A 144,179-nucleotide genomic window follows, 5' to 3' on the forward strand; every position below is an offset into this window, starting at 1 on the left:
TAAGACAAAGCCTTTATAGGTCATTAAAGAGCAATGAATTTTCAGGGCTTTATACTAATTTATCTATTAAAGGATTTTTTTAAAAAGAAAAACCAAATGGCCAAATGTAACCTATCCTGTAAATATATATTTTACTGAGGATGCTGTCAGTGGAAGGACTGTAAAAACATACCTGTCTTTTCTTTCATTCCCTGTTTGATACAGCTAACATTTCATCAGCGGTTTGATGAATTGAACTCTTTCTAGTAAATGATATTAAATATGAGATATTTCTTACAGCATTCATGAGAAATTAACTTTTTGTGTTAGACTACTTAGATTTTACCATGGTTTATTCTGACAGCATTGCTAAGTCTATTTTGACTTACATAGTATATGTAATATAATCTAGGATATTTTAATAGTTATAGTAAAAGACGTGGCCCAAGAGAAACCTCATACCCATTAGCATTCACTTCGTACTCTTTACTCCCCTAGACTCTTTTCTTTTTTTCTTTTTTTTTTTAATATATTTATTTATTTTTAATTTTTACTTTACAATTCTGTATTGGTTTTGGCATAGATTGACATGAATCCACCACAGGTGTACATGCGTTCCCAAACATGAACCCCCCTCCCACCCCCCTCCCCACAACATCTCTCTGGGTCATCCCCGCGCGTCAGCCCCAAGCGTGTCATATCCTGCATCAGACATAGACTGGCATTTCGATTCTTACATGTTATTATACATGTTTCAATGCCATTCTCTCAAATCATCACACCCTCTCCCTCTCCCTCTGAGTCCAAAAGTCCGCTATACACATCTGTGTCTTTTTTGCTGTCCTGCATACAGGGTCATCATTGCCATCTTCCTAAATTCCATATATATGTGTTAGTATACTGTATTGGTGTTTTTCTTTCTGGCTCACTTCACTCTGTATAATTGGCTCCAGTTTCATCCATCTCATCAGAACTGATTCAAATGTATTCTTTTTAATGGCTGTCTTTACTCCCCTAGACTCTTGGCAACCACTAATCTACTTTCTGGTAATATAGATTTTTTTCTATTCTGGACATTTCATGTAAACAGAATTATTCAGTATGTGTCTGTGAATGACTTATTTTACTGAGAATAGCTTTTCAAGGTTCATTCATGTACTTCATTCCTCTTAGAGCTGAATAATATTCCATTTTATGCATACATTACATTTTGTTTATTCATTTGTTTATGCACATTTGGATTGTTTCTATTGTATTTTCAAGTTAATAATGCTGCTGTGAATATTTGAGTACAGCTTTTTATATGAACATATATTTTCAGTTCTTTTGAGTCTATGCTAAAAATTGGAATAGCTGGGTAATATAACTCTTAAATTTACTTTTTTAAAAAATAACAATGAAGCCATTTCCAAAGCACCTGCACCATTTTACATCCCCAACAGCAATTTATGAAGATTACTGTATTTCCACATCATCACTGACACTTGTTACTGTTCACTCTTTTAAATACAGACATTGTGGTAAGTGTAAAGCGGTATCTCCTTGTGGTTTTGACTTTGCATTTCCCTAATAACTAGTGATATTGATTATAATTTCATGTGCTTCTTGGCTGTTTATATATCATCTTTGGAAAGATATCTCTTTTGGTCTTGTGTCTACATTTTAATTGGGTCATTTACTTTTCAATTGTTGAGTTGCAAGGTATTTTTAAAATGTATTTTGGATACTAGTCCCTTATCAGAGATGTTCAATACAAATATTCTCTCCCTGTAATTTGATTTTAATTATAGAAAAACTGTTAAAAAGTTAGCCTGGGTGATGGGTTGGGAGCAATGAGAGAGGAAGAAGGAAAAACAATTAATGACCTTACTGGAGAAGAGAGTGATGAAGTGACGAAGCAATAGTGATAAAAAATGGAGAGGAAACGGGGGAAATTTAAAGAGTTATTTTTATATAGGGTTTGATAATAACATGAAATAGATAAAAAGCTGGCTTTGTTGTGAGACAGTCTAAGTTGTAATCTTTGCTATTCTGTTTCCTAGCTGAATGATCATGGTGCTTATGGTGTTTGGAGAACATAAGTTGTACTCACAATTTTTATCTTAAAAATGGCTCATAAATATTACTTTATTGTTCAAATTTGCTCAAATAGTGAAGATTGTGGGACATTTTATAAGAAAAAAATTCTGAAGGACCTATGAGCAAATTTTAATGAAAACTATGCTTCTGGGAATTTTGGAAGAAAAAGTGTGTGTAACACCTATGTTCACCTCTAACTAGCTGTGTGATCTTGGGCAATTAATTAAATATCTTTGGAAATCAGTTCTCTCATCTGTGAAATTGGATATTTCTCCCATATGGCGTTAGAAAAAGAAAGTAATGTGGTAGTTAATAGCATCATTTTTGAACTCAAACTTATGCCAGCTATGATCTGTGTTAACTTTGGGAAATTAATAACTTACTATACTTCAGTATCACCTGGAAAAGTGGAAATAGTGTTTAACATCAAAGTGATGTTATGAAGACTGAACAAACACAAATTAAACTCAGTATAAAGGGAAGTCGCTCAGTCGTGTCCGATTCTTCGCGACCCCATGGACTGCAGCCCACCAGGCTCCTCCATCCATGGGATTTTCCAGGCAAGAGTACTGGAGTGGAGTGCCATTGCCTTCTCCGAAATATGTTCTGCTGCTGCTTCTAAGTTGCTTCAGTCGTGTCTGACTCTGTGCGACCCCATAGACGGCAGCCCACCAGGCTCCCCTGTCCCTGGGATTCTCCAGGCAAGAACACTGGAGTGGGTGTATGTATGGAGAACTCAGTATGGTATATGATAAATATAATTCCTGATAAATATTCGCTATAACTATAAATGTTACATAAAATAAGTAGAGTACTGATTTTAGAGTAATCAATACATGCTTGGTGCTATCCTTACAATAACCATTATTACTAGATGTCAGAGAAAGAAAAATGGAGAGGTTGGGGATGAACACGAATTCTAGTTTGATAAAGATCATGCTGCCATTTGTTATTAAAGAAAAGTAACAAGCAGAAAGGAAAATAAAGACAATATTTGAGCATATTAATTCAGATAACTTGGTAAAATGTCCAGTAGACAACTGATCATATTCATTTAAGGTATACTTAAAAGTAGAACTTTAATGCCACTTTAAATTTTTCCAAATTAGCAGATTTTGTCATTCTAGGCTTTAGTTGGAGAGAGGGCTAATGTAATGGGAAAATACAGTATGTATGATCCTTGGTTCACTTGGAGGAAGCGGAGAGGATGAGAGGAGAGAAATACAAAAGAGAAGTTCAAGGTAAACTGATCATAAAAGTGATATGAGGAAGTAGGGAAAAGGGTCTTTTGTTTGAAACTTTAGTCATTCATCCTGGATTTATAAGTGAAGGAGTGTGTGTCCAAGGAAGTTAACTGTAATAGTTGTAAGTTATGAATTCATAGCAGTTATTGGCCTTTATAACTTTTCTAGCTTTGGGGGCTTCCCTGCTGGCTCAGTGGTAAAGAATCCACCTGCCAAGTAGGAGACGTGGGTTTGATCCCTGGATCGGGAATATCCCCTGGAGAAAGAAATGGCAGCCCATTCCAATATTCTTGTCTGGGAAATCCCATGGACAGAAGAGCCTGGCAGGCTACAGTCCATGGGGTTGCAAAGAGTTGGACCCAACTTAGCAACTAAATAACAACATGGTTTTTGTAATAGGGAAAAGAAATATATTTAAAGTAATTACATTAGTCAGGGTCCTGGTAAGACACACATGTGGATTCAAGTTTGACAGTGAAGGAGAGTTTAGCAAAATGACTCTTTAGGATGGTGAGAGCATAGTTTAGAAAAATCAAGGTGGGGCGGGGGGCGGGGGCACGGTATGCTATGCCTGTGCAACTAACAACCAGAGAGCCTTTATTAGCCATAGATTGAAAGGGGCAGGGGAGGTAGCAATGATCAGATTCTGGAGAAGGAGGCTTATAGAGAAGGTGATGTGTCTGCTGACCACAGACAACATGGGGGAAATATGGAAGAGTGAATACCTTCACACCAACCCCCGCCCTGCCCCCAGCTCTCTCTCATCTCCTGCCTTTGTCTCAGTGGCTGAGGCCAAAGCCTGTGGGCAAGGAAATTGATGCCTACTAGGTTCAGCTGCCTGGGGCACAGAGAAAGATGGAGAAGGTATCTACAGAGATGTAAAAGTTAGTCAGCATAGCAATGGAAGCAAAACTTCAATATCTAAAACAAATTCCTGCCTCACACAGGAGAAAATCAGTTCAATGTGTTAAAATATAAAATAGTGGTTTAAATGAGGTTTCAAATTAGGCTTAATTTACTTTTCCATACAACTCTGATGTATCCCACAACTGAAAAATAAATTCATGGGAAGATTCAATCAGAAATGCAAAAATTACTTTACAAAAAAATCAATCTTCTTAATGGCTACATAATAAGCCAACAGACTTTAAAGTGTGGCTGCATAATAACCAACTTGCTGTGATTGTCCAAGCCCTGCCGGGTTCAATATGAGTGCTATGAAGTGGAATGAAAGGATATGGTGAAACAGAATTGATTTTAATAACCTTAGAATTTAAAAATAGATGTTCTCTAACAAATAAATTTCTCAATTTTCAATTAAAGACTTATTACACTGTAGTTTTTCAAACAAGTTCTGGTATTAAAAAAAAGTGGATTTGTATATACAACTTACCTCATTTTTATTGTACAGTATCCATAACCCATTTTCTAATTAAAAAAATCATATTCCATAATGATAATGGATTATCATCATATAATCAGGTAAAGTAATAAGGATAATGATTAAATTTCTATAAATTTTGATTGAATTTAGAAATAGTTTTTCCTTAGTATCTTAAAATTGTTTTTATCAATCTAGCATCACACTTTTCAGTTTTTTCCTTACCCATGTGATAACTGATTGTGCATGGTTTATTGTACATTCACAGTTAACCACTGGAGATGATGAAGCAGGAAGAGTTACCCAACAGAACCATCTAAATTTCAGACGTATTTTTCCCTGTGCCTGTGACTAGCACCAACCTTATCACTTTATGATAACCATGTCCCATTACTCTTCCCAGGATAGTGACTTTCTCTTGCCTGCTTGTGTTTTGGTACCAGGAATCCAAAATGTCTAGGTGGCAACCAAAGCTGTAGATTTAGTGGCAAACCCTTGCTATGTCCCTTGATAGAAGCATTCCATCTCGTACCCCTTCCCAAACCAGTGTCTGTAATCCAGTGGAGGCTAAAGTTGTGGGAGAGTTGAGCAAACATTCCCCAAGTGGGTTAGTAGCAGTGATGATGAGGGAGCCTATTCTTATGCCCATACCTTGGCCCCAGCCCTAGGTATGAAGCTTTTGAGAAAATATCACCACACAGTGGCTTTTAGCTTAAAGTATATACTGAATCTTGGGAATTCCCTGTGGTTCAGTGAATCCATGCTTTCACTTAAGACTTAAGACTCCACTTAAGACTCCATTCTTTCACTTCTGAGGGCCCCAGGTTTGATCCCTAGTTGGGGAACTAAGATCCCACAAGCTGTGTAGCTTGAAATGAAACTAGTATATATTGAATCTTGAAGAACAGTATCCCAACTTCCAACCACTCAGAGTGATTGGGCATCCAGGCTGAAGACTCAAGTTGGGCATTTAAGAGGCCGTTAAAAATGTTACTAGCTTGGACGGTTTTGGGTGATAAGGTATATAGTAGGACCAGTGGAGTCCATGGTCTTATGCTGTCTACTATAACTCCTATTCCACAAAAAGGATCCTAAGTGTCAGTTACAGCTCAGCCCTATAACTATTACTAACAGTCCTTGAAGAATTGCCATTTTCCACTTCCTTCCATGTGCAGCTATATGGATACTTGTCATGGATCCCTCTGGGCAGATTGAGGGACTATCTCCTATACATGCTGTGGTGTGACAGAGTCCTCCCTTAATGTTACCCACTATCCCTTTCAGTTGGGAATGAGAAATGGCTTATGTCTAGAAACTGAGCAATGGATCAACAAGTTTTGCATCATTGCAGCTGACATCAGCCTTCTTGACGTATGCTCTTGACATTTTTGGGTTATATATCAATAAATCAAGAAGTGCTATTACTAGTTGCTCCTCAGTCTTGCTCCAGAACTACCGTAATATATAAGCCCTACTTCTGATCATCAGCATGTACATATATTTGCCAGAGGAATTTTTCTGGCTTCTTCACTTTGTCCATGCAGACTGGAATGCAAGTTAACTAGTGCCTGTCTCTCAGTCCCCCATAACATTCTTCAAACAATGGCTACAGTAGTAGGAATTTGTAGATAAATACCACTGCCCCTTGGGCTTCCCTGGTGGTATAATGGTTAGAATCCACCTGGAATGGAGGAGATGCAGGAGTCGTGGAATTGATCCCTGAGTCAGGAAGATCCCCTGGAGAAGGGCATGGCAACCCACTCCAGTATTCTTGCCTAGAGGATCCCATTACAGGTGGGATCCATAGGGTCACAAAGAGCCAGACATGACTGAGTGCACACTCACCCACCACTGCCCTCTTAGATTCTCTTTTCCTTTTTTCTTCTCTTTCTCTCTCTCTTTTCTCTTGGTGGCAGCATGCAAGGTCTTAGTTCCCCAACCAGAGATGGAAACCAAAACCCCTGCAGTGGAAACACAGAGTCTTAACCACTGGACTGCCAGGAAAACTCCTCATATTTCCAAAGAATAAGTTTGAACTGTGAGTCCACTCTATTAGATCAGGCTCAAGGTGACTGTAGTAGTAAATTTCTTAGTTAACTTTTCTTCGCTGTCTCATTTTTCCACTAGCCTAAAGGTGTTCCTGGGCTCACCTTCCAGTAGACTACTTGCACTCAAATCCTTGTTTTAAGGTCTACTTGGGTCAAGGAGAAGTGAAATTAAGTGCCAGCAGGGTCCCATTGCTGGTGACAAATAGTGCCTGGGATTCTGTAGCATCACCAAGATCTTCATTTGTGGTGAATTGGGATGACATTCAGGTGGAAAGTGATGCATGGGCTTATTACTAGCACTTGAGAGATATGAGATACATTATTAGAAAGATTGTGGGGTTTGTTGGTGTTAATTGCCATTATGGAAGGAAGAAAATGACAGCCTTACCTCATCCAGTTCTTAAAGCAGTGCATAGTGGAATAACTCAAAAGTATTTAAAAGAACTTCACCTCCTATAAATCTATTGTGTGTCATTTCTTTCCATCTTGATACTGAAAAAGCTCTAAAAAATACCAGCGGACAACCACACTAAACCTTAAAAGTTGTGATGATGGTATGCACAAGCCAGAATAATGTGAGAGAAAAGATCCCATGTCAACACTCTACATCACCCATGATGAAAATGTAAAATGATCATTTTCTCTTCTGATGTAGAGTGAACTGTGTACACATAAAAATTTTTTGCAGCTTCTTTTTGCAGTTGTCTAGGGTACTTTAGAACCTAGAAATAGCTTTTAGTTTTTCTCATTAATAGATAATACTTTGTATCTAAAAATTGTTGGTATTTATATTTTGTCCCTCTGAGAAATATTTCCCAGTCCCAGGGAGAACAGAATTCTTATAAAATGATTTGTAATTTGACCTCACAGTCTTTGTGACAAAAACCCTACATGCTTGTCAGATTTTAGTATGATGACAATAAGCCAACAATTTGCACTGGGTACCTGAGAATCCTGCCTCTTTTAAAAACCTATAACTGCATTTGAATGAGTAAAAGTTAATATGAGAATCACTTATATTTTTTCTTGTAAAAATTACAGCTAGTTTCTAGAAGTTATATGTTTTCTGAAAAAATAATGTGATACTCTAAAGATTACCATTGATTTATCATAATAACCAAGTGCTTATTAAAAAGTACTAATCTAAAAAATCTTATGTCAGTTTCAGTTAATATAGTTAAAATGCTCTGCTGATTCCTTCATGAATCCACCTGACATTTTCTGATCATCTCCTATGATCAAATGATTAATGATTAAAGAGTATGACAACACAGACATTGAAAATATGCACAAGGCTTGGGAAATGCAGATACTCAAGCTATCTAGAGGAGTAGTAAATTACTATTAAGAAAGTAAAACTTGAGCCCAAATTAAAAGGGCTATAAAAGTTGGTCAGTGGTTTTTCAGTAGTTCAGCTGCAAGTAATAGCTCAGCCTGAGAGGATGGAGGAAGAGATAAGCCTGGAGAGGAAGGAGGACACCCTGACTGTTTGGACACTATCTGAAGGAGGCCATACTATGTCAGAGTGCCTGCACTGCTGGAGAGTCTTCATTATTCTCCATTTCCTGCCTTGTACAGTTCTGCCTGCCACGTCAGGAGTTTGGGCATTAGTCGTCCACAAGTTTCTAGGGCTTACCTGAAGATGTTTCATTCCTCTTATATTTGGATATTGAAATGTGGGCAAACAGCTTCTGCAAATTCTTGACTTTGATCCCAGTGATTTCCTTACGATAACTGGCCTTAGAAATTCTTTCCTACCACTCCATTTTTTGGGCTACTTGCTAATAAAACCTAGCTTCTCTTCTACCCAAGGCATGATTTTGCCAACAATCTTTCCCCCTCAAATGAAAATGGGTAAGAAATATATCATATGTTATAGACACATTGTTCCTTTTGGTTTTATTCTCTTTGGAGTGGTTTAATAAATACATACATTAACTCCATTGTTTTGATTTAACTTAGAGTTATTATGTAATTAGCATTTTAGTTAATTGATTTTCAAAATGATATTAAAAGATTAGGTTTTAGTTTTTCCTCTTCCCTTCCATGAATAATTATAAATGTTAAAATAATTATAATGTTATAAATATGATATAGTTCATATTTATATATGGTATTCTATATTTATAATTAAATATAATTCCAGAGAAACTTATCCTTCTGCAGTAATATTCAATGGAAACAAAAATATGAAAATAAAGCTATTCATATATTTCAAAACTAAATAGCAGTCACATCACAATTTTTAACATGAAGATGCTACTTTGAAATGTAAAACTTAGCTGATTAGCCAAAGGCAAGAAAACTTTTAAAGCTTAATAAAAAAGTCAACAAAAGCTCTTTTCAAATTAGAAAGCAAAGTGCAGATTAAAAAGAAAAAAATCACAAGTTTCTGAAGAATTTAGTAAGACTTTGAAACTCAAATCATCAGATGGAACTTAAAAATACAGAACTTTGTATTAGAAGTAGATTTTTTTCCCCCTGTAAATGGAAGCAACATCTGGGCAGACTTAGACAAAAACAGAATGCCACAATCAGCTTATAATACAAGCCAATTCAAATGGAAAGAGACGATTCTCAAAAAAGAAAACCCATTTTGAGAATAAAGGAACATACTCAAAACCTACAATTTATTCTTAATGATGTTTCATTTTTCATTTGCCATATAGCAGCCTTCTACCCAAGGGGCAAAGATTGATAGACAGTTCCTTAGTCCCTTAATTTTAGCTGTCCCCTAACTATGACTCCGGGTGGAATGCACAAACAGAACAATAAATCAAAGGAACAAAGAACCTTTAAAATTATAAGGCAGAGGGGAGAAGGAAAGTATGCTGAAAAATTCCCTTTACATGCTTCCTTAATAATTGATAAAAAGTATCAAGTTTGCTGAGTCTAGTTATACATTTTTTAAGACAGATACATTTGTTCATTGTTTTCCCTGCCTAACTTTCAGCAACACAGAGAGTGTTGTTTGACATTTCCTCTTTCATGTTTTACTCTATCAAGTTATATAAAGTTGGAATATGTTGGGTTTGGTTTTATAAGTATTTATATTTGCCAAGTCCTCACCACTTCAAGACATACAGTGTATACCTTGTAGGTTTGAAGCAAACTTTCATTTAAATGTTATCTTTTATAAAGAGATACATTGACGCTTTCCTCTTGAATTTAGGATTTCTCTTTAGATAAATGTAACACTCTCTGATTGCCAGGAGAAATATCAAAAACCTCAGATATGCAGATGACACCACCCTTATGGCAGAAAGTGGAGAGGAACTAAAAAGCCTCTTGATGAAAGTGAAAGAGGAGAGTGAAAAAGTTGGCTTAAAGCTCAACATTCAGAAAACTGAGATCATGACATCTAGTCCCATCACTTCATGGGAAATAGATGGGGAAACAGAGGAAACAGTGTCAGACTTTATTTTTGGGGGCTCCAAAATCACTGCAGATGGTGACTGCAGCCATGAAATTAAAAGACGCTTACTCCTTGGAAGAAAAGTTATGACCAATCTAGATAGTATATTCAAAAGCAGAGACATTACTTTGTCAACACAGGTCCGTCTAGTCAAGGCTATGGTTTTTCCTGTGGTCATGTATGGATGTGAGAGTTGGACTGTGAAGAAGGCTGAGTGCCAAAGAGTTGATGCTTTTGAACTACAGTGTTGGAGAAGACTCTTGAGAGTCCCTTGGACTGCAAGGAGATCCAACCAGTGCATCCTAAAGGAGATCAGTCCTGGGTGTTCATTGGAAGGACTGATGCTAAAGCTGAAACTCCAGTTCTTTGGCCACCTCATGTGAAGAGTTGACTCATTGGAAAAGACCCTGATGCTGGGAGGGATCGGGGGCAGGAGGAGAAGGGGACGACAGAGGATGAGATGGCTGGATGGCATCACCGACTTGATGGACATAAGTTTGAGTGAACTCCGGGAGTTGATGATGGATAAGGAGGCCTGGTGTGCTGTGATTCATGGGGTCACAAAGAGTCGGACACGACTGAGCGACTGAACTGAACTGAACACTCTCTGAGGCAAGATTTGTTTGCCACCTCCAAAACATGAACAGCAGTGCATTCTAGATCTCGTTAGACTTTTTCCTGATTTAAATGTTTTATAATTTAGTAGTTGAGCTGTGTTTTATATGTGCTGAAATATTATAGTTAATTACCTTTATACAGATAATAAAGTATCCTAGACCTAATAACTGCTTCTACTGCTGCTAAGTCACTTCAGTCGTGTCCGACTCTGTGCGACCCCATAGATGGCAGCCCACCAGGCTCCCCCGTCCCTGGGATTCTCCAGGCAAGAACAATGGAGTGGATTGCCATTTCCTTCTGCAATGCACAAAAGTAAAAAGTGAAAGAGAAGTCACTCAGTCATATCTGACTCTTAGCGACCCCATGGACTGCAGCCTACCAGTCTCCTCTGTCCATGGGATTTTCCAGGCAAGAGTACTGGAGTGGCATGCCATTGCCTTCTCCAACCTAATAACTAGGTGCATGCATATCAAGACAAGCCGTTGTCATCCTACTGTTCATAACTATTTTATTTCTGTCATTGTAGGATGGTTAAAAAGCACAGTTAGGTCAGATGGAATGCTCAAGAATAAGCTGTGGATGGTTGTTGATCTTTGGAATATCAAACATTAGAGGTACTTTGTAGTGACCAAACTGACCTAGTTATTCACTGTTTCAAGAACCTTTGTTCAAGACTTTGACAGGTTAACACTAGTAAAATGATCATTAGATAGAACTGGGGAGTCTTGGTTAAGATTTCCTGCTACTAACTCAAAGTAGGGGTGTTGAGAATGAGAAAAGATGCTCTGGAAATGATATACACACGCATCCACTGAACTTTGCAGGAAAACTGAAGTGTGGACTATGGCAGTGCCCATTCTCAAGTTTATTATAAATTTAGCTGGTTAGGGAATAATTTTAAAATATAAATGGGGTGAAGAAGTTTTGTGCCAATGCAGTGATTTTTGTGTACAGTATGTAAGTAGTTTCTTTAAGAATTGTTATTCTTAAATTTATAAGTTAACTCACAATCTCTCTACCTTATGTATACCATTAATGTTGTGGTTGCATGTAAATAAGTAATAAAATATATGGAAAAGTAGCAAAGGATTTTTATGATTATCATCTGTCTTTTATTTCAGATGGGAAAAAAATCATGTTAGCTCATAAATTCACTTTTTGGCAGTTTTTAGTTTTTCCTTTTTTGAAAGCTTTACATCACATTATGCCAAATCTCTAAACTTTTTTTTTTCCTTTCTTGTAATCAGATTCTCCATCTTCATTCAACAATTCCCATTCTGTTACCAGATGTGATACATCTAAAGAGAATTGCTCTGCTTCTCTTCTTTAGATTGGGAAAAGATTTGCTTATTTATCTTTAACAGTCTTGAAGCAATTTCACATAAAATACTCAGTGATGATGGGCATGGTAATATTTAGATGATGCAAAATGATTTGTTTTTCCTGGTTATTTTGGAATTGTCATGATTCAGAAGAAAGCAGTTCAGTATTTGTTTAAGAAAAAATACCTTTTGTGCCTTTCATATACCAAGAATAAATCCCAGCTTCATAACGAAGTAAAATGTTAACTCTCTTAAAATGAAAGTGTTATGATAATACAGGGAGACAAGGGGGGACTCAGTACCTGACATCTCCCTCCTCTTCCTCCTGAACTTAGGTCTGCTACTGATGGCTCCCCTTGTACTGGCTCCACCAGGAACTATAGGGAAGGAGCATAGGTGGGACACTGTAAAGATAAATGCACTGTACAGAGTCAGGCACAGAATGCCTAATCACCAATGCTTATGGATTAAACAGCAGATGGCACCCCACTGCAGTACTCTTGCCTGGAAAATCCCATGGATGGAGGAGCCTGGTAGGCTGTGGTCCATGGGGTCACTAAGAGTCAGACACGACAGAGCGACTTCACTTTCACTTTTCACTTTCATGCATTGGAGAAGGAAATGGCAACCCACTCCATTGTTCTTGCTTGGAGACTCCCAGGGGTAGGGTAGCCTGTTGGGCTGCCGTCTATGGGGTCGCACAGAGTTGGACACGACTGAAGTGACTTAGGAGCAGCAGCAGCAGCAAAAGATAATTAGTGATTCAGACATAGATCTGCAAAATTATCTAGCAGCACAGAGAAGCAAGGATTTGGAAAATAGGAAAGATTATTTAATTGATATTTAGACTGGAATGGACAGGTGCTTTATAATCCTAATGGGTGTCCTAGAAGAAAGAATACAAGTAATGGCAGTGGTGGCGGGCAATATTAAGGAGAGGATAATAAAAGTGATCATTATTCAATAACAGTAAAACACATAGTATCAATTCTGTACAAAGTACTGTTCACAGCACTTGACTTTCATTAATTAATGCTTGTAACAACCTTATGAGTAGGTATTGAATGAATCCATAGATACAATAAATATAATACTTATTGAGCAGTATAAATTAAAAATAAAATGACATTTAGACACCTTGTCAAATTACAGAACAAATAAAAAAAGAGGAATAGGATAAGAACCAGAATAAAACAGAGTAACAACAATTAGGTTGATAAGATAAATTTTAGAAACAGTGAAGTAATAGTTTCAGTGGATAGAAAGAAAATAACCATGAAACTAGGATTAAGTATCCAGCACAACTATTTTCAAGTAAGAGGGAATCATAATAGTACTTTAACATAAAAACAGAATATTTACCATCAATAGAAATTTACTAAAGGAACTTCAAAATGAATGTACTTTGGGAGAAAAAAATTGATTCCAAAATGAAGGTCAAGAGGCAAGGAAGAATGGAAAGCAAATTACTAAACACTTAATCAAATGTTATCCTTATAAATAATAGTAATAATTTCTAAATTAGAGTATAAAGGAAGATAAAATTAAACAATAGCATGTAACTTGGAAAGAGACTGACAGGAATTAAACTGTTGAAAAAGTTATATTTTTTGAAATAAGAGTGAAGAATGACTTATATTTTGTTTTTCAACTGCAAATTTCAAAGGCAATAATCATAAAGATCAAAATATATATTATGCCCAGGCCAGTTAAAGGGAAAAGAGGAAGCAAAATCCAAACAAATATAGCATCTCAATCAATCCAAAAGAAAGTATGAAGAGAGAAAATATAGCAGAAGTGGAACACCTAGGAAAAACCAAAATGATAAGAAATAAGTCAAAATATTTGTAATTCATGATACACAATTTCTCCAATTAAAAGGCAGAATGACTAGTAGTAAAAAGAAACATCAGCCTTGCATTGAATTCCAGAAGCACACGTACAACTTAAGGCTAGAGAATCGTTGAAAGTACAGTAGAAAATGATTAGCCAGATAAATATTTTTGTTTCAGGAAAATTTAAATAAAGATGAATAGCTTTCAAAATAATTTTAAGCTAATCTTTAATAACAATTAAGCAAAAAGCATTAAGGATAAATAAGTCACAACATATAGTGATTTACCAATAGTTCTATGTCAACTATTGTTGTCTGTGTTAAAGTATCAACTTGTTTAAACTACTTTTAAATCCAACAGTTAGGCATTATTTGTATTTCCTTTTTTTTAGATGAGGAAATGAAGGGATGGAGGTTAAATAATTTGCTTCAGATCACAGCTTGTAAGGAGTAAGATTAGGGTTCAAATGCAGAAGCCAATTTGTCCCCAGAGTCCATCCACTTAACCAATATGTTATGCTACTAAGAAAAGGCTTATTATACTAGAAGCTTATGGGCATCTAATTTAATGGCCTCAAGTATACAAAGGGAAATTTGATAAAATTACAAGGAGAACTAAACCAATACAAAAAAGAAAAAAAAGATATTTCAGTACCTTTCTAAATTATAGAAGATTAGGCAGATAATAAATTCACAAGATGAAGAATTGAAAAAAAGTTTAAAGTTTGGATTTAACAGAAATTAATAAACTTTTTGCTCTGTATCAAAACTTTATAAAGGTAAGGATAAACATTTGTTATCTAACAAGTTATTCCAAAAAATGGTGACTCAGAAAAACATGATTTTCTTTTATCACATTACCTGTAGGTCAGGAATTCAGGTGTGGTTTAAGTGCTTTGGCTCATGGTGTCTTTTGAGGTTTCAGTCAGGATGATGGTATCATCTCAAGGCTTGATCTGGGGAGGATCCACTCAAAAATCACTCTTGTGGTTTTTATCAAGATTCAGTTCCTCCTGGGTTGTTGGACTGAGGCCTCAGCTCTTCCTGGGTTGGCTGGAGGCCTCCCTCAGTTCATTGCTATATAGGCCTTCTTATGGGCAAACTGGTAGCATGGCACCTGGCTTTTCTCAGAGATGAAGAAAGGGAAAATGAGGGGAGTGGAAGGAAAGAGAGAGAGAAAGGAAAGGGGATATAGTGGTAGGGAGAGAAGTTAGGTATCTTATACCTAATTTTAGAAGTGACAGTCATTCCTCCTGTCATATTCTGTTGGTTAGAAATGAATCACTAAGTTCAGCATACCCTCCAAAGAAGGGGATCACATAAGGGTATTAACATTAAAAAGTGGTGGTCATTGGGGACCATCTCAGAGGTTGTCTAATATGGTGCTAGTGGTAAAGAACCCAGACGCCAATGCAGGAGACATGAGAGATGCAAGTTCAGTCCCTGAGTTGGGAAGATCCCCTGGAGGAGGGCATGGCAACCCACTCCAGAATTCTTACCTGGAGAATCCTATTGACAGAGGAGCCTGACAGGCTATAGTCCATGAAGTCTCAAAGAGTTGGACACGACTGGAGTGACTTAGCATGCATGTACAACACAGGTTATGAACAGAAAATACAGGACAATAATTTGGAGTGGGGAGAAGCAAGGTTACAAAAGGAGAGCAGAAATAGGTGCAACTGTTTTGTCATTGGCATATTTCTGAATTGATTGAGTTGTAGGTGTCCATTTTGGTATTGTTTATAACTTCAGAGATACAGTGTCATTTTCTTTTGTATGTATCAAATATCGCATATTTTTTTCAAAAAGATAGTCATCATTTTCTGAAACAAAAAGCTGTACCTAGTCAAGACTGACACTTGATAGGTTTCAGTTCAGTTCAGTTCAGTTCAGTTCAGTCGCTCAGTCGTGTCTGACTCTTTGCGACCCCATGAATCGCAGCACACCAGGCCTCCCTGTCCATCACCAACTCCCGGAGTTCACTCAGACTTGCATCCATCAGGTCCGTGATACCATCCAGCCATCTCATCCTCTGTCGTCCCCTTCTTCTCCTGCCCCCAATCCCTCCCAGCATCAAAGTCTTTTCCAATGAGTCAGCTCTTTGCATGAGGTGGCCAAAGTACTGGAGTTTCAGCTTTAGCATCATTCCTTCCAAAGAAATTCTAGACGGACCTTAGTTGGCAAAGTAATGTCTCTGCTTTTGAATATACTCTATAGGTTGATCATAACTTTCCTTCCAAGGAGTAAGCGTCTTTTAATTTCATGGCTGCAACCACCATCTGCAGTGATTTTGGAGCCCCCAAAAATAAAGTCTGGCACTGTTTCCTCTGTTTCCCCATCTATTTCCCATGAAGTGATGCGACCGGATGCCATGGTCTTCGTTTTATGAATGTTGAGCTTTAAGCCAACTTTTTCACTCTCCTCTTTCACTTTCATCAAGAGGCTTTTTAGTTCCTCTTCACTTTCTGCCATAAGGGTGGTGTCATCTGCATATCTGAGGTTATTGATATTAGACTCTACTAAAATTAGCCATTGCATTTTATCTGACTTATGACTTTTAGAGGAAAGTTTACTTCATTCTTCTGTACTTCAGATTTTATATATGGTGCATTTTAATTCTGTCTTTAAAGTGTTCATTCATTCATTTTAAGATATAGTTAATTCAGTCTTTTAAAGGCTCCAAAATTTTCAAATAAAAGGCATTGTAACAAACTTAAAAGTAGAAAATATACTTTATGGATTTTTGGTCCCATGAATTTAAGCACATGTAAGTTTTTTACTTGAATTATTCAGGTAATAAACTAAAGTCTTTGCTGTAAATGTGATCTCTAAATGTTAGAACTATTGCAAACAAAAGAACTTGGTTCCATCATTTTTATATGGAGGGTTTTTTCTTTTTTCTGTCCACCCACTTGCCTGGTATTATCACAAGACAGTGTGATAACAAGAATCAAGCTAATAACATTAGCTTATGACTGATTAGCTGTCCAGTTTGGCCTCAGCTGAAAATTCTGAGCAATTAATTTTAATCTTATGATAATACTCATAGGACTGTAAACCATTTTCTTTAAATATAACAGTTTACAACTTAAATCCATATGCAATAATGAGTTAGGAAAATTTTTTGCTCTGAAAAAAGTACCACAACTGAAATTTTCTAAAATAACATATTAAATTTTTAATGAATTGTAATTGCCCCTTTTCAGTTAGGATAAACTATGCAGTTATCCTTTTTCAGTTCGTATTATTCTGAATGTCTCTTACTTGGTATTTCAAGGGAGCAGCATTGTTTGAAGCTAATTGAAGATTCTGCAAAAGTATACATTACAAAATTAAGATCACTATAAAAATTTTAAGCAGATGGTACAAATATATATAAGAAGTAATAAGTAACATCCATATAAATCATTCCTCATCTCCTAATCGTACTTTCTTAAGGTAACCAATTAAAAAAATTTATATGTCTTCATAGAAATGTTGTTAATAAAAACATATGTGCATGCGAACACAGATTTTAAAATGAGTATAGTAGGATTGTCTAAAAGCTTGCCTTTTCATATTTTTCATTTAATATAGCCATCTTTCGAAGATGTAAGATTAAGTTCTGCATGACTTACTGTTTCATATGGTCTATAGAAATTTCATAGCTGAATATATAAAACTATTTTTCTATTGATGTCACTTAAAATATTATTATTAAAAGAGTAGTATATCAGAGGTTATTATTTAAAATTTTTATGTACTGTCTTAATTGGCTGTATCTCTCAAGATTTCCACTGACAGGTCCCATTTTGTAGCACTGCTCTTAAAAGTGGATGTGATAATTCTTTAAGTTTGGATCACAATAAAATATTACAAATCTTGATTTTAATTTTCATTTAACTCAATTATAATCACATGTTAGCTAAAGTAGTCATAACAGTATGTCAATTTCAAGTCAAATGAACAGCTTAAAAATAACAAAGTTCATCCTAAATATTTTATCTATTTTAGCATTAAAAATTATGATATGATAGTGTTAGAATGTTTACTCTTCTCTGACACTTTTGTGAATTATGATAAAAAATTTGCTTTTTGAAAAATAATGAGTAGCATCTTAATTAATTGCAATGTGACTTTTACAAAGAGCTTGAGGCCTAATTAGTTAAAATCTCACATACATATTTTCAGCACGAGAATTCTGTCAGAAGTTACAAACTGCTTATCCATCATGGTTTCAACCACGCTTGTCAGTTTCGTTTTCCCTGAGGGGTGAGGAAGGAAACAACTCCCTTTCTAGTCAGTTGTCTCACTAGGTTAGTTAGTGCTTAGTAATATAGCCTGGCAGAGCCTGTTATCAACCTGTCTGTATGGGTTAATGAAGGAATTTTCTGTTTCAGTGGAAACTCAATAGATACTGGTTTGGAAGACTTATCATGATGTTCAAAGCAATTAGAAACAGGACATTTCTCTTAATCATTTGGTTTAACAGTGACTGGAAGGTAAGGTCATCTAAGCAGAGCTGACAGCTAGTACAATCTGGGATCCTTGTTTTCTCATTTCAGGAGAAAAATACCTCAGTGCATCTCTTGGCAGCCCCCTCCTTTTCAACGTAAATCTAAGATTGGAAACATTCTAGAATATATTATGCTTGAGGGCTTTGTCATTCCCCGTAAACTGCCTTCTGTCTGCTTTAACTCATTGCCCTTCTTGATTCCAACCATATGGCTCTAGAAAAATCCCACTCTTGCTCTGCAGAGCCAAGCACACAGCCGTATGCCAACCCTCAAAATGAGCAATTCAAGTTTTATTTCTGGTAAGGTCAATTTCCATTTCCTACAGCTGTTTCTTCTTTTCTGGGGAGAAAAAGAAAACTAAAATATTTTTCAGAATATTTTTCTATCAGTCATGTGAGACATGATAGAAATGCTATGAGAAAGGTGCCCCAGTTTTTTTTTTTTTTCACCAAGTTCTGCTACTGCTTTGTGTTTTTTTCTTGGTTAGAACCATTCTGCTCTTCTTTGCAGCCCACTGTGTAGAAAATGAAGGGGTCAGACTATCCATAGCATTTCTGGTGCTTTATTTATTTCACTTGTAATGCTGCAGGCAGGGTGCATTGATGATATTACACTGAAAATGGCTTGAATCTTTAACATGGGGAGATAGATTTCAGGTCAGCTCCAAAGGAAGAATTGACTATTGTCACAAAAAAGAATTTGAAAAAAAAAGTCCTGTTTATTTCTGGAGTCCTCAGAAATTGCAAGTCATCAGTGAGAGTGCATCAGCGGAGGACACTGATATGGCAACAAAGGGGTTGCTTCATAGATGAAGCACCTTGAAGCTGCTGTCTCCTTAAACTAATGGGGATGTCATCAAGATCGTCCTTAGAAAAAAATGCCAGGTCTTTTTTTTTTTTTAATTTTAATTGGAGGCTAATTACTTTACAATATTGTAGTGGTTTTTGTCATACACTGACAGGTCTTGATGGCTAAAAACACAACTTGGAGGCATGGAAACACAAACCCTAAGAATTTCCTTTGATTCGTAATCAGAGCCCTCAACCAAGAGAGAACATCCCAGCTCAGGCAGAATTGAACCAAAGCAGTAAAGAAAATGCAGATGAAGATCCTGAGATCTTAGAATGAGAATCTAAACTAGGTCCTAACAGTATCTCTTGGTCACATTAGCAAGGGCCACAGTGACTTGGTGAGCAAGATTTAAGTTTAATATCAGAATCTACTATATATATGTATAGTATATGATCTATTTATCTTTCTGCCTATCTAAGGGAGTTGGGAAATACAATGGAATTACTTTCACTATACTGTTTGTGTTCAGTAAGTCTTAATACTTTTCTCAAGTTTCTAGTCTCTCAAGTCAAAAACTTCCCAGGTATTGTCATATATAAGACATATAGCTGGGGGGAACCTGCTTACTTCAGATAAAATTATAGTGCCAAGAAGGAGTATATTTAGGAAACCATCATCCTTTTTACAAAGCCTCTTTTCCTCTCAGGGTGTACCACGTATGGGACTTATGATTATTTGTCAATAATAGGAGAAAAAATTATAACTTTGAAATACCTGAAAGTACTGGCCATTTTCATTGCTAGACTTTTCCAAGTTCAGTGTACGTATGAAAAACAAAGGTTTTCTGCTTACCCTAATAATTCTCACAGCAATTTAAATCTCAGTTCAGTTCAGTCGCTCGGTCGTGTCTGACTCTGCGACCCCATGAATTGCAGCACGCCAGGCCTCCCTGTCCATCACCAACTCCCGGAGTTCACTCAAACTCACGTCCATCGAGTTGGTGATGCCATCCAGCCATCTCATCCTCTGTCATCCCCTTTTTCTCCTGCCCCCAATCCCTCCCAGCATCAGAGTCTTTTCCAATGAGTATAGATTGTCACTAAATCTTCAAATACAATTCATCCCTTACTAGCACAATGGGAGTTGTTAACGGCAGTCAGCCAAGTGGCTGAAATTATTGATTAATCACCAGATGTAACAGATGTCTAGGTCACAAGAAAGACCGATGCTGTGTTAGCGAAGAAATTTATTTTTGAAAGATGTCATGTCTGCATTAAATGTTTAAAATGCTGTCTTACCCAGTGGTCGTTTTGCATTGCGTGTGTGCTATCTGGGAAATGAGGATCTAGCACCATCTGCAGGTGAAACTCTGCTAATTCCATCTGGCAATTACAACATTTTTAAAAGATTGACAGCTGGGGTTAAGTTTGTTTCCACATTGATGGACAAGACTGTCCTCAATTTTAAATAACTGTATGCCAGAGTTGATTGAAAATTTACATCCACTTATTTTATCTTGCTTTTGACTTACATATTGTTTAATCAGTGCTTTTTAAAAGTAAACTCTTTAGTCAGGAACAAGAAATACCAATATACAATAATCATTGGAAAACCAAAAACCCAAATAGAGGAGTCTGTCATCTTTTCCTCAGCCTAGTGCTTCCACTAATTCATTTTTAGCAACAAAAAACATATAATAACACTCATATATTGGGCATTTATTAGATGACATTGTGAAAAATTATTTATAATTATCTCATTTTAAATTAAAATGAACTAATCTCTGAAATGAGAATTATTTATCCCTATCTTACAAATGAAGGAATTAAATATAGAAGCTCTTTGTGCAAGTCCACATAACTGGGAAAAGATGGCATGAAGATGAGGGGTTGAATTAAAACCCAGGTCTCCCCAACTCTAGAGGGTCAAAGAAAGGTTAAGAATATTTGATAATTCAAATATTTCATTTAAATGTTAACACGAATAAACACAAAACAGCCAGGCATATTAAACAATGTTTAAGATCAGAATTCTTTTTCAGAAGATGACATAAACACTGGAAGTTACACATGTTGAAGTACTTTTGCTTAAATTCTCAAACATTCATTATCTTCAAAATATTCTCCAAATAGATTTTGGATAAAAGATTTTTCAAGTTAATAGATGTGAAAATATAACTGGGAAATAAGAAAAACTTAAATTACTTCTCATAAATCTATCAAATTACTTGCTTTTCAAAATTCACATTATATTTCTAAAACATTACTCCCATTTGCATGAGTCATTAGCTTTCATAAAGAGTGCTTTTATATAAAATCTGTAAGCTGTAAACCATAGCATTTCTTCATTATTAGCCTATACAGGTCCATTAAATCTATTATAAATGCATAGTCTACTGATTAATATTTTAACTGCAGCTTGAGAGTCTTGGTGTGGATCTAGAAAACATTTATGAAGATTTTTAAATCCTGGTTTAGACATTTCAGGATAAATCCTTGAGCTATTATAACTTTTTAACTATAAAAAATATACATTGAAGATCAGCTTAGTAAGGTTACTAATAAAATTGCAGTGCTGTATACTGAGCAAAGAAGGCAGAAGCAGATATAAAAATTATAGCTATTTCATTATTACAGCTTCTATAGGAATTTTAATTCTAGTTATTAACTTTAAAAAATTATTTACTTTCATCTAAAGTACTTTTTTCTTTCTAGCACTTATTTTCACAACAGATTACAAATTTAACCACATATAAATTATTAAAGATTTATATTGCATTTGTATTTCTATATTTTTGGTAATAAAATAAGACTTAGTAAAACATGTTACATTCTCTTAAATGATTCTTTATCTTTCAGCAAAGGTGAAATGATAAAAATCTCTTTAATTCTGACACTGAATGCTTAGATTCTTATCAAAGCTAGGCAATAATTTTATTCTAACGATGTCTTACTTTGTCTTGTAATTGTAGACATGGCCTAGGAATGCTTAGTCTTTCCATTAAAAAAAAATGAGTTCTGTAAACTCATATGATTTAATAGGCAGGTTCAAATTAAAATGTTTTTTGAAAAAGATAATGAAGTTTGAGGTCAAATATAGAAAAAAAGAGAAGTGTTATAACTCTAGTTAATGTATAATTATTTGCATCTCTGAAACAGAGCTTTCAGTTATTTGTATATTCTTTGCTGACATTCCCACTTCTTTAACAAGCATATCAATCTAATTTTCTTTTATGAAGTATTCAAATCTCTTTTGATATTTATAGGCGGATTTGATTTTGTGACCGTTTCTCTCGTTTCTGCATCAAAATAGATCGTGGTACTGAAAAGAATGGATGAATAAAAGACCTTTACACGGAAAGCACAGTGATCAAGTGAGTCTTTTAAAACTCCAAATTCCATTATTTCTTCCCTGCTCTCCAGAAATGGTACACGTCAGAGCAGCAGAAAGAGTAGAGATGAGAAATAAACAGACCAAACTAAACATGGTTTTTTATCACTGAAAAGTAATAGCTTTATCTCCAGAATATAGTCCAAAGCAGTAAGATGCAGAGCTTTCAGTATGTCCGTGTGAGCTCACTTTGTTCCCTCTGCATCACTGTCACTTCCTCCTAAGGGTAGCAGCTACATTTTCCAGAACCCTTTCTCTGTGTGGTTGGTTCACCAATGAGAAGAGCCTTCCAGAGAGTTAGAAGCTGGACATGAATAGGAAGCCATTATTTCTTCAAAGGTGTTTGCTGTTAGATGCTTGAAATTAAAGTGACATCTTCATTCTCAATTTCTCTGACCTTCAGCAGCTGCTTTCCTGACCTCTTCCCTAGCCTCCCCCATCCCCACCAAGGCTCTTGCAACAGTCCTGAGAGTTCGTAATTTTGCATTAACACTTTATATCTGGATACGGCAGATGCCTTCTGTGATGCTGACTGGTCCCAGATGATAAAGACATTGTCACAGTAAAGACAGGGAAAATATTCAGTTTATTAAATATTGTGACTGTTAGAAATATCATTTCAATATGTTAATAACAAATCACATGTCAAAGTAAAATTTTGATTATCTGGATTTCTCCTTTCCTTTTATCCAACAGTGCCAACTAAGACCAGTCTGTTTTTATTAGTTTCCTCGGCCTTTAAAAGAGCTTTAAGAATGATGTTCAAATAAACTTCAAGTATTAATAGTTAACTTCAACTTCTTCTGAATAAAAATGTCCATTCTTATACTTGATATTACTCAATGGTATTTGACCTACAGTAGAAAGAGGGAAATTAAGTTTCAAAGAATGTTAGAAAACTAGGTAATTCTGACTCATTATTTGCTACCTTCTTCCTCCTGACATAAAGCACTAGAGACTAAGAACTGCTCTCACAAAATTGAGATCTAATCAAGATCATATTTAAAAGTCAAAATACCTGTGACTTAATGGAGCTTGCATACAATTGTATATGATTCCATCTTGGTAAAGGGTTATATTCAAGAAATATCCATGCTCAATAAAACCAAATAAGTATTTTTATATTCTCCAGGAAAAGACTTTTGACATTCATGTATTGCAAAATTTCCTCTCAAGTCTCTTTGTCCATCCTTTTCTTTCTCCACCTCTCTCTATTCCTCTATTCAATGTAACCACCAATAAACTTACATAGTGTTTTCTACATACCAGGCACTGTTCTAGGTACTTCACATATTTTAACATATTTAATCCTATGCTGCTGCTGCTGCTAAGTCGCTTAAGTCGTGTCCGACTCTGTGCGACCCCATAGTTGGCAGCCCACCAGGCTCCCCTGTCCCTGGGATTCTCCAGGCAAGAACACTGGAGTGGGTTGCCATTTCCTTCTCCAATGCATGAAAGTGAAAAGTGAAGGTGAAGTCGCTCAGTCGTGTCCGACCCTCAGCAACCCCATGAACTGCAGCCTACCAGGCTCCTCCATCCATGGGGTTTTCCAGGCAAGAGTACTGGAGTGGGGTGCCATTGCCTTCTCCGTTAATTCTATGACAACCCATATAAGCTCCATATTACAGATGAAAACAATTAAGGCTCAGGGTGGGATTTAATACCTTACCCAAGGTCACAGAGCAAACAAGTGGCAGGGATGTGAAATACACTTGGCAGTTAGGCAGCAAGTTATGAAATCTCTCAAAGCTGTTCATCAAATTACCCTCTTTAGCACTTCCCTTCCCCATTTCCTCTTTCTCTGTGTCTTCTTTCTAGCCAGTAATTCTTGGTCTCTTTCACTGAAATTCTAGCAACCCATAAGAGCTTGGGAGAGCAGGTTACAGCAGAGCAGGGCATGTGGTCCTTGAGCTAACGCTTTTTGTTTCATTTGCCCCATGACCTCATGTTTTTTCTTTCCTTAATATGGTTCCAGACGGATCTCAGAAACATAAATGGGGATGATGATCTGTTAGTAATCATATGAGGAAGGATTCAGATAGGAAAGAAATACATAAAAGTAGAACATAGAGAAGTAGTTTAGTATGTCAAAGTGGACTTGAAAGCTTTTGAGGTCATAGGGTTTTCTGTGCCATAAAAAAATCTCAAATAAATTATATTCAGACTGCCTTCAAATCCAAGAAACTCAAACTTTTATATTAAAATATTTATTTTTCTCAATAATAGCTGATCAAATACTCAGTAACTTTTGTTTTCTGGTTTTCAAACCATAATACTATTATGATCTTGTTTTTCTCAAAATAGAGATCGTATCCTTCCATGAGGAACACCAGTGCTAAGAGAAAGATAGATATACATATCCACTTTACCACCAAGCCAATCTGATTCAGTATCTTCAGGAATAAAATTCCTTACCATTTTTCAAAATATGATATACTCCAGAGTACTTTGATATGCAAGACCCTTCGATTTTTTGAAGTGTTAAATAGCATATAATTGCTTTTTAAAAGGAAATCTAATAGATAGTAGCTCAGTTGATAAAGAATCTGCCTGCAGTGCAGGAGACCTGGGTTCAATCCCTGGGTGGGAAAGATCCCCTGGAGAAGGAAATGGCAACCCACTCCAGTATTCTTGCTTGGAGAATCCCATGGACAGAAGAGCCTGGCAGGCTACAGTCTATGGGGTCACACGAGTCGGACACAAATTAGCAACTAAACCAACAGATTAAAAAATTTTTGGAGAGTTCTGCTGCAATTTTTCTTTTTTCTTTTCTTTCTTTTTTTTTTTTTTTGGTGATTGTGTAGGAATCAGGACTGAAAAAATACCTTGGCTGGTGATATTTAGACATTTAAGATTGGAGGCCTAAAAAATTCAATTTCATTTTACAAGTGCATTTTATAATCATAGAAACTTTTAAAATAGATATTTACATAGCACTGGCCTTATAATTTACTTGGGGGGGGGGCTTCAGAAACTGCAAGAAAGTCTTATTGCTTTCTTGATTTTCAAAATACAAAGAAATCCTAATTCTAATGATATGAAAAGTTTTAAAAATTGTTTTCCCTGAAATGGTTTTTTGGAAACCTACTCCAGTTATTTTTGCCTGGAAAATCCCATGGACAGAGGAGCCTGGCAGGCTCCAGCCCACAGTCACAAAGAGTAGGACGCAACTGAACATACATCAAGTAAATGAAAAGAGGGGCTTCCCAGGTGGTGCTAGTTGTACAAAACCTGCTTACCAGTGCAGAAGACACAAGAGATGTGAGTTGCATCCCTGAGTAGATGTGAGTTGCATCCCTGAGTTGGGAAGGTCCCTTGGAGGAGGGCATGGCGACCCACTCCAGTATTCTTGCCTGAGAAATCTCGTGGACCGAGGAGCCTGGCAGGCAACAGTCCATATGTTTGCAAAGAGCCGGACAGGACTGAAGCGACTTAGCATGCATGGACTCAAATGAAGAGAGAACTATCATCAAGAAAAGGAATGAGTATATTCAGTGCTTCAGTGGCATATGATCCACTGAACATGTTTAGAAACACACCTCCCCTCAACAATGAAGTAGTGATTCCCTGATGTAAAGGTGGTGAAATGTTTTTAAAGGGTGAAGGTGGTCTTTTTAACTAGCATTTGACCAAATATAAATTATTAGTGTCTTAAATCTATATTGTGAGATACTTGCTCTCTTTCAGCTCTGGTGTCATGAAATATTACATAATGTTTGATGGTTGTTATCTACACGCTGAAATTCCATAAGCGCACATGAAAATTCTGAGTAAAAAGATAACTCTATAATGACACAAAAATGAGATGATTTCTAGTTTTAGAGGAAAACAGTAAAATCTTGTGTATTTTCTATTTTAGAAGTAAAAGAACAAAAAGCGTTAACAAATAGGTATAAATTACTGTATCTGAATATCCCAGTTGATGGCAGGTGTCAATATCTAATACATTCTTTGTTTAAAATGTAAAATACCTGTATATGCTTTTCACTTTTGACTCCAGAATATTCTTTGTTCTCCAGTGAGGCAAGAACATATGTTGGGGAGTACACATCTGCCTCCATAAAGATACTTTTGATTGCAAATTGCTGTAATACACAAGTTTTTACAGTTACTGTCTTTTAACACAAATGCTTCAGACAATTCCAAAGGCCATTGATTCCAAAGAATCAATGAATGACCAACTGCAGTACTATATTTCTGCAACCAGTATGTAAACACCCACATATGCAGACATCAAAAGACCAAACACCCCCAAACACAACACAACAGTTTCACTATTTCATAAAGATATCAATATTATTAAAGCAAACACTTTCATTGGCTATATTTTAAAGTATTTAAAACATATCTTTTTGTTTTCTTTAGAGAGGAGATTCAAATCAGCATTCATAATTTGCTTTTTAATAAAACTTTTTTAGCGAAAATTTAAAAGGGGCAACTCAGTACTGACCAACATATGGAAAAACAGACAATTTTATGTAAGGTCCATCTAGTCAAGGCTATGGTTTTTCCTGTGGTCATGTATGGATGTGAGAGTTGGACTGTGAAGAAGGCTGAGCGCCGAAGAATTGATGCTTTAGAACTGTGGTGTTAGAGAAGACTTTTGAGAGTCCCTTGGACTGCAAGGAGATCCAACCAACCATTCTGAAGGAGATCAGCCCTGGGATTTCTTTGGAAGGAATGATGCTAAAGCTGAAACTCCAGTACTTTGGCCACCTCATGCGAAGAGTTGACTCATTGGAAAAGACTCTGATGCTGGGAGGGATTGGGGGCAGGAGGAGAAGGGGATGACCGAGGATGAGATGGCTGGATGGCATCACTGACTCAATGGACGTGAATCTGAGTGAACTCTGGGAGTTGGTGATGGACAGGGAGGCCTGGCGTGCTGCGATTCATGGGGTCGCAAAGAGTCGGACACGACTGAGTGACTGAACTGAACTGAATGGAAGTTTAATGTGAAACAACTCTATTGGAAGCTTCCTAAAGATTTTCATATTATCTGTACTAGAAATTTCTTCTTTAAAATCTCTTCCTATGCAGTTTTAAAATATCTATATCTATTTCAATATCTATTTATCTTTTGTCTTTTTCTTTCCGCTATCAATTACCTGCCTACCCACCTATAGAGAAAAATTCTTATAATAGTAGCAGTTTGAAAATAACAGAAATGTTCAACATGAGAGGAAAGGTCAAGTGAATTATAGTATTTATATTATGGAATTTAATATATCATTTAAAATTATGTTTCTAAGGACTCTGAAACACTTTTAAGTAATACTGACTAAATATAGGCATAATGTAAAATTATATACAATACAGTTATTTTTCACCAGAGAAGCATGTTTAAATAGCTCATATTCGAAGCTTGCATATATAAGAATAATACTACCTTTCGTATAAATGCAACATTGAAAGGTATGTTTTCATCAGAGCTATTGTGTACAGCTGAGCAGGTTGTGTAAAGGACGAGGTTACACAGCTAACTAAACACTGTTCATATCACAGACATCATAGATTTAATATTTATTACAACAATTTTTCCAGAAGATGGCAGTAAAACAACTTGTATAAATAACATCATCAATATTTAGACAGTTTCCACACAGAAAGAAGTAAAGCATTTTTGAGGAAGGAGACTTTGAAAAACTCACACAAAAGCTACAAGGTGCAAAAACATATCTTCAGACTGTGCTCAGAGTACCTGAGTTCACAATCATTGGAGCATATTTTCACATTAATGTGCTTTTAGCATCTCATCATTCTCTCTCGTAGTCCACACAAGCCCTCTCCAGAATGAGTAGGCCAAATCGAGGTTGAGTGTTCCTTTTTATAGCATTTTATCACATCTAACTTTCAATGTGATTTACTGATTTTTGAGCAGATATTTCTTACATAAGTACTAGCACTTAATGAATTCTTTGAAAATATTTTACTAGATTGAGAAGTGAGTAGTAATTAACAATAAAATAAACTCTAAGATTCATAAAAATTATATGCAGAATCTCTGACAAATGGAAATGAGTGTGGTTCAAGCATACTGAAAAGCAGAGCAGGTATTTTTAGTAAAAAAGTACAGTCATTTTACAATTGTGTAATTTCAGTTTATAATACATTTTCTTTACCAGTTTTGATATTATGTAGTTATTGAACATTTGAAAGTACTTTGAGGAAATTTTCTATTTTTCCCATTAAGTCAATGTTTGTTAATATTTTAAGATGTTATTTCAAGTTTATATAAATTTCAAAATTGCATAAAATTTTCGTTTTCTCTATAGCATGAGATCCCATCTATGTAAAAATTTATGACTAAAAGTGGAAATAGCTAAGATGAGAAAATCAAGGCAGAAACTAGTTCTGGGTGAAGGAATTTGGAGAGATTTATTTTTAAAAAGTTTTTCATATTTTCTCTAATTTCCATGATAGATATATATCTACCCTATAATATAGAAAAACATTTAAACTATATAATAAAATCTTCTTTATCTAATTCCCCCTTGGAGGAAAGCAGTCAAAAGCCACAAACTTCTAGTTAAATAAGTACTGGGGATGAAATGTACAACACGATAAATATAATTAACACCACTGTGCATTATATACAAAACCTTATAAGAGAGTAAAAGTTCTCATCACAAGGAAAAGATACTTTTTTAAAAAATTCTTTAATGTTATACATATATGAGATGAATATTCACTAAACATTGTGGTAATCATTTCATGATGTATGTAAGTAAAATCATTATGTTGTACACCTTATACAGTGTAGAATGTAAATTATATTGCAGTAAAACTGGAAGAAAAAGAAAATCTTCTAAAATGAGAAAAAAAATTCTTAAGTCCACCTAAGAGGAATTCACTGACACCCCACAGACTGTACTTTGGATCTTTCTAAGTTACACAAAACATTAATATAACATACCATACATTCCTTTTTAAATAGGTATAGAAATGAATAAGACATCCCTCCATTTCTAAAACTCTAATGGATCAGCATACTGGGATTTATTTTTCTATATATATTTCTCTTAAAGCGATACTTTAGTTAATAATTATAATAGATTCGAATTCGGAACATAGAGTAGAAAGTGAGTTCTGTAGGCTTACGTATTTGACACTGTGCTCCTGCCCATGTGGTAGGACAATGGTGTATGCTGGGAGCAATACAGTCACCACCATTTTTACATTTCTGAAAGCAGATTGCTACAAATGAAAATATAAGTGTAAAACTTAATTTACTAGTCAAATCCTACCATAAGCCACAACAATTTTCATTAAAGAAAAGTGAGAAACAGTTAAAAATCAATGATTAAAAAATTTTTCCCCTTAACTTTTTCCCATTGTTAGACTTTTATGGAAAAAATGAAACATTTGAATGAGAACTGCCATCATCTAGATTGAAAGCAATAAAACCTCCCAGGAGGTTCTGAACGGGTCTGAGACGGGGCCAAGAAATCAGTAATTTTTTTAAAAAACTTCCCCTGACTCCTACTTATAACTGAGACAAGACTTAAATACATGTCATTTATCCTGGCAACTGTATTGGATAGACTGGAAAATACAGGATACCCTGTACCTCTGCTAATTAGAAAGAAAGAGTTCAGAGGAACTGGAATTTTACTCTATTTTAAAAAGATATATATATATTTTTTTAATGAAGTGATTTATTTCGATATAAGGCAGAGGAGTTTGTTTGATGTTGACATTCCAAGAGACATTTATGGAAAACAGTTTTAAAGTTGAAACACCGATGCAACTGATGCTAATTGCGAATTTCCTAGGAAAGCTCATACATCTTTTGTAAGGAAATTAGGACCTTTTAGATTTAGAAGTTTAGGCAAGTCCAGTAATAAACCAATGGAAGGAGGATTGCTTTGCACAGGGAAATGGAAGAAGATTGAAATAAAAAAGATAAATTCTAAAAAAAAGAAAAGATAAATTCTAAAGTAGGACTAAATAAGAAAAAATAAAAGCAAGGAAACAAAAAACAATGAACACGCTCTTTGTCTGAAGTCCTGCTTTACGTTCCCATGTGGACTTTAGCATTTTAAGGGCATTTCCCTTACACGTGTTGCACTGTTTCCCTGTCCAGCCAGAAGGACAAGAGCAAAGCCTTGGTCCCACACACTTTCCTCCATTAATGCACATGGGAACACAGATACCTGGAAATAAAGGGATGAAGTATTAGTCCTTAAATGTCAATAGTTTTGCTATTTAATATGTTTGCTTTACCTGTAGCTGGCAAACATATTTCGTAGTGTCTTACTTTTTTTGGCATCTCCTACCAGTGTGTCCTTCAGGACAGGTGCACACATTTCTCATGCAGTGACCACCATTCTTACAGGGAGGCTGGCAGATAGCTAAAAGAACACATGGCAGCAATCTGTGAATATCACACATTCAATTATTATATGTTATATGTTGCATTATGTGTATGTGATCTATGGGGACATAAGGCAGAGAAATGAGCTAGTAAAATAAAAGGTCACAACTGCAAGTTGTTAAAACCATCATTTCTAAATCATAAAATACAGTGCTCATAGCCATAAGTTGCTACTGGGTTAGCACACTTGGAAATACATTGGTGAAGTGTTCATAACCAATGGAGCCTTCAGTATGATGGTGCAAAATGAATCTAATCTTATGTTTCACCAAACTCTGAAGTGAAGAGTGAAATGACCTGAGGAAAAAAACAAGAAAATAAGTCAAAACCAAGCTCAAAATAAGACCTGTTCCTGTGGAAGTTAGAAAAACTCAACAAATAGTCATATGTTTAGAAAAAACTTTATAAAGTTTACTTTTGCGTACCTACTGAGGTCATAGAGACAGAGCTTTATATGTGACTTATTCCTGTCAGGGCCTGGGAAAAAACCTTTTTAACAATAAATCTTCAGCTTTTTCAAGAATATGTATTGGATAATCCTGAATACAGTGTACTAGTAACTTCTATGTATATGGTTCTGTTCCATGGAATTCAGAAATTGATGTTTGTATCTTTTATAGGATTTTTCTTGCTTCATACTTCTTCCTAATGTGATAATTAAATGCAGTTATTTAAAAATAGTAATACAAAGGCAAACTTGCCTATACATTTTTAAATTTAATTTTCTTTAAGTGATGATTAATTGGATTTTAGTTTTTGTTGTAAAAGTGAATGTCCAAATATTCTGTTTTGATAATAAGGTATGTGTGGACAGATTCCCCTTTTGAAAATTTCCAAACACTAAGAAAAATTCAGCTGATTTCAAATAGATTTATAGGTGAAAATAATGTAATACTTTTTGTATAAAAACAATATTAACTGAAAGATTTTAGCAAATGAATAATATCCATTATTTTAGACTGAGCCTTTTCTAGTTAATGATTGAGTTTCCTTTCTCTGGCGCTTTTTTTTTTTTGGCTCTACCAGTATATTTTATTAGCAAATTTAGGATTATATTTCATAATTTCTAGGAACATATAGTTCCTCAGCACATATTTTCTTCAATGTGGTTTAAAACATATTTACTATAAGACCCAAACATCTTCAGATTTTCTATAATAAGACAAAAATAGATAAATAAACTTTGACTGTTTAGCAATTGGAGAAGGCAATGGCAACCCACTCCAGTACTCTTGCCTGGAAAATCCCATGGACGGAGGAGCCTGGTAGGCTGCAGTCCATGGGGTTGCGAAGAGTCGGACACAACTTAGCGACTTCACTTTCACTTTTCACTTTCATGCATTGGAGAAGGAAGTGGCAACCCACTCCAGTGTTCTTGCCTGGAGAACCCCAGGGATGGGGGGAGCCTGGTGGGCTGCCGTCTATGAGGTCACACAGAGTCGGACACGACTGAAGCAACTTAGCAGTTTAGCAATTAATGTTCAGTATTTTATCTTATTTGCAAATGATCTAGCCATTCAATGAATTCTTGTCATTTAACTCGCCTTACTCAGCAAGACTCTAAAGTCCTATTCCGTTAAGGTCTACGTAAATCACTTGTTCCCAACAATTATGTTTAGATCACTCATGAAAATTTCATGAGCAATTAGACAAAGTCAGTCACCATCCCAAGCTATTCATCTTGCTGACAAATTTTGTAACAGAGCTAGTATGAGCTTATTTAATTTTAAGTAAAATAACAGTTTTATATTTAATGTTTATAAATTTAAAGACCTGCTTATTTTAATTAAATCAAGTGTTTGTTTATTAAAGATTAATCCTAGATCATGTGAGCTTGAAAATTTGGGGGATTAGTTTATATTTTTCAGAATTTTATTTTATCTTGGTTGTTTTAGCCAGTTAGAGGTTTTTTAAAAAATTAATTTTGGCATTGACATTCAGAGGCATAAAATTACCTTATCTATAACAGATACACACATTCAGACAGAAACAAACTTTTAGCTCTTATTTAAAAACTTTTCCCATGAATCAGATGCAATACAAAAATTACTAGTTTGTGAGTAATAATTGGAATAAATTGTTTATTCACTCAAATTGCCAAAGTCTTATTATTTGTAGAGAATACCTTTAAGGTTTATATTTCTCCTTGACAAACAATTTTAAGAAAGTTTTGATTTAGAATTTGGACAAGAGAACATTTTTGGCATTTGTACCTTAAAAGCCCCCTTTGCTCTTTTTTTTTTTTTCTTCTGGTTCCTTTTATTGGAGAATGGTGTTTAGAAACCAAGTTCTGGGTCCTGGGTGCTCACTGCTACTGAGGTGTCACTCTAGGCACCCCAAGTCTCACTTCTCTTTTATTAGTACTTTTTATAATGGAGAAATGATCTAGTTTTCTGTTTTCTAATCCTTACACTGGAGAAGGAAATGGCAACCCACTCCAATATTCTTGCCTGGAGAGTCCCATGGACAGAGGAGCCTGGTGGGTTACAGTCCATGGGGTCACAAAGAGTCAGACACGACTGAGCGACTGAACAACAATCCTTATTCAATTTAAGATTATTTCTATTAACTAGGAAAAATGTATTTTCATTACAAAAACACCACAAGAAATACCTGTGGTTAGGAATTTAACACTTAAAAATAAAAAGAATAAAAGACCTTTTTATAATGGGCAGTACTCATATACTCTATAAAACTTGAGTGTAGAGATAAATACTACATCTATACAAAAAAGTATATATAATTAGATACGGAGAAATGGCATAAAACATGGACTTCATTGTGCCAACCCTAATCCCATTTTAAGAAAAAGAGGTTTAGGAGAATACCCAGTCATGTATATATTTATGAGATTCTCCAGGTCTCAGATGGATCTTCCATCAAACTCCAAAATGAGCAGAGTAATCTGGCCTTACTTTGTATATAGAAAGAGCTCATGGCATATAAGGGATGAAGGAAATTGAAAGATATATTTAATCATCTCCAGCCTCACATTTTGGGCTTCCCTCATAGCTCAGTTGGTAAAGAGTCTACCTGCAATGCAGGAGACCTGGGTGTGATTCCTGGGTCAGGAAGATCCGCTGGAGAAGGAAATGGTGACCCCCTCCAATATTCTTGCATGGAGAATCCCATGGAGCCTGGCAGGCTATAGTCTATGGGGTCACAAGAGTTGGACACAACTAAGCAACAAGCACACATACACAGCCTCACATTTTAAGTCTTGCTTATTAACAGTTAACCTTTCATGTTGTTTTCAGCTCAGTGTCTATCTCCCTCTTTTGAAATCCTATAGAATACACAGTATATGCTCCTTATACTTATTTTAACCATATTCTGCCTAATTTATTCAGTGGCTTTCAATATGTATACCATCTTCCCTCCCTTCTATTTGGGCTCACAAGGGATATGACCTAATGAAAAATAAAGATCATATTTTTTCCTGCACTTTCTATAACGTGTCTTATAACAATAATACCATTACTTAATGCCAAGTGCTGACTGTCCTTATAGATGGTCTACTGTAGTCTCATTCACGCTTGACAGCAACTGTCTAGCTCAAACTTGAAAGTAAAGAGGTCTGAGGCCTGAAGACTATAAATTTGTCATATTCACACCACTAGGACATTAGTTAGTTCATTCTATGTTTACTGTAATTTGTTAATTTGTGCCTTGCCCTGCCGTGAAAACAACATGTCTCTCAGTTTATTAATAACTATATATGTATAATCCACTAACATGTATTCTTTAAAAATATTACTTAAAAAATAACAAATTTTTTTCTTTAAAGTATTTTCCATTTTAGGAATGCTATTTCCTAAACTCTCCATTTAAGATTTCAACCAAGGCAATGAAATTATATGGCTATAAACATGTTTTAAAAAATGATTTTTTAGATTTCTTTTTACTACCTGATACCTTCTAATCATTTGATAATAGCAGTTCCTTGGACCCATGTTTGAGAAATTATTCAATAGGCAGATACCCTTTGTTTGAAGCTAAAATATTTATAGGGATATGGTTCCATATAACTAAATATCAAAAAAATATTTCTGCAGATACTTTTACCAAAGATGTATGAGCTATTGCTTTTTGGCTCTCTGATTTGGCAAATTTAAATTTTTTAAATCTTCAATAAATTATTTTTAATAAGCACTAACAAAACCTAGACTCCTTCGCCAGCATTCATACATATATATTAATATATTAATATGTACACAGTAAAACTGAATTACCTTTAAAACATTTTTAAAAGATTGCATTATTTTGGTTTTATTATTTGATTTTCAATTTGAATTATCACCTTCATCACAGGTTGGTCCATCATGTCCTGGGGGACATTCACAGATGTTAGGCTTAATACATTTTCCATGGTTTTTGCAATCAGGATGACATACAGCTGTAAAAAATAAAGCTCGTGGCTTAGAAATATTATCAATTAAATTTATTATGCAAACTAATAAAAGATATACTTAATCAGTTTGGCAGTCAGAACCGGTGTAACCAGGTTTATATGTGCATATGTTTGGGGCAACACACTCTCTGTTTCTTCCCCAAGGATGAAAAAAAAAAATCAAGGCAAAAGGCTGAATTGTAGATACAGTGTATACACATTGCCTATAGATTTAATTATATAATAAAAGTAAAATTCTCTGAAATTGGAAAATTTGAAATTGCTATTAAACAATAATGACTGCATACATTATTTACACAATTATTTTTCCCCTTATATTTGTTTTACTACCAGGATGACTGAGGTAAATGATTAATAGGGTAAGAAAAATATACTATATGAGGAAATTAGTTGCATAGAAAATCTGCTGTTGGACATGGTTGCTAACCATAAAAGGGATTACAGTCTTTCAGAGAGCAGTTTAGTTTCAGATACTAATTAGCTAAATGCTGGTGAATGGCAGGGAGAATCAGAATGTCAAAGAGCAAAATGCCAGGAACACATCATAAGCTTATTATATGTTCTTATTTCTTAAGCTTCTCTGACAACCCAATATACTCTATTAGGCATTTAACACTTTTTGAAGTAACTGAAATGATTGAGATTGTTTTACTTGCTAATAAAAAGGAGTTTTATGTTATAAACATGTAAGAATTTAAGGTTATTATCATTATTCCTACAGAAAAAAGAAAAAAATGAAGTTCCTCAAGGTAACTCAGAACAAAGGAACACTGTAACAGCTCTGTTGTTTAAGCTGGTCTCAGACAAATCAAAACATAAGAAAAGACAATATGGACACTAAAAAGTAACTTCTGAGCCAGAAATTTTATTTGTATTAAAGAAAACGATGCTGATGATTGTGAAAAGAAGTAAACGATCCTTTCAAAATTAAAGTGATGCCTAACTTGTTTCATTCTTAAGAGCTGGAGGAATTATAGAGAAACTTAATTTATACAAATAATGCAGGATTTGTGAGCTGAAAAGAACCCAGACCACAGTGTTATTCATACCATTATTTCATATCTAGCTGCTTGCTACCAGGAATGTCAGCTGGCCCTGTAAGGTTGTGCTTTCTTTTCTGTATAACGGGAATAATAATACTTAGTACATTGAGTCCTTGTGGATTATATTACATAATTGAAACAAAATATTTCCAAAGGCCCTAGGATAAGTAGGTACTTAATTCTTATATTTGTAGTGTGTTATATAGTTATAATGTTTTTTAATATCAACATTATTAAAAATTTGAGAAACACGTGTTAATTTTTTTTGAAATGTGAAGAGAATATACCCAAATAATAAATAAAATGAATAGAAGTTAGTGAACTAAATGGAGTAAACAAAATTTAATACATAGAAAAGTGTGTCTTCCTAAGCACTTAAAAGTGAACTAGATAGTTTTCTTTGTGACATTTGAAGAATTGTCACACTACCTCTGCAATTGGTACCATCTCCGTAATAGCCAAAGGGGCAGCATCCACACTGGAAGTGACCATCTGTGGTTGGCACACAGGAAACACCAAGAAAGCAAAGGGATTCAGCACAACTTGATCTTTTGGTCAATCCAGGCTTTTCTGACAAAACAGTGATGGCTCTAGTAAGTGATGATGTAAACCTATCCTTTTATACTGTATGTAACCTTGGGCAGACCTGCCTCTGTTTGGATGAGACTCTAGGTAACATTCTTTACTTTACCATGAGAACTGTTCAGGTTAATGCTTAAAGAACTATGGTTGTTCGTAGGAACTGCCAACTCCTCCAGACCATGGTTTGCACTAGGGGTATGAGCCACGTGTTCAAAATCTGATGGGAAATAGCCTTCTTTGAATGATTAATTTGAGTTGTAACTGATTTTAATGAGAAGTGTGAGATGTCGGAGAAGGCAATGGCACCCCACTCCAGTAGTCTTGCCTGGAAAATCCCATGGACGAGGAGCCTGGTGGGCTGCAGTCCATGGGGTCACTGAAGGTTGGACACGACTGAGCGACTTCACTTCACTTTTCACTTTCATGCATTGGAGAAGGAAATGGCAACCCACTCCAGTATTCTTGCCTGCAGAATCCCAGGGATGGGGGAGCCTGGTGGGCTGCTGTCTATGGGGTCCTACAGAGTCAGACACGACCGAAGCAATTTAGCAGCAGCAGCAGTGAGATGTTGTTGGTTGCAGCCAAGAACATTTTCATAGTTGCAGGACTGTGGATTGAGCTCGCACCAAATAGTAAATGTTCTGTTGACAGTTGCTGCAAATTTATGGCTAAACAACCAAAAAAGGAAAAGAAATGTTAGTCACAGCATAATATTTATTAATGTTCTGCTCTACCTACAGAGGGCTTCTCCGGTGGGTCAGACAGTAAAGACTGCCTGCAGTGCAGGAGACCTGGGTTTGATCCCTGGGTGGGGAAGATCCCCTGGAGAACAGAATGGCTACACCCTCCAGTATTTTTGCCTGGAGAATTCTACAGACAGAGGAGCCTTGCCTGCTACAGTCCCTGGGGATGCAAAGAGTTGGACATGACTGAGTGACTAACACTTTCTGTAGTATTTAACATTAGGTATTTCATTCCTTCATTTGAAGTCTATTACATGTACATCACTCATTATTAGAGAAATGCAAATCAAAACTACAATGAGATAGCACCTCACACCAGTCAGAATGGCCATCAACAAAAAGTCTACAAACAATAAATGCTGGAGAGGGTGTAGAGAAAAGGAAACACTCTTGCACTGCTAGTGGAAATGTAAACTGATACAGTTACTATGGAAGACAGTATCAGGACTCCTTAAAAAGCTAGGAATAAAACCACCATGTGACTCAGCAATCCCATGCCTAGGCATATACCCTGAGGAAATCAAAACTGAAAAAGACATATGTACCCCATGTTCACTGCAGCACTGTTTACAATAGCTAGAACATGGAAGCAACCTAGATGTCCATCAACAGATGAATGGACAAAGAAGCTGTGTTACATATATTCAATGGAATACTACTCAGTGATAAAAAGGAATGCATTTGAATCTGTTCTAATGAGGTGGACGAAATTAGTGCCTATTATACAGAGTGAAGTAAGTCAAAAAAAGAAATATAAATGTCATACACTGACATATATATGGAATCTGAAGAGATGGCACTGATGAATTTATTTTCAAGGCAGCAATGGATAAACAGACATAGAGAACAGACATATGGACATGGTGGGAGGAGAGGAGGGAGCAGGGGAGGTGTATGGAGAGAGCAACATAGAAATTTACAATGCCATATGCAAAATAGATAGCCAGTGGGAATTTGCTGTATGACTCAGGGAACTCAAACAGGGGCTCTGTGACAGACTGAAGGGTGGGATGGGGAAGGAGATGGGAGGGAGGTCTTGAGGGAGGGGACATGGTGTACCTGTGGCTGATTCTTGTTGATATAAGACAGAAAACCACAAAATTCTGTAAAGCAATTATACTTCACTTAAAAAAAAATTTTAAGTCTATTATATGTATAAATGCTATTCTAAGAGTCTTGCAGCATTAAAAAGTCAACACATGATTCCTGCCCTCTGAGAACTTATATTTAGATGTACAAGATAACACAGAATATAAAGCAGTATAGAAGTATTTGTATAAAATTTTAATATTTCTGCATAAAAAGACAATATAGATAAGGTAGGCCATAGAGATAGAAAAGATAGTTTCAAGTACACATTATGTAAAGGATCAGGGGCCAGAATAAACTCTTACAAAACAACAAAAAGTCAAAGAAAAGTTATAAACAGATAACACAAAAGCAAATTTCAATGATTATTTGAAAATAATTTGATGACTTTTGGCAAGTTTTATCCAGAAACAAACAATGGAAAGATAAAACTAAACAACTCTGTAGATAAGAAAAAAGAAAAGATACATGAAAATAATTTTAAATTATATAATAATACATATAATTTTAAACTAAGAATTTGAAATATCAATGAGTTTTTGCAAAATATAAATGATTAAATTAACTGAAGAAGAGATAGAGTAGATGACAGAAAAATTACATTGAAAGAAATAGAAAAACAATCTAAAATAACCTCCTAAAATGATGTCAGGACAGCTGACCTAATGGAAAAAATTTTTTACCAAATTTCAAAGAAAGACTGGTTTGCAAAACTGTTGCAACATGCACAAAGAGATGAAACATCAACATTTTGTCAGTGTGGCATAATCTTATAGTCAGCATTATTTTTTAAAATACACAGAAATTTAAAATGAAATACTATTATTTAAGATAAATCAAGTGCAGCTGTGTAGTTATATATTATCACATCAGGATGAAATACACGTGTATCTCAACTAACATAACTGTATTAAGGTATAAGTGAAAAAGTTAGTATAATGTTTAAAAGTAATTTGATACATCCATTTATTGTTAAAAAAAAATAGTCTGAAAGGGTTTCCCTGGTGGCTCAGTGATAAAGAATCAGCCTGCCAATGCAGGAGACATGGGTTCAATCCCTGTTCCGGGAAGATCCCACATGCCATGGAGCAACTAAGCCTGTACACCGCAAATATTGAGCCTCTGCTCTAAAGCCCACAAACCACAACTACTGAGTCCACACACCACAGCTACTGAAGCCTGGTAGCCCTGGAGACTGTGCTCTGCATCAAGAGAAGACACTGCAGTGAGAAGCCTGGCCACCATGACTAGAGAGTAGCCTCTGCTCTCTACAACTAGAGAAAAGCCCTCACAGCAACAGAGACCCAGCACAGCCAAAACTAAATAAATAAAAAAGAAAATTATTAAAACATTTTGAAGAAGTTAATCCAAGGAACAGAAGTTATAGCACATAGTGATGATGAAAAAGCATTTGATAAAATGTAAAACCCACTCCTGACTTAAAACTAGAGAATTTTGAGAAAGCAACCAATAAAAGGAAAATTCTAACAGAAACCTGTAGTGATATCATACTCAGGGGCAAAACATGGAAGAATTCCCACTAAAACCATTAAGAAACATTCCTGCACACTTGGCACCAGAGGTCCCAGCCACTAAAATCAGAACAAAAATTTGAGAGCTGGAAGAGGGCTGTTAGATTGCTCAAGTTCAAGTTTTGCCTCTGTAATTTAAGAACTCTGTAAACATATTGCTTAACCCATCAATGCCTCTGTTTACTCATTTGTAAAATGGAAATGAGTTACTATATATAGCTATTATGAGAATCAGATGAAACAATGTATTAAAAATATTTGCTTAGTGTTGGTACATCATAAATTTAGACTAAATCTCAGTTACTATAAAAAAGTAAATAGAGACAAATTCACCATTTGCAAAAATATTATGTTTTACTGACAAAATCAAGATAAGAATAAACCATAGAAGAGTGTAAATAGAGTGTTAAATAAGGGAACTGGGTGCATGAATAACTTTAAAATTAGGATAGATTTCCTATATTGCAATAATCAACAATACCTTGCAAAATGAACAAATGCAATGATATCTTGGAAGATAAACAGCTGACATCACAGTATGCAAAGGCATAAAGAAAGGTAATTAGAAACATGCAAGAATAATAGAGTGTTACTGAATAAAACAAGAGTTATAAAGAAAGCACTGTGAAGAAGAAAAGGTCTATGAAACAGTTTCACATTTCAGTAGGATTTGAGTAGATGATGAATGACCAGGAATTTATAGAATATACATTTGGAATGATCACTTCCAACCTGAAGTTTCTCTAAAATCACCTTAAATAATTATATAATTTGTTTCTAATATAATATGACTCAATTATCTAGAATGTAAACCAGAGAATTCAAAAGATTAGCAAGAAAAAGGATAATCTGTAAAATGCATTATATAATCTTCAGTTCAGTTCAGTTCAGTCGCTCAGTCGCGTCTGACTCTTTGTGACCCCATGAATCGCAGCACGCCAGGCCTCCCTGTCCATCACCATCTCCCGGAGTTCACTCAGACTCATGTCCATCGAGTCGGTGATGCCATCCAGCCATCTCATCCTCTGTCATCCCCTTCTCCTCCTGCTCCCAATCCCTCCCAGCATCAGAGTCTTTTCCAGTGAGTCAACTCTTCGCATGAGGTGGCCAAAGTACTGGAGTTTCAGCTTTAGCATCATTCCTTCCAAAGAACAACCAGGGCTGATCTCCTTCAGAATGGACTGGTTGGGTCTCCTTGCAGTCCAAGGGACTCTCAAGAGTCTTCTCCAACACCACAGTTCAAAAGCATCAATTCTTCAGCACTCAGCTTTCTTCACAGTCCAACTCTCACATCCATACATGACTACCGGAAAAACCATGGCCTTGACTAGACGGGCCTTTGTTGGAAGAGTAATATCTCTGTTTTTCAATATGCTATCTAGGTTGGTCATAACTTTTCTTCCAAGGAGTAAGCGTCTTTTAATTTCATGGCTGCAGTCACCATCTGCAGTGATTTTGGAGCCCCCCAAAATAAAGTCTGACACTGTTTCCACTGTTTCCCCATCTATTTCCCATGAAGTGATAGGACCGGATGCCATGATCTTCGTTTTCTGAATGTTGAGCTTTAAGCCAACTTTTTCACTCTCCTCTTTCACTTTCATCAAGAGGCTCTTTAGTTCCTCTTCACTTTCTGCCGTAAGGGTGGTGTCATCTGCATATATAATCTTAGAAGAACTTTTTGAAAATAAAAATTCCTGAGGGGTAAATATGGGAATCTTCTGAAAACAAATGAGAGATAATACTTGTCATTAGAGTTTAATTAAAATAATTACTTAATAAAGGCATTTCCATTTGTTGGCTTAACATTCCTCTGTCTCTGATTGGCATATATACCATCCTCTTCCTTAGTTACACTGTTGTCAGACCTTGTGAGAACCACAGTATGTGCAGTAAATTCATTTGAAAAACGTGTTTCAACTATAAATGTATACACGAAAAACAGATCAGAGTTAAACTTATAAAACCAAAGCACTGTGGATAACAACATATAAAAATGTCATGTGCATTGAACTCCTTGCAAATTAGATCAGAGAACTAGCTTAAAACATCACCTCTTCAGCAGATGCTTCTCTAAGGGACTGAACAGTGTTCCCCAAAATTTATTCATGGAAGCCCTAATCCTGAATGTGGCTGTATTTGGAGATACTTTTAAGGAGGTGAATAAAGTTGAATGAGGTCATAGGGCATGAATCCTATAGGACTGATGTCCTTATAAGAGAAGGAGGCACATGAAGAGTGCACCTGTAAGGTTACAGTGAGAAGGAAGCCATCTGCAAACCAAGGAGAGAAGCCAGAAACCAACCCTGCTGGCAACTTCATCTCAAGCTTCCAGTTTCCAGAATTGTAAGAAAACAAGTTTCTGCTGTAAGTCACCCAGTCTGTGGTATTCTGTTATGGCAGCAGACCTAACAGATGTTCCTGTGGTCACGCTTACCCACTCAATCAATGTCAACCACCTGTATTCTGTCCTAGAACTTTGTTCTTCACACGTATGTGTGTCTTTCCTACACTAGTTAAGAACTTTAAGAATAATAACTGCACTTTATTTGCTTTTATAGTTATTGATTTTTGTGTCTGCAACAAACTAAGTAAAACAATAAAAGATCAAGTTTGTATTAACAAGCATCTTGGAGTACAGAATGAAGCAGGGCAAAGGCTAATAGAGTTTTGCCAAGAGAACGCACTGATCATAGCAAACACCCTCTCCCAGCAACACAAGAGAAGACTCTACACATGGACATCACCAGATGGTCAACACCGAAATCAGATTGATTATATTCTTTGCAGCCAAAGATGGAAAAGCTCTATACAGTCAGCAAAAACAAGACTGAGACCTGACTGTGGCTCAGATCATGAACTTCTTAGTGCCAAATTCAGACTGTAATTAAAGAAACTGGAGAAAACCACTAGACCATTCAGATATGACCTAAATCAAATCCCTTATGATTATACAGTAGAAGTGAGAAATAGATTGAAGGGACTAGATCTAATAGACAGAATGCCTGATGAACTATGGACCGAGGTTCGCGACATTGTACAGGAGACAGGAATCAAGAACATCCCCAAGAAAAAGAAATGCAAAAAAGCACAATGGCTGTCTAAGGAGGCCTTACAAATAGCTGTACAAAGAAAAGAAGCAAAAAGCAAAGGAGAAAACAAAGATATACCCATTTGAATGCAGAGTTCCAAAGAATAGCAAGCAGAGATAAGAAAGCCTTCCTCAGCAATCAATGCAAAGAAATAGAGGAAAACAATAGAATGGGAAAGACTAGAGATCTCTTCAAGAAAACTAGAGATACCAAGGGAATATTTCATGCAAAGACAGGCTCAATAAAGGACAGAAATGGTATGGACCTAACAGAAGCAGAAGATATTAAGAAGAGGTGGCTGAGTAATACTCCATTGTGTATATGTACCACAGCTTTCTTATCCATTCATCTGCTGATGGACATCTAGGTTGCTTCCATGTCCTGGCTATTATAAACAGTGCTGCGATGAACACTGGGGTACATGTATCTCTTTCAATTCTGGTTTCCTCCGTGTGTATGCCCAGCAGTGGGATTGCTGAGTCACAAGGCACTTCTATTTCCAATTTTTTAAGGAATCTCCACAATGTCCTCCATAGTGGCTGTACTAGTTTGCATTCCCACCAACAGTGTAAGAGGGTTCCCTTTTCTCCACACCCTCTCCAGCATTTATTGCTTGTAGACTTTTGGATCGCAGCCATTCTGACTGGTGTGAAATGGTGCCTCATTCTGGTTTTGATTTGCATTTCTCTGATAATGAGTAATGTTGAGCATCTTTTCATGTGTTTGTTAGCCATCTGTATGTCTTCTTTGGAGAAATGTCTATTTAGTTCTTTAGCCCATTTTTTTATTGGGTCGTTTATTTTTCTGGAATTGAGCTGCAGGAGTTGCTTGTATATTTTGAGATTAGTTGTTTGTCAGTTGCTTCATTTGCTATTATTTTCTCCCATTCTGAAGGCTGTCTTTCCACCTTGCTTATAGCTTCCTTTGTTGTGCAGAAGCTTTTAATTTTAATTAGATCCCATTTGCTTATTTTTGCTTTTATTTCCAGTATTCTGGGAGGTGGGTCATAGAGGTAGTACATATACACAATGGAGTATTACTCAGCTATTAAAAAGAATACATTTGAATCAGTTCTAATGAGGTGGATGAAACTGGAGCCGATTATACAGACTGAAGTAAGCCAGAAAGAAAAACACCAATACAGTATACTAACACATATATATGGAATTTAGAAAGATGGTAACAATAACCCTGTATGTGAGACAGCAAAAGAGACACAGATGTATAGAACAGTCTTTTGGACTCTGTCGAAGAGGGAAAGGGTGGGATGATTTGGGAGAACGGCATTGAAACATGTATAATATCATATAAGAAATGAATCGCCAGTCTAGGTTCGATGCAGGATACAGGATGCTTGGGGCTGGTGCACTGGGATGACCCAGAGAGATGGTATGGGGAGAGAGATGGGAGGGGGGTTCAGGATTGGGAACACGTGTACACCTGTGGCAGATTCATGTTGATGTATGGCAAAACCAATACAGTATTGTAAAGTAAAATAAAGTAAAATTAAAAAAAAGAAGAGGTGGCAAGAATACACAGAAAAACTGTACAAAATAGATCTTCACAACCCAGATAATCATGATGGTGTAATCACTCACCTAGAACCAGACATCCTGGAATGTGAAGTCAAGTCGGCCTTAGGAAGCATCACTATGAACAAAGCTAGTGGAGGTGATGGAATTTCAATTGAGCTATTTCAGATCCTGAAAGATGATGCTATGAAAGTGCTGGACTCAATATGCCAGCAAATTTGGAAAACTCAGCAGTGGCCACAGGACTGGAAAAGGTCAGTTTTCATTCCAATCCCAAAGAAAGGCAATGCCAAAGAATACTCAAGCCACTGCACAATTGCACTCATCTCACATGCTAGTAAAGTAATGCTCAAAATTCCCCAAGCCAGGCTTCAGCAATACATGAACCGTGAACTTCCAGAAGTTCAAGCTGGTTTTAGAAAAGGCAGAGGAACCAGAGATCAAATTGCCAACATCCACTGGATCATGGAAAAAGCAAGAGAATTCCAGAAAAACATCTATTTCTGCTTTATTGACTATGCCAAAGCCTTTGACTGTGTAGATCACAATAAACTATGAGATTTTCTGAAAGAGATGGGAATACCAGACCATCTGACCTGCCTCTTGAGAAACCTGTATGCAGGTCAGGAAGCAACAGTTAGAACTGGACATGGAACAACAGACTGGTTCCAAATAGGTAAAGGAGAACATCAAGGCTGTATATTGTCACCCTGCTTATTTAACTTATATGCAGAGTACATCATGAGAAACGCTGGGCTGGAGGAGGCACAAGCTGGAATCAAGATTGCTGGGAGAAATATCAATAACCTGAGATATGCAGATGACACCACCTTTATGGCAGAAAGTGAAGAACTAAAGAGCCTCTTGATGAAAGTGCAAGAGGAGAGTGAAAAATTTGGCTTAAAGCTCAGCATTCATTAAAGTAAGATCATGGCATCTGGTCCCATCATTTCATGGGAAATAGATGGGGAAACAGTGACTGACTATTTTTCTGGGCTCCAAAATCACTACAGATGGTGATTGCAGCCATGAAATTAAAAGACGCTTACTCCTTGGAAGGAAAATTAAGACCAACCCAGACAGCATATTAAAAAGCAGAGACATTACTTTGTCCACAAATGTCTGTCTAGTCAAGGCTATGGCTTTTCCAGTGGTCAAGTATGGATGTGCGAGTTGGACTATAAAGAAAGCTGAGCACTGAAAAATTGATGCTTTTGAACTGTGGTGTTGGAGAAGACTCTTGAGAGTCCCTTGGGCTGCAAGGAGATCCAACCAATCCATCCTAAAGGAGATCAGTCCTGGGTGTTCATTGGAAGAACTGATGTGGAAGCTGAAACTCCAATACTTTGGCCACCTGATGTGAAGAGCTGACTCATTGGAAAAGACCCTGATGTTGGGAAAGATTGAGGGCAGGAGTTGAAGGGAATGAGAGAGGATAAGATGGTTGGATGGCATCACCACCTCAATGGACATGGGTTTGGGTGGACTCCGGGAATTGGTGATGGATAGGGAGGCCTAGCGTGCTGCGGTTCATGGGGTCGCAAAGAGTCAGACATGACTGAGCAACTGAACAAAAACAACAATAGTTAATTTACAATATTGTGTCAGTTTCAGGTGTGTAGCATTGCGGGGGGCGCTCCTCAGAAAGAGAGAGGCAGTGGAACTTCCCTCAGCAAAGCCGAGGGGTCCCGAGGAGAGGTGAGCCTGCTGTCCGCCAACCCAGCCCCTCAGCGAGCGAGAGACAATCAGACGCAACGGGGGTTCCATCTAAGCAGTTCCGGTTTATTGTTGTAAGCTCTTGGTTTATAAAGGTAAGCAGGGAGGGGTTTGTGAGGGACTTTCCATAGTTGCACCAATCACATTAAAGGTCAAATCATCATGTGCCATCATTATAACAGGAGTCTATGGTGATCATGCGCTGTCTACGTGCACAGAAATCAAGAAAACCAATCAAGAGTTTTGACAGACAACTTAGGCCGCGCCCTCATCTCTTCCGCCAGGCGCCATCTTAGCTCTAAACCACAAAGCTAGCCCTTCTTTTTTAAGGTTTCCCACGTAGGGCCCCACATAGCATAGTGATTCAGTACTTTTGCAAGTTATATATAGGATACAGAAATATCCTAAGTACTTTTATAAGTTATTATAAGACAATGGGTATAATTCCTTGGGCCACATACAGTATACTTTGTTGCTTGTCTGTTTTACATTAGTAGTTTGTTTCTGTTAATCCGACACCCCTAATTTGTCCCTCCCCACGTCCCTCTTCCCTTTGGTAACCACAAGTTTGTTTTCCATGTCTGTGAGTCTGAAGAAATAGAATCAAATTTCTTCTTTAGTGTCTCTTTCATCCTAATCTTAGGTCAGAATATCTTCATGCCCTTCCTGCATGCATGCCAAGTCGCTTCAGTCATGTCTGACTCTGTGACCCGTGGACTGTAGCCTGCCAGGCTCCTCTGTCCGTGGGATTCTCCAGGCAAGAATACTGGAGTGGGCTGCATTTCTTCCTCCGGGGGATCTTCCCGACCCAGGGATCGAACCCGGGTCTCCCACATCTCCTGCACTGGCAGGCGGCTTCTTTACCACCAGTGCCACCTGGGAAGCCCTAAGTTTGTAATATTGTTAACTCTTCTACCCATCTTCACACTTGCACAGTTCCTTACCTGTAACTGATCTGTCCTCCACAGTGCTTTTAGGTAGACTTTCTCAGATGTAAACCGTATCATGTTTCTCATCGTTTGTCAGTGATCTGTCCACCTCATACCCCCTGATTTTTGTAGCAGCCCCCCTTACCCTCTCTATTCCAAGCACACTGAACTATTCACAGTGCCCTCGGTGTGCTGTAGTGTTTTTTTTTTTTTTAATTTATTTGTTTATTTTTTCCATTTTATTTTTTTTTTATTTTTAATTTTTATTTTACTTTACAATTCTGTATTGGTTTTGCCATACATTGACATGAATCCACCACGGGTGTACATGCGTTCCCAAACATGTGCTGTAGTGTTAATTGCCTCTGTACCCTTGCTCGTGCTGTTTCTTCTGCCTAGACTGTCTCTCTCTTTCTGGATTAGAAACATCAGATTCAGCTGCAGTGATACTGCCTTTAAAAACTTTTCACTATCCCTCAGGGTAGGCACGATTCCCTGTAGTGTTCCTACTATTCTTGCTAGACACTTTTATTGAAAGACACAGATCACACTGAACTATGTAATTACATTTCCTGCTACTACACTCTAACCTATTAGGCCAGAAGATATATATTTCTGTATCCTATGCATCTAGCTTAATGCATGGTACTGAATGAATGCATGAGTACAAGAGAGGATGGAACTGAGTGATTTGAATTAATTAAATGCAACAACAACAAAAAATCATGCTAGCAGATGGGGACTTTTACCATGACATGTTTTTCCATCACCAAAAACTCCTTTTGGACATGAACGGCAATGATAGGAACCAAAGGTATTGAGGCACTTTGCTCCTGGAAAGCAAGGCCTGGATTCACACCCATCAACATCTTCCTGGCAACTTTTGCCTAAATAAAATATACATTGAGAATTCAAAGTGTTAATTTGAAAAACACTATATGTCAAATCAAAGATTGATTTCTTTTACTCTTTATATATGTCCTGGTAACTCCCCAAAACCTGTCATATAAAAAGGGAAAGAAGAGTACTGATTTTTAAATTTACTATGCATTTAAATATAAGGTAATTATTTAGATTTTATTTAACATAATGCAAGATCCTTCAAGTATATAAGCTTTACCCTATAAATAAGACTTAAGGCCATTAATATTTCAAGGCAAAAATTAGCATATTATAGCAGTAATTTGTACTTTGTTAAAAAATACTCAACAATCTTTTAAAGAAGTTATTAGAATGGTTGCCTGCTTAGCTTAAAGGACAACTTATTCAGTCCAGTTATAACACTGGCTATAAAAATCCATTGAAATTTTACAGAGTTCTAGGAAAGTCAGTCTTTCTTCAATACAATTTTTGTGTGGAAGTGTTGCTCTTTGAAATGTTTAACAACTTATTTGAATGAATATGTTCATAGTCATGAATGATGGTAAGCCCTATTACATTAAAATTCATGAAGAAATCAACATGTGAATTCTTTCAAAAGTAGTGTGTGACATGACAAAATAACCCCCAAAAATAAAACTGTTATTTTAAAATGCTGAAGAAAATTAGAAGACACCTAAACGTCCTGCTAAGTTCTCGTAAAATGTTAAAAATAGATGACTTCAAGGAAAACATCAGCTCAATAACTGGACCTTTACTTACATATATATATTTTAATATTTATATCTATTTTCATTAAAAAATATTGGTATGAGTTTTTTTAAGCCTTGGAAAATTAAAGTTGTTAGTCATATTTATCTGGGGTTTCTGGAATCAGACATTTTAGGATATTAATGAGTTAACAGGTATTCTAACATTTCAATTTGATTTCAACTCTTACATCATGATATTTTTTTAAGTAAAGGAATTATCAATAAAATTCTTAGATGATAATTTTATATTTCTTATGGGAAATTTCTCTATTATTCTATACCATACTTCAATAGTAATACATTTAAATATATTTCTACCTACCAAATATAGATAGAAATGTTTCAGTTCAGTTCAGTCACTCAGTCGTGTCTGACTCTTTGCGACCCCATGAACTGCAGCACGCCAGGCCTCCCTGTCCATCACCAACTCCCGGAGTACACTCAGACTCACGCCCATCGAGTCAGTGATGCCATCCAGCCATCTCATCCTCTGTCGTCCCCTTCTCCTCCTGCCCCCAATCCCTCTCAGCATCAGAGTCTTTTCCAGTGAGTCAACTCTTCACATGAGGTGGCCAAAGTACTGGAGTTTCAGCTTTAGCATCATTCCTTCCAAAGAAATCCCAGGGCTGATCTCCTTCAGAATGGACTGGTTGGATCTCCTTGCAGTCCAAGGGACTCTCAAGAGTCTTCTCCAACACCACAGTTCAAAAGCATCAATTCTTTGGTGCTCAGCCTTCTTCACAGTCCAACTCTCACATCCATACATGACCACAGGAAAAACCATAGCCTTGACTAGTCGGTTTAGGAACCTGCAAAAGACAATATAGACATAGAATATTGCCAAACTATAAAAGTGAACAAAAATTTAAGAGTATATGTAAGCAGTGTACACTTAAATAGGGCTACAGATAGCCAATGTATTTGCAATGACTTCTACTAGAATTTTAAAGGGTGTATTAAAATCTTTTAAGATCGTACATTTGCTTGAGTAATGTGTAGATAGAAAGCCAAAGATCTTTCATTTCTAATTTATTCACATCTGAATTTCATTCATGAGGAACCAAAATTTACCTTTGATCTCAGGTGGACAATTACAAGAATAACTGTATTACAAGAATAACTGTGTAAACTTCTAATGCATCTGCCAAGACCACAGGGGTTCAATTGGCATTCAGGGGTTCATTGACATTCTTTTCACAAAGATCTCCATGAAAACCAGGCAGGCAGACACATAGGTATGCTCCACTTCCTGGAGGAAATTTAGTGTCAGACACACATGATCCCCCATTTAAGCAATCACAAGACATCACAGTCACCTGCAAAATGAACAAAAAGTAAAAGCTTTATTTTGCTGTAAAATGTCTTCAGTTTGTATCTGAGAAATCATGACAGGCATGCATTTGTATGTGCTAATAGGACCATATCACACATTTTGCAAAATTATATGTATACATTTAATGTAAAATAGTATTTTAAAAGATAATTTAATAAAACAACTATGCCCACACTCAAGAACATAGCCAAAATATAAATGCTGGGGATACATTTTTAAAATGTCACAAGATGATCAATTTCTATACTGTAAGCTGAACAACTGGAAAAATAAAAATCTTAAAAGTGGAAAGCAGTTAGTCACCTGACTTATGCCAAGATCTAGAGAGGAAATAGTCACTTAAATTATTTAGTTAACATGACATAGTACATAACTGTCCTCCATACCATTACTTCTGTGTGAGTGTATCCCAAGTTTCATGTGAATATATGACACAAAATAAGTAAAATACAATTTGCAACTAGCTATTTCAAATCTAATATTTACAACCTTTTTAATTGAAATACAGTTGATTTACAATATTGTGTTACTTTTGGATATACTGCTGAGTGATTTATAATCCTGATATCTAATTCAACATCTAATATTACTTCACTTGAAAGAAAAGGACATAATTAGCAATCTTAGGTTTACCACAGATCTTTCACAAAGGTAGACAAGAATGCATTTTTATTCTTACTGTTAAGTGCGGAAGAAAATGATCTAGGAATTAGTAATTTAGATACATAAAATTGAGACTTTCTCTAAGGTTTCAAATTTGCCAAAAAATATTTAAAATTTTCCATGAAATGTTGAACAATTTCTATTTTAAATGTAATGTAGCTATTAAGACTATTTATTACTTTATGCAATTATAAATACTACCTCAATCATGACTCTAGTATCAGCATTGCAGTCATCATTAACGTGCAGGGTAAATTGCTGGGGGGTTTGTAAATTTGTTTTCCACATAAGAAGTCCTGCAGAGGGTATATTTGCTCCTCTGGGGCTGGAGTCCAAGATAAAATGAATGTCAGAGCCTTCTGGATCAAAAGCTGTGAAATGGTACCCAAAGTTCTCCCCAGAAAATGTCTGTAATTTATATTGCGGAATTTGAATCGCTGGGGGTTGATTTTCTGTAACAGAGAAAACATTTAACTTTTGAACCTGCATAGAAAAGAGAAACTGTGATGCAGAGAGCTACCACTGATCCATTTTGATGAGATCTGACCTCTTAAAATTGCTATTACCTACTTTCACTAATTTTGTAAACTATTTCAAATAAATTTGATTCCATTCTTAGAAAATGTAAAATTGACAGGTACCAGAATTCAAGCTTTGCTATGAAAGTGTCTGTGATTGTGGTTTCAGTCTGTCTGCCCTTTGATGCCCTCTATCAGCGCCTACCATCTTACTTGGGTTTCTCTTACCTTGGATGTAGTGGCAGACAGATTGAAACCACAATCACAGACAACTAGCCAATCTGATCACACGGACCACAGACTTATCTAACTCAATGAAACTAAGCCATGCCGTGTGGGGCCACCCAAGATGGACAGGTCATGGTGGAGAAGTCTGACTCAATGTGGTTCACTGGAGAAGGGAATGGCAAACCACTTCAGTATTCCTGCCTTGAGAACCCCATGAACAGTATGAAAAGGCAAAAAGATAGGACACTAAAAGATGAACTCCCCAGGTCAGTAGGTGCCTAATATGCTAATGGAGATCAGTGGAGAAATAACTCCAGAAAGAATGAAGGGATGAAGCCAAACCAAAAACAACACCCAATTGTGGATGTGACTGGTGATAGAAGCAAGGTCCGATGTGGTAAAGAGCAATATTGCATAGGAACCTGGAATGTCAGGTCCATGAATCAAGGCAAATTGGAAGTGGTCAAACAGGAGATGGCAAGAGTGAACGTCAACATTCTAGGAATCAGGGAACTAAGATGGACTGGAATGGGTGAATTTAAGTCAGATGACCATTATATCTACTACTGTGGGCAGGAATCCCTTAGAAGAAATGGAGTAGCCATCATAGTCCACAAAAGAGTCTGTAATGCAATATTAGGATGCAATCTCAAAAATGACAGAGTGATCTCTATCTGTTTCCAAGGGAAGCCATTCAATATCACAGTAATCCAAGTCTATGCCCCGACCAGTAATGCTGAAGAAACTGAAGTTGAATGCTTCTATGAAGACCTACAAGACCTTTTAGAACTAACACCCAAAAAAGATGTCCTTTTCATTATAGGGGACTGGAATGCAAAAGTAGGAAGTCAAGAAACCTGGAAAAACACGCAAGTTTGGCCTTGGAGTACAGAATGAAGCAGGGCAAAGGCTAATAGAGTTTTGCCAAGAGAACACACTGGTCATAGCAAACACCCTCTTCCAACAACACAAGAGAAGACTCTACACATGGACATCACCAGATGGTCAACACCAAAATCAGACTGATTATATTCTTTGCAGCCAAAGATGGAGCTTTATAGAGTTAGCAAAAACAAGACTGGGAGGTGACTGTGGCTCGGATCATGAACTCCTTATTGCCAAATTCAGACTGAAATTGAAGAAAGTAGGGAAAACCACTAGTTAATTCAGGTATGACCTAAATCAAATCCCTTATGACTATACAGTGGAAGTGAGAAATAGGTTTAAGGGACTAGATCTGATAAAGTGTCTGATGAACTATGGAGAGAGGTTTGTGACATTGTGCAGGAGACAGGGATCAAGACCATCCCCATGAAAAGAAATGCAACAAAGCAAAATGGCTGTGTGAGGAGGCCTTACAAGTAGCTGTGAAAAGAAGAGAAGTGAAAAGCAAAGGACAAAAGGAAAGATATAAGCATCTGAATGGAGAGTTCCAAAGAATAGCAAGCAGAGATAAGAAAGCCTTCCTCAGCAATCAGTGCAAAGAAATAGAGGAAAACAACAGAATGGGAAAGACTAGAGAATTTCTTCAAGAAAATTAGATACCAAGGGAACATTTCATACAAAGATGGGCTCGATAAAGGACAGAAATGGTATGGACCTAACAGAAGCAGAAGATATTAAGAAGAGGTGTCAAGAATACACAGGAGAGCTGTAGAAAAAAGATGTTCATGACTCAGATAATAACAATGGTGTGATCACTCATCTAGAGCCAGACATCCTGGAATGTGAAGTCAAGTCGGCATTAGGAAGTATCACTATGAACAAAGCTATTGGAGGTGATGGAATTCCAGTTGAGCTATTTCAAATCCTGGAAGATGATGCTGTGAAAATGCTGGACTCAATATGCCAGCAAATTTGGAAAACTCAGCAGTGGCCACAGGACTGGAAAAGGTCAGTTTTCATTCCAATCCCAAAGAAAGGCAATACCAAAGAATGCTCAAACTACCGCACAATTGCACTCATCTCACACACTAGTAAAGTGATGCTCAAAATTCTCCTAGCCAGGCTTCAGCAATACATGAACCGTGAACTTCCAGAAGTTCAAGCTGGTTTTAGAAAAGGCAGAGGACCCAGAGATCAAATTGCCAACATCCACTGGATCATCAAAAAAGCAAGAGTGTTCCAGAAAAACATCTCTTTCTGATTTATTGACATTTCCAAAGCTTTGACTGTGTGGATCACAATAAACTGTAGAAAATTCTGAAAGAGATGGGAATATCAGACCACCTGACCTGCCTCTTGAGAAACCTGTATGCAGGTCAGGAAGCAACAGTTAGAACTGGACATGGAACAACAGACTGGTTCTAAACAGGCAAAGGAGTACGTCAAGGCTGTATATATTACCCTGCTTATTTAACTTATATGCAGAGTACATTGTGAGAAACACTGGGCTGGATGAGGCACAAGCTGGAATCAAGATTGCCAGGAGAAATATCAATAACCTCAGATATGCAGATGACACCACCCTTACGGCAGAAAGTGAAGAAGAACTAAAGAGCCTCTTGATAAAAGTGAAAGAGGAGAGTGAAAAAGTTGGCTTAAAGCTCAACATTCAGAAAACTAAGATCACGGCATCTGGTCCCATCATTTCATGGCAAATAGATGGGCAAACAGTGGAAACAGTGGCTGAATTTATTTTTCTGGGCTCCAAAATCACTGCAGATGATGACTGCAGCCATGAAATTAAAAGACTCTTACTCCTTGGATGTAAAGTTATGACCAACCTAGACAGCATATTAAAAAGCAGAGACATTACTTTGTCAACAAAGGTCTGTGTCAACAAAGGTCTGTCTAGTCAAGGCCATGTTTTTTCCAGTAGTCATGGATGGATGTGAGAGTGTCCTATAAAGAAAGCTGAGTGCTGAAGAATTGATGCTTTTGAACTGTGGTGTTGGAGAATACACTTCAGAGTCCCTTGGACTGCAAGGAGATCCAACCAGTCCATCCTAAAGGAGATCAATCCTGGGTGTTCATGGAAGGAATGATGTTGAAGCTGAAACTCCAATATTTTGGCTACCTGATGTGAAGAGCTGACTTATTTGAAAAGACCCTGATGCTGGGAAAGATTGAGGGCAGGAGGAGAAGCAGACATCAGAGGATGAGGTGGTTAGATGGCATCACTGATGCAATGGACATGAGTTTGGGTAAACTCCAGCAGTTAGTGATGGACAGGGAGGCCTGGCATGCTGCGGTTCATGGGGTTGCAAAGAGTTGGACACGACTGAGCGACTGAACTGAATTGAACTGATGAGAGTGTAAAAGCACTTTGGTTATATCATATTACATAAATACATTTGCATTGCCCAGAGAAGATGCTCTCTTCTTATGCCTGGAATCACTTCTCCATGTTGACTGTCTCACTTCTTGCTCTTTCAATGTTTCTTCTTCTCTGTCTATTCTTTTCAGCTTTACTTTCTCCCTCACACCTTTCTTTTTCTCCCTCACCATCTGAAATGGGACTATTTGTTTGACTCCCCTGAGCTAGGTAAGCTTTCTGTACTCCCCTCCCCAGTTACAATAATTAGGAGGCATTTAGTCATACAAATTCTCAGTTCCTCAGAGGTCCTTCTTGTGTCCAGGCTCCCACACTGGAATGAAATCTTCTAAGGGAACATGGCTATGTTGTGGACAGTGTTCCCTTTATGCTCATCAAGTGATTTAAAACATCTTTTTATGTTGTCAGAGTAAGAAAGTTTCCTTCCTTGCCAACTGACTAAACAGAAAACTCCTTTTTATTTTACTGGACACACTCTGCTTTCATCGAAAATGCACTGATGAAAGCAATTTTAGTTTTGACTCTGATTCTGCCCCTGTATGTCCTTATAATATTCATTGATTTTAATTTCCCCACCTTTCAACATGGGGCCCTTGGAACAGATAATTCAATGCCCCTTATATCTTTGAACATTGTGAATTTATGATGAATCAGTCATACCAAAGCCATTAAAAACAGACACCAATTCAAAAGTTACATTTTGTTTCTCTTGTTTCTTGCACTAAATTCTTCCCCACATTTCCACCGTCTTCCCATAATATCCCAAGTCTTGCACCTGAGCAATGCCTCATCTGACATATGTAATGAAATTTGCACATTCAGTAACATACATGGTGACATTACCAAGCACTATGTAAATATAAGGCTTTATGACTCCTTGGATAAAATTACATGGGACCAGGGAGTAATTATATCTTGTTGTATTTTGTGATGCCTGGCCTTATGAAAAAAGAGAATGTGAGGAACACCTATGTGGAATCATACACGGTTATATATAAAGTAAAGAAATTATATGGTACATGACTATAATCTGGGTAGTTTTTTTAGGTGGAACAAAGCATCCAGAAATAATCCATACCTAATATTATGCTCAGAATGTCACAGAATAATAGGGCTTGATTTGTGTTCTTTATTACATATTAAAATAAAAATCCCATATCTATTGTACTACAACCATAGAGATTATATATAATAAAAACATTTCATCTTATATTTCCTTGCAGCAAAATAAATTGTGCAATTAAGAAAAATCCTAAATTACACAGTGTTCATCTTAAAAAAACATATATGTAACTCATGATTTTAAATTGTTTTTAAATATTTGAATTAAAAAGAATAACTTACTTTCTAAAAATGACCATGTAAATTTTGAAATTTTAGGTCTACAAATTGAACAAGGGCTGGTAGGATTTTTATCGCCTTCAATGTAGCAGAGTCTATTGATAATGCCAACATTTTCCTAATGGAGATTTTTAAAAAAGGAAAACACCAATCAAGATACAACTAGTTAGTGTTTAGGAAAAAAAAATACATAATACATAAAAAGAAAGCAGCATATATGTTGATGATTCCAACAAATGCATTTTATAAGTCTGTATTTATTAGCAAACATTTTTTTTTCACTTTAGAAAACATTTTTTGTATATTCTGATCATAAATGGATCTTAGAAAACAAAATATAATTTCCTCTGTTTGTTAATGGAACTGATCAATATGAAAGGAATAAGAAAATGCATATAATTGTACCTCTTTACAATTATAACATAATTTATAAGTTACATGGAATAAAGCATCACTTTTCTTTCTATCTTTTTACTGCTAAACTCACACAGGAAGTGTTTTATTTACAAAGAAATTAAAACAGACTCTTTGCCCCTGCGTATCTAAGAATGAGATTGGTTTATAGCTATCCTCCCTTCCTCAAGGAGCCCACTAGTCCTTTGAACATGGCAAGACTAAACCAGATCCCTGGCATAGTCATCCATACTTGATAATGGATACTATTACACAAAATAGTGGAGAGAGATGCTGACATGCAAAGAAATAATTGTAAATGTAGAAATCATTTTTAACTTGGGAAGATCAAATTTTGTCCAGGATATATAAACTTTGCTCATTCTACCAAATCTCCTTGACACCACTTGGAACACTGCACAAAAATGAGAACAAAATAGCCCCAAGAGGTTAAAACAATTGTGAATAACAACATCTGAAAAGTAATTATTTCAGGACATATGGAAATGTAATATTTGGAGGGAAAGAAAATCAAACAACTTCTCAAAAACAGAAATTTCTTATTGATGTGATCTGATTGTTAATCTCAAGAAAAAAAATTTAAAAATCTGAGGAAAGGGAGACAGTGAATGAGATGGTTATGTGGTATCACCAACTCAATGGACATGAATTTGAGCAAACTCTGGAAGACAGTGAAGGACAGGGAAGCCTGGCATGCTGCTATCTATGGGGGCACAAAGAGTCGGACATTACTTGGTGACCGAACAACAGATACATGAAAACTATTTTATATGCTTCTTAGTTCTGAAGAGCCAAGTGATATTACATGCATGGTATTACTTAAATCAGCAACTGACATATAAAAGAAACCTGTTGATAAGCCTAGTGTACTGGATATAGGTTAAGAAGAATATGGGTGAGAAGTTTCAGCCGAGGCTGTGCTGTTCTGTTATCCCTCAAGTGGTAGATATTTGCATTTTTCAATGAGCTTAGAGGGCACAAGAAACTCCTTTTGAAGTGTTAGCCTCACATTTTACAAACTCTGTCTAAATGCATGTCACTTGCCACAGAGAAGATTAAGTAACCATAAGGCAGCATTTTATTGGAAAATCACTATTACTACTTAAAAAATGTATGTAGGAAAGAAAATTCAACCTGAACCTCTTGTTTTGATGTTTCAGGAGTAAAGAACCTGTCACTTCAAAATTTCTAAGGCAGAAACTCAGCCACTTTAACAGGAGTTATAGGCAGAAGAACAATTTTGATTTAATCTTGCATAAACTTGAGGAAGTCTTTTCTCTATTAGTATCTGTGATATGAAAGTGAAAACCTACATTAATATTCCAGAAGCAAAAGAAACGAAAAACCTATGATGCAAATGTGAAAATAATGGAAAAGTTACATACCTTTCTAGTACACAAGTCCTTTTCATAGAGACCACAAACTTGACAAGCTCCATCAAATATGATCATTATTTTGGGATTACTGAACCTATAACCATCATTCAGCTCGGTTCAGTTCAGTCGCTCAGTCGTGTCCGACTCTGCGACCCCATGAATTGCAGCACACCAGGCCTCCCTGTCCATCACCATCTCCTGGAGTTCACTCAAACTCATGTCCACCGAGTCGGTGATGCCATCCAGCCATCTCATCCTCTGTCATCCCCTTCTCCTCCTGCCCCCAATCCCTCCCAGCATCAGAGTCTTTTCCAATGAGTCAACTCTTCACAGGAGGTGGCCAAAGTACTGGAGTTTCAGCTTCAGCATCATTCCTTCCAAAGAACGACCAGGGCTGATCGCCTTCAGAATGGACTGGTTGGATCTCCTTGCAGTCCAAGGGACTCTCAAGAGACTTCTCCAACACCACAGTTCAAAAGCATCAATTCTTCAGCACTCAGCTTTCTTCACAGTCCAACTCTCACATCCATACATGACCACTGGAAAAATCATAGGCTTGACTAGATGGACCTTTGTTGGTAAAGTAATGTCTCTGTTTTTCAATATGCTGTAGAGGTTGGTCATAACTTTTCTTCCAAGGAATAAGCATCTTTTAATTTCATGGCTGCAGTCACCATCTGCAGTGATTTTGGAGCCCCCCCCAAATAAAGTCTGACACTGTTTCCACTGTTTCCCCATCTATTTCCCATGAAGTCATGGGACCAGATGCCATGATCTTCGTTTTCTGAATGTTGAGCTTTAAGCCAACTTTTTCACTCTCTTCTTTCACTTTCATCAAGAGGCTCTTTAGTTCCTCTTCACTTTCTTTAGATACCTTCAAGATATACGTAGTTCTATAATCAGATAATCTGTTCTAAGTGTAGTTTTATAAATTCATTATGAAATTTTAATACATATTTTATTTATAAATATGAGGATATCTTTTCTTTTTTACCTTTATTTGCCACTTCATGATTGGTTTCTCACCCATCATATCTATGGTACTAACCTGCTGAACATCAGCAGGCAACTGACAATCAACAGTCCTGCTGTTTTGAAAAAAAGTGTATGTGTCCTTCTTCAAGGACCCATTTACTGCTATTAAACTGAAAGCATAATGAAAAATCAGTTAACCTCTGTTAGATGATGGAAATGCTTTGCCAGTGAGTTACATATAACTAAAATATTAATTTTAAAATACGTGCCTGGTATAATGGAATGCATAATGAAAAAATAAAGCTGACATTGACAGTTTTATTCAGAATACATATGCATGCTAATCTGATATAAATTCCTTTTAATGACTCGCACACTTCTTGTGGGTTCAAATCAAATAACTTACCGATATTAGCCACAAATAATGGATCCCAAGTAATGACTTTTGTAGCAAGACGGAACATATTTGACTATGTAGTTGACACATAGCAGACTGGTTTCCTACACAGAAAATCCTTGACTTCTCTTGATCCCACCTTCTACTTGAAACTGCCCTTTCTACCTCCATATACATGGTTTTCAAAGGGTTTCTCATTTTCTTACATGACCCACCTCCCTTGACTACATCTGACTGGTCCATAGGTGGACCAAAGCTATGCCAATGCTTATTTCAGATGTTTTAACTTTGTCCCATAGAGGATGTTGAGCCAGCCTGGAGGCTTGAGTTACAAGATAAAAAGCTATGGAGCTGTTGATGGCCATGTTTATCACTACTTGGAGAAAGGTAATACCTAGTGAAAGGGAAAAATGAAGCTCATAAACAGAGACAAGCAGGACCCTGACAGATACGCACACACATACAAATGCAGACACACTGAGTCTTCATGGTGTTTAAGTCCCAAGTTTGATTTTTTTTTTCCTGAGAATTCAGCAGTCAGATTCCTTTGGGGATTTTGTGAAAAATGCATTTTCCTGATAATATCATTTTTGCCCAAGCTAGTTCAATTGAATTTATGTAACTTAAAACTAAATAAATTCTAACCAATTCACCCCCATTTAATAACTCAATGTCATATCATACTTAAACTTTAAATACTAGTTTTCAGTATTGAAATGCATTGGTGTCTAAAGAAGTAAAGCAAGAATAATATTCTGGCTACATAACAACACAGAAAAAAGGATATATTTTATTACTAAAATTTAGGTTCAGATATTTAAAAAGTTTATGCCTTGGAATGTTTTTAAGGGCTCAGAAATAGGAGTATACTGATGTTTCAATATTACAGGTCAGCAGGAAAAAGAAGGCAAGAACACACTGGTCTATGGCTAGCAGAAGCTGAAAGAGTGAGCCCCATAACACATCTCCATGTTTAAGGGACTGTGTACAGTCTGGCCTAGCAGATAAATCAGTGGTTCCCTTCCAGCAGAGGGGGATGACAACAATCATCAGAGAGTAGTCATGATATTGATACTTAGATGGATGTATGGACTCTTATTTTGGTTTTGGGTGTTGAAACAAGACTCCAGGCAATGACCAGGAATACAGGGGTTATTTCCACTCTTCTGTTTAGAGAGCCTACTCCAAATGAAGAATAAATAGGGTTCTCTTTCTTTTCCATTCAACAGTATTTTGTGAGTATCTGTATGGAATCCCTAGTGGCTCAGATGGTAAAGAGTCTGCCTGAATGCAGGAGACCTGGGTTCGATCCCTGGGGAAGGGAATGGCAACCCACTCCAGTATTCTTGCCTGGAAAATCCCATGGACCGTGGAGCCTGGTGGGCTACAGTCCATAAAGTCACAAAGAGTCAGACACAACTAAGTGACTAACACTCACTGTCTTTCATATGGAATGAGAATATTCTAATAAAAAAAGATCATGGAAGAAAGAAAAACAAAATATTTTCTTATTGTTGTAACCAAAATTCAAATAAGTGTAATGAGAGAAAGCAGCTACTAAGTCTAACTAGCATGGTCAAGGAAGGCTTCAAAAAGGGAACAGCACTTCTCTTGAAAATGAAAAAGGAAACTGCCTTTTGGATACTGGGAGCAGAAATAGACGAGTGTCATTTAGGAAGCCTGGAGAGAGATACCATGTGAAAAAACAGTAATGCGGGAAAAAGCATGGGATTTTCCTAGAGTACAGGAAGTTCACACCTGGAAAAACAGACAATAGCTGGATGATGAAGGGTCATTTGTTTCTAAGATAGCAACTTAGGTTTAATCCTATCAGTAAGTGATGGCATTCTTAATTCTGGATCACTTAAGTGATCCAGTTGTTAAAAATCGGATTCTGTAAAGTCCTAGATGCTTCTAGAGTGAATGAAGAAAATGACTGGGTGGATGGAACTCTAGATAAAAACTTGTTAAAAATGACTACTGCAAAAGTGAAAAAGAACATCTGTATTATGCCACCATTCATAGGGGAAAAAAAAAGAAGAAGAAATTTATATTTTCCTCTGTGCAAAAGAAATTACTGCAGATGGTGACTGCAGCCATGGAATTAAAAGATGCTTACTCCTTGGAAGGAAAGTTATGACCAACCTAGATAGCATATTCAAAAGCAGAGACATTACTTTGCCAACAAAGTTCTGTCTAGTCAAGGCTATGGTTTTTCCAGTGGTCATGTATGGATGTGAGAGTTGGACTGTGAAGAAGGCTGAGCACCGAAGAATTGCTGCTTTTGAAGTGTGGTGTTGGAGAAGACTCTTGAGAGTCCCTTGGACTGCAACGAGATCCAACCAGTCCATTCTGAAGGAGATCAGTCCTGGGATTTCTTTGGAAGGAATGATGCTAAAGCTGAAATTCCAGTACTATGGCCACCTCATGCGAAGACTTGACTCATTGGAAAAGACTCTGATGCTGGGAGGGATTGGGGGCAGGAGGAGAAGGGGACGACCGAGGATGAGATGGCTGGATGGCATCACTGACTCAATGGACGTGAGTCTGAGTGAACTCCGGGAGATGGTGATAGACAGGGAGGCCTGGCGAGCTGCGATTCATGGGGTCACAGAGTCGGACATGACTGAGCGACTGAACTGACTGACTGAATTGACTGTGCAAAAGAAATACAATAAGAATAAACTAAAAAAACAATGGATACTTTTGGAAAATGGATGGGAACAGGATGGAAAGAAGGAGTAATGGGGAGAGGAACACAGGGATGAGAAGAAAGTGACACTTGTCTGCAGTGTATATCTTTTGTATGGCATCAACTATTAGAACCACTATAATATATCACATACCTTCCAAATAAGTATATAACTAAAATCAACCAGAGTGTGAAGGAAATTCAACGTGGAATAGAAATGCTAAAAAAATAAATCCAACAGTATTACAAATAAAATACATAAACACTCTAAACAGGGTGAGAAAGAAAATAGTTAATGTATGTAATTTTGGTTCTTGTTAGTGAATATATATATTTTTTCCTATAGTTCTGTATAGAGTTAGAGAATTCCAGAGTATACTCTTTATCAGATATTTGGAGGAGGGAAGTAGTATGAGAAGAAATATCACAGTAAAAAGTATATCTGAAAGAACAAAATGTACTTTCCAAGAGAATATAAACCTATAAAATTCTCTCGTCATATCACTTAATTGGAGTGTGATGATCACATTTGATGTGATGTGATATGATGTGATGATAACACGTGGTTTATTCTGCCAAGAACAATATAATGACAACTTTCTTGAGCGAGACTAAAGTGAATGAAATAATATATATTACATTTTCTATTACATGTCTTATTATTTCACTGAGGTTAAAATATTTCATGACTCATATGGAAAGGCTCTACTCAATAAAATCTTGAAATAAGCATAATTCTTGTGTATAACTGTTTGCCAAAGACACATACAAAAGTTATTTCCTCCTTAAATTCTCAATCTCAGAATGAATTGAGAGAAAAGTAAAAAAAAAAAAATGCTAAATTATGATTTACTATTGTAAGCTTTTAGCTTACCCAATGTAATAAGTACTTTCTAAATTTAAAGTGCTTTCCTTAAAATAAAATTCCACAAATAAAGAAATAGAAGATCATATAACTATTATCAAAAATAAAGTATAATTTGATGCACTAATATTCAAACTGAGTGACCATGTCTGTCGTATGTGGCTTCAAGAAAGAAAAACACTTGTTTTTTTTTGCAATTTTCCTATATGAAATCCATAATAAGGGAAATACAAAGGATGAGCACAATTATTCCTAACACTTTGATTTGTAAAAGGGAATTGTTCATATCTCTAAATCCTATAATTAAAGCACAGTGTCTTCGATTAAAATGACCTCCATTCTTTGTGTTTTTACATTTCAATAAAGAAGCTGACATCATTTGATATTATTTTAATTTCTTATTGTGAGTGAAATAGTGATCTAATGCCTCAATAAAAATGATAAAAAACAGTTTAATAGAGTTAGGGAATGGAGAAGCTTTATGGTTAAGCAACTTAACAGTTTTCCTGTTCAGCTCTCTGAGGATATGACATCCTTTGAGATTATGTTGCTAATTGATACTCCAAACTAAAGTAAATTAACCTGAATAACTCATGAACTTAATTGTTTTTGACATTATAATTAACACACCTTCAGTTTAGTAACTTCACATTTAATTGAAGGTGATTCTTTGAAGCCTTGACCCAAAACTCTCACCATCACACAGTTATATTTTCAAATATTACAGAATCCAGCATTCTCAAATTCTATAATCTCAGGAACCTTGTCTTCAGAAAAAAAATGATTTAAAAAATAGAACATATTTTCTTTAATTCCAGAAAAAACTAATTATTTTCAAGGCCAAAATTAAAAGCATATGTAACATAATATTTTAAAGTCTATCCCCAATATTATTAGTACATTAATTAAACTGTTACATGTTAACAGTAATCTGGTATTAAAAAGAAGTGCTACCTACTATTCAATCCAATAGAAATAGCATTACAGGTATTATCAGTGCCCAATTATACAGGTTTAATTAATATTTTAATAATATTTGATACCAAATAATACAAGTATTAACAAATTACTGCCACCCTGTGTATGTTTTGCTTTTGCCATTTGGTTTATGTCATAGAGATATGTTACAGAAAAAAATGCTCTTATAAAAATAGGTTATGAAAAAATGCCCTTGTAATAAGATAATGTATTTAGTAATGCAATGTACTAAATTAGGAAACAATTCTTAACGTAAGTTTTAGAAAAGAATTATCAAATTTTGTGCATGCTGTTGTCCCAGTATTGTTGACATTTTTATGCATTATTGCTATCCTACATGCTACCATAATCTTAGGTATACTTCTCAGTCATAGGAGAAAATAATTTCTTTATCAGTCAGAGTCAAATGACCTCCTTATGGTATTTCTCTCCTTCTGGTCATGGTAAGATTATTCATTATCTCTATCAGCAAGATCTGGTGGTTAAAATAGATAAATTCAGTATAAAAAGTAACTGAATCTTTTGTTTAAGAACTATCAAGATCTATGTGGATGTAACTTTAAAAGCAATAGGATATAAAAACCCTGCTATTTGTATTTAGAGTTCTAAAATATTTATGAAAATTTAGAAAAATAATATTCTTTTATATATTCAAATGTTTACACAGCAACTTCTATTTTTCTGCTGTTATTCTAAATGTTGGAAATATAATAGTCCTGGCCTTCCTGATACTTACATTCCATTATGGGAGGGCAAAAAAGGGAAAATAAATATGAAGTTATATCATATAAGACAATGGAGAAAAAGTATATTTTCAAAACAATGGAAAAAAGTATATTAACTATTAATGCATTAAGGGAGATAAACGCTATGGGGTTGTGTGAGAAAAACTATTTTATTTAGAATGACCATGGCAGGATTCTATGATAATATGGTATTTAAATAGAAAAGACAAGGAAGTCAGTCATGAAGATATGTGGAAGAATGTGTCAGTGAGAGGGAGTGGTAAGTGCAAAGGTCCTGAGGTAGAAGCAGGCTTGGCCTTTATGAGGAACAGTAAAGTTTCCACTAGAGAACACTCATGGACAGAGGAACCTGGTGGATTGCAGTCCATGGGGTCACAAAGAGTCGGGCACGACTGAGTGACTAACACACACACAGAACACTGGAAAGTAATGACCTATGGAGGAATGATGGATAAGTTCAGTGAGAGAGGAGTCTCAGATTATATAGGGTCTTCTAAGCTATAGTACGGAGAAGGCAGTGGCACCCCACTCCAGTACTCTTGCCTGGAAAATCCCATGGACGGAGGAGCCCGATGGGCTGCAGGCCATGGGGTCCCTAAGAGTCGGACACGACTGAGAGACTTCACTTTCCCTTTTCACGTTCATGCATTGGAGAAGGAAATGGCAACCCACTCCAGTGTTCTTGCCTGGAGAATCCCTGGGACGGGGGAGCCTGGAGGGCTGCCGTCTATGGGGTCACACAGAGTCGGACACAACTGAAGCGACTTAGCAGCAGCAAGCTATAGTAGGGCCTGCCAATTTTACCCTGAAGGTGATGAAGAGCCAACAAAGAGATTTAAGCAGAGGAATAATACAGTCTGACTTACATTTCAAAGGAATCACTGCATGGAGAATAAACTTTGAGAGAATCTAAAATAATTCAGGGAGAGATAATGGTGGCTTGGACTAAGTTGGTAGCAGGGAAAGATAAAATTCGTTGAAACGAGGTGAATTTGCTTCTGATGGATCAAATATGAGGCTTGATATAAAAAGAAAAGTCAGAGTGACTATGATTTTTTAACATGAACAATTGAGGAAAGAAGTTTGCATTTACTGAGATGGAAAAGAGGAGGTTGGTGGCGGTAGGAGGAAAATCAGGAGTTATTGGTTTAATGATTATGAGAATCAAACTGACTTTCTAATGTCTTCCTCTAATTTACTGGGACAAAATAATGAGGACCATTTAGATAGATTAGAAAAAAAAAACTAAGCATATTAGTAAAATGAGCAAAATATAAAGTTTTATCTTTATATATTTTATATCTTGAAGTTTTATCTCCATATTGGTCCTTTCACTGAGATATTTTGTTTATGCTCCTTTTGTTAAATAATTTACACTAAAGCAAATATTTTATACAATTAAAACAGCTAGAAATGTTGAGGATAATGTTTCCAAAATAGTATCTCTGATAATAATTATTTCATGTAGAGCTAAACTGCTGAGTAATTAATTTACACAGATAAATATAATTCCAGAGGAGAACAGATTCCTGTGGGTAATCAGTATTCTCTTGCAGTCAGTAGGTAAATAGAATCAGAAGCCAAATTATACCAGAAAGTAGCTTGGGGAACTGGGAATGGGAGCAAGGGGGCTTCTTGAATCATCTTAAGAGCTATGTCATCCATGAGCCTCCTCACAGGAGGATCACCACTCCTCATAGGATCACCACTCCTCACAGGAGGATCACCCCTCTCCCACGTCAGGTGCTTTGATGTCTGTGTTGAAGATCACTGAAAACACACCACCTGTGTTTTGTTCCTCTGACTCTCCTTCCCCTTTTAAAGTTTTAAATTTAAAAATAGAGCTTTTCTCCTTTGTATGGAAACAGTTAAGTGTTCACTGCAGAAAAATATTTTTAAAGCAAACAAATTTTACATTACTACTCAATCTGAGATAGCTATTATATCTTAATGCAAGTGCTTTGTAAACCTCTCTTATATTTCATTAATATCTTCTTCACCTGTTAATAAATCCACATTTACTCCAAAATTTTCGTGAGTACAAAATGTTCTATTGTGTGACAGCATTATATTTAGGGTTTTGGTTAAATGGTTTTATTAATCACTGATTAATTGTACTTTTTCCCTCTTGGAAAAACATAATGAGTATCACTAGGGTTCTGCTCATCCTTGATTATTTTACTTTGATAAATTTTCAGAACTAAAATTTCCTGAAAAAATGGCATGCATAGGCTCAGATTATTATATATGAATACTACATATGTTCTCTGGAAAGATTGTAACTACATTTTCTACACTTGGTCTTGCATGAAAAGTGTTTGATCTGCATTTCTTTGATAAACTAATGAGGTTGACATTTTCATATTTTTGTTGATTATTTGTACTTCTGGGCATATTAGTCAGTTTTATTTCTTTGTGAATTGCCTGTTTATATTATTTGCTCATTTTAATTGGACTGCTGACTATATATGTATGAGTGCTTTCTATATTAACTGTATGCTTTATATGTAGCAAATATTTCCCCTTTTTGATTTGCATTTTGGTTTTTAATGACAATTCATATATAAAGCTATGCTAAAAATTCTTACTCATCTCAATGCTATAAAAACATTCACTTAAACTTTCTGTTGCAGCCTGGCAGAGCAGAGACCAGAACCTGCCCCATGACTCAAGGGTGCGGCAAACCGCGCCCTCGTGATTGTCCTGGTAAGCATGCTGACCTGACATTCTTGGGGCAGGAAGTGCTCTCTGTTCCGCTTCACTGCCTACCCCTGCGTCCGTCTCCATGGAAACAAAGCAAGTTATTCCTGTATTCCTGATCAACAGCAGAGCCTGCGCTCATCAAACTCCCCAGTATAGCTATTCCCTAATGATCTCATGTGACTTCTGCCAATAAAAGTGCGGGCTGGAAGGAGCCATTTTGTCCCCCTGCCATGAACAGCAGGATGGCCCCCTGACTCCCCGCTTGCCAAATTATAGGGGTCTGTCCTTTCATTACGGTGCTCGCCCCCGGTCCAGGTCTTTCTCACCCGCTGTGCTGGACCTGGCAACTTCTACTACTTTCATTTAAATTTTAAATTTCATTCACCTGGAATTTACTTTTTTGGAAGATGAAGGGAAGATGACCTTAAAATGCAAATAATCAGCCCACAGATATTAAGTATTATTTTAAAATATATAACCTTAGGTCTATTTCTTGATTTTCTAATCTCTTTCATGTATCTACCAGTTTATTCCTGAAGCAGAATCATTTGTATTCATTTCAAAAATAGTTACTCCTGAATATTTATTCTTAATTATGTATTTCATCTCTGCCTAATATACTGTTTATTGGATGTTATAAAAAATATTTTTTATGAATAATCCACTGTTATCATACTGAAATCTTAAGGCACTTTAGATTTGACAGTTTTAACTTTGTTGTGTCTATTTGTGTGGTAAGTGAAAAAAAATGTATTCTGAGATCAGTGTTAATTGGTAAGTTATTTTCTTAAAAAAACTAACATTGGAAAATAATAGCACCTAATTTAATATAGATGAAATTCATATTTGAATCCAAAATCATCAGCAGAATGAATCCAAAATCATCAGCAGAAAAAAAACAAAAAATACTTTTAACAGTGCAGAATCATACATACTGTTTACTTATCTTGATATTGCTGGTTACATCTTGGCTCTTTACAAATAAATATGGCTGTGATTCATGTAGCTGACCACTGCACATATCGAAAGTAACCACATCACCTTCTTCTTTGGCAACAAAGCCGCAGTTACATGACACAGGATAGTGAAAACTTCCACAGTCCCCCTGACGTACATGGACTTCAAAATCACGTGACATACTCTTATAAAGCACAAATGTTCCATTCTTGAAGTTATCATACATCCTATCATTAACAGAAGTCAATTGCATTAAGAATTGGTATAAAATATCACAACTATGTTATGAACTAAATATATGTATTAAATTTATTTATATGCATTCAATATATTTTGATCCAAGAATGGAAAATCTATATTCTAATAGCTTTATACATCACAACAATTATTTGTATTTTACTAAATGAAACAAGGTAGTAATAAACACCCAACTCTCTCTCAGTACATTTTTCTTCTGTGTCATCACTTCAGTCAGTCCCACTTTCAGCCTTCTCTTTCTGACACTACTTTCTTTCCCCTCAGATACACTACATACTTTGTCGTATATGTCTCTCTCCATCCATACAAACGTAAGCCTCGTGAGGTCAGGAGAAGTTTGTCTGTTTTGTGCACTTCCCTACTCCAACACTTAGAGTATGGTTTGCCACTTAGTTGTTACATGGCTAATATTGTTGAATTATAACAAATTAAATTAATAGCCACTATGCTTTCTTCAGGTTTTTCCACTAAAGCTTCTAAGTTTAGCTATAATCATAAAGAATTTAATTTAATTCTAATCATAAAAGATTGTTGTGTGTGGGGTCACCTCCTACAAACTTTCAGTACCTTTTCAAACTTTTGGAATTTCACTTGTTATTGGTGGGGGGGCTCTACATCTTTTTGCTGATATTAAATAATTTTATTAACAATGATCACATTATAATTTTTTAAAAAAGAAATGAGCTGCTATCACAAAGAAAATTATGACTCAATGAGGAGGTATTCTTATTATTTCTTTAGCAACATCTTAAAATCATGTATTTCCCAAAACAGTATAACTGAGTTTAAATCCTTCTATGCAGGTATTAATAGCAAGCTAGTTTAGGTTACTGTTGGGTCATTTTGCTCAGTTTACTTTAAGTTCCATAGGCAGACATCCAGGTATTCATGATAGCTACAACAGTTTTCCCCCTGAGTATCCTTGCAATGAATTACAAGTGGTTAATTTTTAAAATAATTATATGTGTTAGCTTAATCATCTTACCTAAACTTTCAATATTCTTATTTCAATATCATGTAGAAATGCAATACAGTACATATCTCTAGAACAGATAATTTAATCATTATGATAAATAAATGGTCAAGCTAAAATGACTATATTTATAAGAATCTTCATTTTTACAAACTCAGCTTCACAATTATTCTGTATATTTGAAAAGAACTAGATTTTAGGGCAAAAAACATTTCACACGAACAAATATTTAGAAACAAAACAGTGATGTTCATACATGCCTTCCTTTTTAATCTTTCAGTGAAGAGGACTAAGAAAAAACATAGTATAATGTTTAAAACAAAGCAACAAAATCCAAGAAAAACACAAACTACCAAAGGAGAAATCTTTCAGGAACCTACCTGCCATCACAGGTGATTATATGTGGATCAGTAAATGAATAGCAGTAAGCAGTTGGGACATCTTTCACTCTGATCTTAAAAGCAAAGAAATTGTCCCTAAATATTACTATTAATTGTTATTTAGAGATATACAATACATTTTCTAACAACTTCAGTGAATTTTTAATCAGCTACTGTTTTATCATAGTTATTAAGGTAGAAATCATTTAAAAACTGAAATAGCTCATTAAATAATTTTGAGATGAAAAGTTTATAAGGTATAGTGATAAAATACATATATTTTTAAAGCTTAGTTTATAAAAAGATTTTTATAATTTGTTAACCTGGATGCTGTCTGGAATGTAGCTGTTCCACAGGAAATTCTCATGAACTCTAGGTTCTACTACAATATTTGAAATTCTATTCCCGTCTTGTGAAAAATCTGTAACCACAGTATAGTAGACAAAAGCTTGGCTGCAGGTTCCGGTAGCACAGGGTGATGTCTGGTGAAGGTCCACGGGACAGGAAGACAGTGCCAAATTTAAGCCTAGCTGTTCTGTACCTATTTTAGTGAACAAAATACACAGAAAATTTGCCTAAGAGAAACTACCAACCAAAATCCATAATAACATAAAACAGGGAATTCAGAATTTATTCTTAAATTATTTCCTCTTACTTAAAAATGTATAGGCAATTTCTGTCTTTTAGGCCAAAGCTATTGAACTCTACCTGATCTTTACAAATAGTTAATCAACATGTATGTAAACATATATACAGATATGTTACTATTTTTCATAGATTATAAATTCATATGCTTTTGGAAATAATTTAGAAGCAATATAAAATCTATTTTTGTTTCTGTAAAGAAAATAATGCAATTCTAACACTATGAAACATAATTAATTTTTTCTTTCTAATTCTTTTAGGTCTTGGGTACAGATAAATCTTAGGGCTTGAACTTATATTCTATCTATCCATTGTTGAAGGATAGCAATGATTACTGAAACAGAGTTCACCAAGCAGATTTAATTATTGATACAGAGTTCATCATTTTAAAAAAACAGAAAAATCTAAACTAAGTAATTCCACACCAGAAATAAATCCTCAATCTCTTTCACTTTCCAAATGTCCCAATATATTCAGAACCTTAAGATGCTTTTTGCCTTGGAACAAAAAATACACACAAATAATTTGGAAAGAAAAGAGAAGGAAGAAACTCTAGAAATTTGTATAACTAAACAAAATGGATAGAGTCCACCAAAAGCTGGCTATAAAAGAAGTTTGTTCTCACATCCAATTGGTGAATACAAAGTCCGTCTGAGATAAGCTCACTGCATAGATTCTAAGTTCCTGAAAAAATTTCCTCTTCATGCATTTTTTTTTCCCTAGGAATATATACTTTTCCCATATACATAGCAAATAACAGAAACATCTAAACTCTTAGCCATCTCCCTAAGGTGAATATGAAATATATCTTGCTTAGATAGACCACAGACATAATTTCCCCTAGTCTATGATATGAGGGCCAAGTACTGTTCTTTTTAAGACTATGAAAAAGCAGTGGGGTCTTTCTAGAAATATAGTGCATGTTTGTGCTCAGAGGCGCAACCATGTTTGACTCTTTGCGACCCTATGGACTGTAGCCCACCAGGCTCCTCGGTCCATGGGATTCTCCAGGCAACAATACTAGAGTGGGTTGCCACTTCCTCCTCCAGGGGATCTTCCTAACCCAGGGATTAAACCCAAGTCTCAAGTCTCCTGCACTGGCAGGCCAGTTCATTACCACTAGCTCTACCTGCGAAGCCCAGAAATATGGTAGGAGACACCAACTTCTGCTCTATAGGAGTAGAGATATAATGAAAATATACTTAAAGAAGATGAGATGAAGAATATCAGGATGAAATAAATTTTACCCAGAAAAAAAGGAAATTGTTTTTAATTGACAAATAACAGATAAACTTCTAAAATGCAGGAATATATTTAGGCTGTTTTTGTATTATTTTAGCAGTGCTTATCGTGTTGAAAGAATTGAGAGCTGGCAAATATATTTTAGTACACTTGGAAGGAAATCTTTGCCTAAAACAATTTTGGAAGATGTCAGTCACATCACCCTCTTCCTATTATTCCCGTAAACTTTAGTAAAATTTGCATATTTTATGCAAATATACACAATAAGCAAATAGCTTGAAGTAGATGTGTCAAACAGCCTGAGAGAGAGGGTTTAATTTCATATTCTGGGTTGTATTTAAAAATAAAGTGTTGCTTGTGGTGCTCCTGAAATCCGAGGGAATAGTTGGGTGTTACCTAAGCCTGTTGAGTGTCAAGCATGTTGGGATAGCCTCTTTTGATTCTTTTTTCTGTCTCTGTAGTCTTCTGTTTTTCTGGGTGAGTACTTCCCATGAGGCAATCTCTTAGCATTTTTATCTTTTTGTTTCTCTGATTTAATTAGGTATAATATAGATGTGAAGACCTAGATACATTGCACTTGGTGTATTTAGTAAATAAAATTTTATGCCCTATGGTGAAAAAGGTATTAATATATGAACAGAGTTATAATCTCTCTTGAAAATTATTTTATTTATAGTTTACTTGCTTGGTCCCTATATCAGAGGCTTAAGGGAAAAAAAAAGAACCCAAGCAACCCAATCACTGCTCTACACAGTTTGTCCTCTCATAGTCTATCTTGTTCTGAGGGAGAATTTCAGCTCTCTCTGTGGCCATGGCAGTGATATACCGTGTCATACACTCTCCATAACTAGTCATTTAAATGGAAGAATTTGAAAGCAAAGCATCTCAAACATGAGCTTACATTAGAGAGCAGAGTGGGAAGAATGCATTATGAGATTTGTGATACATAAGCTTGAACTGTTAGCATAATTTATCACACCTTCCTCATTAGGGATGACTTGGAAGATCTTAAAGACCAGTGTGTCCCTCAATCTCTGAAAACAAAGCAAAGAGAAGAGTAAGTGGAAGGATGAGGAGAAGGAAAAAGAGAAAAAAGAGGAGGAAGAGAAAGATAACAATGTGGAGACTGTTTATTATTGTCTTTTTTTCCTAACTTGTGCTTTGAGCCCTGGAGGGATAAATGTCGACTGCAATATAGATTGCTTTGGCAATCATAAATTTGGCCCAGTATTATGAACATGATTGAGTTGTAAAATGATATAAACACGCAATATAATTAATTATATGTGTGCACTCCAGTGACTTCCTGAAGGAAAAAAGCATTGGTTATTATTTGAAATCTAATAATGAAATGGATTTAGCATATTACCTTGATCAACAGTTGTCAGTTTTAATGAGATTTTGCACTCCTGATCAAGCTCACTGAATCCAATAGGACAAACAATAAGAACTGTGCTCTCTATCCTCAACTGGTATTCATTCCCATCTTCAGATATAGTGCTTAATTCAGTGTAACTGGTGTAAGAAAACATGTAAAGCAATTGTGTTAAAATATAATTTATTTCTAAGATATAATAATTTTGAAAGGGCATTCCCCTCTATAGCTCCTATTTTGCTGAATGAGCTGATGATAGCAATAAACACTAGAATTTTTTAACTAACAAGATCAATTAAAACCAAACCCTTAAATATATCAGCAATGCACAGAAGAGTATGTGGAGTTGCTGTAATGTTTAGAGTTTAGGCACAGTTTCGTTCCACAACATATTTTAGGCAGTCTGGTTGAAGCCTGCCTTCATGATTCTGGTTCAAGGCAGACAGAATTTTTTTCTGAAAAAAAAAAAAAAAAAGGCAAGTATATTCCAACTTTAGCTCAGTAACAGGACCTCAAAGCTCATTGGCACTAGAATTATTTGAGCTATTTCTCAAAAAGTACAAACTCTTGGGTCTCAGCATGGAGTCTGTGATGTGGTTCTGGAACCAGCAGCCACAGATCACGATGTGGAAAACACAGTTCCAGAGGAATAACCTTTCAAATCTACACCCACTGCTACATACCTTAATGCTGGCAAAAAATTCTCGGCTTTTGACGGCTAAACTTTGTACATGTGGGTTCTCCAAGAAAAAGACGGAAGCACTACAAAATATCTATGAATACAGTTAACAAATAGTCATTTAGTAACATAATTTTGGAAGACATATGGATAAATTATTAAAGTACTTAACTTTAACTTTTGGTAGATTGTGCATAAGATAGAATAGAACAAAGTAATTTAAAAGCTTGCTTGAAAATTGAGAAAAAGTCCACTATAAAATATTAATTATTTAAACCTCAACATAAATCAGTGTTTTGTAGACTTTGTACTTAAGATGTTTTTAAAGGTGGATAATAAATGATATTATCATTGAAAAAATAGAAACTTTTTTCCAGAATAAAATTATATTTTAAAACAAGAAAGGGACATAAATTCATAAGGGTTCATTGATAATAATCAGTGAATTACTAAAGCAGATACTCATATAAAGTCACTAAGATTACTGATTAATCCAGATATCACTGGAGTTGGCACAACTCCCAAGAAAAAAAATTAAAAGAAAAACATTGTGCTTTATATCCTGAGGATAAAACTGTATTAGAATATATATATATATATTTAGCATTTTTGTTTTTCATTTTTATTGGATTATAATTGCTTTACCATATTGCATTAGTTTCTGTTGCACAATGAAGTGAATCAGCTGTAAGTATACATATATCACCTCCCTCTTGGACCTCCCTGACCCTCCCCACCTATCTAGGTCATTCAGAGCACTGAGCTGAGCTCCCTGTGCTTTGCAGCAGGTTCCTACTAGCTATCTATTTTACATGACTATATATGTGTCAATGCTAATCTCCCAATTTGTCCCCACTTCCAATTTTAAAATCCATTTTTAAAAATTAACACATTTATGAAAATAAAAGAAAATCCACCTTTTTGAACATACCCTGTCTCCGCTGAGATTTATACCATCCAGTTCTAAATGAGAGAATACCTGAACTGTGGTCTCTTGTTTCAGTTCTTTGATTTCTTGAGAAGAAAACCTAGATCAAGCTATGTGAAATCCCACCAAGTTGTTTGTAGGGAAAACATCAAAAGCACACCTACAAAAAAGCCTGGACTCAATAAGCTCCACCACAACCTTTGGCCTTCCTGGAGGTGGTGATGATAATGAGACAGACAGCTGACCTGGTGGGAAAAAATTTGTAGTTGGTCATCTTAAAGAGTTGTTATGGGAAAGCTCATGAAAACTGTAACTCAGGGGTTTATATTAAGGAAAAGTAAAATACATTTTGAAAAATAATTATTCTCTAGCAATCAGCAAAGTACCATATTCTTACTTTGACTCATAATCTCATAGATATTGATAGCAGAGAAATATATCAGCTTATCAAGCTTGTATTAATGCATGTTGAATATGACTACTCTTGAAAAGTCTATCTCTTGAAAAGAAAAGGAATTTACTTTCTGTTAAGCAATTATCTTTTCTAAAAAAAGGAACAAATAAAATAAGATTTCTACTTTATAATTTCCCATTATAAAAATAGTCATGATAATGCAAAATCAAATGCTTTACCCTTTTATAAGTTACTCTCATAACCCAATCCATCATTACTCTGGGTTGAAAGAGATGTTCATTACAGAAGTGATTATACTATGTTAAGGGAAAATATTCAGAGAAGGAAATGGCAACACACTCCAGTATTCTTGCCTGAAGAATCCTGTGGGCAGAGGAGCCTGGTGGGCTGCCATCTATGGTGTCGCACAGAGTTGGTCATGACTGAAGCGACTTAGCATGCATGCATGCATTGGAGAAGGAAATGGCAACCCACGCCAGTATTCTTGCCTGGAAAACCCCAGGGACAGAGGAGCCTGGTGGGCTGCCATCTATGGGGTCGCACAGAGTCAGACGTGACTGAAGTGACTTAGCAGCAGCAGCAGCAGTGAAAAATAGTAAGTGTTAAACAATAGTCATTCTTTTCATTTTTCTGAGGTTAAAAAAGTTTAAAGTTTCTCGAGGAACTCAGGAAAATTTTACAATTTTTATCCCTGGGCATTTTTAAGATTAAATCAGGGGAATCTAAATGTTTCAAAATAGCTTTTGATTTTTTTTTGTTCTATTTTAGAAAAAAGAAAAATATCTGACTGATAAATATTAAAAGTAAGATTTCTTAAATGTCCTAAAATATACAAATATTTTCTATGATATGCACTGTAATTAATTTTATGATAATCACAAAATAATTTTCTCAATTCTGTAATGTAGATTTGGAAAATTCTGAGACCTTAGTCTAAATGTGAGGGGAACAAACATGTAATTTCAGATATTTTAAAGTATTATTTGTTAGATATCTAGTTACAAAATCCCAATAACAAATGAACCATCCTCAAATTAATCTAAGTAATAAAAATTTTGCCAAACATTTTAAACATTAGGCCAAATCATTATCTAGATTTGAAGGAAATAATAGACTACTTTGGAGTATATATGATTTTTGAAAAATTACATATCTGAATGAAAATTTTCTATTAAATAAACTTAAAAAAATGTTGAATTTATTTCCGAATAGGGAAGAACTCTCTATGGAAATGTTTACTAGGAAGAGATAACAAATGACTGAAAAGAAAATAAATCATGAAATTAATTTTTGAATCAATTGGCATCCTCTATTTGGGTAAGATAATCACTGTTTGCAACAATGTAGATCAAAAAAATTTGCTAAAATATAAAGAAAAAGGTTTCAAAAACAACAACAGATAAATTATTTCTGCTTGAAAGGCACAATTATCACTTTGTCAATTCTAACAAAACACTTGCTGTAATGTATTCTCTATTTTATCCTGAAGCTGTATCTGTTGACTTTTGACTCAACATTTTCATTCAAGTGTTACTTTCTCAAATTGTGTGACTTTGTGCTGCAATTTTTCCAATTAATTACACAAATATTCTGAGTATCATAACAGGTGGCTTAAATTTATTGTTCATTCAAGAGGGAGAAGTGATCTTACTTTAATATAAGTATATGATAAAGAAAATCCAAATCTATAATGCAGAAAAAAAATTGTACTTTATGGTTAATGTTACTATTATTAAGGATACTATTTTATTCTCTTATAACAGGGTCTAATCAAACTGAGACTTTGAGATATACAATTGCTTGTTTAGAAAGCACTAGGAAAATGGGCTGGAAAATCCATTTGCAAATGGAATAGGGCATAGAAAAACAACACAGAGTGATTTACTTTGAGGATTATTCTAGTACCAGTTTTTAAAGACAAAGAGCTGGTATCTAAATTTTATATTATTTATCCTGATTCATTTTATGTCAACATGGTTTCAGTTCAGTTCAGTTCAGTCACTCAGTCATGTCCAACTCTTTGCGACCCCATGAATTGCAGCACGCCAGGCCTCCCTGTCCATCACCATCTCCTGGAGTTCACCCAAACTCACGTGCATCGAGTCAGTGATACCATCCAGCCATCTCATCCTCTGTCGTCCCCTTCTCCTCCTGCCCCCAATCCCTCCCAGCCTCAGAGTCTTTTCCAGTGAGTCAACTCTTTGCATGAGGTGGCCAAACTATTGGAGTTTCAGCTTTAGCATCAGTCCTTCCAAAGAACACCCAGGACTGATCTCCTTTAGAATGGACTGGTTGGATCTCCTTGCAGTCCAAGGGACTCTCAAGAGTCTTCTCCAACACCACAGTTCAAAAGCATCAATGCTTCGGCGCTCAGCTTTCTTCACAGTCCAACTCTCACATCCATACATGACTACTGGAGAAACCATAGCCTTGACTAGACGGACCTTTGTTGGCAAAGTAATGTCTCTGCTTTTCAACATAAAGATACTTTTTTCAGATATATTAAAGATACTTTTTTCAGACATATTAATTATACTTTTTTCAGATATATTAATTATATGTCAACAATTCCTCTTTCATTCAGTATATCACCATATAATTATCAATATATTTTATCAACAAAACCCACAAAAAGGCTAATGTTTCAATAAACAATTTTAATTTCTGCCCCCTATTAGCTAGACATCATAAATTTTATTAGACAAACTATTTAGAGTTTTTTGTTACAGGAAAAGGGCCTTAACATTTGAAATAACTTAAAAATTTATATTAGAAAATGAAAAATATAGATTGGGAAGGGACCACCATGAACATTTTTGGGTTTATCTTTCAAGCTTATTTGGTACAAAGTGCCAAGATTACTACTAAGGTTAAAATATGTATTCTTGCATTATAATATTGTTTACAGAGTATTTTATCATAATGCATGCATCAAAAATATTGAATTAACCAGCAGATACTGGATATATGCAATTCTTTTCATATTATTTGAAAAATGCTCCTATAACTAACTTTAAATATTTCTTTAGGTAGATTTTGAAAGTGGAATTCCTAGAAATAAAAACACGTGAATTTTTAAGGCTGTTGAGATAAATTGCCAAATTTTCTCATGAAATGATTCTACCAATATACACATGTATCTGTAGGACATGAATATACCCAACTCTCTATACCTCTGCCAGTTCCAAGACTATTTCTTAAAGGCATAATAAAGCAATTTTTATTTTTGATATCTACTAGGCTATTTGTTGAATATTCTGTAATTCAACACATAAAGTAAGTTACAGAAATTAAAAACCTTTTGAAATTATTGGTTTATAAATACATTGTTAAAAACAAACTGATACTTATGAACACAGTCACCTTCAATTTCAGTTTCATTGGGCCACATTGGTATAAATTCGCATGAGAAACAGCTGCAAAAGGTTAAGGTTTTTAGATTCATCCAACTGATAAGATAAATAGGTTATAGATATCTAAGAGGACAATTTTTGAGAAATATGTTTTAATATAAGTTAAGATTTACTAGTTCTCGTTTTTCTAATGCTTTTTTTCCCCCCTTTTCAGGATGAGATCAAATGAAGATAATTTGGAATCATATTTTGAAACAATTTTATATCTTTCATATCTTGGATTCCAAATTTTAGTCTGCATTATTAAGTAATGAAACATTACAGTCTCCAGAAATTTATAGCAGTCACCTGGACATCTCTTCCTTAGGAATTGCCTCCTCCATAGTCATACACAGGATTATAAAACTGAGTCTACCCCTGTCATGGTAATACTTATACCCAGATGCCAAGTTTAGCACATTATGAACAAAGATAGGCTCATCAGATTCCTTCTCAGAAGAATTTAGAACTAAACAGAGATGAGGAGGAGTTGAAAGCTGAGACAGGTTAATAATGGAGCTCTATAGGGGTGTGTGTGCTTAGCTGAGCAGTCCTGTTGGACTCTGCGACCCTCCCTATCCCCCAGGCCCCTTCTACCCAATGGAGCCAGTCAGGCTCCTCTGTACATGGGGATTCTCCAAACAAGAATACTCGAATGGGTTGCCATACCCTCCCCGAGGGGATCTTCCCAACCCAGGGATTGAACCCAGGTCTCCCACATTGCAGGAGGATTCTTTACTGTCTGAGCCACCAGGCAGATTCCTACGGCTAAGATTATGGAGTTGCTCTCTTGCCCACACTTTCTGAGGGATTCCATTTAACTCTTCCACAGAGTCAATGACATATCCTAAAATCTTAGTGTTGATTTTCTTTTTACATTATTTCTGTTTTCTGTTATTTGCAACCCAAATCACCATGTGATTTTTCTCATGTGCAATTTTTTTGGTCATATGTAGTTATATTCATGACGGATGTTGCTCCATAGTTTTCTTGTAATGCCTGTATCTGGTTTTACTTTTGGAATAATGCTGACCTCTGATAGGCTGCAGTCCATGGGGTCGCTGAGGGCTGGGCACGATTGAGCGACTTCACTTTCACTTTTCACTTTCATGCATTGGAGAAGGAAATGGCAACCCCCTCCAGTGTTCTTGCCTGGAGAATCTCAGGGATGGGGAACCTAGTGGGCTGCCGTCTATGGGGTCGTACAGAGTTGGACGCGACTGAAGCGACTTAGCAGCAGCAGCAGCAGCACAGAAGTTTAATGGCAGGCCACTCCAGTACTCTTGCCTGGAAAATCCCATGGGCGGAGGAGCCTGGTGGGCTGCAGTCCATGGGGTCGCAAAGACTCGGACATGACTGAGCGAATTCACTTTCACTTTCACTTTCATGCATTGGAGAAAGAAATGGCAACCCACTCCAGTGTTCTTCCCTGGAGAATCCCAGGGACGGAGGAGCCCGGTGGGGGGCCGTCTATGGGGTCGCACAGAGTTGGACACGACTGAAGCAGCAGCAGCACAGAAGTTTAGCTGTCCCTTTTCTATATTTTTTGGAAGAGTTGTGTAAAATTGGTCGTAGTTCCTCCCTACATGTTGGGAAGAATTCCTAAGTCATCTGGGCATGAGTTTTTGCTTCCTTATTTTGTGTGATAGATTTTAACTAGAAATACAGTTTATTGAATATACATTAGGTCGTTGAAGTTATATTTATTTTGAATGAGCTTTCGTTTTGTGTATTTCAAGAAATTTGTCTGCTTCATTTATGTTGAGTTCGTTGGTAGAGTTATTCATAATAATCCTTTCTTGTAATATATGTAGAATCTGTAGTTGTATTACGTCTGTTATTCCTGATACTGGTAGTTTTTATCTTCTCTTTTTTATTGATTGAATTGGCTAGGAACTTATTAATTTTCTCGAATTTCTCAAAGAACTACCTTTTAATTTTCTTGAGTTTTCTGTTTTGTGTATTGTTTCAGTGATTTTCACTCTGATCATTATTTCCGTTTCCTGCTTACTCTGGGTCTCATCTGTACTTCTTCTAGGCTCAGTGTATAAGCTGAGGTCTTTAATTTGTGACTATTTTTCTTTTCCAATATAAATGTTTAGTAGGTTTTTCTTTTAATTAACTTCAAACTTTTTCTAATATTCTAATTTCCTTAATTTAGGGCCTAGAATGTGTTATATCTCAGTAAATGCTTCATGTACAATTTGTAAATAATACTGATTGCCTAGCCTCCTCCAGTTTTGCAATTTGTAGATAATATGGATTTTCTAGTCTCCTTCACTTTGCTATTGTTTCTACATGCTCAATTATTGACAGATAGGTGTTAATCTCCAACATAAACTATAGATTTGTATATCTCTTCTTGAAGATGGATAAGTTTGCTTCATATATTTTGAATCTCTGTTATTAGGTACATTAAGGATTTAGATTTTTATATTCTGTTGTTCAAGTGACTCTTTTATCATTAGGAAATGAATACTGCCTTTCCATGTAATATTCTTTACTCTATAGTCTTTGTCTATTAATTTAGCCGCTTATATTCCTTGTGATTTGTGTTACCTAGGTATATCTTTTTCTATTCTTACACTTTCAACCTCATTTTTAGAAATCTTTAAAGTTGGTTTTTCTAGGCAGCCCATAGTTGTGTCTTACTTTTCTGTCCAATTGGACAATTTCTGACTTTCAGCTGAGATTTTAGACCATTTTTGTTTAATTGATTATTGATATTGTAGGGTTTAAATTTACCATGTTGTTGTTTTCTATTTGTCTTATTGGCACTTTTCACATTTTTCTGCCTCAAACAAACAGTATATTTTATGATCCATTTTATCTCCTTGTTGGTTGATTAGCTATGCTATTTTATTTTTCCATGGGTGCTGTAGGCTTTCTAGAATACAATCTTAATTTCTCATAGCCTATTTTCAATTGATATGTTGCCTCTTCATGTATAGCTCAAGGACTATTTTGCTAACTATGTAAAATGTGAAAAATATTTTTCCATGCATTATTCTAATAAAAGCATTCAATCTTTTTGTTTGAATAATACTCTTTACAATTATAACCTTAAATCAATGTTTCTTTTCTTATTTGGCTTCTAAAAATCACCAAGGGTAGATAAATTGTGTGAAAACGACATATGAATTGTAAAAAACAAAACCTAGTCATGAGAATATACTATTAAAGTGAGATTTTTTTTCTTAATTTTTGCTTTTTTGATTGTTTTTAAGGTAAATATGACTGACTATTGCCTACCCAATCACCATAGGTTTGGGGTAGAAATACATCCACGTTAAAAAACATTTCAGAGTCTCACTGAAGATGAGACTGAGAAGAGCCAGGGAAATCTGAAGTAGTTGTGATAAGGTTTTTTCCAAATAAGCTCCTTAAAAGGGGGCAAGTTTCAGTTACCGCAAGACCTCTTTCAGCCTTTGGGTTTTTCATTTTATTCTGTCTAAAAGCAGATAAAAAGGTTAAACCTGCACCTTCACCCTGTCACTGTGCAGGAAGAGCCTAGAGACTCACAGACACCGCAACCTGGCATTGTAAAGTGGCCAAATCACCATCATTACTGAACATTTGTCCCAGATTCTTGCTAAGCACGAAAAAGAAATTCTTAAGAGGATTAAGTGACATTTTTGTTTGCTATCTATGACTTTTAAGTGAAGTCTAAATGGTACTTCAAGGTAAGCTTTTACTGGCATATCAGAGAGGATAATTATGTATATGTTTGACTATCTTGTATACTAAAAGTAAAAAATAACAATCATCTCCCTTTCCCTAAAACCAGTAAGAGGACTCAAATATGGAGAATGAGAGAAATAATTCTGAGTATTCAGGCTTGAGAAATTGAATGAGTAGTAATATCAATAAAACAGGAAATAGTTCTTACATTTTAAAGGCATGTTGTGAAATGCAAATTTTAAATACTGAGTTTCTAAATTCAGTGCAAACAATAACAAAATAAAATTTCTATTGAAGTAATTATTTGTATTATGCTATTCTCTAGAGTAAAAGTTTTTTTTTTTTTTTTAATTTTAAACAGTTGCCACTATTTCTTTAACTAATAGCGACTAAACCACCACCACCACCAATGTTGGTAAATTGTTGGTTCTTTCCACTGAAACATCTGCAAAATTTTACATAAATATTTGATAACATTATTTGAAATTTTATAAAAAGTATGTTAGTCACTCAGTCATGTCCAACTCTTTGCAACCCCATCGACTGTAGCCTGCCAGGCTCTTCTGTCCATGGGATTCTCCAAGCAAGAATACTGATTCCCTTCTCCATGGGATCTGCCCAACTCAAGGATTGAACCTGGGTCTCTGGCATTGCAGGCAGATTCTTTACAGTCTGAGGTACCATGTGTAAAAAGTGTTGAAAAAATATGGTGTAAAGAGTTCTGAAAAATACTTTCAAAAGAAAACCCACAATATTTTTCAAAATATCTCAGCTTGGCCACTGAGTGAACCTAATGTGTCTCTCTGGATTTTCTCCTTTCCAGTGAAGGACACGAGCTTTGCTACCTGAGCAGATGCTACCCTTCCCTACTGAACATACTGCCTGTAGCCAGGTTTAGTTGGCCAGCAGCTGTGTAAGGAATGTGAACATTTACGAACCAACTCTCTCAGGATAATTCTCCAAGGACTTTTCAGTGCACAGAGAATGAAATACAGAGCTCCTTAAATATTAGGCCCCACTGCCCTTCCAAGTACATGTTTTATTATGCTCTCACCTGCTCACTGAGATCCAGCATCTTTGTCCTGCCCTTACTTTTGTGCGTATACTCACATTAAGGCCATCCATGTATTACTGTTGCTATCTGGGAAGCTCCTTCCCTCACTCTTTATCTGACCGAGAGCTATTCACGTCCAAACTCTCAGTGTTAGTGCCCTGGGCTCAGAAAAGTCTTTCTTTGATGACAGCACATTATAAATGTTATCCTCTCCTTACTTCCAGTATTCTTTACAACTTTTAATCTTTTCAATTGTAATTTACTGAAATTGACTGTAATTTATAATGTATATTCTTTGCCATTGTTTTGCTGTATCTGTGTCATTTGGGGTTTTCTAATTTGGTGAGTCTAGTAATCTCAGGATGAAAATGTTCATAGATGTAACCCATGCGTATTTGTATGTGTGTGTGTGTGTGTGTGTGCGTGCGTGCGCACGCACGCATACTGTCACTTCAGTTGTGTCCTACTCTTTGTGACCCTATGGGTAGCCCATCAAACTCCTCTTTCCACGGGATTCTCCAGCCAAGAATACGGGAGTGGGTTGCTATGCCCACTTCTAGGAGATCTTTCCAATCAGGGATCAAACCCTTGTCTCTTAAGTCTCCTGCATTGGCAGGTGGGTTCTTTACCACTAATGCCAACCTAGGAAGCCCAGATGTTACCCATACAATTATCATTTACTGAAGCAACATTTGCCTACTCATCCACAGCAGTATTTCACAGCATTTTCAGTCTCCTACATATGAATGAGATCAGATATTAAATCAAAGGGGACTGGTTTTCCCTCATAACCTGGTCACATATCAGCACAGTACCCCCCATCTTCAACCAGGAATAAATCCCTCCTTTATCAGCTTCATACTTGTCTAAGCCCCCAAAGGAAAAAAAAATCACCATTATGTGGTTTCTATTTTAAGTTCCTTGCTGAGTTGGGCCACTAGTTCTATTAAGCACTGCTATTGATGTAAAGAGTATGTTGTCTATTTTCAAAGAATTCGGAGTCATAATTTAGCTATAAAAGAAAAGGAATGGGGAAAAAATTCATTGGTTATCAATTCTGAGCTCCATGACAGTATATTTTGGGGCTCCCAGTAAGGGTCCTTATTCTTCAATATCCATGATCAGTGTCAAGGTCACAAGTCTGATGTGTATTTTATGTCTGTATGTCTCATGCCCCACCTTAGATAATGGGCCAAAACATAACTCTTGATTCCTCTCTCTCCCCAGCCAGTGTGTTTGTACTCTGTCCCATCCCAATTACTCAAGGAAAAAACCTAGATGTTGTTCTTGGTTTCTCTATTTCCATCTTCTCCCACATCTAATACATGAGCTTCCATCTCTAAAAGACATCTCAACTCAATACTCAATACTTTCCTTTGCCACTAGTCTAAGCCATTTCCACCTCCCCCAACCCCTAAGCCACCACCATCTTTCTATTGAATTAATGCAATAGCCTCCTAGATAGAGACTTCTACAGGAATAGTAGCTTTTTGAATACAACCCTCAGATCATGTTATTCAGTTATTTAAAATCCCATAAGACATTATTGCAGCTGGGACTAAATGTAAGTTCTTACCATGGTCTACAGGCCCTATAGATTCTCCCTTCCAAATTCATCTCATCTGATCTCAGCTCCTAGGAATCATCCACTCAGTGTTTCTGCCATGTTGTTTCTCCTTCAGTTCCTCGAGTGTCCATCTTTACAAATGTCTAAGGACATTCGCATTTGCTGTTCTTTTTCCCTGGAGTCCTTTTCCCCACCTTTCTCTTCATTCAGAGCTCAGCTCAAGCTCATCACCTATTCAGAGAGACATTTCCCAGGTGCCCTTATAAGATAGCATCCCTGTACCAGTCAATCCCTATTGCATTCACAGTTTTCTTTGCTTTCCAAAATAATTTTGATTTGTTTTGTGATGAGCATTTTATTTGAAAATGATTTATATTCACACAAAGTATGCAAAATAATACACAGCTATCCCTTATAATCTTTATCCATGTTCCACTAATGTTCACTTATTAAAAACCGTGATCAGTTCAGTCAGCCACTTCAGTCACTCAGTCGTGTCCGACTCTTTGCGACTCCATGAAACTCAGCACGCCAGGCCTCCCTGTCCATCACCAACTCCCAGAGTTCACTCAGATTCACGTCCATCAAGTCAGTGATGCCATCCAGCCATCTCATCCTCTGTCGTCCCCCTTCTCCTCCTGCCCCCAATCCCTCCCAGCATCAGAGTCTTTTCCAATGAGTCAACTCTTTGCATGAGGTGACCAAAGTACTGGAGTTTCAGCTTTAGCATCATTCCTTCCAAAGAAATCCCAGGACTGATCTCCTTCAGAATGGACTGGTTGGATCTCGTTGCAGTCCAAGGGACTCTCAAGAGTCTTCTTCAACACCACAGTTCAAACACGTCAATTCTTTGGCACTCAGCCTTCTTCACAGTCCAACTCTCACATCCATACATGACCACAGGAAAAACCATAGGCTTGACTAGACGGACCTTAGTCGGCAAAGTAATGTCTCTGCTTTTGAATATGCTATCTAGGTTGGTCATAACTTTTCTTCCAAGAAGTAAGCATGTTTTAATTTCATGGCTGCAGTCACCATCTGCAGTGATTTTGGAGCCCAGAAAAATAGTCTGACACTGTTTCCGCTGTTTTCCCATCTATTTCCCATGAAGTGATGGGACTGGATGCCATGATCTTCGTTTTCTGAATGTTGACCTTTAAGCCAACTTTTTCACTCTCCTCTTTCACTTTCATCAAGAGGCTTTTGAGTCCCCCTTCACTTTCTGCCATAAGGGTGGTGTCATCTACATATCTGAGGTTATTGATATTTCTCCCAGCAATTTTGATTCCAGCTTGTGCTTCTTCCAGCCCAGCGTTTCTCATGATGTACTCTGCATAGAACTTAAATAAGCATGGTGAAATATACAGCCTTGATGTACTCCTTTTCCTATTTGGAACCAGTCTGTTGTTCCATGTCCAGTTCTAACTGTTGCTTCCTGACCTGCATACAGATTTCTCAAGAGGCAGGTCAGGTGGTCTGGTATTCCCATCTCTTTCAGAATTTTCCACAGTTTATTGTGATCCACACAGTCAAAGGCTTTGGCATAGTCAATAAAGCAGAAATAGATGTTTTTCTGGAACTTTCTTGCTTTTTCCATGATCCAGCAGAGTTGGCAATTTGGTCTCTGGTGCCTCTGCCTTTTCTAAAACCAGCTTGAACATCAGGAAGTTCACGGTTCACATACTGCTGAAGCCTGGCTTGGAGACTTTAGAGCATTACTTTACTAGCATGTGAGATGAATGCAATTGTGCAGTAGTTTGAGCATTCTTTGGCATTGCCTTTCTTTGGAATTGGAATGAAAACTGACCTTTTCCAGTCCTGTGGCCACTGCTGAGTTTTCCAAATTTGCTGGCATATTGAGTGCAGCACTTTCACAGCATCATCTTCCAGGATTTGAAATAGCTCAACTGGAATTCCATCACCTCCACTAGCTTTGTTCATAGTGATGCTTTCTAAGACCCACTTGACTTCACATTCCAGAATGTCTGGCTCTAGATGAGTGATACATTTGTCAAAACTAAAAAATTGCCTTTAGGATGCTACTCATAAATAAACTGAAGTCTCTAGATTTTTACCAGTTTTTCATGAGTGTTTTTTTCTAAAAAGTTCTAGTTACTCAGTCCAGGATATCTTCATAATGCATTACTCATGCTTGCTTAGTCCTCTCCAATCTTTGACAATTTCTTACTCTTTCATGGTTTTCTTTTATTTTGACACTTCTAAATAGTACTATTTACATGCTTTGTAGAATGTTTCTCAATTTGAGTTTATGTGAACTTGCTAATGATTAGACTGGGGTTATGACTTTGAGCAAGTTAAGCACTGAAGAATTGATTCTTTTGAACTGTGGTGTAGAAGACTCTTGAGAGTCCCTTGGACTGCAATGAGATCCAACCTGTCCATCCTAAAGGAAATCAGTCCTGAATATTCATTGGAAGGACTGACACTGAAGCTGAAGAAACTCCAATACTTTGGCCACCTGATGTGAAGAACTAACTTATTGGAAAAGACCCTGATGATGAGAAAGGTTGAAGGCAGGAGGGGAAGGGGACGACAGAGGATGAGATGGTTAGATGGCATCACTGACTCGATGGACATGAGTTTGTGTAAACTCCGGGAGTTGGTTATGGACAGGGAAGCCTGGCGTGCTGCAGTCAGTCCATGGGGTCGCAGAGAATCGGACACAACTGAGTGACTGACCTGAACTGAAGAATATCATAAAGGAGAAAGGTACTTCCTACTGAATGTTATTAGTAGATAAATGGTATCAATATACATTACCATTGCTGATATTAACTGTTCACACTTCCACATTAACAAAATAATTTTGACGATTTAAACATCTTGGCAAAGAACCCTTAACAAATCTGGCCAATTTAAGCCAGAAATTTAGCCTCATTTTAGCAATAATAGTAAAACATATATCTTACTGAGATTTACATTAGCTCCATAAACCCCATCCAGAGGATGACACAAACACGCCAACACACAGAGTTCCAACACTAGCAATTCATGTGCATTACACATGTTTTCTTACCTTCTGCACAATATCTGCATCCTTGAATGGGTTGTAGGAAGTACACAAAAAACTTTCCACAGTTTCTCACAAACATTGGGATTTGAAAAAAGACAGCAGTTTTTCACAGTGCTGAACAAAAACTGCCACGTGGCACAAGCTGCCAGTTGCTTGAGTTCCCCAGGTGGAGGCAATGTTTCTGAATCTTTCAGAAACAGCCACATGGGGGCCTGTGACCCACAGTGGTTCGTCTTCGAAGCAGAGAAAACAAAAGTGGAAACACCAATTTGTTTTCATACATGGTAGATACGTCAATTTTACATCTTCTTTTAAGCAGCCTTTAAAATATTAAAGTTCAGTTCAGTTCAGTCGCTCAGTTGTGTCTGACTCTCTGTGAACCTATGGACTGCAGCACCCCAGGTTTCCCTATCCATCGCCAACTCCTGGAGCCTGCTCAAACTCATGTCCATTGAATCGGTGATGCCCTCCATATTTTAATATTTAATATTTAAAATATTAAAGTATCAATCACCAAAAAAATCTAATAACTTGTGCTTATACCATAAAAGAAAAGATAAATTCATAAATAGTAAATTTAAGGGTATGTGTTTGTGTCCTCAGTCATTTCTGATTCTTTGTGACTCCATGGACCAGCCTGCTGACTCCTCTGTCCATGGAATTTTCTAGGCAAGAATACTGGAGTAGGTTACCATTTCCTCCTTCAGGGGATCTTCCTGACCCGGAGATTGAACCTGCATCTCTTGCCTGTATCTTCTGCATTGGCATATGGATTCTTTATCACTTGAGCCACCTGGATAGCCATAGATTTAAGGGTAGCTTTCTCATAATTAATACAATCTTTTTTTCAATTATAATACTTTTTATTACATTTATTATTACTCATTTATATTGTGAACAAGAGAAATTCAGTATCAGTGAATTTACTGAATAGCTGATACAGCTTAAGACAAGTCAACCTGAAGTTATCTTAATATATAGCAAAGATAAACTGATCTTGGAGATTTCTTGAAATTTTTCTGAAAATAATATGTGTAAGATGTTAGTGCAGAGTGGAGAAGGCATCAAAAATTCAGGGGAGAAAGAAAGGATTGCTCAAAATCTGGTGATTGACCAACTGGTTAGCAATTAGGGGAAAAAAATGAAGGTAAAGCCTCACTTGAAGCCAAATTTGGATATTTTTCCCAAGTTCTTTCTACCTTACATACCTAAAAAAGGAAAATAATTCCCACTTAAAAAAATTTTTAATGTGGGTATAATAATTTAAAATGCTGGGTAACAATAAAGAAAGGACTTCCCAGGTGGCTCAGTGGTAAAGAATCCACCTGCCAATGCAGAAGATGCAAGGGATGTGAGTTCGATCCTTGGGTTAGGAAGATCCCCTGGAGAAGGGCATGGCAACCAACTCCAGTATTCTTGCCTGGAGAATCCCATGGACAGAGGAGCCTGGCAGGCTACAGTCCATAGGGTCACAAAGAGCCAGACATGACTGAAGCAAGTTGGCATGCACACATTCAATGATAAAGAAAATGAGGCTTCTATTAAGACATAATCCTTCTATTAAGCAGGCAAGAACTCAGGCACTTAAAATAGGCAGGATTTTACTATTTGGAAGTTACTGAGGTTACGTACATGAACCTTGGAGACTGACTGCCTGTGATCAAAACTTGGCTATCTGACCTGCTCTCTAGGTGACTCTAGAAGTGTTAACCCCTAAAAATATATTTTCTGTATTATATGGTGAGAATAATGATGATAGACTGTCTTCTATAAACATTGTAAATAAAAACAATTGGTGGACTGTTGGGCATTACATTAACTATTGTTATTATTGTCAGAATAGAGAAGTATGGGAATACTCCCTCAGATTAACTTAACCTTGATGAAAAATTAAAATATTGCAGTGTGAGTTATAAATTGGTTGTAACAAGATTCAATCCTTATAGCAAAAAATACATAAGAAAAAACACATGGAGCTAACATTAATGAGTTGATACCTCAACACATTTGGTCGGCATCTCAGCAAGTCTATCAAAGAGCAGAAATTGATACCATCCAGGAGAAAGGGAATGGTCACATAGCAGGTCTTGAATGGCTGACTACTGGAGGTGCAAGGAGTCAAAATGGACATTTTTATAATGGCTCTGAAGAAACTGGTGTCCCCCAGGAAAGCACTCCCAAGCTAGATTGGAAAGACAGATGTATTTATAAATTTTCTTCATTGACATAGTTCATTCCTCAATTAAAATTGATTCCCAAAACAAAAACAGAGCAAATAAACCTACAAATGGACATAAGACCATCTGATATATCATGATCGCTTGCTAAAACAAAAATAACTTAATATGCACTTTCCATAAATACAATCAGCTAATCAACAAGTTCTGTAGAATGTATTTTTGAGATACTTGAGCTTCAAGGACTTTATTTTCATTAAATTCATTGCTCTGAATAAACAATGGGTTGGGTTTTTTTTTTTTTTTTCTTTTGGCCATGCAGCATGTGGGATGAGATACCCCACGTCCAAGGTAAGAGAAACCCAAAAAGATGGTAGGTGCTGAGAGAGGGCATCAGAGGGCAGACAGACTGAAACCACAATCACAGACAACTAGCCAATCTGATCACACAGACCACAGCTTGTCTAACTCAGTGAAATTAAGCCATGCCATGTGGGGCCACCCAAGATGGGTCATGGTGGAGAGGTCTGACAGAATGTGGTCCACTGGAGAAGGGAATGGCAAACCACTTCAGTATTCTTGCCTTGAGAACCCCATGAACAGTATGAAAAAGCAAAAAGATAGGACACTAAAAGATGAACTCCCCAGGTCGGTAGGTGCCCAATATGCTACTGGAGATCAGTGGAGAAATAACTCCAATAAGAATGAAGGGATGGAGCCAAAGCAAAAACAACACCCAGTTGTGGATGTGACTGGTGATAGAAGCAAGGTCTGATGCTATAAGGAGCAATACTGCATAGGAACTTAGAATGTTAGGTCCATGAATCAAGGCAAATTGGAAGTGGTCAAACAGGAGATGGCAAGAGTGAACGTTGACATTCTAGAAATCAGTGAACTAAAATGGACTGGAATAGGTGAATTTAACACAGATGACCATTATATCTACTACTGTGAGCAGGAATCCCTTAGAAGAAATGGAGAAGCCATCATGGTCAACAAAAGAGTCCAAAATGCAGTACTTGGATGCAATCTCAAAAATGACAGAATGATCTCTGCTTGTTTCCAAGGCAAACCATTCAATATCATGGTTACCCAAGTCTATGCCCCGACCAGTAACGCTGAAGAAACTGAAGTTGAATGGTTCTATAAAGACCTACAAGACCTTCTAGAACTAACACCCAAAAAAGATGTCCTTTTCATTATAGGGGACTGGAATGCAAAAGTAGGAAGTCAAGAAACACTGGAAGTAACAGGCAAATTTGGCCTTGGAGTACAGAATGAAGCAGGGCAAAGGCTAATAGAGTTCTGCCAAGAGAACACACTGGTCATAGCAAACACTCTCTTCCAACAACACAAGAGAAGACTCTACACATGGACATCAGCAGATAGTCAACACCGAAATCAGATTGATTATATTCTTTACAGCCAAAGATGGAGAAGCTCTATACAGTCAGCAAAAACAAGACCAGGAGCTGACTGTGGCTCAGATCATGAACTCAATATTGCCAAATTCAGACTTGAAGAGTGTGGGGAAAAGCACTAGACCATTCAGGAATGACCTAAATCAAATCCCTTATGACTATACAGTGGAAGTGAGAAATAGATTTCAGGGCCTAGATCTGATAGACAGAGTGCCTGATGAACTATGGACAGAGGTTCACGACATTGAACAGGAGACAGGGATCAAGACCATCCCCAAGAAAAAGAAATGCAAAAAAGCAAAATGGCTGTCTGAGGAGGCCTTACAAATAGCTGTGAAAAGAATAGAGGCGAAAAACAAAGGAGAAAAGGAAAGATATAAGCATCTGAATGCGGAGTTCCAAAGAATAGCAAGAAGAGATAAGAAAGCCTTTCTCAGCGATCAATGCAAAGAAATAGAGGAAGACAACAGAATGGGAAAGACTAGAGAATTTCTTCAAGAAAATTAGATACCAAGGGAACATTTCATGCAAAGATGGGCTCGATAAAGGACAGAAATGGTATGGACCTAACAGAAGCAGAAGATATTAAGAAGAGGTGTCAAGAATACACAGAAGAACTGTACAAAAAAGATCTTCAAGACCAAGATAACCACGATGGTGTGATCACTCACCTAGAGCCAGACATCCTGGAATGTGAAGTCAAGTGGGCCTTAGAAAGCACCACTATGAACAAAGCTAGTGGAGGTGATGGAATTCCAGTTGAGCTGTTTCAAATCCTGAAAGATGATGTTGTGAAAGTGCTGCACTCAATATGCCAGCAAATTTGGAAAACTCAGCAGTGGCCACAGGACTGGAAAAGGTCAGTTTTCATTCCAATTCCAAAGAAAGGCAATGCAAAAGAATGCTCAAACTACCACACAATTGCACTCATCTCACACGCTAGTAAAGTAATGCTCAAAATTCTCTAAGCCAGGCTTCAGCAATACGTGAACCCTGAATTTTCAGATATTCAAGCTGAACCAGAGATCCAATTGCCAGCGTTTTCTGGATCATCAAAAAAGCAAGAGTGTTCCAGAAAAACATCTATTTCTGCTTTATTGACTATGCCAAAGCCTTGACTGTGTGGATCACAATAAACTGTGAAAAATTCTGAAAGAGATGGGAATACCAGACCACCTAACCTGCCTCTTGAGAAACTTGCATGCAAGTCAGGAAGCAACAGTTAGAAGTGGACATGGGACAACAGACTGATTCCAAATCAGAAAAGGAGTACGTCAAGGCTGTATATTATCACCCTGCTTATTTAACTTCTATGCAGAGTACATCATGAGAAACGCTGGGCTGGAGGAAGAACAAGCTGGAATCAAGATTGCCAGGAGAAATATTAATAACCTCAGATATGCAGATGACACCACCCTTATGGCAGAAAGTGAAGAGGAACTAAAAAGCCTCTTGATGAAAGTGACAGAGGGGAGTGAAAACATTGGCTTAAAGCTCAACATTCAGAAAACTAAGATCATGGCATCTGGTTCCAGCAGTTCTGTTCAGTTCAGTTCAGTCACTCAGTCGTGTCTGACTCTTTGCAACCCCATGAATTGCAGGACACCAGGCCTCCCTGTCCATCACCAACTCCCGGAGTTTACCCAAACTCATGTCCATCGAGTCAGTGATGCCATCCAGCCATCTCATCCTCTGTCGTCCCCTTCTTCTCCTGCCCCCAATCCCTCCCAGCATCAGGGTCTTTTCCAATGAGTCAACTCTTCACATGAGGTGGCCAAAGTATTGGAGTTTCAGCTTTAGCATCAGTCCTTCCAGTGAACACCCAGGACTGATCTCCTTCAGGGACTGGTTGGTGCACAAAAATAAAAGCAGCTTTTTAAAAAATCATTGTTTTAATACAGAAATTAACTTGTTTCAACTTACTGTCTTCCACAATGTGGTTTAAAAATGAGACTCGAATACTAAAATTACTTTCAATGAGAGCTGGAAAAGTATATTTTCCCTTTCAATAGCCATTCATATACATAAGCAATAATGCTTGCATCTAAAGTATATATTATACAACATCTTTATAATTGAAATGTCTGTCTAATATCATGATTATACTTGAATATTATTTAGATTCTTCTAGAAGCCTTAAATAAAATGTTGTAGCAGATGGTAAAGCTATATGACATTTCTGTTTTTGTTTATATGATTTATATTGTCATCCTTTTCTAAATCCCAAAGCATTTTGAGCCTCATGATTATAACTTGTAATATGTAATTAGCTAAATTCTTTAACTCCAGAAAGAATGCTTGATAATATTGGAGCAGTAATTCCATTATTTAGGAAATGGATAGATTTACAAAGCAACCTAATAGATGTCAGGATATTTCATTTTTGTCTAACTGTCCAAAACATTCACACTAGTCCAATTTGAAATAAGCTGGATTTTTGTAAGCTACAAACTCATTTTTTTAAATAGTTTTATTGGGATGTATTGTTAATTTACATAACATAAAATTGACCTGTTTTTATAGTGCATAATTCAATGCATGGTAGTATATTTACAGAACTGTACAAACATTATAGGCTTCCCTGATGACTCAGAGGGTAAAGCATCTGCCTGCAATGCAGAAGACCCGGGTTCAATCCCTGGGTTGGGAAGACCCTCTAGAGAAGGAAATGGCAACCCACTCCAGTATTCTTGCCTATAAAATCCCATGGACAGAGGAGCCTGGTAGGTTACAGTCCATGGGATTGCAAAGAGTCAGACATGACCGAGTGACTTCACATGGTCACAAACATTTTTTTTAGAACATTTCTATCACTCTAAAGATAAATCTCATGCCAGTTTATAGTCTTTCTCCATCTCCAGTCTCAAGCAACAACCAATCTCCTTTCTGTCTCTACATATTTTTTGGGGGGGGATATTCCATATAAGTGGAATCATACATGTTCTTTTGTGACAGGCTTCACTTTTTCATATTATCTGTACTGTAGCTTTGTAAGTACCTTATGCCTTTTTATTGGCAAATAATATTCCATATATGAATACAGTATATTTTGTTTATCCATTTAGCAGTTGATGGGCATTTTGAGTTGTTTCTGCTTTTGGGTCATTGTGAATAATGCTGCTATTAACATTTGAGTAAGTCTTTGGGTGTACATGTAAAAATCCTCAGAAATGTTTTGATCAAACATTATGTCTTTTATTTTTTTCCATGACTCAATTTTGAAGCTTAATTAGCAGTTGTAATACTTAACGCATGACTTAGAAAGGATTGTCTTGAAAATGTCAGTGCATTTCATTTGATCTTAGGTGAAGAAAAGTGAAACATCTTAAAGATTTGTTTGTACAAAATTGGGATGACAAATTTTGAAGTCAATTTGTAAAAGAGTCCCAAACTTTTATGAATACTACAAATGAAACTCACTGTCAACATTTTTGAAATTTTGAGCAACTTTTCTTCATGAATGATTAATCTATTAGCAAGCCTTTTAGACTTCAAATAATGCTTAGACCTTAAAAAAAAAAAAGACTTTAGTGTACTTAGTTAAATTCCTGGATTTTCTGATATTTTAGGTTTAAGAAATTAAATTTTTCATGATGTGAAAAAAAGAACAAACATTACTGGATTAGACCAACCTTGATTCAAAGTTGGAATCTGATACTTTAAAAGCTGTACAACTTTGGGGAAGTTATTTAACAGTTCAGAGAATTAATTTCTTGATTTCTAAAGTGAGGTCAATAATTCAATGACTATCTAAATTGAGAGGCATCCAAGAATCTCTAATTGATGGTTACATTCTTCCCCCTGATTTCCTAATGTTTGAATATGTTGACTCTTGGTTGCTGCTGATTGGATCAGGGAATCCCTGCTTGATGCACAGAAAGTGACTTGGCATCACAATTCTGCCCAACGGAAGGCTCCAAAACAGGCAGTGATTCTCTGAGCCCACATGTCCCCCCTTTACAGAATTTATTTTACCTTGTTTTCTTTTACTGAAGTATAATTGCTTTACAATGTTGTGTTAGTTTCTGCTGTGCAACGGTTATCTGTATACATATATCTCCTCCCTCTTGAGCCTCCCTCCTGCCCATCCTCACCCTAGTCCTCTGGGTCATCACAGAGCACCAAGCTCAGCTCCCTGTGCCATACAGCAGCTTCCCACTAGCTGTCTGTTTTACACAGGCAGTGTATATATGTCATTTGTCCTTTATAGAATTTCAGTTCCTGACATGGGAAGTCAGCTGGTCTGAGAGCTACCGTATTGTACTGAGGAGGCTGAACAAGGTGAAGCAGTTCAATACAGCGGTTAAGATGATTTCTGGAATGAGAGCACATCATTTGAAAATCTGACTCCCATTCCCATCTAGTAACTCTGGGTAAGATATTTCTCTTTACCTTTGTTTATCTGTAAAATGGGGTTAATAGTATTTGCCTAATAAAGTTACTTTGTGGATTAAACCAAACCACATATGTAAGGTCTTATCATACATGGCACTTAGAACATGTTCAACAAATGGCTGAGGCTTGGGCTGTTTTTAGTATTATTATTTTTCATGCAGCTTATCAGTGCAATCTCATTACCTCTATCTATTTACTGCAGGGGAGAAGAAGATAAAATTAGAGGAAATTGTCAGGAAATTTAGAGATTGCCTATGGCCTTTGTAAATACTCACTCTCTCTCTTTTTTCTTCTTCTCCTATACACCCCTTATAATTTAGCTAATACACTTCCAGCAAATTCCTCTTAACTTGCTGCTGCTGCTGCCAAGTTGCTTCTGTTGTGTCTGACTCTGTGCGACCCCATAGATGGCAGCCCACCAGGCTCCACCGTCCCTGGGATTCTCCAGGCAAGAACACTGGAGTGGGTTGCCATTTCCTTCTCCAACTTAAAGGCTGAGTAAGAATCTGCCTCCCACTATATTCCCTGTGACTACATTGTTACATTGACCCCTCAGTTTAAATGTGACATTAAGTCTGCTACTTAAACTGTCTGGAAAATATAACTAATATACTAGTGCCTATCATTGTGATAGTATTAAAAATTAAGTATTTAGCATAATGCCTATCAAATGCTAGAGAATTGACAGTACTACATTCTGTATATTTCTATATTATTTATAAGCACAGTTACTGAGATATCTTATTAAGTTGTTTGTGACAGAGCAAATGTATCAATTAGAAATTTAGTGGAGAACAGTGTCTTAATCATCACTTAACTCTAGCAAATTTATATACTTACCTTAGTCCCAGCTGAGCCAGAACCATTCTGCTCTATGGGTACCACCCAGATTTTTCTCTAGATTTTTGCAAACTTTTTCTATAAAGGGGCAGATAGTAAATTCAGACAATTAAATCTCTGTTGAGACTACTTTTCTGTCATTATAGAGTAAAAACAGTCATAGACAAAACATAACGGATTGGGTATAGCAGTGCTGAAACAGAACTTTATCCACAAAAACTGACTGCCATCAGTCAGATTTGACCTGTGGGCCATAGTTTGCAGATCTTTCACAGGTAATGAAAAGATAGTATGTATTATTATTAATAACTACTTACCACTCACATTGTTTATTTCTTCCTTAGTTTTAAAATGTATGATTTTTTTGTTTTACAGAAACATTTTAAACCTTCTTAGAATTTCTGTATTTTCTTGAACAATAATAAGAAAAGATATTCTAGTTAGAGCTGAATAAGAGTTACCTATTTTAGAGCTGGAAAAGTCATCATGATGAATGATTTTTAAGCTTATTTTTTAAGATAAACAATTTATTTTAAAAATAATATCTTTAGGTAGATATATTCCTAAGTATTTTATTCTTTTCGTTGCAGTGGTGAATGGAATCGCTTCCTTAATTTCTCTTTCCGTTTTCTCATTATTAGTGTATAGGAATGCAAGGGATTTCTGTGTGTTGATTTTATATCCTGCAACTTTACTATAGTCATTGATTAGCTCTAGTAATTTTCTGGTGGAATCTTTAGGGTTTTCTATGTAGAGGATCATGTCATCTGCAAACAGTGAGAGTTTTACTTCTTTTCCAATTTGGATTCCTTTTATTTCTTTTTCTGCTCTGATTGCTCTGGCCAAAACTTCCAAAACTATGTTGAATAGTAATGGTGAAAGTGGACACCCTTGTCTTGTTCCTTTAGGGGAAATGCTTTCAGTTTTTCACCACTGAGGATAATGTTTGCTGTGGGTTTGTCATATATAGCTTTTATTTTGTTGAGGTATGTTCCTTCTATTCCTGCTTTCTGGAGAGTTTTTATCATAAATGGATGTTGAATTTTGTCAAAGGCTTTCTCTGCATCTATTGAGATAATCATATGGCTTTTATTTTTTAATTTGTTAATGTGGTATATTACATTGATTGATTTGCAGATATTGAAGAATCCCTGCATCCCTGGGATAAAGCCCACTTGGTCATGGTGTATGATCTTTTTAATGTGTTGTTGGATTCTGATTGCTAGAATTTTGTTAAGGATTTTTGCATCTATGTTCATCAGTGATATTGGCCTGTAGTTTTCGTTTTTTTTGTGGCATCTTTGTCAGGTTTTGGTATTAGGGTGATGGTGGCCTTATAGAATGAGTTTGCAAGTTTACCTTCCTCTGCAATTTTCTGGAAGAGTTTGAGTAGGATAGGTGTTAGCTCTTCTGCAAATCAAAACCACAATGAGATACCATTTCACACCAGTCAGAATGGCTGAGATCCAAAAGTCTATAAGCAAAAAATGCTGGAGAGGGTGCGGAGAAAAGGGAACCCTCTTACACTGTTGGTGGAAATGCAAACTAGTACAGCCACTATACAGAACAGTGTGGAGATTCCTTAAAAAACTGGAAATAGAACTACCTTATGACTCAGCAATCCCACTGCTGGGCATACACAGCAAGGAAACCAGAACTGAAAGAGACATGTGTACCCCAATGTTCATCGCAGCACTGTTTATAATAGCCAGGACATGGAAGCAACCTAGATGTCCATCAGCAGATGAATGGATAAGAAAGCTGTGGTACATATACACAATGGAGTATTACTCAGCCATGAAAAAGAATACATTTGAATCAGCTCTAATGAGATGGATGAAACTGGAGCCTATTATACAAAGTGAAGTAAGCCAGAAAGAAAAACACCAACACAGTATACTAACACATATATATGGAATTTAGAAAGATGGTAACGATAACCCTGTATGCGAGACAGCAAAAGAGACACAGATATATAGAACAGTCTTTTGGACTCTGTGGGAGAGGGCAAGGGTAGGATGATTTGGGAGAATGGCATTGAAACATGTATAATATCATATATGAAACGAATCACCAGTCCAGGTTCGATGCATGATACTGGATGCTTGGGGTTGGTGCACTGGGATGACCCAGAGGGATGGTACGGGGAGGGAAGAGGGAGGGGGGTTCAGGATGGGGAACATGTGTATACCTGTGGCGGATTCATGTTTATGTATGGCAAAACCAATACAATATTGTAAAGTAATTAACCTCCAATTAAAATAAATAAATTTTTTTTAAAAAGAAGTTAAACAAACAAACAAAAAATAATGTGTATCAAAGTCTTTGATTAAAGGTTGCGTGGAAATCTTGGGGCCCTACCCACCAGCTCTGCACAGGATAGTTTGGGAAATAATGGCTTGAAGACAGGGTACATACTCAGATGTCAATAGAGGCAGAGCAGGGAATGTAATGTGTGACAGTGGTTTAGTTCAAGACTACTATGAGAGGTGGAGACTAGGGCATGAAAAGGCATTGACCACACAGAGAGAGGAGCTGCTACCACCAGCTGATTATTGTACTAACAAAATTTGGGCCTATTTTTCTTTGGGGGAGAAGGGCCTATTATGCTAGATGGTCTCTTTTCACAATAACCAAGCATTTTTCTTCTTTCATTCTTTTTTTCTTTTTAATATTTATGAAATGCTCTAATTTAAAAAGCCAACAACTAGTTAAAAACAAACAATAAAGAAAAATTCCTCGTCAAACCAAAGACACAACTCCAGGGTACAGCTGCCAATCAGCAACCTCTGCTCAGGATTGAAGTCCTCATTTTATGGGTAGGAGAATGGAGTGTCAAAAATCATGACTTGGGTGTCTGGCACATATGTTCCTTGACTTCACTGCCCAAATGTACTTTTCACTAACATGTTTTCTTTGATTTTGGGAGAGAACTTGGTTGATCAAATAGCAGCTAAGAATACAGACTTTGTGGTTGGGTACACTTGTGCTAGAAATCCCAGCATTGTCCTAGATTTCTCATTTGTAACATAAGGTGATCAATTAATACTTCCCAGGGCTGTAATGAGGGGTAAATAAGATAGTGAACGAAATGTCCCCTCCATTCCTGGCATGCAATAAACACGATAAATGGGACTGTTACATTCTAAATTGTAATGAAAATTTTCATGTGAGGAAGTGAGAAAATAGGGCTTCCTTGGTGGCTCAGTGGTAAAGAATCTGCCTGCCAATGCAGGAGACATGGGTTTGATTCCTGGTCCAGGAAGATCTCCTGGAGAAGGAAATGGTACCCACTATAGTATTCTTGCCTGGAAAATTCCATGGCAGAAAAGCCTGGTGGGCTATAGTCCATGGGGTCTCAAAGTGTTGGACACAACTTAGCCACTGAACAACAAGTGAGAAAATACAAGTCTAATCAGCTTCATTAGGTAAGCATGCCTATGCACACATATGCATTTTTGTCTTTCTGGGTCTATAGACTAAATATCTCAAAAATTATCACACAAATCAGAATTATTTAGCCACATTTATACCGAAAGGGTGAGGGTCTGGCTGTTTACTGCCCAAAAACCAATAAACAGGCCAGATTGATGGAAAGGAAAGTTTGCTTTATTTCAGATTCCAGCAACTGAGCAAGGGAGAGGGTAGACATCTGTCCAAAGGCCAACTCCTCCCTAACTGACAACCAGTGGGGCAAGAGTTTTTATAGACAGAAATGGAGGTGGGGGGAAGCTATATACAGAAACAGCATATTCATCTTTAATAGTCATCTTCAAACTGGTCATCAGTGGTCTCACTAGCATCATCTTGGTTGTTTTAGGTACAGTTCAGTTCAGTTCAGTCGCTCAGTTGTGTCCGACTCTTTGCGACTCCATGAACCACAGCACGCCAGGCCTGCCTGTCCATCACCAACACCCGGAGTTTACCAAAACTCATGTTCATTGAATTGGTGATGCCATCCAACAGTCACATCCTCCGTCATTCCCTGCTCCTCCTTCCTTCAACTTTCCCAGCTTCACAGTCTTTTCCAATGAGTCAGCTCTTTGCATCGGGTGGCCAAAGTATTGGGTTTCAGCCTCAGCATAGGTCCTTCCAATGAACACCCAAGACTGGTCTCCTTTGGGATGAACTGGTTGGATCTCCTTGCAGTCCAAGGGACTCTCAACAGTCTTCTCCAACACCACAGTTCAAAAGCATCAATTCTTTGGCGCTCAGCTTTCTTTATAGTCCAATTCTCACATCTATACATGACTACTGGAAAAACCATAGCTTTGACTAGATGGACCTTTGTTGACAAAGTAATGTCTCTGCTTTTTAATATGCTGTCGAGGTTGGTCATAACTTTCCTTCCAAGGAGTAAGTGTCTTTTAATTTCATGGCTGCAGTCACCATCTGCAGTGATTTTGGAGCCCAGAAAAATAAAGTCAGCCACCGTTTCCACTGTTTCCCCATCTATTTGCTGTGAAGTGATGGGACCAGATGCCATGATCTTCATTTTCTGAATGTTGAGCTTTAAGCCAACTTTTTCACTCTCCACTTTCACTTTCATCAAGAGGCTTTTTAGTTCCTCTTCACTTTCTGCCATAAGGGTGGTGTCATCTGCATATCTGAGGTGATTGATATTTCTCCTGGTAGTCTTGATTCCAGCTTGTGTTTCTTCCAGTCCAGCGTTTCTCATGATGTACTCTGCATATAAGTTAAATAAGCAGGGTGACAATATACAGCTTTGATGTACTCCTTTTCCTATTTGGAACAAGTCTGTTGTCCCATGTCCAATTCTAACTGTTGCTTCCTGATCTGCATACAGGTTTCTCAAGAGGCAGGTCAGGTGGTCTGGTATTCCCATCTCTCAGAATTTTTCACAGTTTATTGTGATCCACACAGTCAAAGGCTTTGGCATAGTCAATAAAGCAGAAATAGATATTTTTCTGGAACTCTCTTGCTTTTTAGATGATCCAGTAGATGTTGGCAATTTGATCTCTGGTGCCTCTGCCTTTTCTAAAACCAGCTTGAACATCTGGAAATTCACAGTTCACGTATTCCTGAAGCCTGGCTTGGGGAATTTTGAGCATCACTTTACTAGCGTGTGAGATGAGTGCAATTGTGCGGTAGTTTGAGCATTCTTTGGCATTGCCTTTCTTTGGGATTGGAATGAAAACTGACCTTTTCCAGTCCTGTGGCCACTGCTGAGTTTTCCAAATTAGTTAACCTTTAATTCCAGGGTCCACTTGTTCCCATTTCTTTGAGGCCAATTCTGAGAATTATGGCAGCTCATGTCCTGGTACAGTCTGGTCATCATATACTTAACTTCTTCCATCTGGGGTTTCAGTACATATAAGACAGCTCACAGGATATGGCTCACACTATTATATATAGTCTTTGAGAAGGGGCTAAATGTCCTTTACTATGCTTAATGACTACATTATTATTATTTGGTCTCCTTTGACTGTTTTCCTTTGTTTCTGCATTCCTCATTTCTCTGATTAAATTTATTCTTTGGCTAAAGTATTCCACAGACAAAAGGCAGGCAGAAGGCATGGGGCGGGGAGGTTGCAAGGGGAGTGGGGTTGGCATTGAGGGGAGTTTCCAAAGAGAGATAGGATAACACTCCTTATATAACACTGACAGTTCTCATGCAACCAGTCACACAGGGGAGCCCATTGCTGCTAGGTGACCGTGAATGTATCTGTTTCATCCTTCATGTTGTGACAGTCTGAATGAGAAAAGAAGTACATCTCAATATAAGCAACAGATGAGTATAATTCACTTCCAAGGGAGACTGAAAAAATTGCCATGTTGAGGAAACATGCGGCTTCTTATAAATTATGTCATGTTGAGCAATGGTTTAAATGAGAGATTAATAGTAAAATGAAGCCTTTGACTTCTTCCTAACTACCAAAAAAAATCCTCAGTCTAGTTTCAGGGAAGTGAATTTTCTGTCTATTATTTCTTAGAGCTACAAGCTGTTTCTAGTGAGTGGCTGTTTCTACTTTAGACAATAGTGAAAAAGGCATGTGCCATTAAAACACTGTAATAAAAGTATTTCATAGATGATAGAGGACAATATATAAATTGAATGAAGAACATTTTTGAAAAACAAATTGGCATGTTTAGATTTTATTTCTTAAAACCAAGTTAGTAACTCACTATTAGAAACAGGATATAACACAAGAAGATTTCTGGGAGTCCTTGACCAGGAAATCTTTTTTATGTGCTCTTTAAACTTTATTATTTAAATAGTGTGTTCAGCTTGCTTTAATAAATCAGCATGACCTATTCTTAATGATAATGACTGAAAACTATAGATTATAGTAAATGTCAAAGTAGCAGCACAGCTGTGTTTTGCAGTGATGAAGTTTTAGGATTACAGTAAAAAGAAGGTAATGAGCATTCTTTTCATTTAAAGATAGACTGACCACAATAATTCAGATACAAAAAATTTCATAAAAATCATTTGTTTCACTCAAATTGGATTGGGTACATGCTGGATAATTAATATGCTTGACAGATTAACAACTTTAATCGTTTACTCAGTCAATAACCAATTCTTGAGACTACTGGGTTCCTACGATTCTAACACCAACACACCTTCTCCAACACCAACACACAATGTGAGTCTGAGACAATTTAACATTTCCGTAAATTCTTCCCAAGATCTTTCCCCCTTAAATCTGTAAGTAGGCACAACTATAACATTAAAACACCAACTACTAACATTAAAACAACGCAACTCTAATGATACAATGCTAACATTAAAATAAGATCAACAGCAGTAGAACAGTTTAAAATCCCTAAATTATTTATTAATGAAAAGGCTAGGAACTGGGACCTGGAACCCTTTGCTGCAGTGCTTAAATCTAGACAAATGTCTCCTCAGGCAACAAAATATAAAGAAACTATAAGGTACTAAAAATAATTGCACACATGTGTGGTTGGGGCAAATTATGAACAATAAGATACAAAAAGACCAAAATCCAACTGTCACTTCTGAAGAGACAGGAGCACTGTGCATGCCCCTTGCACACACACCACCACCAAAGGGGTGGGCAAAGCACCTAAGTCTCCGCTCCAGCTGGACCCCTGGACACACTCCCACCCTCATTCCATAAAAGGAACCAGCTTGCCTACCCCCTTGGGGAGCAAGCAATCAAAGGAACTTGTTGCTTGTTCTCTCTCCTCTATGCTGCTGCTACTGCTGCTAAGTCGCTTCAGTCGTGTCCGACTCTGTGCGACATAGACGGCAGCCCACCAGGCTCCCCCGTCCCTGGGATTCTCCAGGCAAGAACACTGGAGTGGGTTGCCATTTCCTTCTCCAATGAATGAAAGTGAAAAGTGAAAGTGAAGTCGCTCAGTCCTGTCCGACTCTTCGTGATCCCATGGACTGCAGCTTACCAGGCTCCTCCATCCGTGGGATTTTCCAGGCAAGAGTACTGGAGTGGGGTGCCACTGCCTTCTCCCTCTGCTGCAGCAGGGGTCCCAGTAACACCTTGCCTGAATTTATTTTCTGGCCTCTTATCAGTTTCTATTGATTAAGGAGGCCAAGAACCCTGGTCAGTAACACTAATATCAAACGTCTTGATAGTCACATGTATCATTTTCATTTTTTTCATTTAGAAGTACACTTTCTTGAAAACAGAGCACTTGAAGGATTTATATGTCTTTTCTTTTTCCCAATTCATTTATACTTTCTTTTGGAACTAGCACACAAGTACTCAATATCAAGTTGAATCAGTAAATCTATTTTGTTGATTTAGTTCATTGAGATGGCAGAAGACATAAAGGTGTATAAATTCTAAATGAATGCACAGAATACCATGAAGACCCATAAAGAAAAAAATCTGTCAAATGTACTGTTACCTACAAAAAATAAGTTTAAAGCCAAAACTACTGTGACTTTGTTCTGCTATCACTAGGTAAAACTCTTTTGATAAATATAAGAATCAAAAGTTTCATGACATATAATGTATTTCAAAAGACAGGAGTTTCAAAAGGACCTATTTTAATGGTCAAGATCTAGGAAATTCTAGCACTATGTATAATGATACAAAAATTCTAGCACTATGTAAAATGATACAAAACCTAAACTATATGATATTAAATATACTTGTAATATGACAGCATACAACTTATCAAAAATATCTAAAGTTCTGGAACTCTCCATTTGCAAGTGGATATTTACTGTTAGGACACATCTAAAGTGGATCCACCTATGCCCGCTGAAACAGCAGAAGCTCATGCCAAAAAAATAATCAGTATGGAACACATCAAAAATAGCCCTTTATATTCATATTCTATTGCAAATAACATCCAAGTATAACCATGAGATTAGAAAAGAATTTTTGTTGTTAATAACTGTACAAAATAACCTAGAATATTTTTAAAACAGATGAACAAAATGAAAAGATTACCACTTGATAATGTGTGCTAATTCCACAGTTTCCAATGTAAAGCATCAGACTGGGATATCTTAACTACAGTTTAGTCATGTGTAAGAGGCTTCCCAGGTGGCGCTAGTGGTAAAGAACCTACCTGCCAATGCAGAAGTAAGAGATGAGGGATCATTCCCTGGGTCAGGAAGATCCCCTGGAGGAGGGCATGGCAACCCACTCCAGTATTCTTGCCCGGAGAATCCCATGGACAGAGGAGCTTGGAGAAGTACGGTCCATAGGGTGACAAGAGTCGGACATGAATGAGTGACTTAGCATAGCACAGTTCAGTTCAGTTCACTTGCTCAGATGTCTGACTCTTTGCGACCCCATGCACTGCAGCACTCCAGGCTCCTCTGTCCATCACCAACACCCAGAGCTTGCTCAAACTCATGTCCATCAAGTCGGTGATGCCATCCAACCATCTCATCCTCTATCATCCCCTTTTTCTCCTGCCTTCAATCTTTTCCAGCATCAGGGTCTTTTTCCAAGGAGTCATTTCTTCACATCAGGTGGCCAAAGTGTTAGAGCTTCAGCATAAGTCCTTCTAATGAATATTCAGGACTGATTTCCCCAACAGTCATGTGTAAAAGAAGAGAAAAACTGATGAAGATTATTTTCAAACCTATATTGGTTTTATATTTGAACAAGTTCTAAAATATTATTGGTGTGTAAATTAAAAGATTCTAAAGATTGCAAATGGTGGCTCAGATGGTAAAGGGTCTGCCTACAGTGCAGGAGACCTGGGTTTGATCCCTGGGTCAGGAAGATCCTCTGGAGAAGGAAATGGCAATCCACTCCAGTACTCTTGCCTGGAAAATCCATGGACGCAGGAGCGTAGTAGGCTACAGTCCGTGGGGTTGCAAAGAGTCAGACACGACTGAGCAACTTCACTATCACTATAATAACATTATATATTATTGTTGGGCTATATGTTCAAAAAATCATAAGAAATAAAGAAAGTATATTGTTACACCCAGTATGTGAACAATTAACAAACAGAATCTTAAGTATAATACATGAGAGAGTTTTTCCTCAGTGCCTTCAGTATTTATTCAGAATACAATATGTCTGACATTTAGAAATATATCAGTTGTTTTAACTGGCTCCTCCTATTTTGACTTACAGTCTATTTTTCTCTACAGCTTCTTGTTCAAGAGAACCAGGTATAAGATAGCTTTATTTCCCATAAGAAATTTTCCATACTGGTTCTGAATTGGGATTTCAGTGAAAATTTACCTTATTATCTTTATTATTTTATGTTGATGCTAAAGTTGAATATCTATTCAAATATTATGAAAATATTCTAGTAAGTAACTATAACAAGATTAAAAAACCATTGACTCCATAGCTACTTGCAGACACTGTAAAACTAATGTATCATCTTCTGTGTGTGTGCATGTGTGTGCAGTCACTCAGTTGTGTCCAGCTCTTTGTGACCCCGTGGATTGTAGCCTGCCAGGCTCCTATATCCATGGGATTCTCCAGGTAAGAACAGTGGAGTGGGTTGCCTATTCCTCTCCCAGGGGATCTTCCTGACCCAGGGATCAAACCCAAGTCTCTTGCATCTCATGCATGGGCAGGTGGATTCTCTACCACTGAAGCCACCTGGGAAGCGCAGGGTATTATCTAATACCACATGTCAAAGATAAACCTGATATATTTCTGGTGCTAATGACATAAATAACTCTATGGTACGTCAACTGAAATGATCTTTCAGTTTAATGAAGATTGTTTATAAGGGTTTCCCTAGTAGCTCAGCTGGTAGAGAGTCCACCTGCAAAGCAGGAGCCCCCAGTTTGATTTGTGGGTGGGGAAGATCCCCTGGAAAAGGGATCGGCTACCCACTCCAGCATTTATGGGCTTCCCGGGTGGCTCAGCTGGTAAAGAATCCACCTGCAATGCAGGAGACCTGGGTTTGAGCCCTGGGTTGGGAAAATCCCCTAGAAGAGGGCATGGCAACCCACTCCAGGATTCTTGCCTGGAGAATCCCCATGGACAGAGGAGCCTGGTGGGCTACAGCCCATGAGGTCGTGAAGAGTTGGACATGAAGGATATTATCTAATATCACATGTCAGAGATAAATCTGCTATGATTCTGGTGCTAATGACTTTTAAATAACTCTATGATACTTCTGCTGATCTTTCAGTTTAATGAAGATTGTTTGTAAATATTTTCATGTCCCTACAATGCTTGCTAAACATAAAGGATGCTCAATAAACATTCATTTCCTCCTCTCACTCCTCTCCTGTCTCTACTTGATTAAATGATACTACCTACTTTGCTTTTATAGGAGCTCCAAAGTAACCTGGTAAGGGACAATATTTATTTTAGAGATGCCAATGCAATTTATGTGAAGACGAAAAAGGAGACATGTGGTCTATAACAAAATAATGAACTTCCGTCCTTATTAAATTTCTCTCAAGGTTTTTTAAAAAATATTTTGTCTAATTGAAATAAGTGCATATTTACTACTAAATGTTTTAATTTAAATAAGATTTTTATTACATCTCAACTACGGTAAATCTGCTAGCAAAGCAAGGGAGGTACCAGTCAATGAAACTTGGCATTTAGAACATGGGACAATGTTTGCCCACAGAAGACAGATGACAAGACTAAGTTAAGGGTAAAAAGAGGATATGAGGTCTATAGTAAAACTATAATAAAGCCTGAAGTCTCTTTTCTTCTTAAATTTTGGTGAAATATTTTTTGCAAAATGTTTTGTCTAGCTATAATAAATACATATTTTATACATAATATGCATCCATTTTAAATGGTCATTATAAGACATGGTATTTCTGTTAGAAGAAAAAAGAAAGCACTCATACACAGGTGAGTTATTTCAGGATATGATTTAATAAATTGGGTCTAATATTCATTTAAAAATTTTATGGTGGGTGAGAAGATAGCTCCCCTTTTACAAATCAAACTAAACTTATAAAATTGATTACAATCCACACAATAATAAAAAGACAGTGTGTTGTTGTGTTTAGTCCTATTTGACTCTTATGGCTGTAGCCCGCCATGCTCCTTGTCCATGGGATTCTCCAGGCAAGAATACTGAAGTGTGTTGCCATTTCCTTCTCCAGGGGATCTTCCCAACCCAGGGATCAAACCCGTGTCTCTTGTGTCTTGTCATTGGCCGGCATATTCTTTACCTCTGGTGCTATCAGGGAAGCCCAAAAAGACAGAATTATATCCTAAATGGTTACATCTTGAACTTAATTTTTTTAATTATTATTTTTCTGCACTTTTTAAAAGCTGAAAATAGTTGTACTTCACATATATAAGACAGATTTAGCTTTTCAAAAACATAAATATACTTGGAAAATAAGAATAGCCAATTTTTACTTTGATTTTCCTTTCTATATGAAAAATAAACAGTAACTAGGAATGAATACTGTTCTTGTTGTTTTAATTGCACTATATATTAGCTATGTTTTCTTTGCATAGATTAAAGGAGTTGGGAATGGGAGGATTGTCCCTCAAAAGAGATCTAATTTACAGTAGCAAGAGGGATCGAAAGAGAAGCAGTGTCTGATTATCCTTTTTGCTAATTAGAATTTCCTTGCTGCTGGAAAGCCAGACAAGCACTGAGATTATTGAGGGAATTTTAAGGAGCAGGATACCAGAGACAAAAATAAAAGACAAAGGCCAGTATGTAGAGGAAAATTAAAACCAATGGAAGAAATGTGACCCCTGCAAAGTCTGGATCGAGGCAGGGTGGCCATGGGTCAGGGTCAGTCACAACCTCTAGTTGTCCAGGAAGATGCTCCTCATGTCGTCTCATAGAGCCTCCAACCTCTCCGACCTTCTTCATGGCCAGTAACACTAGCCGGTGACCAAGTTCCAAAGATGTCAGGGAGCCCAGGTCGCAGGGACAGGGAGGATGGGACCATCCTGGGCTTCCCTGTCTGTTCCTCCTCCAAGTTCGAGTTGACCACGCGTTCTCACTTGGATTCTCAGCCAGCCCTTCTCTTGGACCATGATGCCAACGTGTGCTCCCGCCTCCATGACTCCTGCCTAAGACCCCACCCCAAATCTGTGCTGTCTCCCTTCTATGGCATTTCCAGCTCCGGCATCGCACCGCCCACGCAACCCGGGCGCCTGTGCTCACCGAAAGTAGCGTGGCCCCACACGGCTCGCTAGGTGCAAGTATTTCAGGGAAAGATTGAGTAGTTTCAGAAACTTCAGAGATGGACTTTTAAGAGGTACGGTTCAGCTGGAAGAAGCAGCACCCCTGATTATCCCTGCAGACAGGTTCTTCACTCTGTAATCACTCCTACTGGATTGTGCATGAGAAAGATGCCTCTCAGAGGATGCTCCTGCCACCTTCCGCCTCAGTGAGGAGAGGTAGGAGGAAGTAGAGGGTTAAAGTTGTAGCAGCGACATTCCTCTATCCCTGCAGCTTTCACAAAATTTCAGAAATGAAAAGAGCAACCTGAGATGTGTTTTGGACATGGGTTTGGGTGGACTCCGGGAGTTGGTGATGGACAGGGAGGCCTGGCATGCTGCGGTTCATGGGGACGCAAAGAGTCGGACACGACTGAGCGACTGAACTGAACTGAACTGAACTGAACTGAGACGTGTTTTAAGGTACTTGGCACCAGTCCCTGCTATATCGTGGTGTTTCCAGGGTTTCCTCAGGCACAACCACTCAACTGCTCTCCTGACTCCACACCCACAAGACCAAATGCATATTCAACAGCTAGCTTGTGGTCTCCACATCCCAGCATGCCAGCTCTGGACATCCACACCATTTACACATAAGTTTCAAAATTCTTCTCCATGATCGCCTATCTCAGAAATAATTCCCTTGTTTCCTCTCAACTGAAAGCCTACAGGTCATTCTCATTTCCCTCCATTGCGCCTCCCACAGTCAGACAGTCCCTTCAACCTGTCTGGTCCTTTAACACCACTCAGTCCCATTCATGTTCTTCCTTCCCTCCTGAGACTACACAGGGCAGATAGCCATCACTTCTCACCTAGTTTATGGACAATAACTTCTTTTTTGTTTTCATTTTTACCCACATGTCTATTTAAATCTGTCAGTTCATCCTCACCATCTTTTACTTGAGGCCTCATGTTCAAAATATAAGCTACAAAGTCTTCAGAGTGGGCCCCTCTCCTTATCCTCTTCTTCGAGCAGAATGCACACCTCTGCTCCTAGGCAGCAGATCACAATCCTCTGATAGGACAGGCTCTTATTCTTTTCTTGTTTTTTTTTTTTTTTCCACTTTTGGGTTGCCTCACGCAGCATGTGGGATCTTAGTTCCCCCGCCAGGGATTGAACCTGAGCCCCTTGCACTGGATACATGGAGTATAAATCACTGGACCACCAAGGAAGTCCCCGTTTCTTTCACATCCCTGGCCTTAAGGCTTTCTGTTCCTTATCTTTTACGAGGTTATTACCTACTCAGGTTTGATTTTTCCAGTGTTTTCTTAACATGTCAGCAATTCTCATAGTTTCAAGTACAGAACATTCTTACAGCTCTTTTTCTAGTAACCATTTAAAAAAATTGTTATATAGTTAATTTGCGATGTGTTGGTTTCAAATGTACGGCAAAGTGATTCAGTTCTATACATAAATATACACATGAATATTCTTTTCTATTCTAGATTATTAAAAGATATTGAGTATAGTTCTCAGTGCTATATGCTAGATCCTTGTTGTTTACCTGTTTTATAAATAGTAGTGTATATATATGTTAATCCAAAACTCCTAATTTATCCTCCATAAATTTCACACACACACACATATATTGCATCTTCTTTAGCCATTCATCTGTAAATGGACTTTTACCTATTTCATGAAAGTTTCCCACTTCCCTGTAAGCCAACCCCTCCAAATTGTGAGGTCCGAGAAGTAAAGATTGTCTGGATCAATGTGTTATTTGCAGAAGATGGCTCAGTAACTGAGACATTGATGACACTCAAAAAGTTCTTCATTAAATTTAATCCAGTAAAAGTATGAATTATGCTGATTAAGAAAGGTAGGTCAAGGATCTGAATGGACACTGTTATTCAGTAGTTTCATGAGGGAGTTAAAAATAAGCTTCCTTATTGGTCTCAGAAGACCCAGTAACTTCTGCACCCCCTGCTGAGAGACCTGGCATTGATACACAAGGGCACTTAGTAACCTGCTTAAAAACAGCTCCTGTATCCTTTCATTTTTGCCCCTCAAATATTTAAAAAACAAAAATGATAAGAACCTAAGTTGATATACAATCACTGACATTTGGCTCTAATTACCTACCTGATCAACAAAATGCTCACTAATTAATCATATTCTCAAAAACTTGTCTAGCATTTTTTCAAGTCACAGTGTAATCCACTCCAGTTACACTTGCTTAGCATGACACAACTCAGTGGCATTATATCTAGATGGCAGGATATCACATGAAAGTGGGGTCTTGTATTTGAACTAGAAATTGAGATAGATGCACGTCCTTTTCCGCAATCACATCTATTGCACCGTAACATCAAAATGTGCCATGTAATTTTCCATGGCCATACAATTGTTCTTGCTGTTTCCTTTGCCTAAACTACTTTCCGCTTATTTCTTACTGGAAAGATCACCTTCCTAATTCAGCTAAAATAAATCCAGTGATAAAGGAGTGGTAAATTTCATGCCAAGAAAAGTGAGCCATCTTCAGAGTGTCTCAGGCATCGCTGTCTATGCTCCTCCATTGTTGGCACCATTAATCTTCATTTATACTTGCATAGTGATTGTCAAGCTGTATTGTAATAAACTTTATATGTCTCTCCCTAACATTAAAAGTGATTTATTTCTTGTAAATAAGTGGCTCTGGCAAGCTCTGTTTGGAAAAAAATGTTGCTGAACAGGCAGCACTGGAACTGTAAAGCAAACATGGCATTTTTCCAAGGATTAGTCTCAGCTACATAAGGCTATCTGAAAATAGACAGACTTAAGCGGCTCTATACTGTATGATTCCATTTCTATGATATTATTGCAAGGCAATATATCTGCTCAGAGAACAAGTAAGTAGATTCCAGGGGCTGACAATGGGATATTTGTTGATTCCAAATGAATGAAGAGATATTAATACATTTTGGGATGAGATATATACTATATACTTTCCTTATAGAGGTAGGTGCACACTGATTATGTTCATGAAAACTCTCAAAACTATACATGAAAGGGTACATTTAGTGTATGGAAATTATGTTATTTGAAAGGAAAAAGAAAAAAGAATTGGAAACAGTCATATTGGTGTTTTAGACCCATAAACCCAAACCTTATTTGTGGTTAAGCTTTCCAACTGTGTAAGGAGTGAGGTGGTTGAGGAGAACTTGCTGTTAATACTCTCTCTTGAATAAGGTGCTATAACAGGAGATCACTTTGTACTTGTATATCACAAAACACTGTGTACCTCTGGTTTATTTACATTTCTGTATGTGTGTTATATGTGACATTAAAAAGTTCATAAATTTTTTAAAACTCTAAGCCACAGATAACCTCATTCCTAAGTATCCACCCGTGAAAATACATGCCAAATTTAGTAAAACATGGAACAAATAATGATAAATTCTGAGATATTAAATAATATGCATAGCTCTATACTTTTTGATTAGCTCACAGAATTCAACAAAAATAAAGAGCAGCAACTGAAGTGTCAATGTTTTATTTCTCACCTAACATAAGAATGTGAAGGATGTGGTATCATGCCATAATTTTTAACAAGTCCACAAAATGATGCGGGGCATATTTGGGCTAAATGAGGAAATCTGTCATCAATATAACAAGATAATTATTAATGTGTATGTGTTTGGTGTGCGGTTGGATTGTGAGTGTGTATTCGACTCAGGGAATTTTTAGAAGATAAGAGTTCTTGCTTCGTGTGGTATGTCCCTGGCATTGTCAGTACTGGGGCCCCGCAGAGTGGCAAGGCTTTGTTAATTTGGGGAGTTCTGCCCCTCTTCTTATCCTCTGCAATAGACTTTGCCCTGCTAGTCATGTGTACCCAGGTTGCTGCTGCTTCATAGCCATTTTCAGGGGACTGGAAATTTTCTTCAAGGCTGATCCTGATCTTTCTGCCTAGATCTGCCCTATAGCTACTCCTTTAAAGATTCTGCCCCTGCCTCTCTCTTCTCCCTTTTCCGGATCTAGGGTAGTCTGGCTAGGGCATGCCCATGTGTCTTTGTGTTTCAGGTGGTGACAGGTGAAATGGTACATACTGTTCCTGCCATCTTTCTCCCGAAGGTATTTTATTCCCTCTCCAAATTCTCTCTCTCTCCTCCAAGGTTTAAGCTTTTCAAAATAAAAGTTGAAACACATGGAATAAGTTTCTGTTATCTTCCTGTTTTATCCATTCTCTCAGGGGTTATGCAAAGAGGCTAACTGAAGGAAAGAAAGAAGGGAAAAAAATGAAGGAAAAAAGCTTAACACCTTAAAATGTGGTATTTGCATAATTATTGGCAGGTTAACATGCTGAAAAAACATCTTAAATGTGCAGCATGTGAATGAAGAAAATTCTGAATATATGGAAGACAGTTTATTAAATGCTCATGTATGTTTTTCTGTGGATGTGAGACATCATTAAAAATGTCAACGCACCCTAAAATAATCTATAAAATTATTACTAAACCAATAAAAATCTTAGTAGTAGGTTTAATGGGGGCTATCGAAGAAACTCAACTAAATGATATTGAACTCATCTTCAAAATGTTGTTGTTGTTTAGTCGCTCAGTTGTGTCCACCTCTTTTTATGACCCCATGAACTGTAGTATGCCAGGCTCCTCTGTCCTCCACTGTCTTCTGGAGTTTACTCAAATTCATATCTATTAAGTTGGTGATGCTATCTAACATCTCATCCTCTGCTGTCTCCTTCTCCTTTTGCCTTCAATCTGTCCCAGCATCAGGACAAAAGATTAAGAACACCAAAAACATGAGAAAAATTCCTAAAGAGAATGAAGAATAAATTTTGCCAAGGAACTGTTGTTGTTTCAGTATTTTCATGTGTTTTTTTTCTGTTATTGAAGGAGGAAACAGAACAGACACCATCTTGAAAGTAGGACTCCATCTTGGGCTGAACTGTGGACTTTTAGCTATAGGCCCAGTATCTATGGAAACAACATATCAACTGGAAAACCAGACCCCCCAGATGGAAGAGCCCCAGGGCTCATACCTAGATTCTCCATTGCCTAAAAGAACACCCTAATTATCTGTGTAACAGAATAGAATAATAAATGCTATTATGCTTTTTGAGGTATGACCACAGGCCTATTGATAATTGTCCACTGTTAACTACCTAGGCTTAAGGCATATGAATCATGGGTTACCTTTGATTGTATCTTTCTTTTCATTGTTCAGACTAGTTTCAGGGAATTTGGGGAGGTGGGTTTGTACACTTAGGGTGTATAAGGTTTTCACAAAAACTGGTCGGGGTCCTTGGCTAAGAGGAGACTCTGCCTTGGGCCCACTGGTGTAATAAACTGCTCTCCACTATCTGCATTGTCCTTCTGAGTGAGTTTGTTTCCCGGAACATGTGGCTACAGCATTATTTTCAAAGCTAGTCATTGATTATTAAAGTAAATATTAGATTATTTGTACTGATTTCTTCATATAACTGGCAGCATATAGAAACAGACTTTTATATTTTAAATATCTCTGACTGGTCATGTCACACTTATGGCTGCAGTTGTCATGGACTAATTTATTCATTTAAAATACAATACTTATACAATCGAATTCTGGGAGGTCCAATTGAAATGAAAATAATGTTTTAATAAGAATTATAGTTTCAGCTATCTATATTCTGAAACTACCCTTTAGGGGTTATATAAAACTTTAAAAAGAGAAAATGCATCATCATTTAAAGGGCAGCAGCTACACTAGAAAAAGGTCAATCAAAATTTCTTCAAAGAGAGGAAATCACACAGATCTTTGGCTGTACATACGGATGCTGTCAGCAACTGAATCAAACCTGCACGTCACCCTGGACCTGGTGCCCTCACACCCCCCTCCTCCCCTGGCGACTTGAGGATGCAGGAAATTCCCTGACCCTCTCTGGCAGCTGCCCTGGGCTGCAAGTAGAATACCAGGTGCAGCAAAGACTGGATTCTAAACTCTGATTCTGCTCATTTTTGTCTGTTTTGATCATTTTCTTAGCTCTTTGAGCTTTCAGTCAACAGAGCTGCCAAGCAACTTCAAATTTTTTTGTCATAGGAGAAAATCCTGTATCTAGAAACAAGTGGTGCTTTCTGATTCTTTCCCCACATTTGGCCATGTTACTGTAGGTATCAAGTTTTCAGTATGTAAAGGTAATGTTTTCATAAACTTTGGGAAGTTTGTCCTCTCTTCTTCTCTCTCTCTTTTTTTAAACCAACAAATGTATTTTGTCACAGTTCTGGAAGCCAGAAGTCAGTAATCAGCTGGCAGGGACTCACACTCTGCATGCTCTGGGAAAGAGTTCTTTTCCTGTGTTTTCTAGCTCCTGGAGTCTGCAACATTCCTATATCTGCCTTCATCTTCTACATTGCCTTCCTCTCTGTGTGAGCTACTCCATTGTAAGTTATAAATTCCCTCAATTGATGCTGCGTTTCATATTCATGATGGAGTTTAGACAGTTTTTAAAGTCCCAGTCGAGGCTTTTGAATCTCATGTTCAAAATATGCGTTTTCTGGAATTGAGCTGCAGGAGTTGCTTATATATTTTTGAGATTAGTTGTTTGTCAGTTGCTTCATTTGCTATTATTTTCTCCCATTCGGAAGGCTGTCTTTTCACTTTGCTTATATTTTCCTTTGTTGTGCAGAAGCTTTTAATTTTAATTAGGTCTCATTTGTTTATTTTTGCTTTTATTTCTAGAATTCTGGGAGGTGGATCATAGAGGATCCTGCTGTGGTTTATGTCGGAGAGTGTTTTGCCTATGTTCTCCTCCAGGAGTTTTATAGTTTCTGGTCTTACATTTAGATCTTTAATCCATTTTGAGTTTATCTTTGTGTGCAGTGTTAGAAAGTGATCTAGTTTCATTCTTTTACAAGTGGTTGACCAGTTTTCCCAGCACCACTTGTTAAAGAGATTGTCTTTACTCCATTGTATATTCTTGCCTCCTTTGTCAAAGATAAGGTGTCCATATGTATGTGGATTTATCTCTGGGCTTTCTATTTTGTTCCATTGATCTATATTTCTGTCTTTGTGCCAATACCATACTGTCTTGAAGACTGTGGCTTTGTAGTAGAGCCTGAAGTCAGGCAAGTTGATTCCTCCAGTTCCATTCTTCTTTCTCAAGATTGCTTTGGCTATTCGAGGTTTTTTGTATTTCCATACAAATCTTGAAATTATTTGTTCTAGTTCTGTGAAAAATATCGCTGGTAGCTTGATAGGGATTGCATTGAATTTGTAAATTGCTTTGGGTAGTATACTCATATACTCATTTTCACTATACTGATTCTTCCGATCCATGAACATGGTATATTTCTCCATCTATTAGTGTCCTCTTTGATTTCTTTCATCAGTGTTTTATAGTTTTCTATATATAGGTCTTTAGTTTCTTTAGGTAGATATATTCCTAAGTAGTTTATTCTTTTCGTTGCAATGGTGAATGGAATTGTTTCCTTAATTTCTTTTTCTACTTTCTCATTATTAGTGTATAGGAATGCAAGGGATTTCTGTGTGTTGATTTTATATCCTGCAACTTTACTATATTCATTAATTAGCTCTAGTAATTTTCTGGTAGAGTCTTTAGGGTTTTCTATGTAGAGGATCATGTCATCTGCAAACAGTGAGAGTTTTACTTCTTCTTTTCCAATTTGGATTCCTTTTATTTCTTTTTCTGCTCTGATTGCTGTGGCTAAAACTTCCAGAACTATGTTGTATAGTAGTGGTGAAAGTGGGCACCCTTGTCTTGTTCCTGACTTTAGGGGAAATGCTTTTAATTTTTCACCATTGAGGATAATGTTTGCTGTGGGTTTGTCATATATAGCTTTTATTATGTTGAGGTATGTTCCTTCTATTCCTGCTTTCTGGAGAGTTTTTATCATAAATGGATGTTGAATTTTGTCAAAGGCCTTCTCTGCATCTATTGAGATAATCATATGGCTTTTATTTTTCAATTTGTTAATGTGGTGAATTACATTGATTGATTTGCGGATATTGAAGAATCCTTGCATCCCTGGGATAAAGCCCACTTGGTCATGGTGTATGATCTTTTTAATGTGTTGTTGGATTCTGATTGCTAGAATTTTGTTAAGGATTTTTGCATCTATGTTCATCAGTGATATTGGCCTGTAGTTTTCTTTTTTTGTAGTATCTTTGTCAGGTTTTGGTATTAGGGTGATGGTGGCCTCATAGAATGAGTTTGGAAGTTTACCTTCCTCTGCAATTTTCTGGAAGAGTTTGAGTAGGATAGGTGTTAACTCTTCTCTAAATTTTTGGTAGAATTCAGCTGTGAAGCCGTCTGGACCTGGGCTTTTGTTTGCTGGAAGATTTCTGATTACAGTTTCAATTTCCGTGCTTGTGATGGGTCTGTTAAGATTTTCTATTTCTTCCTGGTTCAGTTTTGGAAAACTGTACTTTTCTAAGAATTTGACCATTTCTTCCACGTTGTCCATTTTATTGGCATATAATTGCTGATAGTAGTCTCTTATGATCTTTGTATTTCTGTGTTGTCTGTTGTGATCTCTCCATTTTCATTTCTAATTTTATTGATTTGATTTTTCTCTCTTTGCTTCTTGATGAGTCTGGCTAATGGTCTGTCAATTTTATTTATCCTTTCAAAGAACCAGCTTTTGGCTTTGTTGATTTTTGTTATGGTCTCTTTTGTTTCTTTTGCATTTATTTCTGCCCTAATTTTTAAGATTTCTTCCCTTCTGCTAACTCTGGGGTTCTCCAATTCTTCCTTTTCTAGTTGCTTTAGGTGTAGAGTTAGGTTATTTATTTGACTTTTTTCTTGTTTCTTGAGGTATGCCTGTATTGCTATGAACCTTCCCCTTAGCACTGCTTTTATAGTGTCCCACAGGTTTTGAGTTGTTGTGTTTTCATTTTCATTAGTTTCTATGCATATGGGCCAAAGAACTAAATAGACATTTCTCCAAAGAAGACATACGGATGGCTAACAAACACATGAAAAAATGCTCAACATCACTCATTATCAGAGAAATGCAAATCAAAACCACAATGAGGTACCACTTCACACCAGTCAGAATATCTGCGATCCAAAAATCTGCAAGCAATAAATGCTGGAGAGGGTGTGGAGAGAAGGGAACCCTCCTACACTTGGTGGGAATGCAAACTAGTACAGCCCCTATGGAGAACAGTGTGGAGATTCCTTTAAAAATTGCAAATAGAACTGCCTTATGACCCAGCAATCCCACTGCTGGGCATACACACCGAGGAAACCAGAATTGAAAGAGACACATGTACCCCAGTGTTCATCGCAGCACTGTTTATAATAACCAGGACATGGAAACAACCTAGATGTCCATCAGCAGATGAATGGATAAGAAAGCTGTGGTACATATACACAGCTATTAAAAAGAATACATTTGAATCAGTTCTAATGAGATGGATGAAACTGGAGCCGATTATACAGAGTGAAGTAAGCCAGAAAGAAAAACACCAATACAGTATACTAACACATATATATGGAATTTAGAAAGATGGCAATGATGACCTTGTATGCAGGACAGCAAAAAAGACACAGATGTGTACAGCAGACTTTTGGACTCAGAGGGAGAGGGAGAGGGTGAGATTATTTGGGAGCATGGCATTGAAACATGTATAATATCATGTAAGAATCGAATCGCCAGTCTAAGTCCAATGCAGGTTATGGCATGCTTGGGGCTGGTACACGGGCATGATCCAGAGAGATGTTGTGGGGAGGGGAGTGGGAGGGGGGTTCATGTTTGGGAGCTCATGTACACCCGTGGTGGATTCATGTCAATGTATGGCAAAACCAATACAGAATTGTAAAGTAAAATAAAAAATAAAAAAAAAATTAAAATGCAAAAAAATTCAAAAAAGCAAAAAAAAAAAAAAAAAGCGTTTTCACACTCTAACGATGCTCTCTCAATTTGAGACTTTTATTTCATTCAATTGTCTTCAAATGACTTTTAAATTATCACTTGTTTTCTCTTTTAAGTCTGTTTAAAGACTGAATATCTTGTCTCATTTTTCTGAACCACCTTTTCCCCTCTGATTTAAAGTTGCCATCATCAGTGTAAGTGTTCTCTAATGAGACGAGGCACACTCATCCTCAGGAAGTTTCAGAGATTTTAACTGTCTCTCTTTATCACTTACAACGAGTTCCCATTGTGTGTTGTTCTTTTAGCTTCCCATTCTTTCCTGCCATTCAGAAGCTTTCAGCTTTCTGAAGTTGAGCATTTGCATCAAAACTATTATTCCCATGTGACATAGTTCTTTAAGCTTCTGAGATGACTTGAAGTTATTTTTGGACTCAGTCACTCTGAGTTGTAGGGATTTGGGTGCTCTTAAGTGATTGTGACTGCCCTAGAGATAAGCTTCCCTGGTAGTTCAGCTGGTAAAGAAGCTGCCCACAATGTAGAAGACACTGGTTTGATTTCTGGGTCAGGAAGGTGCCCTGGAAAACAGTGACCCCTTCCAATATTCTTACCTGGAGAATTCCATCCAGAGGAGCCTTTTAGAGATAAGCTATCCTCTTTCCATTAAATGAAACTTTTTGTAACTCTCTTTACTGTTCTCTGCCAAGGTTGTTTGTATCCCTCAGGGACCCATTTGCATCTCTACTAAGTGCTGCCAAACATAGTTTGTAACTTCAGAGGACTGGTCTCCACTGTGTGTGATTTGAGGATTTTAAAGTCGTTTGTAATCAGGCTGATCTCACTGATCTCTTGATATTCTTCAACTCAAACAGAAAATCTTTCCGTTGCTCTTTCTTTTCCCCTTTTTAAAGTAAATTGGCTTTTTATATGAAACCCATTCAAAGCAGTTTGCACTAGAATTTCATGGGGAAATCTAAAGATTAGAGCCTTGTGTTCACGACACAAACACCATCAGAGTGCATTCATTGGGTTCATTAGAAGTTCAAGTATCTGGCCGCCAGGAGGCCCTCTCTGGTTCCAAAGGGCACTACAGCTCTACTGTGGAAGTTATTAATAGCCTGTGGGTTACAGTGCTTGCCTTGACCCCTGTATATGTTTTACTCCAACTCAAACAAGTACCTGGCAGCCAGTACAGACCATTCATGGGGCTGGTGTGGGGAAGGGGTGGGGTGGGGCAGATTTTATAAATTAGTGCTCTCTAACTCGTTTCCAGTACTGCACCGTCTGTCCTGCAGGTCATAAGGGGGGCCCTAGTCTGATTGGATTATGGTCTTATGACAAGAGGAAGAGACATTTCTCTCTCCACCATGGGAGGAGATGTTGATCATCTGCAAGTCTCCTTCTGACCTCGTTTAACCTTTATTACTTCCTAAAGACTCTGTCTCAAGGTATAGTCACACTGAGGCTTAGGACTTCAACATATGAATTGCGGGTAGAGGCCAGAGAGGTAGGCACTCAAATCAATCCATAGCAGGACACTCCAAGATAGAGCTGATTCTTTAAACCCATTCTCTAGACTCATTGTGTCCTTACCTTCAGAAAATTGAATTCAATACTTGAAGTCAGCTGGGAAGGGGTGGGTTGCTGTCAGGTGGCCATTCCTCGGAGAGCTACTGCATCCTACTCAAGGAGTTTCCCAATGTAAGGCACTGCAGTGCAGTGGTTAAGAGACCTATATTCAGAATGACAAGTTTTGAAAACTAGCTCTGCCACTTACCAACCAGGTGAAAATTGAAAGTGTTAATCACTCAGTCGTGTTTGACTCTTTGTGATCCCATGGACTGTAGCCCACCAGGCTTCTCTGTCCCAGGGATTCTCCAGGCAAGCATAACTGAAGTAGGTTCCCATTCCTTTCTCTATGGGAACTTCCCAACCCAAGAATCAAACCTAGGTCCCCTGAATTGCAGGCAGATTCTTTACCATCTGAACACAAGGGATACTAACCAGGTAACTCTGGCAATATATTTAACTTATTTTTACCTGTTTTGACATCTGTAAAATGGGGTAGTAATAATATTTGCCTCATAAAGTTATTTTTTTAATTGTTGTTCAGTTACTATTTCATATCAGACTCTTTGTGACCCCTTGAAGCATGCCAGGCTTCTTTGTCCATCGCTATCTCCCCGAGTTTCCTCAAACTCACGTCCATTGAGTCAGTGGTGCCATCCAAACATCTCATCCTCTGTTATCCCCTTCTTCTCTTGCCCTTACTTTTTCCCAGCATTAGGGTCTTTTCCAATGAGTCAGCTCTTTGCATCAGGTGGCCAAAGTATTGGTGCTTCAGCTTCAGAATCAATGAATATTCAGGGTTGATTTCCTTTAGTATTGACTGGTTTGATCTCCTTGTTGCCCAAGGGACTCTCAAGAGTCTTCTCCAAAACCACAGTTGGAAAGCATCAATTCTTTGGTGCTCAGCCTTCTTTATGGCCCAATTCTCACATCCATACATGACTTCTGGGAAAAGCATAGCTTTGACTAGATGACCTTTGTCAGCAAAATGATGTGTCTGCTTTTAAAAAAACTGTTTAGGTTTGACATAGATATTCTTACAAGGAGCAAGCTTCTTTTAGTTTTATGGCTGCAGTCACCATTCACATTGATTTTGGAGCCCAAGAAAATGAAATTTGACACTGTTTCCACATTTCCCCCATCTGTTTGCCATGAAGCGATAGGACCAGAAGCCGATCTTAGTTTTTTGAAGCCTGAGTTTCAAGCCAGTTTTCACTCTCCTCTTTCACATACATCAAGAGGCTCTTTAGTTCCTCTTCACTTTTTGCCATTACAGTGGTATCATCTGCATATCTGAGATTGTTGATATTTCTTCTGACAATCTTGATTCCAGCTTGTGATTCATCTAGCCCAGCATTTCACATGATGTACTCTGCATATAATTTAATTAAGCAACAGAGTTTGTATTTTTAGAAAAGTTTTACTTTATTTATTCATTGATTTATTTTTGGCTGTGCTGGGTCTTCATTGCCATGGGAGGGCTTTCTCTATTTGCAGCCAGTAGGGGCTGTTCTTCATTGAGGGGCCTCACTGAAGCCCATGGCACGGGCTTCTTGTTGTGGTGGCTTCCCTTTGTTTGGAGCGTGAGTTCTAGGCACATGGGCTCAGGAGCTGTGGGACATGGGCTCAGCTGCCTCATGACAAGCAGGATTATCCCAGACCAGGGATAGAGCCCATGTTTCCTGCATTGGCAGGTGGATTCTTAACCACTGGGCCACCAGGGAAGTCCTCATAGAGTTACTGTGTGGGTGAAACAAATGGTACATATGAAGCTTTAGCATTCCTGGTATAGAATATGCTCAATAAGTGGGGAAACTTTTGTTATTTTTAGTATTATTATTTCTCATATGACCTATGAATGAAATCTTGTTACTCAGCACACCCAGAAACAAACTAAATTACATATTACCCTGCAAAATTGGTAGGGAGTTCAGAGATTGTCTGTGGCCCTCATATACCCATCCTCTCCTGTTTTTCTGGTTAACTCTTCCTCTTTCCTTATAAGTTAGCTAATATGATACCTCTAACAAATTTACCTGCAAAGGCTGGGTATGAACAATCCTCTACTATTTATTCCCTTGGCCCTCTAATTTCTTTTTTTTTTTAATTTTTATTTTTACTTTATTTTACTTTACAATATTGTATTGGTTTTGGCATACATTGACATGAATCTGCCACGGGTGTACATGAGCTCCCAAAGATGAACCCCTCTCCCACCTCCCACCCCATATCATCTCTCTGGATCATCCCCGTGCACCAGCCCCAAGCATCATGCATCCTGCATCGAACATAGACTGGTGATTCGTTTCTTACATGATAGTATACATGTTTTGGTGCCATTCTCCCAAATCATCCCACCCTCTCCCCCTCCCTCAGAGTCCAAAAGTCCACTCTACACATCTGTGTCTCTTTTGCTGTCTTGCATACAGGGTCATCATTACCATCTTTCTAAATTCCATATATATGTGTTAGTATACTGTATTGGTGTTTTTCTTTCTGGCTTACTTCACTCTGTATAATCGGCTCCAGTTTCATCCATCTCATTAGAACTGATTCAAATGTATTCTTTTTAATAGCTGAGTAATACTCCATTGTGTATATGTACCACAGCTTTCTTATCCATATTAAGTATTGAGGCTCTTGACATTGATGCTGTTGGTTGAAATGTGACCTCACAATGCTACACAAAGTAACCAAGCCTCATTTTATCGTCTTGAAAATGGGAATAATATAGAATCATTTGCAACTGAGTAGTATAGTTTGTATAAATAAAGTGATGCATATAAAATGTTGAGCCTAATGCTTAACAAGTGCTCAATAATCAGCAATTCTTACTGCAGTGTCTTTGCTGGGTCATTATTACAAGCACAGTGATTGAAATATCCTCTTATGTTGTTGGTAACAGAGTAAATATGCTAATCACAGTATAAGCGCTAAGAGAACAAAAGACTGCCTTAATCAACACTTAGCCAGAGATCTCTAAATACTATTTAGTCCCTAGCTGAACTAGAATCATTCTGCTCCACGCACGCTGTCCAGCTTTTGTTCTAGATTTGGCAGGGTTAAATAGTAAGCATTTTTTATTTTACTGGCTAATCTTTTGTACAAACTATTTATCTTTGCTATGGTGAGGCAAAAGCAGATATAAACAATCTATAAACAAATGGGTATAGCTGTGTTCTATTGAAACCTTATTTACAATAACAGAACCCAGCTTTATTTGGTATGCCAGCCATAGCTTGTTGACAGATTGCTTGCAAATTAATAATTGTCAACATGTCTTCCTCAGACTGTATTTTTTTTTCTTTAAAAATATCTGCCTATTTTGGAGCTTCTGTACATTCTAATCTGCACAATAATAAAAAACAATAAAAATATAATATAATATCTGGATAAAAAATAACTTTTTTAGAACTGGTGATCTCATCCAGATTGATAGTTTTTAAGCTTTGTGAAGATAAAAAAAATTCTAAGGAAATTTTAATGTGTGTAGAGCTTTTGCTGAAGATAGAATGGGAATCATGGAGTCCTTCTCTTGAATAACAGGACAGCTGCCAACCTGCAGTCACACATTATTAGTAAGACAAACTTTGCCAAAGAGATTGATCTTTGCCATCATCAATCTAAAGACAAAGGCAAAGACGTAAAAGGATCAGCTTAGAGTCTTGGAAAATTCTGATGATACATTACACTTGTTTACACTTTTTTTGCAGCATGGGCTTTGTGGTGTATATCCTATATATAGCTATGTCATTTTATGAATCCAAGTTTTTTTAGCACAAGATTAAATTGATTTAGTATAATATATAATCATTATTTCACACATAAAAGTCTGGTCTGAAAATTAAGAATCAAATAATGACATCTTTTCTAATAAACTATGCTTTTTTCTTACTTTCAGTTTTCTATATTGAAAATATAAAACTAGAGGTACAAGGGTGTAACTATTAGTTAATACTGACTGTACGAAGCACATTAACTTCTACAAGTGAATACTAACTATATTGGTTATACTGGCTGTTATTAGTTAATATTGCATATTCTATTTAACATTATTTTTAATTGATTTTACTGGACAAGTGCACACATTTTTTTTATCAGTTATTATACAAGAATCCTGTGACATGGTAAAAAAGTTTTAAATCTCTTTTTAGTGCTCTAGGGATCTCCTGGTTTTACCCTTATAAACTGGTAGATTTCTTGCTCTTCTGATTCTCATTAAATATGTTCTTAAACTCCCTTATTTGGCCCCTTGTTCTCACTTTGCCTGTATAGTAGTCTCTCATACCTTATCTGTTATTCATATCCACCAACCCATCAATGTCAATCTTCAGTCCTGAACTGTTGTCAGAGCTTGAGATATATATAATTAACGTCTTCATTCAACACATGCAGGACCTAACTTATTGTATATTATCATCAACACACAAATACACATGTTGTATTAATTTACTTGAATAATTTTCTACTTTTAAGCACACTATTTTCCATATCTGGACTGTGTCTAATTTCTCAGCCTTTACTCTCACACTTCCTGCTTTATACCTTTATATTATTAAAGCTGAACTCTGCTCTTTCCCTGTAGAACATTTTCTTTTATCACATGGTATTGAAATTTGATCTGTTTCTAGGTTTATCTCACCTACTAAACTCTAAGCTACTTGAGGATCAAAGCCTTGTTTATATATCTCTGATTGTCCAGTACCTAATCAGGTGTTAAATACTGATGATAACATTGTTTGAACTGAATTGACTGAATTGAAATGTATAAAATTCAAGCTATATCTACAATTCACTGCTGTGTTATTACTCATCGATGGACCGATGTTGGACAGTCTTGATGCAAACTGTAAAACTCTATTCTTATCCATAGGTGGCAGCAAGCTCCTAAAATGAAGAAAATTGTCTGTGCACAATTAACGATTAACCATAGAAGTTAAAACCACATATTCTAATGTATATTTGGCCTTCGTATGAATAACAACTATGTGAGTTCTCATTTTCCAGAAATACTAAGGTGAAGAGAACACACCTTGAACTAGAAACTCTTTGAAGTATCTTTTCTGTCTTAATTATTCAGTATCTCCACAGTCACCCACAAAGCCTTTGTATAACTCCTTCCAGCTTATTCTATATAGAGGCTGTCGTGCTGGCCTCTACATTTTTGTTTGCTTGTTGCTGAGCAAAACTGTGAAGTTTTTTCTATTCACTTTTAGTGACATCTTTTTTTGTTGACCAGAAGCATTTATCACGAATTGTATATCACCCTTCCTGAAATATCCACAAATCAATTTTTAATAAAATATTATTTATATCTTCTGTCTCTATAGCCATGGACAAGAGTTAGAAGCATTCTTTTCTTTTCTTTCTTTTTTTTTTTTTTTTTGGCTGCACTGGGTCTTAGTTTACACTGCTTATGCAAAGACGTTAAGGAGAAAAATAGGCCAGAATGGACCCACTTGTGAAGGAGAGTAAAAAGTTGGCTTAAAGCTCAACATTCAGATAACTAAAATCATGGCATCTGGTCCCATCACTTCAGGGCAAATAGATGAGGAAGTGGAAACACTGAGAGACTTTATTTTTTGTGTGACAAAATCACTGCAGATGGTGGGACTGCAGCCATGAAATTAGAAGACACTTGCTCCTTGGAAGAAAAGCTATGACCAACCTACACAGCATATTAAAAAGCAGAGACATTATTTTGTCCACAAAGGTCCATCTAGTCAAAGCTATGGTTTTTCCAGTAGTCATATATGGATGTGAGAGTTGGACTATAAAGAAAGCTAAGTACCAAAGAATTAATGCTTTTGAACTGTGATGTTGGAGAAGACTCTTGAGAGTCCCTTGGACTGCAAGGAGATCCAACCAGTCCATCCTAAAGGAAATCAGTCCTGAATCTTCATTGGAAGAACTGATGCTGAAGCTGAAACTCCAATAGTTTGGCCACATGATGTGAAGAACTAATTCCTTGGAAAAGACCCTGATGCTGGGAAAGATTGAAGGCAGGAGAAGGTGACGACAGGGGATGAGATGGTTGGATGGCATCACTGACACGAGGGACATGAGTTTGAGTAAGCTCCGGGAATTGGTGATGGACAGGGAGGCCTGGCATGCTGCAGTTCTTGGGGTCGCAAAGAGTTGGACACAACTGAGCAACTAAACTGAACTGAACTGGACCCAGTTGTGAGAGGTTTGGTGGAATAATATTTTGAAATATTAGTCCATCTTCTTTCTCTTCCTTCCAATATTTCATCTTTTTTCTGCTTAGGTATTTAGTATAGTCTTCTCTGTGTTCCTTGCCTCAAGGAGAGTTCTGAGACAGAAATTGAGAATATAGTACTGAGAAACTTTCAGCTTTTGCTTGAATTGCATGAGTTCATAGGATAATTTAGTGGATGACAATATAGAAAGAATAATCTGTACCTTGAGAATAGAGTGATACCATTGAACTTCTGTACTCTATGTAAAAAAATATTCCAGATAAGGATGGAATAGAAAAAGGAGAGTGATGCTACATGCATAGAGAACACCAGCTGGAGAGTAGAGGACCATGCTCTGGGTCATTGTCCCAAAGACCTGGCTAGACCAAGCTAGAGCACATGTTTCCTGGCTCATTATTTTTGTATTTACAATTTTCTATATCTTGCCAAAAGCAAAGTTATTACAATTAGAGTGACATCTTATTTTTCTAGAAATAGCTGCTTTGTTGATGTAATTATTATAGACCTTCTATTTCACTCTCAAAAAATGCCATGGTTTGAGTGATAAATTATAGTCATTCTAATTATAATCAGTGCATATCACATGTATGCTCTTCTTTATGTTCTTCCTTACCCACCTTTCTCATTTTCAAGAGAATTTAAAGCATCCTTATAAATAAACATAAGAGAACATGAAAAAAATAAATATATTGAATTCAAAAGGCCATAAATAGAGAAAATAAAGCAAAAAAATAATGTCAGCACACACAGTGAATAAGATAAAGTTTCCTGTATCCAAGCTAGGAACATGCATTTAGGTTTAAAACCAACAACAGGATTTATAGTAACAGTGTGATGAAAACATATCACTAGCTCATTGCAACACACCAACAGGAACTATTTGATGGACCAAAGCCAGATTATCTGAATTAAAACGTTTTTGAGTCAGAGTTTATCAGTTTTCTCATTGGATACCTACTGTAAACAATGCATGAAACTGAAGTACTAGAATGAACAAGGCCAGGTCTAGACCTTGTGAAACTTATATTCTATTAGAGGAAACATAATTAACAAGTAATATCATTAATTTTATTCTATTCAACTATAAAGGAAGTAAAACTGGTGCTAGTTTTAGATAGAGGTATCAGAAGGATCCAAGAAAAAATATAAAATCAGAGTAAGATAATGTGGCCTCAATATCAATTAAACAAGCTAAAACTATTTCTGAGAATTAAAGCCTCAATTAATAATTAACCAATCTGTAATTTAAACTATATTCATTAGATTTACATTTTCATAATGAACACCTAAAAAGGTTTTTCTGATTCTCCAATTTGATTTTACATTTTATCCATTTTTGCTATTAATATCAACTCAAGAAAGCTATATTTTAAGGTTGAAGTAAAGATGTTTAAACTAGAAAGTTGAATGTATGAAGAAAAAATTTACATCCTTCCAGATTTTTTCTGTGTGACTAATTACTTACATTTAATTATTGTTTTGTAATAATTTTTTATTTTTATGATACATTGTTATTTTTGTTTATAATAGATAAAGCTGTATGTCATCGCTTTAATTGTTACATACACCTTCATCATTGTATGAAGTGAATGGTTGTGCTTTAGTCTTTAGCATGAAGAAATTTATAATGATGGTACTGTATTTGAAATGATGTAACAGATTATTACAAGTAGAAAACCCTACTAAGTCATTGGCCAGTATATTTGGAAATGAAATTTCTAACTATTTGTAAATAAGGACATTAAGCATTAAAATTATTTTGGGCTAAAATTTTTTACTAATATTTTCATCTAGACATGTTCAAGAATAATGCACATTAATTAATTTCATAATAAAAGAAAAAGTTTATTATACATTGTTTACTAAATATGCACACAAAATGCTGACATGTTTGACTTTTTAATGTTTGTTGATAGTGTAATAACTCATTCTATTGTTTATTCTAGAAGTTATAAAAAAGCATAAGTATTCAAATTCTAAGATATACTTTACATTTAATCATATATTTGTATTATATACTAAGAGCATTTTCTGTCATTTTAATCTTTTTAAATTATAGTAGGCAATGGTTTTATAATATATACGACATTGAGCAGAGCATGACGCCTAAATATTTTTCTGTAGCTGGAAAAACTGCCTTTGGGGAAAATTACAGATAGATCCTGCCTCCTTGGATAGAGACAGTGCTTTGTCTTTCAGGCAAATGTTCTTTTTTTCTGCGGAGGATTCCTTTGGTAGGGCTTTTTATTAGAAGTTATTGCTGCCTCATAGTTCCTGGGGAATCACAGTACAATGAAATAGCCCAAAGCAGATGTTTCAGACCAGGAAACATGTGTTAAATCAGTGCAAGGAGAGGCCATATGCTGAAAACAATCATTTTCTCCCTGGGAGATAATCTTAGCCATGTATTTTGCTTACAGACTATCAGGATCATTTTCCCTCCAACCCAGCTAACTGGACCAAAGATTGTAAGCTAGAAGGATGGAATTTTGATGGCATAGCACATAGGGTGGAATGGACTATTTGTACTGCATTAGTTGTGTGTGGGTGTGTGTGTGTGGGTGTGTGTGAGAGAGAGAGAGAGAGTCTCTTGGACTGCAAGGAGATCAAACCAGTCAATCCTAAAGGAAATCAGTCCTGAATCTTTATTGGAAGGACTGATGCTGAAGCTGAAACTCCAATACTTTGGCCACCTGATGTGAAGAACTGACTATTTGGAAAAGACCCTGATGCTGAGAAAGATTGAAGTCAGGAGGAGAAGGGGATGACAGAGGATGAGATGGTTGGATGGCATCACTGACTCAATGGACATGAGTTTGAACAAGCTCCAGGAGTTGGTGATGGACAGGGAGGCCTGGCGTGCTCAGTCCATGGGGTTGCAAAGAGGCAGATACAACTGAGCGACTGATCTGAACTCTGTGTGTGTGCATGTGTGTACACAACAAATCAAACTTAGATAAATGTATCATCAAATACTTTGACGGTCTTCAGTGGTTCACAGGACTGGATCTTCCTTGTGCTAAAAGTACCAAGCTAAAGGGAAGGGATATGTTTTCACTGTCAAGAAACCCAGGAAGGATTTAATTGTGAGATAGAAAATGAGAAAGGCCTTGTCCTTGGCAGGTGAGAATCTGCTTTCTCCTTAGAGAATAGGTAGTTGGGCCCAGACTGTGAGGTGAGAAAATGCCTGGTGCCTTCAGTGATAGATGAACCGGCTTCTCCTTTGTAGAGAATGGCTTGCCTCTGAAGGACTTGTTAAAAGACTTACTGAGGCATATTAAAAATTTTACTAGTTTACAAAACTCTGTAATAATCTAACTAGGAAAATAATTTGAAAAAGAATTGATATATGTATATGTATGACTGAATCACTTTGCTGTACACCTGAAACCATCACAACATTGTTAATCAACTATGAAAGTGGGGTTTCCCTGAAACTATCCCAACATTGTTAATCAACTATACTCCAATATAAAATGAAGTTTAAAAAAAAATTCATTAGTTTATTTGAGCAGAAGTTGATTGGAATCAGACAGTGCCAAACTGGAAGTGGTTAAGAATGCTCCATGGATAGGAGCTCTGGAAGAGACTCTTCTACAGAAAAGAGAGAAGCAAAACAAAGAGATTATTGATTGGCAGTTGCTTAAAGCCTAAACTGTGATTGGTTGACCTTGGGTTTTGATTTCTTAACCTTGAGGCATTTACAGGCTTAGATTTTGGTTTGCTTACATTGCTGCCATGGCATTAGAGCCATCTCACCCTAATGATTCATTTTGTTTAATTAGTTTAACAGACTCTAAAGCAAATTGGAAGTTGTCCTAGGAGTAATGCTCCTACTTTAATGTGATGCTTCAACAAAATCTAGATGATAAAAGTCACAGCCTGCTCTCTGTTGTACTGTGGGAAATAGGAGCACACAGTGTCTTTCCTTTACCAAGGCTTGGGGAAGCATCAGCAGTTTTCCCACAGAAGGATAGCTCTGAATCCTGGATATATGTGAGGCAATAGCCGGGAAAACTTAAAAAACTAGGAAGAAGCTTAGAGCTAATTTTATTAGTTGGACTACTGGGATTTAGTGTTACCATATCGTAGGAAAAAATATGACCTTGTTTTCTACTCATAGACTAGAGTGGCCATGTATATAAGGGTCCTGTTATAGCATGGGGGAGGGTCAAAGAAGACCCTCCCTTGTGGGCCTAGGTTCTTGGTAAGGCCACAGAGAAGAACCTGAGGTCTTATCTGTGGCAAAAACAAGTTTATTAAGTAAAGAACAGAAATAACACCACAAGGGAGAGGGAGGCCAAGCCAAGAGAGGCACTGGCAGAGGAATGATGAGGTATGGGAGTTTTCAAGACAGGGCTTTTACATATTCATTTAGGTGGGTGTGGACTGACAGTTTTGATTGACAGTTGCAAGTTACATAACAACAGGCTCTGATATGCATGCTTTTCCCATAATTCAGTCTATTATAATCATATGTATGTATAGAATATTTATGACAATTAAGGCACTCCCGACTGCCTGAAGTCACTTGAGCACACAGCTGTGGTTTAAGGGCACATGTGCTAGAGTTCAAGAAGTTTCTGTGATTAATTTGTAGCACATCTGTGAGCTCTCTTGGGCTACACTAGGGTATGTCTGGGGTGGAGGTTAAAGATAAGCTTGAGTCTTTTTTGGCTAGGCAACCCCTTGTTGCTCATGCCTAACTTCCTACCTAAGAGTTTCAGGTTTCTAATAATGCACTTTCGCAGCATTTATTAAAAATTCTTACCAAAAACTATTCAGAGAAGTTAAAATTGTCGCCCCTATTTTACAGATAGGGGCAACAGATATTTTACAGATAGAAAAGAGAAAATTGGAAAATTGAAATTACTTGTCAAGAATATACAACACCAAACAACATACAGAGCTCTCAAATCCATAGATCTTTGGCCATAAGTCCTATATCCATTCTATAATAAATCAGTCATCTTCACATTTTACCTACATCTCTATGTACTTTCTTACAGTTTTATTGAAATAATTCTTGTGGGTCTTCATTCTTATCACTCATTTATTCACCAGAATTTATTGTAAGTGACCTAGGTGTCAGCACTCCTGCTGACCTCTGGCTTCTTTACCCATGGAACCCAGGTCTCAGCTCTTGTTTAAGCCTCCTTTTCCAAAGAGTGAAGAGGCTTCAAGCCTATACATCAAATCAAAGATTTCTTAATAGTGTCACCCAGGACTCAAATGAGAGGGCCTATATTGCGCATTTCACAATAAGTACCTCAGAAGTTCTCATTCATCCTTTTGTATCCTCCAGCCCTTTCAGTTTTTCATCAAAGACTGCCTGGCACACTCTTCCGCTTTCCAGTTCCCTTTTGGAAGGCAAGTTCCTCTCTCTGTAGCAAAATCCCTCTTCCTAAAACCTTGAAGCTAGGCAGCACAGGCTTCTAGAGGCTTGGTTTGAACCCTGAAATAGCTTTGCTAACTCAAGCATTCATAAAGAACAAAGAGAAGCTCTCTCTTCAAGGGATATTCTCACCAATAGAGGTTGAAGTGCTTCCTACATGTGAATGGGAATTATCTCCCTGTGGGAAGTTAACCATTGTTCAGAAAGAAAGAGAAAATAAGAAAGAGAGATGGTACGAGTAGATGGTGTGTGGAAGGTTGTCTTTTCTGGAAACTTGGAAGAATACCAGCCATGCAACACTCCCCCCAGAGATGGGTCTCTTGTCTCAGTTTGCTCAAGCTGCTCTAACAAAATACCACAGACTCAGTGGCTTAAACAACAAACATATTTCTGACAGTTCTGGACCCTGAGAAGCCCACGATCAGGGTACCAGCAGATACAGTGTCTGGTAAAAACCTTCTTCCTGGTTTGCAGATGACTTTCTTCTTGCTATATCATACCATGGCAAAGTCAAACTCTGCTGTGTCTTCTTTTAAGGGCATTAATCGGCTCATGAGGGCCCCACCTTCATGACCTAATCTAGACCCAGTTACTTCCCAAAGAACCCACCTCTTAAACTATCAAAATAGGGGTTAGAATTTCAACGTGAGAAATGGGGGCACAAAGATTTAGTACACCGTAGCCTTTAACCACAATTATCCCTCACTTCTCTCCACAGGAGGTCTATGCAGACGACAGACCTAAGAAGCAAGAGAGGATGGAAGACTTCTGAGGTAATCACTCAAATCGCTGCACAGATTGCTCAAACAGGATAAGACATGCAAGATAATATACAAAGTATAAACTGTTTCCCTTAAAAAGCAATGCTCTGTAAGATTAAATATTTAGCACATATCATATGATGTTTTCAGTTTCTTTTTTTCATGCATTTAAAATTAACATTGTAACAAATTAGTTAATTCTAGGGCCTGTAGTAAATAAATATTCAATCATGTAAATTTAGTACCAGTTGAACCATGCTAATGAGAACAAAGATAGTTTTTCACTTTGAAAAGTTCTTTAAAATTACAGTTTTAATTTCTAAAATAAAAGTACTTTTCAATGTAGACAATATAAACAATGTCAAAATAAGATATATTTTAAAAACCACTCATAATCCTACTGTTAGGTAGTTAGAATAGGAAAAAGGAGTCCAGAAGCTGGTTTTAGAAAAGGCAGAGGAACCAGAGATCGAATTGCCAACATCCGCTGGATCATCGAAAAAGCAAGAGAGTTCCAGAAAAACATCTATTTCTGCTTTACTGACTATGCCAAAGCTTTTCACTGTGTGGATCACAATAAACTGTGGAAAATTCTGAAAGAGATGGCAATACCAGACCACCTGACCTGCCTCTTGAGAAACCTGTATGTAGGTCAGGAAGCAACAGTTAGAACTGGACATGGAACAACAGACTGGTTCCAAACAGGAAAAGGAGTACATCAAGGCTGTATATTGTCACCCTGCTTATTTAACTTATATGCAGAATACATCATGAGAAATGCTGGGCTGGAAGAAGCACAGCTGGAATCAAGATTGCTGGGAGAAATATCAATAACCTCAGACATGCAGATGACACCACTTTTATGGCAGAAAGTGAAGAGGAGCTAAAAAGCCTCTTGATGAAAGTGAAAGAGGAAAGTCAAAAAGTTGGCTTAAAGCTGAACATTCAGAAAACGGAGATCATGTCATCCGGTCCCATCACTTCATGGGAAATAGATGGGGAAACAGTGGAAACAGTGTTAGGCTTTATTTTGGGGGGCTCCAAAATCACTGCAGATGGTGACTGCAGCCATGAAATTTAAAAGACGCTTACTCCTTGGAAGCAAAGTTATGACCAAGCTATATAGCATGTTGAAAAGCAGAGACTACTTTGCCAACAAAGGTCCATCTAGTCAAGGCTATGGTTTTTCCAGTGGTCATGTATGGATGTGAGAGTTGGACTGTGAAGAAAGCTGAGCACTGAAGAATTGATGCTTTTGAACTGTGGTGTTGGAGAAGACTCTTGAGAGTCCCTTGGACTGCAAGGAGATCCAACCAGTCCATTCTAAAGGAGATCAGTCCTGGGTGTTCTTTGAAAGGAATGATGCTAAAGCTGAAACTCCAGTACTTTGGCCACCTCATGCAAAGAGTTGACTCATTGGAAAAGACTCTGATGCTGGGAGGGATTGGGGGCAGGAGGAAAGGGGGACAACAGAGGATGAGATGGTTGGATGGCATCACCAACTTGATGAACATGAGTTTGAGTGAACTCCGGGAGTTGGTGATGGACAGGGAAGCCTGGCGTGCTGCGATTCATGGGGTCGCAGAGCCGGACATGACTGAGTGACTGAACTGAACTGAAAAAACAAGGAAGGGAAAAGCCTGCCTAAATAGAACAAAGAAAGGTCCGAGTACTAGAGTGAGAACCTCAGTAGAAAAAACAGCACTCCTGGCTAGCCCAATTTACATAGGGCAGGCCCAGGGGGAGGAAAAAAACACATAAAAAGAGGATCTCCCACACGTGCTCTCTCTCTCTCTCTTTGTGTCTTTTGGGTGGGCATGCCCTCACACCTGGAGGATGTATTTTATAAATAAAACTGAGCTGTAACATGGAGCTATAACACTGTCCAAGAGCTGTGACATGCTGAGGGCTTTAATGTCCATTGCTACAAATTTTTGTTGTGATGAGACAGAATGAGGAAATTACACACTCCCCTGACACTACTAGCATTAGTAAAGTAATGCTCAAAATTCTCTGACCCAGGCTTCAGCAATACATCAACCATGAACATCCAGATGTTCAAGCTGGTTTTAGAAAAGGCAGAGGAACCAGAAATCAAATTGCTAACATTTTCGGGATCATCGAGAAAGCAAGAGAGTTCCAGAAAAACATCTATTTCTGCTTCATTGACTATGCCAAAGCCTTTGACTGTGTGGATCACAACAAACTGTGGAAAATTCTGAAAAAGACACCGGACCACCTGACCTGCCTCTTGAGAAACCTATATGCAGGTCAGGAAGCAACAGTTAGAACTGGACATGGAACAACAGACTGGTTCCAAACAGGAAAAGGAGTGCATCAAGGCTGTATATTGTCACTCTGCTTATTTAACTTATATGCAGAGTACATCAGGAGAAATGCTGGGCTGGGGGAAACACAAGCTGGAATCAAGATTGCCAGGAGAAATATCAATAACCTCAGACACCATGCGTATGGCAAGAAAGTGAAGAACTAAAGAGCCTCTTGATGAAAGTGAAAGAGGAGAATGAAAAAGTTGATTAAAGCTCAATATTTAGAAAACTAAGATCATGGCATCTGGTCCCATCAGTTCAGTTCAGTTCAGTCACTCGTCATGTCTGACTCCTTGCGACGCCATGAACCGCAGCACGCCATGCTTCCCTGTCCATCACCAACTCCAAGAGTTCACCCATGTCGGTTGAGTTGGTGACGCCATCCAACCATCTCATATTCTGTTGTCCCCTTCTTCTCCCGTCCTCAATCTTTCCGAGCATCAGGGTCTTTTCAAATGAGTCAGCTCTTCGCATCAGGTGGCCAAAGTATTGGAGTTTCAGCTTCAACATCAGTCCTTCCAATGAACAGCCAGGACTGATCTCCTTTAGGATGGACTAGTTGGATTTCCTTGCAGTCCAAGGGACTCTCAAGAGTCTTCTCCAACATCACAGTTCAAAAGCATCAATTCTTTGGCACTCAGTTTTCTTCATTGTCCAACTCTCACATCCATACGTGACCACTGGAAAAACCGTAGCCTTGACTAGACGGACCTCTGTGGACAAAGTAATGTCTCTGCTCTTTAATATGCTATCTAGGTTGGTCATAACTTTTCTTCCAAGGAGTAAGTGTCTTAATTTCATTGCTGCACTCACCATCTGCTGTGATTTTGGAGCCCAGAAAAATAAAGTCAGTCACTGTTTCCACTGTTTCCCCATCTTTTTGCCATGAAGTGATGGGACCAGATGCCATGATCTTAGTATTCTGAATGTTGAGCTTTAAGCCAACTTTTTGACTCTCCTCTTTCACTTTCATCAAGAGGCTCTTTAGTTCTTCTTCACTTTCTGCCATAAGCATGGTGTCATCTGCATATCTGAGGTTATTGATATTTCTCCCAGCAATCTTGATTCCAGCTTGTGCTTCTTCCAGCCCAACGTTTCTCATGATGTACTCAGCATATAAGTTAAATAAGCAGGGTGACAATATACAGCCTTGATGTACTCCTTTTCCTATTTGGAACCAGTCTGTTGTTCCATGTCCAGTTCTAACTGTTGCTTCCTGACCTACATACAGATTTCTCAAAAGGCAGGTCAGGTGGTCTGGTATTCCCATCTCTTTCAGAATTTTCCCCAGTTTATTGTGATCCACACAGTGAAAAGCTTTAGCGTAGTCAATGAAGCAGAAATAGATGTTTTTCCGGAACTCTCTTGCTTTTCCAATGATCCATTGGATGTTGGCAATTTGATCTGTGGCTCCTCTGCCTTTTCTAAAGCCAGCTTGAACATCTGGAAGTTCACGGTTCATGTATTGCTGAAGCCTGGCTTGGAGAATTTTAAGCATCACTTTACTAGCGTGCGAGATGAGTGCAATTGTGCAGTAATTTGAGCATTCCTTGGCATTGCCTTTCTTTGGGGTCAGAATGAAAACTGACCTTTTCCAGTCCTGTGGCCACTGCTGAGTTTTCCAAATTTGCTGGCGTATTGAGTGCAGCACTTTCCCATCACTTCATGGCAAATAGATGGGAAACAGTGGAAACAGTGACAGACTTTATTTTTCTGGGCTCCAAAATCACTGCAGATGGTGATTGCAGCAATGAAATTAAAAGACGCTTACTCCTTGGAAGAAAAGTTATGACCAACCTAGACAGCATATTAAAAAGCAGACAATCCTCTTGCTGAATGCCTCCAGCATGGTGTTCAGGCACTTCATAGAGGTTAGTCGGGTGGCCTACGTCTCCTTTGGGCCTCATGCCAGGAAGCTGGTCATGATTGTAGGTGTTACTGATCAGAACAGGGCTTTGGTGGATGGACCTTGCACTCAAGTTAGGAGACAAGCCATGCCTTTCAAATGCATACAGCTCACTGACTTCATCCTCAAGTTCCCACACAGTGCCCACCAGAAGTATGTCCGGGAAGCCTGGGAGAAGGCAGATATCAATGCAAAGTTGGCAGCCACAAGGTGGGCCAAGAAGATTGAAGCCAGAGAAAAGAAAGCCAAGATGACAGATTTTGATCATTACAAAGTCATGAAGGCAAGGAAAATGAGGAACAGACTAATCAAGATTGAAGTTAAGGAACTTCAAAAGGCAGCTCTCCTGAAAGCTTCTCCCAAGAAAGCCCTTGCTGCTAAGGGGGCAGCTGCAGTAGCTGCTGCTGCTGCCAAGGTTCCAGCAAAATAGATCACCACTGAGGGTAAGAAGGCTCCAGCCCAGAAGGTTCCTGCCCAGAAAGCTGTAGGCCAGAAAGTAGCACCTCCTTCTAAAACTCAGAAGGGTCAGAAAGTTCCATCCTAGAAAGCCCCTGCTCCAAAGTCATGGCAAGAAAGCATGACTGCAAAAGAGGCTATTCGAATCAGAATAAAAGTTCTTTTTGATATGCTGGTAAATTAAAAAAAAAAAAGCAGAGACATTACTTTGTCAACAAAGGTCCATCTAGTCAAGGCTATGGTTTTTCCAATAGTCATGTCTGGATGTGAGAGTTGGACTGTGAAGAAAGCTGAGCACCGAAGCATTGATGCTTTTGAACTGTGGTGTTGGAGAAGACTCTTGAGAGTCTCTTGGACTGCAAGGAGATCCAACCAGTCCATCCTAAAGGAGATCAGTCCTGGGTGTTCATTGGATGGACTGATGCTGAAGCTGAAATTCCAACACTTTGGCCACCTGATGTCAAGAGCTGACTCATTTGAAAAGACTTTTTGCTGGGAAAGATTGAGGACGGGAGGAGAAGGGAACAACAGAGGATAAGATGGTTGGATGGCATCACCGACTCAATGGACATGAGTTTGGGTGAACTCCGGGAGTTGATGATGGACAGGGAGGCCTGGCATGCTGCGGTTTATGGGGTCACAAAGAGTTGGACATGACGGAGCAACTGAACTGAACTGACACTACCATGAAAAAATGTCTAACTGTAATATTTTTGATGCAAACTTTCTTTCTTCAAGAAAGGAAATTTAAAGGGATTTAAATAAAGAGAAATTAATCTGTCTCCCTGAAAGCTGACTGTGGTGACAGCATCAGGATTCAAGTTAGAAAGTCATGACAAAGAGGTTGTTGGATTACTTCTTCCTTCCTAAAGATTCTCCTTTTGGAATTCTTTGTAAATTCCTTAAGGGACAGAATCAAGTTTTATGAGTTTATATAATCTGAGCCCTCTTTATTTAAAAAATATATATATAAAATTAGGCATACAAAAGTGAGAAATATTTAGAAATAAAAAAATCACAATTGTAGTACTTTTATTAATAATTCCCTCACTTCTAAAATACATTTTCATGCATTTTTGGATGATAGTTTTTGAGTGCCTCCTCACAAAAAGCAATATTATAGCACTTTAAAAATAGAATATGAAGATAATTCAATACTTTAGCATAGGTGACTGAAATGTTTTATTATTAATAATAATTTAGAAAATTTTATTTCAGTTGCACTGTTTACCACTAGTGCTATCACATAAAGTTTTAGGATTCCTGTTTTCTTTGTTTGTAGGCTATAAAGCTAGGTCAAGTTTTTACAAACTAGCTTTTGAGTATGTTTATTTTTAGACCAATTTTTCACCCATTTCTACACTTCTAGTGTTAGATATTGTTGGACATGTTTATAAATGTTCTAACTCAGGTGCTAATATCCTTGTGACATGATTTAATAGAGAATAAGAAATCTGACTTCATACTGGATCTGTTTCTTTAGCTCTATAACCCTTGTGCTCTGTTGCCTGTGCTTGGTCATGTTGGCTCTGCACCTCTCTAAAAGAATGTTGCTTTTAACCTGAAATATGCATGATAGCCCATTCTTAAGGCTCTGACCTTTAAAGGTATAACACTTTTCCATTCATAGAGAAAGTTGTAGAACAGTAAATAACAACTGTTTTGTTGGAGGTTTACAGCAAGATTGTAACCAAACCTACATGAACAGCTGCAAAAACAAAGGATTCTGGCACCAAGAAATTTGCAACAACCAGCCACACCCCATCCTCTGGTAGTATAAAGAAGCCTGAATTTTAACTGGGATGGGAAGATCCCCTGAAGCAGCACATGGAAACCCACTCCAGTATTCTTGCCTGGAGAATCCCCATGGATAGAGGAGCCTGGTGACCCAAGTCCATGGGGTCTCAAAGAGTCAGACACAACTGAGCGATTAAGCACACCACACAAGATGGTTCTTTGGGACACCAGTCCACCATCTTCTTGGTCGGCTGGCTTTCCAAATAAAGTTGCTATTCCTTGCCCCAAGGAATGTAGGAAGCAGTAGGAGTTTGGACTCCTGATAACAACGCCAGACAAATTGGTATGATGGATGGTAGAAAGCCATTCTTACACAGAGACAGCTAGCTCTTATGTAACTATTCATGTAAGAGACTGTGAATCACATAACTATACCATATTAAACTTAATCTGAGTGCATCACCAACTCAACTTGTTTTTAGACATATCTCACAAATTGCTGCATCACCCTGTCTCACTTAAAATGAGGAAAGTACAAAGAAAACACTTCCACTTTCTTAACTTTCACAAAGAAAACAAAGTGAAGAGAGGCCAGTCTTATTAAAATGCAGATAAAATATTTTGCTTTTGCAAAAGTTACCAAAAAAACCTGTGTTCACACGCATTGCCGTGGTCTCTTACAAGGCCTTGGAAGTAAATAGCCAGTGATAATAAGAGGTCCTGAAACTTCTGTTTCATTAGCTTTTGGTAAATCTACCTCTGTCTGGAAAATTGTGTTTTATTTTTTTAAAAGCTGGTGTCCTGAAATTTCTCCCTCACCCAAAGCTGTTAACTCTTCACAGACATTGAGCTGTGTGACACTAAGCATCTGTACAACTTAATGAACATTTGAGCAAGTAAAGAGATCTCTTCCCATACCAAACATTATTTAAATATTTCAGCTTATTGGATTACTAAATTTAATAATGGATTTAAATTATAACATATTTACATTCAGTTCAGTTCAGTTCAGTCACTCAGTCGTGTCCGACTCTTTGCGACCCCATGAATCACAGCGCGCCAGGCCTCCCTGTCCGTCACCAACTCCCGGAGTCTGCTCAAACTCATGTCCATCGAGTTGGTGATGCCATCCAGCCATCTTATCCTCGGTCGTCCCCTTCTCCTCCTGCCCCTAATCCCTCCCAGCATCAGAGTCTTTTCCAATGAGTCAACTCTTTGCATGAGGTGGCCAAAGTATTGGAGTTTCAGCTTTAGCATCAGTCCTTCTGATAAACACCTAGGACTGATCCCTATGTTTACATGGTATTTAACTTTCCAACATACATTTCCATAAGACACCAAGGCTATTAACAAGATTCACTGTCAACAGTGAAAATCTGGATAATACATGTAAATATGGATTAGTAAAAAGACCCATCATCTCACTTATTTACATAGAACAAAACCTACATTTACCTACACTATGGTGATTTAATGTCGAAGAAGACACAGCAGGAACTACAACTCCTCCGCCATGTAAATATGTGTCATTCTGTATATACAGACTACCTTGATAACAAAATAAAAATTAGAGAAATTGGATTTAAAACCATAGTACATGATTTTATCTTTGTAAATATGCCATTTAAACAATTTTAAACATTATTTAATAATCTTTATTACTTCACAGATTTAGTTATTTTAATATATAACCTAGTTACTAATGTAAAAGTTAATATTCTTGTATTAGCTATGAAAGAACCATATAACAATTAATCATAAAAATATCTGTATTTTGGTGATGAATTATGACCCAAAGATATCTAACAAGATGTGTATTTTTATCTTTCTATGCATATCCTAAAAATTATTATAACTAGAACAATTTCAAAAACATATACATGAAATATGAAAATGAAATTTCTTATAAACAAAGACACAAGAAGTACTCTGGTTTTTAAGTGCAGTTCATCCCAAGAGATCAATAATGTGTCAGTTAATCAGAAAACAGTCAGGAATCCAAATTAACTGAGGGCACAATAAATCCTGACTTCACATTATATGAAACCAAAAAGCTATTTTTATAATCAAATAGTGGACATCATTATGTCTAGATGATTTCCTATGGAAAAAATTGACTCAAAAATGTTTTCCCTAGAAGCCAGTCTTGGTTTCCATTGCTAATGCCTTTCTAAGGTTAAAATTGTTTTTTTCAATACACCAGACAAAATGCTATAACCACATCTCATTCAACTAAATTAATTAGTCTTAAAAACTTACTTGAAATTAAAGTTAAACTTGGAAATAAGTAAATGCACTCCTGATCAAAGGAAGTTTGAATTGACCCACCACTGCTTTGAGGGCTCACCTGGTGGCTCAGTGGAGTCTAATAAATAAATGACCATTCTTTTATCTCCATGCCGTGTTTGCTAAAAACCAGTTGTTTTCAACGTCAGTTATTACAACCTTCCGATACATATATCTTTTTTCCTTTAGGATAAGGACCTTAATCTGGGTATGTAACTCACTAATCAACCTCAGATTCTGTGAAACTTCTAAGAAAATGGTTTATAGAGTTCATTAGTTCTAAGAATACAAAAGGTCTCAATACCTACTTGACATCACTGGCATCTGCAGTGTAAGAAAGTGAAAAACTATAATCCAAGAAAAAATATGTGTTTTATTGATATTTTCAGTAAGAATTCAATCAGAATAGCCAGAAATGAGAGTACAAGTAAACAAAATCCTTTGTATATGAAAAACAGAGCAGTCTGTTGGGTCTGGCCAGTTGTTATAAGCTAGTAATATCATTTTTCTCAGAAAATTTTGTTCATCAGACACATTTTCTGAGTTACTTCATTTGAGATAAATAATTAGAGCTTTAAAAAAATGTTTTGACCACATTGTAAGTCCTTTAAAAAAGTTTAAGTTTGAATGGTAATTTTGCCCTTCATAATATGTATGTACTTCATCCAAGAAAAAATACTATTAAAATTCAGATTTATTGGGAGAAAAAAATTTTCATTTTCCTTTTATCACATTGAATGATGTATGATTTTAATATTGTGAAATTATCTGAAGTCTGCTATATGAGAAGACTGATTAAAACCAATTGAAATAGCTTAGAGCATTTTATAATTTCTCTGTAACTTATTCACAAGTCCACTGCCTGGAATGAGTAGAAAATATTCAGATGGCTTAATTCAGTAAGTTCTTAATGTGAGATATTTCAAAAGACCAGACTATAAGTAGTTCTTATTAATAAAGTCCACAGAACAATAAGACTATATTTGCAAATTTAAAAAGAACAGATTTTTGACATAAGCTTTATGGTTTACTTAAGATGTTCAGTTCACTCAGTTTGTAGTGATGTATATGTAGATGACTTTGCTGCCCCACCTAACATTTTCATTTGATCTTCATTCTGACTGACTAGCAACATGGTTTTCACCTAACAATGATAAACTATTGATTTAATATAGGAATTTAATGAAATCTTAGATAAGTAAGAAATAATTTTAAATACTAATTTGAATGACCCTTACCCAAGGGATGAACATTACAAGGAAATAAAATAAATTCCATCTTTAAAAATAATCTCTATTCTCTCATATTCACAAACAGTGAAATGTGCCTAAGGGAATTGCATGAAACAATTGCTTACTTCATCAGTCTATAACAATCTAGGTAAACGTGGCCCAAATAACCAAGAAGAGCCTAAACTCTTGGCAGAATATGTTACCACTCGTAAGGATCTCTCTCATACTTACCAGGAAATTTCCAATGTACTCTGGGCTCCATTTGTAGATGATGTATTAAAATATATCAAAGGAGATTAAAAAGTAAAACACATAATAGCTAAATTAAAGTGTTCCTATTAGAAATGCTTTTAAAAATGATGCAAGAAGTTATAAGTATATTATGACTTTAATTGCATATATAGAATTGTTTGCCTTTCTCATTAGGAAAGTGTTTAAAGCATAAAGATGAAAGAAATTCCCTTTTACCTTAATTTAAAATAAAAAAGGCAACAGATATAAATAGGTGAGTCACAGAAAGGTTGAGTGGGGCATGCATATATCTAGAAAAGTTCATATAAAAATGCAAATGAAAATCGAATGCCATTTTCTCTATCAAATTAGTACATTTTTATCAAATGTACTATCAAATGTAATTTTATCAAATTAGTACAAACAGTACATTTTTACATAAAAAGCTGGGAGAT

The 144,179-nt window shown here is 37.0% G+C and overlaps 1 protein-coding gene and 1 pseudogene across 1 annotated transcript; one reads left to right on the forward strand and one right to left on the reverse strand.

Moving 5' to 3' along the window:
* Nucleotides 1-17,154: 17,154 nt before the first annotated feature.
* VWDE (von Willebrand factor D and EGF domains) lies at nucleotides 17,155-97,217 on the reverse strand. Its single transcript, XM_040260948.1, is given in 33 exon segments — nucleotides 17,155-17,229; nucleotides 20,507-20,590; nucleotides 26,570-26,605; nucleotides 26,607-26,683; nucleotides 29,700-29,795; nucleotides 30,659-30,754; nucleotides 30,860-30,952; nucleotides 35,276-35,393; nucleotides 35,445-35,542; nucleotides 42,149-42,292; nucleotides 50,344-50,377; nucleotides 50,380-50,445; nucleotides 50,448-50,588; nucleotides 51,470-51,720; nucleotides 56,636-56,750; nucleotides 58,432-58,533; nucleotides 59,417-59,534; nucleotides 59,536-59,567; nucleotides 63,982-64,118; nucleotides 68,721-68,962; nucleotides 70,347-70,420; nucleotides 70,670-70,887; nucleotides 73,603-73,748; nucleotides 74,278-74,381; nucleotides 75,219-75,460; nucleotides 78,071-78,074; nucleotides 78,986-79,014; nucleotides 79,017-79,046; nucleotides 88,362-88,449; nucleotides 88,451-88,591; nucleotides 90,356-90,540; nucleotides 96,183-96,271; nucleotides 97,192-97,217. Coding segments are annotated over 33 exon segments (3,531 nt in total).
* A 40,506-nt stretch (nucleotides 97,218-137,723) lies between these two features.
* Nucleotides 137,724-138,425, forward strand: LOC120878019 (annotated as a pseudogene).
* Nucleotides 138,426-144,179: the final 5,754 nt, after the last annotated feature.

Source organism: Oryx dammah, unplaced genomic scaffold (assembly GCF_014754425.2).
Source record: "Oryx dammah isolate SB20612 unplaced genomic scaffold, SCBI_Odam_1.1 HiC_scaffold_18, whole genome shotgun sequence".
Taxonomy (NCBI): Eukaryota; Metazoa; Chordata; class Mammalia; order Artiodactyla; family Bovidae; genus Oryx; species Oryx dammah.